The sequence below is a fragment of the Vipera berus genome, assembly GCF_964194415.1.
Source record: "Vipera berus genome assembly, chromosome: Z".
In the NCBI taxonomy this organism is placed as follows: Eukaryota; Metazoa; Chordata; class Lepidosauria; order Squamata; family Viperidae; genus Vipera; species Vipera berus.
In genome coordinates, this window is record NC_138205.1 from 52,491,030 (window position 1) to 52,635,208 (window position 144,179).

The following is a 144,179-nucleotide window of genomic DNA, read 5'->3' on the forward strand; positions in this document are numbered from 1 at the left end:
TGGCCCTGGCCCAGAGACCCTCCTCCTGCCAGTGACCCTCAGATCTGTCCCACTCCTGCCCGGACCCCCATAGGCACCTTTGATACGAAGGATGTAGAGCTGGCCATGCCCACCCAGTAGGCCATACGCACTCTAGCCACGCCCACCCAGTAGGCCATACCCACCCAGGCCACACCCACCCGGCCCCCTGAGGGCAACAGCAATGCTGATGCGGCCCTCAGTGAAATTGAGTTTGACACCCCTGGTCTAGCTGATACAAATATACTTGCAGTGTACAAAGCCATATTTGTTAGGCTCCTAAGGAAAAGGAGTGGATTTGCAAAAAACACTGGAAAACATGCAGGAGAGCAAGGGATTTGCAAAAACCACTGGGAAACTTGCAGGAGAGCAAGGGAAACCTTCAGTTGAAAAATGAGGGAAGCAAGCAGGGGGACTAGTGCCTCCAAACCATAAGAGGTGGCTACAGGTGACTCCCAAAGAAAAAATTACAGAATATGAAGAGAAAACTCACGAGTTGGCGATCCAAGAGGAATTGGCTAAAGAAATTCCAAAAACCTCTGGTGACATCAGCTTGAAAACTAAAAGCCATCTGGAAAGGGTAAAGAGCCGCTATAAAGCAGCTCAGAAAGGTCAATGGCTTGGAAAATATCCAACAGGAGAAGATGTAAAAGGAGTGGATTTGCAAAAACCACTGGAAAACTTGCAGGAGAGCAAGGGAAACCTACCTCACATACTATGGCTGAAATAGGGAAGTCTCAGCAGGTTTCTTCCCTTAACAGGCTTTAACGAGAATCAGGTCGTTCCTTACAAAAGCGCTCCATTTTACATCTTCCAACAGAGCTCCCTCCTTTGACTTCTTCTATTGTAGTGGAGGATAGCGGTAAGGACGGGGCTGGTAAGGTGGTCTTTGTTCTGAAGTCCACCAACAGATCAGCAAGGCCCAGCCATGTCAAACATAATCACAGGGCAGGCAAAAAAGGAAAATACTCCAAGTGAACAAAACTCAGAGAAAGTTATTGAGAAAGAAGTTGAGCCTGAGGAATCCAGAAAGGTAAATCCGCTCAGCCACTTAGTAATTGGAGGAAGCAACTCCCAAATTCCTACTGATGAACTCTCACCTGATATAATATTGTTTAATGAGACACATTGGGAGCACCATGGACAAACCACCTCTGTACGCGCATGCACACACATTTTTTGCGGCTCCCAGTTTTTCCTTTTGTGAGGGAACCGGTTCTGAGGGGCTCTTTCACTGTGTCAGGTTGCTGACCCCTGTTTTAAAGGAATGCTACTCCTCTTTGGAGAAGTTTCACTAGTGGGAGTCTCTTTTTCAGATCTGACAAAGAACCGATAAACATTTTAGCAGAGCAGAAGTTAAAAAGAACTCTGGTGCAGTTAAGATTGTCTTCTTCCAAGGAAATATCTTGGAAGAAAAAAGTTCTAAATTAAAGAACAGCCCTTGACTACTACTCACTCAATGTTTGGAGAAGTTTCACTAGCGGGAGACTCCTTTTCAGACCGGACAAAGAACAGAAGACATTTTAATAGAGCAGAAGTTAAAAAGTGGTGTTGGGCTTAATATATGTCATTTAATTTGAGTTTAGTTATGATCTATGAAATAAATGCATGTTTTAATGTTGTTTGGGAATGAGGCTTTTATCAATTCGTCTAGCTGATACAAAGATACTTGCAGTGTACAAAGCCATATTTGTTAGGCTCCTAAGGAAAAGGAGTGGATTTGCAAAAAACACTGGAAAACATGCAGGAGAGCAAGGGATTTGCAAAAACCACTGGGAAACTTGCAGGAGAGCAAGGGAAACCTTCAGTTGAAAAATGAGGGAAGCAAGCAGGGGGACTAGTGCCTCCAAACCATAAGAGGTGGCTACAGGTGACTCCCAAAGAAAAAATTACAGAATATGAAGAGAAAACTCACGAGTTGGCGATCCAAGAGGAATTGGCTAAAGAAATTCCAAAAACCTCTGGTGACATCAGCTTGAAAACTAAAAGCCATCTGGAAAGGGTAAAGAGCCGCTATAAAGCAGCTCAGAAAGGTCAATGGCTTGGAAAATATCCAACAGGAGAAGATGTAAAAGGAGTGGATTTGCAAAAACCACTGGAAAACTTGCAGGAGAGCAAGGGAAACCTACCTCACATACTATGGCTGAAATAGGGAAGTCTCAGCAGGTTTCTTCCCTTAACAGGCTTTAATTGAGAATCAGGTCGTTCCTTACAAAAGCGCTCCATTTTACATCTTCCAACAGAGCTCCCTCCTTTGACTTCTTCTATTGTAGTGGAGGATAGCGGTAAGGACGGGGCTGGTAAGGTGGTCTTTGTTCTGAAGTCCACCAACAGATCAGCAAGGCCCAGCCATGTCAAACATAATCACAGGGCAGGCAAAAAAGGAAAATACTCCCAAGTGAACAAAACTCAGAGAAAGTTATTGAGAAAGAAGTTGAGCCTGAGGAATCCAGAAAGGTAAACCCGCTCAGCCACTTAGTAATTGGAGGAAGCAACTCCCAAATTCCTACTGATGAACTCTCACCTGATATAATATTGTTTAATGAGACACATTGGGAGCACCATGGACAAACCACCTCTGTACGCGCATGCACACACATTTTTTGCGGCTCCCAGTTTTTCCTTTTGTGAGGGAACCGGTTCTGAGGGGCTCTTTCACTGTGTCAGGTTGCTGACCCCTGTTTTAAAGGAATGCTACTCATCTTTGGAGAAGTTTCACTAGTGGGAGTCTCTTTTTCAGATCTGACAAAGAACCGATAAACATTTTAGCAGAGCAGAAGTTAAAAAGAACTCTGGTGCAGTTAAGATTGTCTTCTTCCAAGGAAATATCTTGGAAGAAAAAAGTTCTAAATTAAAGAACAGCCCTTGACTACTACTCACTCAATGTTTGGAGAAGTTTCACTAGCGGGAGACTCCTTTTCAGACCGGACAAAGAACAGAAGACATTTTAATAGAGCAGAAGTTAAAAAGTGGTGTTGGGCTTAATATATGTCATTTAATTTGAGTTTAGTTATGATCTATGAAATAAATGCATGTTTTAATGTTGTTTGGGAATGAGGCTTTTATCAATTCGTCTAGCTGATACAAAGATACTTGCAGTGTACAAAGCCATATTTGTTAGGCTCCTAAGGAAAAGGAGTGGATTTGCAAAAAACACTGGAAAACCTGCAGGAGAGCAAGGGATTTGCAAAAACCACTGGGAAACTTGCAGGAGAGCAAGGGAAACCTTTAGTTGAAAAATGAGGGAAGCAAGCAGGGGGACTAGTGCCTCCAAACCATAAGAGGTGGCTACAAGTGACTCCCAAAGAAAAAATTACAGAATATGAAGAGAAAACTCACGAGTTGGCGATCCAAGAGGAATTGGCTAAAGAAATTCCAAAAACCTCTGGTGACATCAGCTTGAAAACTAAAAGCCATCTGGAAAGGGTAAAGAGCCGCTATAAAGCAGCTCAGAAAGGTCAATGGCTTGGAAAATATCCAACAGGAGAAGATGTAAAAGGAGTGGATTTGCAAAAACCACTGGAAAACTTGCAGGAGAGCAAGGGAAACCTACCTCACATACTATGGCTGAAATAGGGAAGTCTCAGCAGGTTTCTTCCCTTAACAGGCTTTAACGAGAATCAGGTCGTTCCTTACAAAAGCGCTCCATTTTACATCTTCCAACAGAGCTCCCTCCTTTGACTTCTTCTATTGTAGTGGAGGATAGCGGTAAGGACGGGGCTGGTAAGGTGGTCTTTGTTCTGAAGTCCACCAACAGATCAGCAAGGCCCAGCCATGTCAAACATAATCACAGGGCAGGCAAAAAAGGAAAATACTCCAAGTGAACAAAACTCAGAGAAAGTTATTGAGAAAGAAGTTGAGCCTGAGGAATCCAGAAAGGTAAATCCGCTCAGCCACTTAGTAATTGGAGGAAGCAACTCCCAAATTCCTACTGATGAACTCTCACCTGATATAATATTGTTTAATGAGACACATTGGGAGCACCATGGACAAACCACCTCTGTACGCGCATGCACACACATTTTTTGCGGCTCCCAGTTTTTCCTTTTGTGAGGGAACCGGTTCTGAGGGGCTCTTTCACTGTGTCAGGTTGCTGACCCCTGTTTTAAAGGAATGCTACTCCTCTTTGGAGAAGTTTCACTAGTGGGAGTCTCTTTTTCAGATCTGACAAAGAACCGATAAACATTTTAGCAGAGCAGAAGTTAAAAAGAACTCTGGTGCAGTTAAGATTGTCTTCTTCCAAGGAAATATCTTGGAAGAAAAAAGTTCTAAATTAAAGAACAGCCCTTGACTACTACTCACTCAATGTTTGGAGAAGTTTCACTAGCGGGAGACTCCTTTTCAGACCGGACAAAGAACAGAAGACATTTTAATAGAGCAGAAGTTAAAAAGTGGTGTTGGGCTTAATATATGTCATTTAATTTGAGTTTAGTTATGATCTATGAAATAAATGCATGTTTTAATGTTGTTTGGGAATGAGGCTTTTATCAATTCGTCTAGCTGATACAAAGATACTTGCAGTGTACAAAGCCATATTTGTTAGGCTCCTAAGGAAAAGGAGTGGATTTGCAAAAAACACTGGAAAACATGCAGGAGAGCAAGGGATTTGCAAAAACCACTGGGAAACTTGCAGGAGAGCAAGGGAAACCTTCAGTTGAAAAATGAGGGAAGCAAGCAGGGGGACTAGTGCCTCCAAACCATAAGAGGTGGCTACAAGTGACTCCCAAAGAAAAAATTACAGAATATGAAGAGAAAACTCACGAGTTGGCGATCCAAGAGGAATTGGCTAAAGAAATTCCACTGTTTCAGGTTGCTGACCCCTGTTTTAAAGGAATGCTACTCATCTTTGGAGAAGTTTCACTAGTGGGAGTCTCTTTTTCAGATCTGACAAAGAACCGATAAACATTTTAGCAGAGCAGAAGTTAAAAAGAACTCTGGTGCAGTTAAGATTGTCTTCTTCCAAGGAAATATCTTGGAAGAAAAAAGTTCTAAATTAAAGAACAGCCCTTGACTACTACTCACTCAATGTTTGGAGAAGTTTCACTAGCGGGAGACTCCTTTTCAGACCGGACAAAGAACAGAAGACATTTTAATAGAGCAGAAGTTAAAAAGTGGTGTTGGGCTTAATATATGTCATTTAATTTGAGTTTAGTTATGATCTATGAAATAAATGCATGTTTGGGAATGAGGCTTTTATCAATTCGTCTAGCTCAGACGGATGTGGCCCGCGAAGTGGTTTCATGTGGCCCACGAAGCCATCCTGGAAACAGTAACGGCCCCCACTGCCTTGGCCCTGGCCCAGAGACCCTCCTCCTGCCAGTGACCCTCAGATCTGTCCCACTCCTGCCAGTGACCCTCAGATCTGTCCCACTCCTGCCCGGGCCCCCATAGGCACCTTTGATACGAAGGATGTAGAGCTGGCCATGCCCACCCAGTAGGCCATACGCACTCTAGCCACGCCCACCCAGTAGGCCATACCCACCCAGGCCACACCCACCTGGCCCCCTGAGGGCAACTGCAATGCTGATGCGGCCCTCAGTGAAATTGACTTTGACACCCCTGGTCTAGCTGATACAAATATACTTGCAGTGTACAAAGCCATATTTGTTAGGCTCCTAAGGAAAAGGAGTGGATTTGCAAAAAACACTGGAAGATTGTCTTCTTCCAAGGAAATATCTTGGAAGAAAAAAGTTCTAAATTAAAGAACAGCCCTTGACTACTACTCACTCAATGTTTGGAGAAGTTTCACTAGCGGGAGACTCCTTTTCAGACCGGACAAAGAACAGAAGACATTTTAATAGAGCAGAAGTTAAAAAGTGGTGTTGGGCTTAATATTTGTCATTTAATTTGAGTTTAGTTATGATCTATGAAATAAATGCATGTTTTAATGTTGTTTGGGAATGAGGCTTTTATCAATTCATCTAGCTCAGACGGATGTGGCCCGCGAAGTGGTTTCATGTGGCCCACGAAGCCATCCTGGAAACAGTAACGGCCCCCACTGCCTTGGCCCTGGCCCAGAGACCCTCCTCCTGCCAGTGACCCTCAGATCTGTCCCACTCCTGCCCGGGCCCCCATAGGCACCTTTGATACGAAGGATGTAGAGCTGGCCATGCCCACCCAGTAGGCCATACGCACTCTAGCCACGCCCACCCAGTAGGCCATACCCACCCTGGCCACACCCACCCGGCCCCCTGAGGGCAACTGCAGTGCTGATGCGGCCCTCAGTGAAATTGAGTTTGACACCCCTGGTCTAGCTGATACAAATATACTTGCAGTGTACAAAGCCATATTTGTTAGGCTCCTAAGGAAAAGGAGTGGATTTGCAAAAAACACTGGAAAACATGCAGGAGAGCAAGGGATTTGCAAAAACCACTGGGAAACTTGCAGGAGAGCAAGGGAAACCTTCAGTTGAAAAATGAGGGAAGCAAGCAGGGGGACTAGTGCCTCCAAACCATAAGAGGTGGCTACAGGTGACTCCCAAAGAAAAAATTACAGAATATGAAGAGAAAACTCACGAGTTGGCGATCCAAGAGGAATTGGCTAAAGAAATTCCAAAAACCTCTGGTGACATCAGCTTGAAAACTAAAAGCCATCTGGAAAGGGTAAAGAGCCGCTATAAAGCAGCTCAGAAAGGTCAATGGCTTGGAAAATATCCAACAGGAGAAGATGTAAAAGGAGTGGATTTGCAAAAACCACTGGAAAACTTGCAGGAGAGCAAGGGAAACCTACCTCACATACTATGGCTGAAATAGGGAAGTCTCAGCAGGTTTCTTCCCTTAACAGGCTTTAATTGAGAATCAGGTCGTTCCTTACAAAAGCGCTCCATTTTACATCTTCCAACAGAGCTCCCTCCTTTGACTTCTTCTATTGTAGTGGAGGATAGCGGTAAGGACGGGGCTGGTAAGGTGGTCTTTGTTCTGAAGTCCACCAACAGATCAGCAAGGCCCAGCCATGTCAAACATAATCACAGGGCAGGCAAAAAAGGAAAATACTCCCAAGTGAACAAAACTCAGAGAAAGTTATTGAGAAAGAAGTTGAGCCTGAGGAATCCAGAAAGGTAAACCCGCTCAGCCACTTAGTAATTGGAGGAAGCAACTCCCAAATTCCTACTGATGAACTCTCACCTGATATAATATTGTTTAATGAGACACATTGGGAGCACCATGGACAAACCACCTCTGTACGCGCATGCACACACATTTTTTGCGGCTCCCAGTTTTTCCTTTTGTGAGGGAACCGGTTCTGAGGGGCTCTTTCACTGTGTCAGGTTGCTGACCCCTGTTTTAAAGGAATGCTACTCATCTTTGGAGAAGTTTCACTAGTGGGAGTCTCTTTTTCAGATCTGACAAAGAACCGATAAACATTTTAGCAGAGCAGAAGTTAAAAAGAACTCTGGTGCAGTTAAGATTGTCTTCTTCCAAGGAAATATCTTGGAAGAAAAAAGTTCTAAATTAAAGAACAGCCCTTGACTACTACTCACTCAATGTTTGGAGAAGTTTCACTAGCGGGAGACTCCTTTTCAGACCGGACAAACAACAGAAGACATTTTAATAGAGCAGAAGTTAAAAAGTGGTGTTGGGCTTAATATATGTCATTTAATTTGAGTTTAGTTATGATCTATGAAATAAATGCATGTTTTAATGTTGTTTGGGAATGAGGCTTTTATCAATTCATCTAGCTCAGACGGATGTGGCCCGCGAAGTGGTTTCATTTGGCCCACGAAGCCATCCTGGAAACAGTAACGGCCCCCACTGCCTTGGCCCTGGCCCAGAGACCCTCCTCCTGCCAGTGACCCTCAGATCTGTCCCACTCCTGCCCGGGCCCCCATAGGCACCTTTGATACGAAGGATGTAGAGCTGGCCATGCCCACCCAGTAGGCCATACGCACTCTAGCCACGCCCACCCAGTAGGCCATACCCACCCTGGCCACACCCACCCGGCCCCCTGAGGGCAACTGCAGTGCTGATGCGGCCCTCAGTGAAATTGAGTTTGACACCCCTGGTCTAGCTGATACAAATATACTTGCAGTGTACAAAGCCATATTTGTTAGGCTCCTAAGGAAAAGGAGTGGATTTGCAAAAAACACTGGAAAACATGCAGGAGAGCAAGGGATTTGCAAAAACCACTGGGAAACTTGCAGGAGAGCAAGGGAAACCTTCAGTTGAAAAATGAGGGAAGCAAGCAGGGGGACTAGTGCCTCCAAACCATAAGAGGTGGCTACAGGTGACTCCCAAAGAAAAAATTACAGAATATGAAGAGAAAACTCACGAGTTGGTGATCCAAGAGGAATTGGCTAAAGAAATTCCAAAAACCTCTGGTGACATCAGCTTGAAAACTAAAAGCCATCTGGAAAGGGTAAAGAGCCGCTATAAAGCAGCTCAGAAAGGTCAATGGCTTGGAAAATATCCAACAGGAGAAGATGTAAAAGGAGTGGATTTGCAAAAACCACTGGAAAACTTGCAGGAGAGCAAGGGAAACCTACCTCACATACTATGGCTGAAATAGGGAAGTCTCAGCAGGTTTCTTCCCTTAACAGGCTTTATCGAGAATCAGGTCGTTCCTTACAAAAGCGCTCCATTTTACATCTTCCAACAGAGCTCCCTCCTTTGACTTCTTCTATTGTAGTGGAGGATAGCGGTAAGGACGGGGCTGGTAAGGTGGTCTTTGTTCTGAAGTCCACCAACAGATCAGCAAGGCCCAGCCATGTCAAACATAATCACAGGGCAGGCAAAAAAGGAAAATACTCCAAGTGAACAAAACTCAGAGAAAGTTATTGAGAAAGAAGTTGAGCCTGAGGAATCCAGAAAGGTAAACCCGCTCAGCCACTTAGTAATTGGAGGAAGCAACTCCCAAATTCCTACTGATGAACTCTCACCTGATATAATATTGTTTAATGAGACACATTGGGAGCACCATGGACAAACCACCTCTGTACGCGCATGCACACACATTTTTTGCGGCTCCCAGTTTTTCCTTTTGTGAGGGAACCGGTTCTGAGGGGCTCTTTCACTGTTTCAGGTTGCTGACCCCTGTTTTAAAGGAATGCTACTCCTCTTTGGAGAAGTTTCACTAGTGGGAGTCTCTTTTTCAGATCTGACAAAGAACCGATAAACATTTTAGCAGAGCAGAAGTTAAAAAGAACTCTGGTGCAGTTAAGATTGTCTTCTTCCAAGGAAATATCTTGGAAGAAAAAAGTTCTAAATTAAAGAACAGCCCTTGACTACTACTCACTCAATGTTTGGAGAAGTTTCACTAGCGGGAGACTCCTTTTCAGACCGGACAAACAACAGAAGACATTTTAATAGAGCAGAAGTTAAAAAGTGGTGTTGGGCTTAATATATGTCATTTAATTTGAGTTTAGTTATGATCTATGAAATAAATGCATGTTTTAATGTTGTTTGGGAATGAGGCTTTTATCAATTCGTCTAGCTCAGACGGATGTGGCCCGCGAAGTGGTTTCATGTGGCCCACGAAGCCATCCTGGAAACAGTAACGGCCCCCACTGCCTTGGCCCTGGCCCAGAGACCCTCCTCCTGCCAGTGACCCTCAGATCTGTCCCACTCCTGCCCGGGCCCCCATAGGCACCTTTGATACGAAGGATGTAGAGCTGGCCATGCCCACCCAGTAGGCCATACGCACTCTAGCCACGCCCACCCAGTAGGCCATACCCACCCAGGCCACACCCACCCGGCCCCCTGAGGGCAACTGCAGTGCTGATGCGGCCCTCAGTGAAATTGACTTTGACACCCCTGGTCTAGCTGATACAAATATACTTGCAGTGTACAAAGCCATATTTGTTAGGCTCCTAAGGAAAAGGAGTGGATTTGCAAAAAACACTGGAAAACATGCAGGAGAGCAAGGGATTTGCAAAAACCACTGGGAAACTTGCAGGAGAGCAAGGGAAACCTTCAGTTGAAAAATGAGGGAAGCAAGCAGGGGGACTAGTGCCTCCAAACCATAAGAGGTGGCTACAGGTGACTCCCAAAGAAAAAATTACAGAATATGAAGAGAAAACTCACGAGTTGGTGATCCAAGAGGAATTGGCTAAAGAAATTCCAAAAACCTCTGGTGACATCAGCTTGAAAACTAACAGCCATCTGGAAAGGGTAAAGAGCCGCTATAAAGCAGCTCAGAAAGGTCAATGGCTTGGAAAATATCCAACAGGAGAAGATGTAAAAGGAGTGGATTTGCAAAAACCACTGGAAAACTTGCAGGAGAGCAAGGGAAACCTACCTCACATACTATGGCTGAAATAGGGAAGTCTCAGCAGGTTTCTTCCCTTAACAGGCTTTATCGAGAATCAGGTCGTTCCTTACAAAAGCGCTCCATTTTACATCTTCCAACAGAGCTCCCTCCTTTGACTTCTTCTATTGTAGTGGAGGATAGCGGTAAGGACGGGGCTGGTAAGGTGGTCTTTGTTCTGAAGTCCACCAACAGATCAGCAAGGCCCAGCCATGTCAAACATAATCACAGGGCAGGCAAAAAAGGAAAATACTCCAAGTGAACAAAACTCAGAGAAAGTTATTGAGAAAGAAGTTGAGCCTGAGGAATCCAGAAAGGTAAACCCGCTCAGCCACTTAGTAATTGGAGGAAGCAACTCCCAAATTCCTACTGATGAACTCTCACCTGATATAATATTGTTTAATGAGACACATTGGGAGCACCATGGACAAACCACCTCTGTACGCGCATGCACACACATTTTTTGCGGCTCCCAGTTTTTCCTTTTGTGAGGGAACCGGTTCTGAGGGGCTCTTTCACTGTTTCAGGTTGCTGACCCCTGTTTTAAAGGAATGCTACTCCTCTTTGGAGAAGTTTCACTAGTGGGAGTCTCTTTTTCAGATCTGACAAAGAACCGATAAACATTTTAGCAGAGCAGAAGTTAAAAAGAACTCTGGTGCAGTTAAGATTGTCTTCTTCCAAGGAAATATCTTGGAAGAAAAAAGTTCTAAATTAAAGAACAGCCCTTGACTACTACTCACTCAATGTTTGGAGAAGTTTCACTAGCGGGAGACTCCTTTTCAGACCGGACAAACAACAGAAGACATTTTAATAGAGCAGAAGTTAAAAAGTGGTGTTGGGCTTAATATATGTCATTTAATTTGAGTTTAGTTATGATCTATGAAATAAATGCATGTTTTAATGTTGTTTGGGAATGAGGCTTTTATCAATTCGTCTAGCTCAGACGGATGTGGCCCGCGAAGTGGTTTCATGTGGCCCACGAAGCCATCCTGGAAACAGTAACGGCCCCCACTGCCTTGGCCCTGGCCCAGAGACCCTCCTCCTGCCAGTGACCCTCAGATCTGTCCCACTCCTGCCCGGGCCCCCATAGGCACCTTTGATACGAAGGATGTAGAGCTGGCCATGCCCACCCAGTAGGCCATACGCACTCTAGCCACGCCCACCCAGTAGGCCATACCCACCCAGGCCACACCCACCCGGCCCCCTGAGGGCAACTGCAGTGCTGATGCGGCCCTCAGTGAAATTGACTTTGACACCCCTGGTCTAGCTGATACAAATATACTTGCAGTGTACAAAGCCATATTTGTTAGGCTCCTAAGGAAAAGGAGTGGATTTGCAAAAAACACTGGAAAACATGCAGGAGAGCAAGGGATTTGCAAAAACCACTGGGAAACTTGCAGGAGAGCAAGGGAAACCTTCAGTTGAAAAATGAGGGAAGCAAGCAGGGGGACTAGTGCCTCCAAACCATAAGAGGTGGCTACAGGTGACTCCCAAAGAAAAAATTACAGAATATGAAGAGAAAACTCACGAGTTGGTGATCCAAGAGGAATTGGCTAAAGAAATTCCAAAAACCTCTGGTGACATCAGCTTGAAAACTAAAAGCCATCTGGAAAGGGTAAAGAGCCGCTATAAAGCAGCTCAGAAAGGTCAATGGCTTGGAAAATATCCAACAGGAGAAGATGTAAAAGGAGTGGATTTGCAAAAACCACTGGAAAACTTGCAGGAGAGCAAGGGAAACCTACCTCACATACTATGGCTGAAATAGGGAAGTCTCAGCAGGTTTCTTCCCTTAACAGGCTTTATCGAGAATCAGGTCGTTCCTTACAAAAGCGCTCCATTTTACATCTTCCAACAGAGCTCCCTCCTTTGACTTCTTCTATTGTAGTGGAGGATAGCGGTAAGGACGGGGCTGGTAAGGTGGTCTTTGTTCTGAAGTCCACCAACAGATCAGCAAGGCCCAGCCATGTCAAACATAATCACAGGGCAGGCAAAAAAGGAAAATACTCCAAGTGAACAAAACTCAGAGAAAGTTATTGAGAAAGAAGTTGAGCCTGAGGAATCCAGAAAGGTAAACCCGCTCAGCCACTTAGTAATTGGAGGAAGCAACTCCCAAATTCCTACTGATGAACTCTCACCTGATATAATATTGTTTAATGAGACACATTGGGAGCACCATGGACAAACCACCTCTGTACGCGCATGCACACACATTTTTTGCGGCTCCCAGTTTTTCCTTTTGTGAGGGAACCGGTTCTGAGGGGCTCTTTCACTGTTTCAGGTTGCTGACCCCTGTTTTAAAGGAATGCTACTCCTCTTTGGAGAAGTTTCACTAGTGGGAGTCTCTTTTTCAGATCTGACAAAGAACCGATAAACATTTTAGCAGAGCAGAAGTTAAAAAGAACTCTGGTGCAGTTAAGATTGTCTTCTTCCAAGGAAATATCTTGGAAGAAAAAAGTTCTAAATTAAAGAACAGCCCTTGACTACTACTCACTCAATGTTTGGAGAAGTTTCACTAGCGGGAGACTCCTTTTCAGACCGGACAAACAACAGAAGACATTTTAATAGAGCAGAAGTTAAAAAGTGGTGTTGGGCTTAATATATGTCATTTAATTTGAGTTTAGTTATGATCTATGAAATAAATGCATGTTTTAATGTTGTTTGGGAATGAGGCTTTTATCAATTCGTCTAGCTCAGACGGATGTGGCCCGCGAAGTGGTTTCATGTGGCCCACGAAGCCATCCTGGAAACAGTAACGGCCCCCACTGCCTTGGCCCTGGCCCAGAGACCCTCCTCCTGCCAGTGACCCTCAGATCTGTCCCACTCCTGCCCGGGCCCCCATAGGCACCTTTGATACGAAGGATGTAGAGCTGGCCATGCCCACCCAGTAGGCCATACGCACTCTAGCCACGCCCACCCAGTAGGCCATACCCACCCAGGCCACACCCACCCGGCCCCCTGAGGGCAACTGCAGTGCTGATGCGGCCCTCAGTGAAATTGACTTTGACACCCCTGGTCTAGCTGATACAAATATACTTGCAGTGTACAAAGCCATATTTGTTAGGCTCCTAAGGAAAAGGAGTGGATTTGCAAAAAACACTGGAAAACATGCAGGAGAGCAAGGGATTTGCAAAAACCACTGGGAAACTTGCAGGAGAGCAAGGGAAACCTTCAGTTGAAAAATGAGGGAAGCAAGCAGGGGGACTAGTGCCTCCAAACCATAAGAGGTGGCTACAGGTGACTCCCAAAGAAAAAATTACAGAATATGAAGAGAAAACTCACGAGTTGGTGATCCAAGAGGAATTGGCTAAAGAAATTCCAAAAACCTCTGGTGACATCAGCTTGAAAACTAAAAGCCATCTGGAAAGGGTAAAGAGCCGCTATAAAGCAGCTCAGAAAGGTCAATGGCTTGGAAAATATCCAACAGGAGAAGATGTAAAAGGAGTGGATTTGCAAAAACCACTGGAAAACTTGCAGGAGAGCAAGGGAAACCTACCTCACATACTATGGCTGAAATAGGGAAGTCTCAGCAGGTTTCTTCCCTTAACAGGCTTTATCGAGAATCAGGTCGTTCCTTACAAAAGCGCTCCATTTTACATCTTCCAACAGAGCTCCCTCCTTTGACTTCTTCTATTGTAGTGGAGGATAGCGGTAAGGACGGGGCTGGTAAGGTGGTCTTTGTTCTGAAGTCCACCAACAGATCAGCAAGGCCCAGCCATGTCAAACATAATCACAGGGCAGGCAAAAAAGGAAAATACTCCAAGTGAACAAAACTCAGAGAAAGTTATTGAGAAAGAAGTTGAGCCTGAGGAATCCAGAAAGGTAAACCCGCTCAGCCACTTAGTAATTGGAGGAAGCAACTCCCAAATTCCTACTGATGAACTCTCACCTGATATAATATTGTTTAATGAGACACATTGGGAGCACCATGGACAAACCACCTCTGTACGCGCATGCACACACATTTTTTGCGGCTCCCAGTTTTTCCTTTTGTGAGGGAACCGGTTCTGAGGGGCTCTTTCACTGTTTCAGGTTGCTGACCCCTGTTTTAAAGGAATGCTACTCCTCTTTGGAGAAGTTTCACTAGTGGGAGTCTCTTTTTCAGATCTGACAAAGAACCGATAAACATTTTAGCAGAGCAGAAGTTAAAAAGAACTCTGGTGCAGTTAAGATTGTCTTCTTCCAAGGAAATATCTTGGAAGAAAAAAGTTCTAAATTAAAGAACAGCCCTTGACTACTACTCACTCAATGTTTGGAGAAGTTTCACTAGCGGGAGACTCCTTTTCAGACCGGACAAACAACAGAAGACATTTTAATAGAGCAGAAGTTAAAAAGTGGTGTTGGGCTTAATATATGTCATTTAATTTGAGTTTAGTTATGATCTATGAAATAAATGCATGTTTTAATGTTGTTTGGGAATGAGGCTTTTATCAATTCGTCTAGCTCAGACGGATGTGGCCCGCGAAGTGGTTTCATGTGGCCCACGAAGCCATCCTGGAAACAGTAACGGCCCCCACTGCCTTGGCCCTGGCCCAGAGACCCTCCTCCTGCCAGTGACCCTCAGATCTGTCCCACTCCTGCCCGGGCCCCCATAGGCACCTTTGATACGAAGGATGTAGAGCTGGCCATGCCCACCCAGTAGGCCATACGCACTCTAGCCACGCCCACCCAGTAGGCCATACCCACCCAGGCCACACCCACCCGGCCCCCTGAGGGCAACTGCAGTGCTGATGCGGCCCTCAGTGAAATTGACTTTGACACCCCTGGTCTAGCTGATACAAATATACTTGCAGTGTACAAAGCCATATTTGTTAGGCTCCTAAGGAAAAGGAGTGGATTTGCAAAAAACACTGGAAAACATGCAGGAGAGCAAGGGATTTGCAAAAACCACTGGGAAACTTGCAGGAGAGCAAGGGAAACCTTCAGTTGAAAAATGAGGGAAGCAAGCAGGGGGACTAGTGCCTCCAAACCATAAGAGGTGGCTACAGGTGACTCCCAAAGAAAAAATTACAGAATATGAAGAGAAAACTCACGAGTTGGTGATCCAAGAGGAATTGGCTAAAGAAATTCCAAAAACCTCTGGTGACATCAGCTTGAAAACTAAAAGCCATCTGGAAAGGGTAAAGAGCCGCTATAAAGCAGCTCAGAAAGGTCAATGGCTTGGAAAATATCCAACAGGAGAAGATGTAAAAGGAGTGGATTTGCAAAAACCACTGGAAAACTTGCAGGAGAGCAAGGGAAACCTACCTCACATACTATGGCTGAAATAGGGAAGTCTCAGCAGGTTTCTTCCCTTAACAGGCTTTATCGAGAATCAGGTCGTTCCTTACAAAAGCGCTCCATTTTACATCTTCCAACAGAGCTCCCTCCTTTGACTTCTTCTATTGTAGTGGAGGATAGCGGTAAGGACGGGGCTGGTAAGGTGGTCTTTGTTCTGAAGTCCACCAACAGATCAGCAAGGCCCAGCCATGTCAAACATAATCACAGGGCAGGCAAAAAAGGAAAATACTCCAAGTGAACAAAACTCAGAGAAAGTTATTGAGAAAGAAGTTGAGCCTGAGGAATCCAGAAAGGTAAACCCGCTCAGCCACTTAGTAATTGGAGGAAGCAACTCCCAAATTCCTACTGATGAACTCTCACCTGATATAATATTGTTTAATGAGACACATTGGGAGCACCATGGACAAACCACCTCTGTACGCGCATGCACACACATTTTTTGCGGCTCCCAGTTTTTCCTTTTGTGAGGGAACCGGTTCTGAGGGGCTCTTTCACTGTTTCAGGTTGCTGACCCCTGTTTTAAAGGAATGCTACTCCTCTTTGGAGAAGTTTCACTAGTGGGAGTCTCTTTTTCAGATCTGACAAAGAACCGATAAACATTTTAGCAGAGCAGAAGTTAAAAAGAACTCTGGTGCAGTTAAGATTGTCTTCTTCCAAGGAAATATCTTGGAAGAAAAAAGTTCTAAATTAAAGAACAGCCCTTGACTACTACTCACTCAATGTTTGGAGAAGTTTCACTAGCGGGAGACTCCTTTTCAGACCGGACAAACAACAGAAGACATTTTAATAGAGCAGAAGTTAAAAAGTGGTGTTGGGCTTAATATATGTCATTTAATTTGAGTTTAGTTATGATCTATGAAATAAATGCATGTTTTAATGTTGTTTGGGAATGAGGCTTTTATCAATTCGTCTAGCTCAGACGGATGTGGCCCGCGAAGTGGTTTCATGTGGCCCACGAAGCCATCCTGGAAACAGTAACGGCCCCCACTGCCTTGGCCCTGGCCCAGAGACCCTCCTCCTGCCAGTGACCCTCAGATCTGTCCCACTCCTGCCCGGGCCCCCATAGGCACCTTTGATACGAAGGATGTAGAGCTGGCCATGCCCACCCAGTAGGCCATACGCACTCTAGCCACGCCCACCCAGTAGGCCATACCCACCCAGGCCACACCCACCCGGCCCCCTGAGGGCAACTGCAGTGCTGATGCGGCCCTCAGTGAAATTGACTTTGACACCCCTGGTCTAGCTGATACAAATATACTTGCAGTGTACAAAGCCATATTTGTTAGGCTCCTAAGGAAAAGGAGTGGATTTGCAAAAAACACTGGAAAACATGCAGGAGAGCAAGGGATTTGCAAAAACCACTGGGAAACTTGCAGGAGAGCAAGGGAAACCTTCAGTTGAAAAATGAGGGAAGCAAGCAGGGGGACTAGTGCCTCCAAACCATAAGAGGTGGCTACAGGTGACTCCCAAAGAAAAAATTACAGAATATGAAGAGAAAACTCACGAGTTGGTGATCCAAGAGGAATTGGCTAAAGAAATTCCAAAAACCTCTGGTGACATCAGCTTGAAAACTAAAAGCCATCTGGAAAGGGTAAAGAGCCGCTATAAAGCAGCTCAGAAAGGTCAATGGCTTGGAAAATATCCAACAGGAGAAGATGTAAAAGGAGTGGATTTGCAAAAACCACTGGAAAACTTGCAGGAGAGCAAGGGAAACCTACCTCACATACTATGGCTGAAATAGGGAAGTCTCAGCAGGTTTCTTCCCTTAACAGGCTTTATCGAGAATCAGGTCGTTCCTTACAAAAGCGCTCCATTTTACATCTTCCAACAGAGCTCCCTCCTTTGACTTCTTCTATTGTAGTGGAGGATAGCGGTAAGGACGGGGCTGGTAAGGTGGTCTTTGTTCTGAAGTCCACCAACAGATCAGCAAGGCCCAGCCATGTCAAACATAATCACAGGGCAGGCAAAAAAGGAAAATACTCCAAGTGAACAAAACTCAGAGAAAGTTATTGAGAAAGAAGTTGAGCCTGAGGAATCCAGAAAGGTAAACCCGCTCAGCCACTTAGTAATTGGAGGAAGCAACTCCCAAATTCCTACTGATGAACTCTCACCTGATATAATATTGTTTAATGAGACACATTGGGAGCACCATGGACAAACCACCTCTGTACGCGCATGCACACACATTTTTTGCGGCTCCCAGTTTTTCCTTTTGTGAGGGAACCGGTTCTGAGGGGCTCTTTCACTGTTTCAGGTTGCTGACCCCTGTTTTAAAGGAATGCTACTCCTCTTTGGAGAAGTTTCACTAGTGGGAGTCTCTTTTTCAGATCTGACAAAGAACCGATAAACATTTTAGCAGAGCAGAAGTTAAAAAGAACTCTGGTGCAGTTAAGATTGTCTTCTTCCAAGGAAATATCTTGGAAGAAAAAAGTTCTAAATTAAAGAACAGCCCTTGACTACTACTCACTCAATGTTTGGAGAAGTTTCACTAGCGGGAGACTCCTTTTCAGACCGGACAAACAACAGAAGACATTTTAATAGAGCAGAAGTTAAAAAGTGGTGTTGGGCTTAATATATGTCATTTAATTTGAGTTTAGTTATGATCTATGAAATAAATGCATGTTTTAATGTTGTTTGGGAATGAGGCTTTTATCAATTCGTCTAGCTCAGACGGATGTGGCCCGCGAAGTGGTTTCATGTGGCCCACGAAGCCATCCTGGAAACAGTAACGGCCCCCACTGCCTTGGCCCTGGCCCAGAGACCCTCCTCCTGCCAGTGACCCTCAGATCTGTCCCACTCCTGCCCGGGCCCCCATAGGCACCTTTGATACGAAGGATGTAGAGCTGGCCATGCCCACCCAGTAGGCCATACGCACTCTAGCCACGCCCACCCAGTAGGCCATACCCACCCAGGCCACACCCACCCGGCCCCCTGAGGGCAACTGCAGTGCTGATGCGGCCCTCAGTGAAATTGACTTTGACACCCCTGGTCTAGCTGATACAAATATACTTGCAGTGTACAAAGCCATATTTGTTAGGCTCCTAAGGAAAAGGAGTGGATTTGCAAAAAACACTGGAAAACATGCAGGAGAGCAAGGGATTTGCAAAAACCACTGGGAAACTTGCAGGAGAGCAAGGGAAACCTTCAGTTGAAAAATGAGGGAAGCAAGCAGGGGGACTAGTGCCTCCAAACCATAAGAGGTGGCTACAGGTGACTCCCAAAGAAAAAATTACAGAATATGAAGAGAAAACTCACGAGTTGGTGATCCAAGAGGAATTGGCTAAAGAAATTCCAAAAACCTCTGGTGACATCAGCTTGAAAACTAAAAGCCATCTGGAAAGGGTAAAGAGCCGCTATAAAGCAGCTCAGAAAGGTCAATGGCTTGGAAAATATCCAACAGGAGAAGATGTAAAAGGAGTGGATTTGCAAAAACCACTGGAAAACTTGCAGGAGAGCAAGGGAAACCTACCTCACATACTATGGCTGAAATAGGGAAGTCTCAGCAGGTTTCTTCCCTTAACAGGCTTTATCGAGAATCAGGTCGTTCCTTACAAAAGCGCTCCATTTTACATCTTCCAACAGAGCTCCCTCCTTTGACTTCTTCTATTGTAGTGGAGGATAGCGGTAAGGACGGGGCTGGTAAGGTGGTCTTTGTTCTGAAGTCCACCAACAGATCAGCAAGGCCCAGCCATGTCAAACATAATCACAGGGCAGGCAAAAAAGGAAAATACTCCAAGTGAACAAAACTCAGAGAAAGTTATTGAGAAAGAAGTTGAGCCTGAGGAATCCAGAAAGGTAAACCCGCTCAGCCACTTAGTAATTGGAGGAAGCAACTCCCAAATTCCTACTGATGAACTCTCACCTGATATAATATTGTTTAATGAGACACATTGGGAGCACCATGGACAAACCACCTCTGTACGCGCATGCACACACATTTTTTGCGGCTCCCAGTTTTTCCTTTTGTGAGGGAACCGGTTCTGAGGGGCTCTTTCACTGTTTCAGGTTGCTGACCCCTGTTTTAAAGGAATGCTACTCCTCTTTGGAGAAGTTTCACTAGTGGGAGTCTCTTTTTCAGATCTGACAAAGAACCGATAAACATTTTAGCAGAGCAGAAGTTAAAAAGAACTCTGGTGCAGTTAAGATTGTCTTCTTCCAAGGAAATATCTTGGAAGAAAAAAGTTCTAAATTAAAGAACAGCCCTTGACTACTACTCACTCAATGTTTGGAGAAGTTTCACTAGCGGGAGACTCCTTTTCAGACCGGACAAACAACAGAAGACATTTTAATAGAGCAGAAGTTAAAAAGTGGTGTTGGGCTTAATATATGTCATTTAATTTGAGTTTAGTTATGATCTATGAAATAAATGCATGTTTTAATGTTGTTTGGGAATGAGGCTTTTATCAATTCGTCTAGCTCAGACGGATGTGGCCCGCGAAGTGGTTTCATGTGGCCCACGAAGCCATCCTGGAAACAGTAACGGCCCCCACTGCCTTGGCCCTGGCCCAGAGACCCTCCTCCTGCCAGTGACCCTCAGATCTGTCCCACTCCTGCCCGGGCCCCCATAGGCACCTTTGATACGAAGGATGTAGAGCTGGCCATGCCCACCCAGTAGGCCATACGCACTCTAGCCACGCCCACCCAGTAGGCCATACCCACCCAGGCCACACCCACCCGGCCCCCTGAGGGCAACTGCAGTGCTGATGCGGCCCTCAGTGAAATTGACTTTGACACCCCTGGTCTAGCTGATACAAATATACTTGCAGTGTACAAAGCCATATTTGTTAGGCTCCTAAGGAAAAGGAGTGGATTTGCAAAAAACACTGGAAAACATGCAGGAGAGCAAGGGATTTGCAAAAACCACTGGGAAACTTGCAGGAGAGCAAGGGAAACCTTCAGTTGAAAAATGAGGGAAGCAAGCAGGGGGACTAGTGCCTCCAAACCATAAGAGGTGGCTACAGGTGACTCCCAAAGAAAAAATTACAGAATATGAAGAGAAAACTCACGAGTTGGTGATCCAAGAGGAATTGGCTAAAGAAATTCCAAAAACCTCTGGTGACATCAGCTTGAAAACTAAAAGCCATCTGGAAAGGGTAAAGAGCCGCTATAAAGCAGCTCAGAAAGGTCAATGGCTTGGAAAATATCCAACAGGAGAAGATGTAAAAGGAGTGGATTTGCAAAAACCACTGGAAAACTTGCAGGAGAGCAAGGGAAACCTACCTCACATACTATGGCTGAAATAGGGAAGTCTCAGCAGGTTTCTTCCCTTAACAGGCTTTATCGAGAATCAGGTCGTTCCTTACAAAAGCGCTCCATTTTACATCTTCCAACAGAGCTCCCTCCTTTGACTTCTTCTATTGTAGTGGAGGATAGCGGTAAGGACGGGGCTGGTAAGGTGGTCTTTGTTCTGAAGTCCACCAACAGATCAGCAAGGCCCAGCCATGTCAAACATAATCACAGGGCAGGCAAAAAAGGAAAATACTCCAAGTGAACAAAACTCAGAGAAAGTTATTGAGAAAGAAGTTGAGCCTGAGGAATCCAGAAAGGTAAACCCGCTCAGCCACTTAGTAATTGGAGGAAGCAACTCCCAAATTCCTACTGATGAACTCTCACCTGATATAATATTGTTTAATGAGACACATTGGGAGCACCATGGACAAACCACCTCTGTACGCGCATGCACACACATTTTTTGCGGCTCCCAGTTTTTCCTTTTGTGAGGGAACCGGTTCTGAGGGGCTCTTTCACTGTTTCAGGTTGCTGACCCCTGTTTTAAAGGAATGCTACTCCTCTTTGGAGAAGTTTCACTAGTGGGAGTCTCTTTTTCAGATCTGACAAAGAACCGATAAACATTTTAGCAGAGCAGAAGTTAAAAAGAACTCTGGTGCAGTTAAGATTGTCTTCTTCCAAGGAAATATCTTGGAAGAAAAAAGTTCTAAATTAAAGAACAGCCCTTGACTACTACTCACTCAATGTTTGGAGAAGTTTCACTAGCGGGAGACTCCTTTTCAGACCGGACAAACAACAGAAGACATTTTAATAGAGCAGAAGTTAAAAAGTGGTGTTGGGCTTAATATATGTCATTTAATTTGAGTTTAGTTATGATCTATGAAATAAATGCATGTTTTAATGTTGTTTGGGAATGAGGCTTTTATCAATTCGTCTAGCTCAGACGGATGTGGCCCGCGAAGTGGTTTCATGTGGCCCACGAAGCCATCCTGGAAACAGTAACGGCCCCCACTGCCTTGGCCCTGGCCCAGAGACCCTCCTCCTGCCAGTGACCCTCAGATCTGTCCCACTCCTGCCCGGGCCCCCATAGGCACCTTTGATACGAAGGATGTAGAGCTGGCCATGCCCACCCAGTAGGCCATACGCACTCTAGCCACGCCCACCCAGTAGGCCATACCCACCCAGGCCACACCCACCCGGCCCCCTGAGGGCAACTGCAGTGCTGATGCGGCCCTCAGTGAAATTGACTTTGACACCCCTGGTCTAGCTGATACAAATATACTTGCAGTGTACAAAGCCATATTTGTTAGGCTCCTAAGGAAAAGGAGTGGATTTGCAAAAAACACTGGAAAACATGCAGGAGAGCAAGGGATTTGCAAAAACCACTGGGAAACTTGCAGGAGAGCAAGGGAAACCTTCAGTTGAAAAATGAGGGAAGCAAGCAGGGGGACTAGTGCCTCCAAACCATAAGAGGTGGCTACAGGTGACTCCCAAAGAAAAAATTACAGAATATGAAGAGAAAACTCACGAGTTGGTGATCCAAGAGGAATTGGCTAAAGAAATTCCAAAAACCTCTGGTGACATCAGCTTGAAAACTAAAAGCCATCTGGAAAGGGTAAAGAGCCGCTATAAAGCAGCTCAGAAAGGTCAATGGCTTGGAAAATATCCAACAGGAGAAGATGTAAAAGGAGTGGATTTGCAAAAACCACTGGAAAACTTGCAGGAGAGCAAGGGAAACCTACCTCACATACTATGGCTGAAATAGGGAAGTCTCAGCAGGTTTCTTCCCTTAACAGGCTTTATCGAGAATCAGGTCGTTCCTTACAAAAGCGCTCCATTTTACATCTTCCAACAGAGCTCCCTCCTTTGACTTCTTCTATTGTAGTGGAGGATAGCGGTAAGGACGGGGCTGGTAAGGTGGTCTTTGTTCTGAAGTCCACCAACAGATCAGCAAGGCCCAGCCATGTCAAACATAATCACAGGGCAGGCAAAAAAGGAAAATACTCCAAGTGAACAAAACTCAGAGAAAGTTATTGAGAAAGAAGTTGAGCCTGAGGAATCCAGAAAGGTAAACCCGCTCAGCCACTTAGTAATTGGAGGAAGCAACTCCCAAATTCCTACTGATGAACTCTCACCTGATATAATATTGTTTAATGAGACACATTGGGAGCACCATGGACAAACCACCTCTGTACGCGCATGCACACACATTTTTTGCGGCTCCCAGTTTTTCCTTTTGTGAGGGAACCGGTTCTGAGGGGCTCTTTCACTGTTTCAGGTTGCTGACCCCTGTTTTAAAGGAATGCTACTCCTCTTTGGAGAAGTTTCACTAGTGGGAGTCTCTTTTTCAGATCTGACAAAGAACCGATAAACATTTTAGCAGAGCAGAAGTTAAAAAGAACTCTGGTGCAGTTAAGATTGTCTTCTTCCAAGGAAATATCTTGGAAGAAAAAAGTTCTAAATTAAAGAACAGCCCTTGACTACTACTCACTCAATGTTTGGAGAAGTTTCACTAGCGGGAGACTCCTTTTCAGACCGGACAAACAACAGAAGACATTTTAATAGAGCAGAAGTTAAAAAGTGGTGTTGGGCTTAATATATGTCATTTAATTTGAGTTTAGTTATGATCTATGAAATAAATGCATGTTTTAATGTTGTTTGGGAATGAGGCTTTTATCAATTCGTCTAGCTCAGACGGATGTGGCCCGCGAAGTGGTTTCATGTGGCCCACGAAGCCATCCTGGAAACAGTAACGGCCCCCACTGCCTTGGCCCTGGCCCAGAGACCCTCCTCCTGCCAGTGACCCTCAGATCTGTCCCACTCCTGCCCGGGCCCCCATAGGCACCTTTGATACGAAGGATGTAGAGCTGGCCATGCCCACCCAGTAGGCCATACGCACTCTAGCCACGCCCACCCAGTAGGCCATACCCACCCAGGCCACACCCACCCGGCCCCCTGAGGGCAACTGCAGTGCTGATGCGGCCCTCAGTGAAATTGACTTTGACACCCCTGGTCTAGCTGATACAAATATACTTGCAGTGTACAAAGCCATATTTGTTAGGCTCCTAAGGAAAAGGAGTGGATTTGCAAAAAACACTGGAAAACATGCAGGAGAGCAAGGGATTTGCAAAAACCACTGGGAAACTTGCAGGAGAGCAAGGGAAACCTTCAGTTGAAAAATGAGGGAAGCAAGCAGGGGGACTAGTGCCTCCAAACCATAAGAGGTGGCTACAGGTGACTCCCAAAGAAAAAATTACAGAATATGAAGAGAAAACTCACGAGTTGGTGATCCAAGAGGAATTGGCTAAAGAAATTCCAAAAACCTCTGGTGACATCAGCTTGAAAACTAAAAGCCATCTGGAAAGGGTAAAGAGCCGCTATAAAGCAGCTCAGAAAGGTCAATGGCTTGGAAAATATCCAACAGGAGAAGATGTAAAAGGAGTGGATTTGCAAAAACCACTGGAAAACTTGCAGGAGAGCAAGGGAAACCTACCTCACATACTATGGCTGAAATAGGGAAGTCTCAGCAGGTTTCTTCCCTTAACAGGCTTTATCGAGAATCAGGTCGTTCCTTACAAAAGCGCTCCATTTTACATCTTCCAACAGAGCTCCCTCCTTTGACTTCTTCTATTGTAGTGGAGGATAGCGGTAAGGACGGGGCTGGTAAGGTGGTCTTTGTTCTGAAGTCCACCAACAGATCAGCAAGGCCCAGCCATGTCAAACATAATCACAGGGCAGGCAAAAAAGGAAAATACTCCAAGTGAACAAAACTCAGAGAAAGTTATTGAGAAAGAAGTTGAGCCTGAGGAATCCAGAAAGGTAAACCCGCTCAGCCACTTAGTAATTGGAGGAAGCAACTCCCAAATTCCTACTGATGAACTCTCACCTGATATAATATTGTTTAATGAGACACATTGGGAGCACCATGGACAAACCACCTCTGTACGCGCATGCACACACATTTTTTGCGGCTCCCAGTTTTTCCTTTTGTGAGGGAACCGGTTCTGAGGGGCTCTTTCACTGTTTCAGGTTGCTGACCCCTGTTTTAAAGGAATGCTACTCCTCTTTGGAGAAGTTTCACTAGTGGGAGTCTCTTTTTCAGATCTGACAAAGAACCGATAAACATTTTAGCAGAGCAGAAGTTAAAAAGAACTCTGGTGCAGTTAAGATTGTCTTCTTCCAAGGAAATATCTTGGAAGAAAAAAGTTCTAAATTAAAGAACAGCCCTTGACTACTACTCACTCAATGTTTGGAGAAGTTTCACTAGCGGGAGACTCCTTTTCAGACCGGACAAACAACAGAAGACATTTTAATAGAGCAGAAGTTAAAAAGTGGTGTTGGGCTTAATATATGTCATTTAATTTGAGTTTAGTTATGATCTATGAAATAAATGCATGTTTTAATGTTGTTTGGGAATGAGGCTTTTATCAATTCGTCTAGCTCAGACGGATGTGGCCCGCGAAGTGGTTTCATGTGGCCCACGAAGCCATCCTGGAAACAGTAACGGCCCCCACTGCCTTGGCCCTGGCCCAGAGACCCTCCTCCTGCCAGTGACCCTCAGATCTGTCCCACTCCTGCCCGGGCCCCCATAGGCACCTTTGATACGAAGGATGTAGAGCTGGCCATGCCCACCCAGTAGGCCATACGCACTCTAGCCACGCCCACCCAGTAGGCCATACCCACCCAGGCCACACCCACCCGGCCCCCTGAGGGCAACTGCAGTGCTGATGCGGCCCTCAGTGAAATTGACTTTGACACCCCTGGTCTAGCTGATACAAATATACTTGCAGTGTACAAAGCCATATTTGTTAGGCTCCTAAGGAAAAGGAGTGGATTTGCAAAAAACACTGGAAAACATGCAGGAGAGCAAGGGATTTGCAAAAACCACTGGGAAACTTGCAGGAGAGCAAGGGAAACCTTCAGTTGAAAAATGAGGGAAGCAAGCAGGGGGACTAGTGCCTCCAAACCATAAGAGGTGGCTACAGGTGACTCCCAAAGAAAAAATTACAGAATATGAAGAGAAAACTCACGAGTTGGTGATCCAAGAGGAATTGGCTAAAGAAATTCCAAAAACCTCTGGTGACATCAGCTTGAAAACTAAAAGCCATCTGGAAAGGGTAAAGAGCCGCTATAAAGCAGCTCAGAAAGGTCAATGGCTTGGAAAATATCCAACAGGAGAAGATGTAAAAGGAGTGGATTTGCAAAAACCACTGGAAAACTTGCAGGAGAGCAAGGGAAACCTACCTCACATACTATGGCTGAAATAGGGAAGTCTCAGCAGGTTTCTTCCCTTAACAGGCTTTATCGAGAATCAGGTCGTTCCTTACAAAAGCGCTCCATTTTACATCTTCCAACAGAGCTCCCTCCTTTGACTTCTTCTATTGTAGTGGAGGATAGCGGTAAGGACGGGGCTGGTAAGGTGGTCTTTGTTCTGAAGTCCACCAACAGATCAGCAAGGCCCAGCCATGTCAAACATAATCACAGGGCAGGCAAAAAAGGAAAATACTCCAAGTGAACAAAACTCAGAGAAAGTTATTGAGAAAGAAGTTGAGCCTGAGGAATCCAGAAAGGTAAACCCGCTCAGCCACTTAGTAATTGGAGGAAGCAACTCCCAAATTCCTACTGATGAACTCTCACCTGATATAATATTGTTTAATGAGACACATTGGGAGCACCATGGACAAACCACCTCTGTACGCGCATGCACACACATTTTTTGCGGCTCCCAGTTTTTCCTTTTGTGAGGGAACCGGTTCTGAGGGGCTCTTTCACTGTTTCAGGTTGCTGACCCCTGTTTTAAAGGAATGCTACTCCTCTTTGGAGAAGTTTCACTAGTGGGAGTCTCTTTTTCAGATCTGACAAAGAACCGATAAACATTTTAGCAGAGCAGAAGTTAAAAAGAACTCTGGTGCAGTTAAGATTGTCTTCTTCCAAGGAAATATCTTGGAAGAAAAAAGTTCTAAATTAAAGAACAGCCCTTGACTACTACTCACTCAATGTTTGGAGAAGTTTCACTAGCGGGAGACTCCTTTTCAGACCGGACAAACAACAGAAGACATTTTAATAGAGCAGAAGTTAAAAAGTGGTGTTGGGCTTAATATATGTCATTTAATTTGAGTTTAGTTATGATCTATGAAATAAATGCATGTTTTAATGTTGTTTGGGAATGAGGCTTTTATCAATTCGTCTAGCTCAGACGGATGTGGCCCGCGAAGTGGTTTCATGTGGCCCACGAAGCCATCCTGGAAACAGTAACGGCCCCCACTGCCTTGGCCCTGGCCCAGAGACCCTCCTCCTGCCAGTGACCCTCAGATCTGTCCCACTCCTGCCCGGGCCCCCATAGGCACCTTTGATACGAAGGATGTAGAGCTGGCCATGCCCACCCAGTAGGCCATACGCACTCTAGCCACGCCCACCCAGTAGGCCATACCCACCCAGGCCACACCCACCCGGCCCCCTGAGGGCAACTGCAATGCTGATGCGGCCCTCAGTGAAATTGAGTTTGACACCCCTGGTCTAGCTGATACAAATATACTTGCAGTGTACAAAGCCATATTTGTTAGGCTGCTAAGGAAAAGGAGTGGATTTGCAAAAAACACTGGAAAACATGCAGGAGAGCAAGGGATTTGCAAAAACCACTGGGAAACTTGCAGGAGAGCAAGGGAAACCTTCAGTTGAAAAATGAGGGAAGCAAGCAGGGGGACTAGTGCCTCCAAACCATAAGAGGTGGCTACAGGTGACTCCCAAAGAAAAAATTACAGAATATGAAGAGAAAACTCACGAGTTGGTGATCCAAGAGGAATTGGCTAAAGAAATTCCAAAAACCTCTGGTGACATCAGCTTGAAAACTAAAAGCCATCTGGAAAGGGTAAAGAGCCGCTATAAAGCAGCTCAGAAAGGTTAATGGCTTGGAAAATATCCAACAGGAGAAGATGTAAAAGGAGTGGATTTGCAAAAACCACTGGAAAACTTGCAGGAGAGCAAGGGAAACCTACCTCACATACTATGGCTGAAATAGGGAAGTCTCAGCAGGTTTCTTCCCTTAACAGGCTTTATCGAGAATCAGGTCGTTCCTTACAAAAGCGCTCCATTTTACATCTTCCAACAGAGCTCCCTCCTTTGACTTCTTCTATTGTAGTGGAGGATAGCGGTAAGGACGAGGCTGGTAAGGTGGTCTTTGTTCTGAAGTCCACCAACAGATCAGCAAGGCCCAGCCATGTCAAACATAATCACAGGGCAGGCAAAAAAGGAAAATACTCCAAGTGAACAAAACTCAGAGAAAGTTATTGAGAAAGAAGTTGAGCCTGAGGAATCCAGAAAGGTAAACCCGCTCAGCCACTTAGTAATTGGAGGAAGCAACTCCCAAATTCCTACTGATGAACTCTCACCTGATATAATATTGTTTAATGAGACACATTGGGAGCACCATGGACAAACCACCTCTGTACGCGCATGCACACACATTTTTTGCGGCTCCCAGTTTTTCCTTTTGTGAGGGAACCGGTTCTGAGGGGCTCTTTCACTGTTTCAGGTTGCTGACCCCTGTTTTAAAGGAATGCTACTCCTCTTTGGAGAAGTTTCACTAGTGGGAGTCTCTTTTTCAGATCTGACAAAGAACCGATAAACATTTTAGCAGAGCAGAAGTTAAAAAGAACTCTGGTGCAGTTAAGATTGTCTTCTTCCAAGGAAATATCTTGGAAGAAAAAAGTTCTAAATTAAAGAACAGCCCTTGACTACTACTCACTCAATGTTTGGAGAAGTTTCACTAGCGGGAGACTCCTTTTCAGACCGGACAAACAACAGAAGACATTTTAATAGAGCAGAAGTTAAAAAGTGGTGTTGGGCTTAATATATGTCATTTAATTTGAGTTTAGTTATGATCTATGAAATAAATGCATGTTTTAATGTTGTTTGGGAATGAGGCTTTTATCAATTCGTCTAGCTCAGACGGATGTGGCCCGCGAAGTGGTTTCATGTGGCCCACGAAGCCATCCTGGAAACAGTAACGGCCCCCACTGCCTTGGCCCTGGCCCAGAGACCCTCCTCCTGCCAGTGACCCTCAGATCTGTCCCACTCCTGCCCGGGCCCCCATAGGCACCTTTGATACGAAGGATGTAGAGCTGGCCATGCCCACCCAGTAGGCCATACGCACTCTAGCCACGCCCACCCAGTAGGCCATACCCACCCAGGCCACACCCACCCGGCCCCCTGAGGGCAACTGCAGTGCTGATGCGGCCCTCAGTGAAATTGACTTTGACACCCCTGGTCTAGCTGATACAAATATACTTGCAGTGTACAAAGCCATATTTGTTAGGCTCCTAAGGAAAAGGAGTGGATTTGCAAAAAACACTGGAAAACATGCAGGAGAGCAAGGGATTTGCAAAAACCACTGGGAAACTTGCAGGAGAGCAAGGGAAACCTTCAGTTGAAAAATGAGGGAAGCAAGCAGGGGGACTAGTGCCTCCAAACCATAAGAGGTGGCTACAGGTGACTCCCAAAGAAAAAATTACAGAATATGAAGAGAAAACTCACGAGTTGGTGATCCAAGAGGAATTGGCTAAAGAAATTCCAAAAACCTCTGGTGACATCAGCTTGAAAACTAAAAGCCATCTGGAAAGGGTAAAGAGCCGCTATAAAGCAGCTCAGAAAGGTCAATGGCTTGGAAAATATCCAACAGGAGAAGATGTAAAAGGAGTGGATTTGCAAAAACCACTGGAAAACTTGCAGGAGAGCAAGGGAAACCTACCTCACATACTATGGCTGAAATAGGGAAGTCTCAGCAGGTTTCTTCCCTTAACAGGCTTTATCGAGAATCAGGTCGTTCCTTACAAAAGCGCTCCATTTTACATCTTCCAACAGAGCTCCCTCCTTTGACTTCTTCTATTGTAGTGGAGGATAGCGGTAAGGACGGGGCTGGTAAGGTGGTCTTTGTTCTGAAGTCCACCAACAGATCAGCAAGGCCCAGCCATGTCAAACATAATCACAGGGCAGGCAAAAAAGGAAAATACTCCAAGTGAACAAAACTCAGAGAAAGTTATTGAGAAAGAAGTTGAGCCTGAGGAATCCAGAAAGGTAAACCCGCTCAGCCACTTAGTAATTGGAGGAAGCAACTCCCAAATTCCTACTGATGAACTCTCACCTGATATAATATTGTTTAATGAGACACATTGGGAGCACCATGGACAAACCACCTCTGTACGCGCATGCACACACATTTTTTGCGGCTCCCAGTTTTTCCTTTTGTGAGGGAACCGGTTCTGAGGGGCTCTTTCACTGTTTCAGGTTGCTGACCCCTGTTTTAAAGGAATGCTACTCCTCTTTGGAGAAGTTTCACTAGTGGGAGTCTCTTTTTCAGATCTGACAAAGAACCGATAAACATTTTAGCAGAGCAGAAGTTAAAAAGAACTCTGGTGCAGTTAAGATTGTCTTCTTCCAAGGAAATATCTTGGAAGAAAAAAGTTCTAAATTAAAGAACAGCCCTTGACTACTACTCACTCAATGTTTGGAGAAGTTTCACTAGCGGGAGACTCCTTTTCAGACCGGACAAACAACAGAAGACATTTTAATAGAGCAGAAGTTAAAAAGTGGTGTTGGGCTTAATATATGTCATTTAATTTGAGTTTAGTTATGATCTATGAAATAAATGCATGTTTTAATGTTGTTTGGGAATGAGGCTTTTATCAATTCGTCTAGCTCAGACGGATGTGGCCCGCGAAGTGGTTTCATGTGGCCCACGAAGCCATCCTGGAAACAGTAACGGCCCCCACTGCCTTGGCCCTGGCCCAGAGACCCTCCTCCTGCCAGTGACCCTCAGATCTGTCCCACTCCTGCCCGGGCCCCCATAGGCACCTTTGATACGAAGGATGTAGAGCTGGCCATGCCCACCCAGTAGGCCATACGCACTCTAGCCACGCCCACCCAGTAGGCCATACCCACCCAGGCCACACCCACCCGGCCCCCTGAGGGCAACTGCAATGCTGATGCGGCCCTCAGTGAAATTGAGTTTGACACCCCTGGTCTAGCTGATACAAATATACTTGCAGTGTACAAAGCCATATTTGTTAGGCTGCTAAGGAAAAGGAGTGGATTTGCAAAAAACACTGGAAAACATGCAGGAGAGCAAGGGATTTGCAAAAACCACTGGGAAACTTGCAGGAGAGCAAGGGAAACCTTCAGTTGAAAAATGAGGGAAGCAAGCAGGGGGACTAGTGCCTCCAAACCATAAGAGGTGGCTACAGGTGACTCCCAAAGAAAAAATTACAGAATATGAAGAGAAAACTCACGAGTTGGTGATCCAAGAGGAATTGGCTAAAGAAATTCCAAAAACCTCTGGTGACATCAGCTTGAAAACTAAAAGCCATCTGGAAAGGGTAAAGAGCCGCTATAAAGCAGCTCAGAAAGGTTAATGGCTTGGAAAATATCCAACAGGAGAAGATGTAAAAGGAGTGGATTTGCAAAAACCACTGGAAAACTTGCAGGAGAGCAAGGGAAACCTACCTCACATACTATGGCTGAAATAGGGAAGTCTCAGCAGGTTTCTTCCCTTAACAGGCTTTATCGAGAATCAGGTCGTTCCTTACAAAAGCGCTCCATTTTACATCTTCCAACAGAGCTCCCTCCTTTGACTTCTTCTATTGTAGTGGAGGATAGCGGTAAGGACGAGGCTGGTAAGGTGGTCTTTGTTCTGAAGTCCACCAACAGATCAGCAAGGCCCAGCCATGTCAAACATAATCACAGGGCAGGCAAAAAAGGAAAATACTCCAAGTGAACAAAACTCAGAGAAAGTTATTGAGAAAGAAGTTGAGCCTGAGGAATCCAGAAAGGTAAACCCGCTCAGCCACTTAGTAATTGGAGGAAGCAACTCCCAAATTCCTACTGATGAACTCTCACCTGATATAATATTGTTTAATGAGACACATTGGGAGCACCATGGACAAACCACCTCTGTACGCGCATGCACACACATTTTTTGCGGCTCCCAGTTTTTCCTTTTGTGAGGGAACCGGTTCTGAGGGGCTCTTTCACTGTTTCAGGTTGCTGACCCCTGTTTTAAAGGAATGCTACTCCTCTTTGGAGAAGTTTCACTAGTGGGAGTCTCTTTTTCAGATCTGACAAAGAACCGATAAACATTTTAGCAGAGCAGAAGTTAAAAAGAACTCTGGTGCAGTTAAGATTGTCTTCTTCCAAGGAAATATCTTGGAAGAAAAAAGTTCTAAATTAAAGAACAGCCCTTGACTACTACTCACTCAATGTTTGGAGAAGTTTCACTAGCGGGAGACTCCTTTTCAGACCGGACAAACAACAGAAGACATTTTAATAGAGCAGAAGTTAAAAAGTGGTGTTGGGCTTAATATATGTCATTTAATTTGAGTTTAGTTATGATCTATGAAATAAATGCATGTTTTAATGTTGTTTGGGAATGAGGCTTTTATCAATTCGTCTAGCTCAGACGGATGTGGCCCGCGAAGTGGTTTCATGTGGCCCACGAAGCCATCCTGGAAACAGTAACGGCCCCCACTGCCTTGGCCCTGGCCCAGAGACCCTCCTCCTGCCAGTGACCCTCAGATCTGTCCCACTCCTGCCCGGGCCCCCATAGGCACCTTTGATACGAAGGATGTAGAGCTGGCCATGCCCACCCAGTAGGCCATACGCACTCTAGCCACGCCCACCCAGTAGGCCATACCCACCCAGGCCACACCCACCCGGCCCCCTGAGGGCAACTGCAGTGCTGATGCGGCCCTCAGTGAAATTGACTTTGACACCCCTGGTCTAGCTGATACAAATATACTTGCAGTGTACAAAGCCATATTTGTTAGGCTCCTAAGGAAAAGGAGTGGATTTGCAAAAAACACTGGAAAACATGCAGGAGAGCAAGGGATTTGCAAAAACCACTGGAAAACTTGCAGGAGAGCAAGGGAAACCTTCAGTTGAAAAATGAGGGAAGCAAGCAGGGGGACTAGTGCCTCCAAACCATAAGAGGTGGCTACAGGTGACTCCCAAAGAAAAAATTACAGAATATGAAGAGAAAACTCACGAGTTGGTGATCCAAGAGGAATTGGCTAAAGAAATTCCAAAAACCTCTGGTGACATCAGCTTGAAAACTAAAAGCCATCTGGAAAGGGTAAAGAGCCGCTATAAAGCAGCTCAGAAAGGTCAATGGCTTGGAAAATATCCAACAGGAGAAGATGTAAAAGGAGTGGATTTGCAAAAACCACTGGAAAACTTGCAGGAGAGCAAGGGAAACCTACCTCACATACTATGGCTGAAATAGGGAAGTCTCAGCAGGTTTCTTCCCTTAACAGGCTTTATCGAGAATCAGGTCGTTCCTTACAAAAGCGCTCCATTTTACATCTTCCAACAGAGCTCCCTCCTTTGACTTCTTCTATTGTAGTGGAGGATAGCGGTAAGGACGGGGCTGGTAAGGTGGTCTTTGTTCTGAAGTCCACCAACAGATCAGCAAGGCCCAGCCATGTCAAACATAATCACAGGGCAGGCAAAAAAGGAAAATACTCCAAGTGAACAAAACTCAGAGAAAGTTATTGAGAAAGAAGTTGAGCCTGAGGAATCCAGAAAGGTAAACCCGCTCAGCCACTTAGTAATTGGAGGAAGCAACTCCCAAATTCCTACTGATGAACTCTCACCTGATATAATATTGTTTAATGAGACACATTGGGAGCACCATGGACAAACCACCTCTGTACGCGCATGCACACACATTTTTTGCGGCTCCCAGTTTTTCCTTTTGTGAGGGAACCGGTTCTGAGGGGCTCTTTCACTGTTTCAGGTTGCTGACCCCTGTTTTAAAGGAATGCTACTCCTCTTTGGAGAAGTTTCACTAGTGGGAGTCTCTTTTTCAGATCTGACAAAGAACCGATAAACATTTTAGCAGAGCAGAAGTTAAAAAGAACTCTGGTGCAGTTAAGATTGTCTTCTTCCAAGGAAATATCTTGGAAGAAAAAAGTTCTAAATTAAAGAACAGCCCTTGACTACTACTCACTCAATGTTTGGAGAAGTTTCACTAGCGGGAGACTCCTTTTCAGACCGGACAAACAACAGAAGACATTTTAATAGAGCAGAAGTTAAAAAGTGGTGTTGGGCTTAATATATGTCATTTAATTTGAGTTTAGTTATGATCTATGAAATAAATGCATGTTTTAATGTTGTTTGGGAATGAGGCTTTTATCAATTCGTCTAGCTCAGACGGATGTGGCCCGCGAAGTGGTTTCATGTGGCCCACGAAGCCATCCTGGAAACAGTAACGGCCCCCACTGCCTTGGCCCTGGCCCAGAGACCCTCCTCCTGCCAGTGACCCTCAGATCTGTCCCACTCCTGCCCGGGCCCCCATAGGCACCTTTGATACGAAGGATGTAGAGCTGGCCATGCCCACCCAGTAGGCCATACGCACTCTAGCCACGCCCACCCAGTAGGCCATACCCACCCAGGCCACACCCACCCGGCCCCCTGAGGGCAACTGCAATGCTGATGCGGCCCTCAGTGAAATTGAGTTTGACACCCCTGGTCTAGCTGATACAAATATACTTGCAGTGTACAAAGCCATATTTGTTAGGCTCCTAAGGAAAAGGAGTGGATTTGCAAAAAACACTGGAAAACATGCAGGAGAGCAAGGGATTTGCAAAAACCACTGGGAAACTTGCAGGAGAGCAAGGGAAACCTTCAGTTGAAAAATGAGGGAAGCAAGCAGGGGGACTAGTGCCTCCAAACCATAAGAGGTGGCTACAGGTGACTCCCAAAGAAAAAATTACAGAATATGAAGAGAAAACTCACGAGTTGGTGATCCAAGAGGAATTGGCTAAAGAAATTCCAAAAACCTCTGGTGACATCAGCTTGAAAACTAAAAGCCATCTGGAAAGGGTAAAGAGCCGCTATAAAGCAGCTCAGAAAGGTTAATGGCTTGGAAAATATCCAACAGGAGAAGATGTAAAAGGAGTGGATTTGCAAAAACCACTGGAAAACTTGCAGGAGAGCAAGGGAAACCTACCTCACATACTATGGCTGAAATAGGGAAGTCTCAGCAGGTTTCTTCCCTTAACAGGCTTTATCGAGAATCAGGTCGTTCCTTACAAAAGCGCTCCATTTTACATCTTCCAACAGAGCTCCCTCCTTTGACTTCTTCTATTGTAGTGGAGGATAGCGGTAAGGACGAGGCTGGTAAGGTGGTCTTTGTTCTGAAGTCCACCAACAGATCAGCAAGGCCCAGCCATGTCAAACATAATCACAGGGCAGGCAAAAAAGGAAAATACTCCAAGTGAACAAAACTCAGAGAAAGTTATTGAGAAAGAAGTTGAGCCTGAGGAATCCAGAAAGGTAAACCCGCTCAGCCACTTAGTAATTGGAGGAAGCAACTCCCAAATTCCTACTGATGAACTCTCACCTGATATAATATTGTTTAATGAGACACATTGGGAGCACCATGGACAAACCACCTCTGTACGCGCATGCACACACATTTTTTGCGGCTCCCAGTTTTTCCTTTTGTGAGGGAACCGGTTCTGAGGGGCTCTTTCACTGTGTCAGGTTGCTGACCCCTGTTTTAAAGGAATGCTACTCCTCTTTGGAGAAGTTTCACTAGTGGGAGTCTCTTTTTCAGATCTGACAAAGAACCGATAAACATTTTAGCAGAGCAGAAGTTAAAAAGAACTCTGGTGCAGTTAAGATTGTCTTCTTCCAAGGAAATATCTTGGAAGAAAAAAGTTCTAAATTAAAGAACAGCCCTTGACTACTACTCACTCAATGTTTGGAGAAGTTTCACTAGCGGGAGACTCCTTTTCAGACCGGACAAACAACAGAAGACATTTTAATAGAGCAGAAGTTAAAAAGTGGTGTTGGGCTTAATATATGTCATTTAATTTGAGTTTAGTTATGATCTATGAAATAAATGCATGTTTTAATGTTGTTTGGGAATGAGGCTTTTATCAATTCGTCTAGCTCAGACGGATGTGGCCCGCGAAGTGGTTTCATGTGGCCCACGAAGCCATCCTGGAAACAGTAACGGCCCCCACTGCCTTGGCCCTGGCCCAGAGACCCTCCTCCTGCCAGTGACCCTCAGATCTGTCCCACTCCTGCCCGGGCCCCCATAGGCACCTTTGATACGAAGGATGTAGAGCTGGCCATGCCCACCCAGTAGGCCATACGCACTCTAGCCACGCCCACCCAGTAGGCCATACCCACCCAGGCCACACCCACCCGGCCCCCTGAGGGCAACTGCAGTGCTGATGCGGCCCTCAGTGAAATTGACTTTGACACCCCTGGTCTAGCTGATACAAATATACTTGCAGTGTACAAAGCCATATTTGTTAGGCTCCTAAGGAAAAGGAGTGGATTTGCAAAAAACACTGGAAAACATGCAGGAGAGCAAGGGATTTGCAAAAACCACTGGGAAACTTGCAGGAGAGCAAGGGAAACCTTCAGTTGAAAAATGAGGGAAGCAAGCAGGGGGACTAGTGCCTCCAAACCATAAGAGGTGGCTACAGGTGACTCCCAAAGAAAAAATTACAGAATATGAAGAGAAAACTCACGAGTTGGTGATCCAAGAGGAATTGGCTAAAGAAATTCCAAAAACCTCTGGTGACATCAGCTTGAAAACTAAAAGCCATCTGGAAAGGGTAAAGAGCCGCTATAAAGCAGCTCAGAAAGGTCAATGGCTTGGAAAATATCCAACAGGAGAAGATGTAAAAGGAGTGGATTTGCAAAAACCACTGGAAAACTTGCAGGAGAGCAAGGGAAACCTACCTCACATACTATGGCTGAAATAGGGAAGTCTCAGCAGGTTTCTTCCCTTAACAGGCTTTATCGAGAATCAGGTCGTTCCTTACAAAAGCGCTCCATTTTACATCTTCCAACAGAGCTCCCTCCTTTGACTTCTTCTATTGTAGTGGAGGATAGCGGTAAGGACGGGGCTGGTAAGGTGGTCTTTGTTCTGAAGTCCACCAACAGATCAGCAAGGCCCAGCCATGTCAAACATAATCACAGGGCAGGCAAAAAAGGAAAATACTCCAAGTGAACAAAACTCAGAGAAAGTTATTGAGAAAGAAGTTGAGCCTGAGGAATCCAGAAAGGTAAACCCGCTCAGCCACTTAGTAATTGGAGGAAGCAACTCCCAAATTCCTACTGATGAACTCTCACCTGATATAATATTGTTTAATGAGACACATTGGGAGCACCATGGACAAACCACCTCTGTACGCGCATGCACACACATTTTTTGCGGCTCCCAGTTTTTCCTTTTGTGAGGGAACCGGTTCTGAGGGGCTCTTTCACTGTTTCAGGTTGCTGACCCCTGTTTTAAAGGAATGCTACTCCTCTTTGGAGAAGTTTCACTAGTGGGAGTCTCTTTTTCAGATCTGACAAAGAACCGATAAACATTTTAGCAGAGCAGAAGTTAAAAAGAACTCTGGTGCAGTTAAGATTGTCTTCTTCCAAGGAAATATCTTGGAAGAAAAAAGTTCTAAATTAAAGAACAGCCCTTGACTACTACTCACTCAATGTTTGGAGAAGTTTCACTAGCGGGAGACTCCTTTTCAGACCGGACAAACAACAGAAGACATTTTAATAGAGCAGAAGTTAAAAAGTGGTGTTGGGCTTAATATATGTCATTTAATTTGAGTTTAGTTATGATCTATGAAATAAATGCATGTTTTAATGTTGTTTGGGAATGAGGCTTTTATCAATTCGTCTAGCTCAGACGGATGTGGCCCGCGAAGTGGTTTCATGTGGCCCACGAAGCCATCCTGGAAACAGTAACGGCCCCCACTGCCTTGGCCCTGGCCCAGAGACCCTCCTCCTGCCAGTGACCCTCAGATCTGTCCCACTCCTGCCCGGGCCCCCATAGGCACCTTTGATACGAAGGATGTAGAGCTGGCCATGCCCACCCAGTAGGCCATACGCACTCTAGCCACGCCCACCCAGTAGGCCATACCCACCCAGGCCACACCCACCCGGCCCCCTGAGGGCAACTGCAGTGCTGATGCGGCCCTCAGTGAAATTGACTTTGACACCCCTGGTCTAGCTGATACAAATATACTTGCAGTGTACAAAGCCATATTTGTTAGGCTCCTAAGGAAAAGGAGTGGATTTGCAAAAAACACTGGAAAACATGCAGGAGAGCAAGGGATTTGCAAAAACCACTGGGAAACTTGCAGGAGAGCAAGGGAAACCTTCAGTTGAAAAATGAGGGAAGCAAGCAGGGGGACTAGTGCCTCCAAACCATAAGAGGTGGCTACAGGTGACTCCCAAAGAAAAAATTACAGAATATGAAGAGAAAACTCACGAGTTGGTGATCCAAGAGGAATTGGCTAAAGAAATTCCAAAAACCTCTGGTGACATCAGCTTGAAAACTAAAAGCCATCTGGAAAGGGTAAAGAGCCGCTATAAAGCAGCTCAGAAAGGTCAATGGCTTGGAAAATATCCAACAGGAGAAGATGTAAAAGGAGTGGATTTGCAAAAACCACTGGAAAACTTGCAGGAGAGCAAGGGAAACCTACCTCACATACTATGGCTGAAATAGGGAAGTCTCAGCAGGTTTCTTCCCTTAACAGGCTTTATCGAGAATCAGGTCGTTCCTTACAAAAGCGCTCCATTTTACATCTTCCAACAGAGCTCCCTCCTTTGACTTCTTCTATTGTAGTGGAGGATAGCGGTAAGGACGGGGCTGGTAAGGTGGTCTTTGTTCTGAAGTCCACCAACAGATCAGCAAGGCCCAGCCATGTCAAACATAATCACAGGGCAGGCAAAAAAGGAAAATACTCCAAGTGAACAAAACTCAGAGAAAGTTATTGAGAAAGAAGTTGAGCCTGAGGAATCCAGAAAGGTAAACCCGCTCAGCCACTTAGTAATTGGAGGAAGCAACTCCCAAATTCCTACTGATGAACTCTCACCTGATATAATATTGTTTAATGAGACACATTGGGAGCACCATGGACAAACCACCTCTGTACGCGCATGCACACACATTTTTTGCGGCTCCCAGTTTTTCCTTTTGTGAGGGAACCGGTTCTGAGGGGCTCTTTCACTGTTTCAGGTTGCTGACCCCTGTTTTAAAGGAATGCTACTCCTCTTTGGAGAAGTTTCACTAGTGGGAGTCTCTTTTTCAGATCTGACAAAGAACCGATAAACATTTTAGCAGAGCAGAAGTTAAAAAGAACTCTGGTGCAGTTAAGATTGTCTTCTTCCAAGGAAATATCTTGGAAGAAAAAAGTTCTAAATTAAAGAACAGCCCTTGACTACTACTCACTCAATGTTTGGAGAAGTTTCACTAGCGGGAGACTCCTTTTCAGACCGGACAAACAACAGAAGACATTTTAATAGAGCAGAAGTTAAAAAGTGGTGTTGGGCTTAATATATGTCATTTAATTTGAGTTTAGTTATGATCTATGAAATAAATGCATGTTTTAATGTTGTTTGGGAATGAGGCTTTTATCAATTCGTCTAGCTCAGACGGATGTGGCCCGCGAAGTGGTTTCATGTGGCCCACGAAGCCATCCTGGAAACAGTAACGGCCCCCACTGCCTTGGCCCTGGCCCAGAGACCCTCCTCCTGCCAGTGACCCTCAGATCTGTCCCACTCCTGCCCGGGCCCCCATAGGCACCTTTGATACGAAGGATGTAGAGCTGGCCATGCCCACCCAGTAGGCCATACGCACTCTAGCCACGCCCACCCAGTAGGCCATACCCACCCAGGCCACACCCACCCGGCCCCCTGAGGGCAACTGCAGTGCTGATGCGGCCCTCAGTGAAATTGACTTTGACACCCCTGGTCTAGCTGATACAAATATACTTGCAGTGTACAAAGCCATATTTGTTAGGCTCCTAAGGAAAAGGAGTGGATTTGCAAAAAACACTGGAAAACATGCAGGAGAGCAAGGGATTTGCAAAAACCACTGGGAAACTTGCAGGAGAGCAAGGGAAACCTTCAGTTGAAAAATGAGGGAAGCAAGCAGGGGGACTAGTGCCTCCAAACCATAAGAGGTGGCTACAGGTGACTCCCAAAGAAAAAATTACAGAATATGAAGAGAAAACTCACGAGTTGGTGATCCAAGAGGAATTGGCTAAAGAAATTCCAAAAACCTCTGGTGACATCAGCTTGAAAACTAAAAGCCATCTGGAAAGGGTAAAGAGCCGCTATAAAGCAGCTCAGAAAGGTCAATGGCTTGGAAAATATCCAACAGGAGAAGATGTAAAAGGAGTGGATTTGCAAAAACCACTGGAAAACTTGCAGGAGAGCAAGGGAAACCTACCTCACATACTATGGCTGAAATAGGGAAGTCTCAGCAGGTTTCTTCCCTTAACAGGCTTTATCGAGAATCAGGTCGTTCCTTACAAAAGCGCTCCATTTTACATCTTCCAACAGAGCTCCCTCCTTTGACTTCTTCTATTGTAGTGGAGGATAGCGGTAAGGACGGGGCTGGTAAGGTGGTCTTTGTTCTGAAGTCCACCAACAGATCAGCAAGGCCCAGCCATGTCAAACATAATCACAGGGCAGGCAAAAAAGGAAAATACTCCAAGTGAACAAAACTCAGAGAAAGTTATTGAGAAAGAAGTTGAGCCTGAGGAATCCAGAAAGGTAAACCCGCTCAGCCACTTAGTAATTGGAGGAAGCAACTCCCAAATTCCTACTGATGAACTCTCACCTGATATAATATTGTTTAATGAGACACATTGGGAGCACCATGGACAAACCACCTCTGTACGCGCATGCACACACATTTTTTGCGGCTCCCAGTTTTTCCTTTTGTGAGGGAACCGGTTCTGAGGGGCTCTTTCACTGTTTCAGGTTGCTGACCCCTGTTTTAAAGGAATGCTACTCCTCTTTGGAGAAGTTTCACTAGTGGGAGTCTCTTTTTCAGATCTGACAAAGAACCGATAAACATTTTAGCAGAGCAGAAGTTAAAAAGAACTCTGGTGCAGTTAAGATTGTCTTCTTCCAAGGAAATATCTTGGAAGAAAAAAGTTCTAAATTAAAGAACAGCCCTTGACTACTACTCACTCAATGTTTGGAGAAGTTTCACTAGCGGGAGACTCCTTTTCAGACCGGACAAACAACAGAAGACATTTTAATAGAGCAGAAGTTAAAAAGTGGTGTTGGGCTTAATATATGTCATTTAATTTGAGTTTAGTTATGATCTATGAAATAAATGCATGTTTTAATGTTGTTTGGGAATGAGGCTTTTATCAATTCGTCTAGCTCAGACGGATGTGGCCCGCGAAGTGGTTTCATGTGGCCCACGAAGCCATCCTGGAAACAGTAACGGCCCCCACTGCCTTGGCCCTGGCCCAGAGACCCTCCTCCTGCCAGTGACCCTCAGATCTGTCCCACTCCTGCCCGGGCCCCCATAGGCACCTTTGATACGAAGGATGTAGAGCTGGCCATGCCCACCCAGTAGGCCATACGCACTCTAGCCACGCCCACCCAGTAGGCCATACCCACCCAGGCCACACCCACCCGGCCCCCTGAGGGCAACTGCAGTGCTGATGCGGCCCTCAGTGAAATTGACTTTGACACCCCTGGTCTAGCTGATACAAATATACTTGCAGTGTACAAAGCCATATTTGTTAGGCTCCTAAGGAAAAGGAGTGGATTTGCAAAAAACACTGGAAAACATGCAGGAGAGCAAGGGATTTGCAAAAACCACTGGGAAACTTGCAGGAGAGCAAGGGAAACCTTCAGTTGAAAAATGAGGGAAGCAAGCAGGGGGACTAGTGCCTCCAAACCATAAGAGGTGGCTACAGGTGACTCCCAAAGAAAAAATTACAGAATATGAAGAGAAAACTCACGAGTTGGTGATCCAAGAGGAATTGGCTAAAGAAATTCCAAAAACCTCTGGTGACATCAGCTTGAAAACTAAAAGCCATCTGGAAAGGGTAAAGAGCCGCTATAAAGCAGCTCAGAAAGGTCAATGGCTTGGAAAATATCCAACAGGAGAAGATGTAAAAGGAGTGGATTTGCAAAAACCACTGGAAAACTTGCAGGAGAGCAAGGGAAACCTACCTCACATACTATGGCTGAAATAGGGAAGTCTCAGCAGGTTTCTTCCCTTAACAGGCTTTATCGAGAATCAGGTCGTTCCTTACAAAAGCGCTCCATTTTACATCTTCCAACAGAGCTCCCTCCTTTGACTTCTTCTATTGTAGTGGAGGATAGCGGTAAGGACGGGGCTGGTAAGGTGGTCTTTGTTCTGAAGTCCACCAACAGATCAGCAAGGCCCAGCCATGTCAAACATAATCACAGGGCAGGCAAAAAAGGAAAATACTCCAAGTGAACAAAACTCAGAGAAAGTTATTGAGAAAGAAGTTGAGCCTGAGGAATCCAGAAAGGTAAACCCGCTCAGCCACTTAGTAATTGGAGGAAGCAACTCCCAAATTCCTACTGATGAACTCTCACCTGATATAATATTGTTTAATGAGACACATTGGGAGCACCATGGACAAACCACCTCTGTACGCGCATGCACACACATTTTTTGCGGCTCCCAGTTTTTCCTTTTGTGAGGGAACCGGTTCTGAGGGGCTCTTTCACTGTTTCAGGTTGCTGACCCCTGTTTTAAAGGAATGCTACTCCTCTTTGGAGAAGTTTCACTAGTGGGAGTCTCTTTTTCAGATCTGACAAAGAACCGATAAACATTTTAGCAGAGCAGAAGTTAAAAAGAACTCTGGTGCAGTTAAGATTGTCTTCTTCCAAGGAAATATCTTGGAAGAAAAAAGTTCTAAATTAAAGAACAGCCCTTGACTACTACTCACTCAATGTTTGGAGAAGTTTCACTAGCGGGAGACTCCTTTTCAGACCGGACAAACAACAGAAGACATTTTAATAGAGCAGAAGTTAAAAAGTGGTGTTGGGCTTAATATATGTCATTTAATTTGAGTTTAGTTATGATCTATGAAATAAATGCATGTTTTAATGTTGTTTGGGAATGAGGCTTTTATCAATTCGTCTAGCTCAGACGGATGTGGCCCGCGAAGTGGTTTCATGTGGCCCACGAAGCCATCCTGGAAACAGTAACGGCCCCCACTGCCTTGGCCCTGGCCCAGAGACCCTCCTCCTGCCAGTGACCCTCAGATCTGTCCCACTCCTGCCCGGGCCCCCATAGGCACCTTTGATACGAAGGATGTAGAGCTGGCCATGCCCACCCAGTAGGCCATACGCACTCTAGCCACGCCCACCCAGTAGGCCATACCCACCCAGGCCACACCCACCCGGCCCCCTGAGGGCAACTGCAGTGCTGATGCGGCCCTCAGTGAAATTGACTTTGACACCCCTGGTCTAGCTGATACAAATATACTTGCAGTGTACAAAGCCATATTTGTTAGGCTCCTAAGGAAAAGGAGTGGATTTGCAAAAAACACTGGAAAACATGCAGGAGAGCAAGGGATTTGCAAAAACCACTGGGAAACTTGCAGGAGAGCAAGGGAAACCTTCAGTTGAAAAATGAGGGAAGCAAGCAGGGGGACTAGTGCCTCCAAACCATAAGAGGTGGCTACAGGTGACTCCCAAAGAAAAAATTACAGAATATGAAGAGAAAACTCACGAGTTGGTGATCCAAGAGGAATTGGCTAAAGAAATTCCAAAAACCTCTGGTGACATCAGCTTGAAAACTAAAAGCCATCTGGAAAGGGTAAAGAGCCGCTATAAAGCAGCTCAGAAAGGTCAATGGCTTGGAAAATATCCAACAGGAGAAGATGTAAAAGGAGTGGATTTGCAAAAACCACTGGAAAACTTGCAGGAGAGCAAGGGAAACCTACCTCACATACTATGGCTGAAATAGGGAAGTCTCAGCAGGTTTCTTCCCTTAACAGGCTTTATCGAGAATCAGGTCGTTCCTTACAAAAGCGCTCCATTTTACATCTTCCAACAGAGCTCCCTCCTTTGACTTCTTCTATTGTAGTGGAGGATAGCGGTAAGGACGGGGCTGGTAAGGTGGTCTTTGTTCTGAAGTCCACCAACAGATCAGCAAGGCCCAGCCATGTCAAACATAATCACAGGGCAGGCAAAAAAGGAAAATACTCCAAGTGAACAAAACTCAGAGAAAGTTATTGAGAAAGAAGTTGAGCCTGAGGAATCCAGAAAGGTAAACCCGCTCAGCCACTTAGTAATTGGAGGAAGCAACTCCCAAATTCCTACTGATGAACTCTCACCTGATATAATATTGTTTAATGAGACACATTGGGAGCACCATGGACAAACCACCTCTGTACGCGCATGCACACACATTTTTTGCGGCTCCCAGTTTTTCCTTTTGTGAGGGAACCGGTTCTGAGGGGCTCTTTCACTGTTTCAGGTTGCTGACCCCTGTTTTAAAGGAATGCTACTCCTCTTTGGAGAAGTTTCACTAGTGGGAGTCTCTTTTTCAGATCTGACAAAGAACCGATAAACATTTTAGCAGAGCAGAAGTTAAAAAGAACTCTGGTGCAGTTAAGATTGTCTTCTTCCAAGGAAATATCTTGGAAGAAAAAAGTTCTAAATTAAAGAACAGCCCTTGACTACTACTCACTCAATGTTTGGAGAAGTTTCACTAGCGGGAGACTCCTTTTCAGACCGGACAAACAACAGAAGACATTTTAATAGAGCAGAAGTTAAAAAGTGGTGTTGGGCTTAATATATGTCATTTAATTTGAGTTTAGTTATGATCTATGAAATAAATGCATGTTTTAATGTTGTTTGGGAATGAGGCTTTTATCAATTCGTCTAGCTCAGACGGATGTGGCCCGCGAAGTGGTTTCATGTGGCCCACGAAGCCATCCTGGAAACAGTAACGGCCCCCACTGCCTTGGCCCTGGCCCAGAGACCCTCCTCCTGCCAGTGACCCTCAGATCTGTCCCACTCCTGCCCGGGCCCCCATAGGCACCTTTGATACGAAGGATGTAGAGCTGGCCATGCCCACCCAGTAGGCCATACGCACTCTAGCCACGCCCACCCAGTAGGCCATACCCACCCAGGCCACACCCACCCGGCCCCCTGAGGGCAACTGCAATGCTGATGCGGCCCTCAGTGAAATTGAGTTTGACACCCCTGGTCTAGCTGATACAAATATACTTGCAGTGTACAAAGCCATATTTGTTAGGCTGCTAAGGAAAAGGAGTGGATTTGCAAAAAACACTGGAAAACATGCAGGAGAGCAAGGGATTTGCAAAAACCACTGGGAAACTTGCAGGAGAGCAAGGGAAACCTTCAGTTGAAAAATGAGGGAAGCAAGCAGGGGGACTAGTGCCTCCAAACCATAAGAGGTGGCTACAGGTGACTCCCAAAGAAAAAATTACAGAATATGAAGAGAAAACTCACGAGTTGGTGATCCAAGAGGAATTGGCTAAAGAAATTCCAAAAACCTCTGGTGACATCAGCTTGAAAACTAAAAGCCATCTGGAAAGGGTAAAGAGCCGCTATAAAGCAGCTCAGAAAGGTTAATGGCTTGGAAAATATCCAACAGGAGAAGATGTAAAAGGAGTGGATTTGCAAAAACCACTGGAAAACTTGCAGGAGAGCAAGGGAAACCTACCTCACATACTATGGCTGAAATAGGGAAGTCTCAGCAGGTTTCTTCCCTTAACAGGCTTTATCGAGAATCAGGTCGTTCCTTACAAAAGCGCTCCATTTTACATCTTCCAACAGAGCTCCCTCCTTTGACTTCTTCTATTGTAGTGGAGGATAGCGGTAAGGACGAGGCTGGTAAGGTGGTCTTTGTTCTGAAGTCCACCAACAGATCAGCAAGGCCCAGCCATGTCAAACATAATCACAGGGCAGGCAAAAAAGGAAAATACTCCAAGTGAACAAAACTCAGAGAAAGTTATTGAGAAAGAAGTTGAGCCTGAGGAATCCAGAAAGGTAAACCCGCTCAGCCACTTAGTAATTGGAGGAAGCAACTCCCAAATTCCTACTGATGAACTCTCACCTGATATAATATTGTTTAATGAGACACATTGGGAGCACCATGGACAAACCACCTCTGTACGCGCATGCACACACATTTTTTGCGGCTCCCAGTTTTTCCTTTTGTGAGGGAACCGGTTCTGAGGGGCTCTTTCACTGTTTCAGGTTGCTGACCCCTGTTTTAAAGGAATGCTACTCCTCTTTGGAGAAGTTTCACTAGTGGGAGTCTCTTTTTCAGATCTGACAAAGAACCGATAAACATTTTAGCAGAGCAGAAGTTAAAAAGAACTCTGGTGCAGTTAAGATTGTCTTCTTCCAAGGAAATATCTTGGAAGAAAAAAGTTCTAAATTAAAGAACAGCCCTTGACTACTACTCACTCAATGTTTGGAGAAGTTTCACTAGCGGGAGACTCCTTTTCAGACCGGACAAACAACAGAAGACATTTTAATAGAGCAGAAGTTAAAAAGTGGTGTTGGGCTTAATATATGTCATTTAATTTGAGTTTAGTTATGATCTATGAAATAAATGCATGTTTTAATGTTGTTTGGGAATGAGGCTTTTATCAATTCGTCTAGCTCAGACGGATGTGGCCCGCGAAGTGGTTTCATGTGGCCCACGAAGCCATCCTGGAAACAGTAACGGCCCCCACTGCCTTGGCCCTGGCCCAGAGACCCTCCTCCTGCCAGTGACCCTCAGATCTGTCCCACTCCTGCCCGGGCCCCCATAGGCACCTTTGATACGAAGGATGTAGAGCTGGCCATGCCCACCCAGTAGGCCATACGCACTCTAGCCACGCCCACCCAGTAGGCCATACCCACCCAGGCCACACCCACCCGGCCCCCTGAGGGCAACTGCAGTGCTGATGCGGCCCTCAGTGAAATTGACTTTGACACCCCTGGTCTAGCTGATACAAATATACTTGCAGTGTACAAAGCCATATTTGTTAGGCTCCTAAGGAAAAGGAGTGGATTTGCAAAAAACACTGGAAAACATGCAGGAGAGCAAGGGATTTGCAAAAACCACTGGAAAACTTGCAGGAGAGCAAGGGAAACCTTCAGTTGAAAAATGAGGGAAGCAAGCAGGGGGACTAGTGCCTCCAAACCATAAGAGGTGGCTACAGGTGACTCCCAAAGAAAAAATTACAGAATATGAAGAGAAAACTCACGAGTTGGTGATCCAAGAGGAATTGGCTAAAGAAATTCCAAAAACCTCTGGTGACATCAGCTTGAAAACTAAAAGCCATCTGGAAAGGGTAAAGAGCCGCTATAAAGCAGCTCAGAAAGGTCAATGGCTTGGAAAATATCCAACAGGAGAAGATGTAAAAGGAGTGGATTTGCAAAAACCACTGGAAAACTTGCAGGAGAGCAAGGGAAACCTACCTCACATACTATGGCTGAAATAGGGAAGTCTCAGCAGGTTTCTTCCCTTAACAGGCTTTATCGAGAATCAGGTCGTTCCTTACAAAAGCGCTCCATTTTACATCTTCCAACAGAGCTCCCTCCTTTGACTTCTTCTATTGTAGTGGAGGATAGCGGTAAGGACGGGGCTGGTAAGGTGGTCTTTGTTCTGAAGTCCACCAACAGATCAGCAAGGCCCAGCCATGTCAAACATAATCACAGGGCAGGCAAAAAAGGAAAATACTCCAAGTGAACAAAACTCAGAGAAAGTTATTGAGAAAGAAGTTGAGCCTGAGGAATCCAGAAAGGTAAACCCGCTCAGCCACTTAGTAATTGGAGGAAGCAACTCCCAAATTCCTACTGATGAACTCTCACCTGATATAATATTGTTTAATGAGACACATTGGGAGCACCATGGACAAACCACCTCTGTACGCGCATGCACACACATTTTTTGCGGCTCCCAGTTTTTCCTTTTGTGAGGGAACCGGTTCTGAGGGGCTCTTTCACTGTTTCAGGTTGCTGACCCCTGTTTTAAAGGAATGCTACTCCTCTTTGGAGAAGTTTCACTAGTGGGAGTCTCTTTTTCAGATCTGACAAAGAACCGATAAACATTTTAGCAGAGCAGAAGTTAAAAAGAACTCTGGTGCAGTTAAGATTGTCTTCTTCCAAGGAAATATCTTGGAAGAAAAAAGTTCTAAATTAAAGAACAGCCCTTGACTACTACTCACTCAATGTTTGGAGAAGTTTCACTAGCGGGAGACTCCTTTTCAGACCGGACAAACAACAGAAGACATTTTAATAGAGCAGAAGTTAAAAAGTGGTGTTGGGCTTAATATATGTCATTTAATTTGAGTTTAGTTATGATCTATGAAATAAATGCATGTTTTAATGTTGTTTGGGAATGAGGCTTTTATCAATTCGTCTAGCTCAGACGGATGTGGCCCGCGAAGTGGTTTCATGTGGCCCACGAAGCCATCCTGGAAACAGTAACGGCCCCCACTGCCTTGGCCCTGGCCCAGAGACCCTCCTCCTGCCAGTGACCCTCAGATCTGTCCCACTCCTGCCCGGGCCCCCATAGGCACCTTTGATACGAAGGATGTAGAGCTGGCCATGCCCACCCAGTAGGCCATACGCACTCTAGCCACGCCCACCCAGTAGGCCATACCCACCCAGGCCACACCCACCCGGCCCCCTGAGGGCAACTGCAATGCTGATGCGGCCCTCAGTGAAATTGAGTTTGACACCCCTGGTCTAGCTGATACAAATATACTTGCAGTGTACAAAGCCATATTTGTTAGGCTCCTAAGGAAAAGGAGTGGATTTGCAAAAAACACTGGAAAACATGCAGGAGAGCAAGGGATTTGCAAAAACCACTGGGAAACTTGCAGGAGAGCAAGGGAAACCTTCAGTTGAAAAATGAGGGAAGCAAGCAGGGGGACTAGTGCCTCCAAACCATAAGAGGTGGCTACAGGTGACTCCCAAAGAAAAAATTACAGAATATGAAGAGAAAACTCACGAGTTGGTGATCCAAGAGGAATTGGCTAAAGAAATTCCAAAAACCTCTGGTGACATCAGCTTGAAAACTAAAAGCCATCTGGAAAGGGTAAAGAGCCGCTATAAAGCAGCTCAGAAAGGTTAATGGCTTGGAAAATATCCAACAGGAGAAGATGTAAAAGGAGTGGATTTGCAAAAACCACTGGAAAACTTGCAGGAGAGCAAGGGAAACCTACCTCACATACTATGGCTGAAATAGGGAAGTCTCAGCAGGTTTCTTCCCTTAACAGGCTTTATCGAGAATCAGGTCGTTCCTTACAAAAGCGCTCCATTTTACATCTTCCAACAGAGCTCCCTCCTTTGACTTCTTCTATTGTAGTGGAGGATAGCGGTAAGGACGAGGCTGGTAAGGTGGTCTTTGTTCTGAAGTCCACCAACAGATCAGCAAGGCCCAGCCATGTCAAACATAATCACAGGGCAGGCAAAAAAGGAAAATACTCCAAGTGAACAAAACTCAGAGAAAGTTATTGAGAAAGAAGTTGAGCCTGAGGAATCCAGAAAGGTAAACCCGCTCAGCCACTTAGTAATTGGAGGAAGCAACTCCCAAATTCCTACTGATGAACTCTCACCTGATATAATATTGTTTAATGAGACACATTGGGAGCACCATGGACAAACCACCTCTGTACGCGCATGCACACACATTTTTTGCGGCTCCCAGTTTTTCCTTTTGTGAGGGAACCGGTTCTGAGGGGCTCTTTCACTGTGTCAGGTTGCTGACCCCTGTTTTAAAGGAATGCTACTCATCTTTGGAGAAGTTTCACTAGTGGGAGTCTCTTTTTCAGATCTGACAAAGAACCGATAAACATTTTAGCAGAGCAGAAGTTAAAAAGAACTCTGGTGCAGTTAAGATTGTCTTCTTCCAAGGAAATATCTTGGAAGAAAAAAGTTCTAAATTAAAGAACAGCCCTTGACTACTACTCACTCAATGTTTGGAGAAGTTTCACTAGCGGGAGACTCCTTTTCAGACCGGACAAACAACAGAAGACATTTTAATAGAGCAGAAGTTAAAAAGTGGTGTTGGGCTTAATATATGTCATTTAATTTGAGTTTAGTTATGATCTATGAAATAAATGCATGTTTTAATGTTGTTTGGGAATGAGGCTTTTATCAATTCGTCTAGCTCAGACGGATGTGGCCCGCGAAGTGGTTTCATGTGGCCCACGAAGCCATCCTGGAAAGAGTAACGGCCCCCACTGCCTTGGCCCTGGCCCAGAGACCCTCCTCCTGCCAGTGACCCTCAGATCTGTCCCACTCCTGCCCGGGCCCCCATAGGCACCTTTGATACGAAGGATGTAGAGCTGGCCATGCCCACCCAGTAGGCCATACGCACTCTAGCCACGCCCACCCAGTAGGCCATACCCACCCAGGCCACACCCACCCGGCCCCCTGAGGGCAACTGCAATGCTGATGCGGCCCTCAGTGAAATTGAGTTTGACACCCCTGGTCTAGCTGATACAAATATACTTGCAGTGTACAAAGCCATATTTGTTAGGCTCCTAAGGAAAAGGAGTGGATTTGCAAAAAACACTGGAAAACATGCAGGAGAGCAAGGGATTTGCAAAAACCACTGGGAAACTTGCAGGAGAGCAAGGGAAACCTTCAGTTGAAAAATGAGGGAAGCAAGCAGGGGGACTAGTGCCTCCAAACCATAAGAGGTGGCTACAGGTGACTCCCAAAGAAAAAATTACAGAATATGAAGAGAAAACTCACGAGTTGGCGATCCAAGAGGAATTGGCTAAAGAAATTCCAAAAACCTCTGGTGACATCAGCTTGAAAACTAAAAGCCATCTGGAAAGGGTAAAGAGCCGCTATAAAGCAGCTCAGAAAGGTCAATGGCTTGGAAAATATCCAACAGGAGAAGATGTAAAAGGAGTGGATTTGCAAAAACCACTGGAAAACTTGCAGGAGAGCAAGGGAAACCTACCTCACATACTATGGCTGAAATAGGGAAGTCTCAGCAGGTTTCTTCCCTTAACAGGCTTTATCGAGAATCAGGTCGTTCCTTACAAAAGCGCTCCATTTTACATCTTCCAACAGAGCTCCCTCCTTTGACTTCTATTGTAGTGGAGGATAGCGGTAAGGACGGGGCTGGTAAGGTGGTCTTTGTTCTGAAGTCCACCAACAGATCAGCAAGGCCCAGCCATGTCAAACATAATCACAGGGCAGGCAAAAAAGGAAAATACTCCAAGTGAACAAAACTCAGAGAAAGTTATTGAGAAAGAAGTTGAGCCTGAGGAATCCAGAAAGGTAAACCCGCTCAGCCACTTAGTAATTGGAGGAAGCAACTCCCAAATTCCTACTGATGAACTCTCACCTGATATAATATTGTTTAATGAGACACATTGGGAGCACCATGGACAAACCACCTCTGTACGCGCATGCACACACATTTTTTGCGGCTCCCAGTTTTTCCTTTTGTGAGGGAACCGGTTCTGAGGGGCTCTTTCACTGTGTCAGGTTGCTGACCCCTGTTTTAAAGGAATGCTACTCCTCTTTGGAGAAGTTTCACTAGTGGGAGTCTCTTTTTCAGATCTGACAAAGAACCGATAAACATTTTAGCAGAGCAGAAGTTAAAAAGAACTCTGGTGCAGTTAAGATTGTCTTCTTCCAAGGAAATATCTTGGAAGAAAAAAGTTCTAAATTAAAGAACAGCCCTTGACTACTACTTACTCAATGTTTGGAGAAGTTTCACTAGCGGGAGACTCCTTTTCAGACCGGACAAACAACAGAAGACATTTTAATAGAGCAGAAGTTAAAAAGTGGTGTTGGGCTTAATATATGTCATTTAATTTGAGTTTAGTTATGATCTATGAAATAAATGCATGTTTTAATGTTGTTTGGGAATGAGGCTTTTATCAATTCGTCTAGCTGATGCAAAGATACTTGCAGTGTACAAAGCCATATTTGTTAGGCTCCTAAGGAAAAGGAGTGGATTTGCAAAAAACACTGGAAAACTTGCAGGAGAGCAAGGGATTTGCAAAAACCACTGGGAAACTTGCAGGAGAGCAAGGGAAACCTTCAGTTGAAAAATGAGGGAAGCAAGCAGGGGGACTAGTGCCTCCAAACCATAAGAGGTGGCTACAGGTGACTCCCAAAGAAAAAATTACAGAATATGAAGAGAAAACTCACGAGTTGGCGATCCAAGAGGAATTGGCTAAAGAAATTCCAAAAACCTCTGGTGACATCAGCTTGAAAACTAAAAGCCATCTGGAAAGGGTAAAGAGCCGCTATAAAGCAGCTCAGAAAGGTCAATGGCTTGGAAAATATCCAACAGGAGAAGATGTAAAAGGAGTGGATTTGCAAAAACCACTGGAAAACTTGCAGGAGAGCAAGGGAAACCTACCTCACATACTATGGCTGAAATAGGGAAGTCTCAGCAGGTTTCTTCCCTTAACAGGCTTTATCGAGAATCAGGTCGTTCCTTACAAAAGCGCTCCATTTTACATCTTCCAACAGAGCTCCCTCCTTTGACTTCTTCTATTGTAGTGGAGGATAGCGGTAAGGACGGGGCTGGTAAGGTGGTCTTTGTTCTGAAGTCCACCAACAGATCAGCAAGGCCCAGCCATGTCAAACATAATCACAGGGCAGGCAAAAAAGGAAAATACTCCAAGTGAACAAAACTCAGAGAAAGTTATTGAGAAAGAAGTTGAGCCTGAGGAATCCAGAAAGGTAAACCCGCTCAGCCACTTAGTAATTGGAGGAAGCAACTCCCAAATTCCTACTGATGAACTCTCACCTGATATAATATTGTTTAATGAGACACATTGGGAGCACCATGGACAAACCACCTCTGTACGCGCATGCACACACATTTTTTGCGGCTCCCAGTTTTTCCTTTTGTGAGGGAACCGGTTCTGAGGGGCTCTTTCACTGTGTCAGGTTGCTGACCCCTGTTTTAAAGGAATGCTACTCCTCTTTGGAGAAGTTTCACTAGTGGGAGTCTCTTTTTCAGATCTGACAAAGAACCGATAAACATTTTAGCAGAGCAGAAGTTAAAAAGAACTCTGGTGCAGTTAAGATTGTCTTCTTCCAAGGAAATATCTTGGAAGAAAAAAGTTCTAAATTAAAGAACAGCCCTTGACTACTACTCACTCAATGTTTGGAGAAGTTTCACTAGTGGGAGACTCCTTTTCAGACCGGACAAAGAACAGAAGACATTTTAATAGAGCAGAAGTTAAAAAGTGGTGTTGGGCTTAATATATGTCATTTAATTTGAGTTTAGTTATGATCTATGAAATAAATGCATGTTTTAATGTTGTTTGGGAATGAGGCTTTTATCAATTCGTCTAGCTCAGACGGATGTGGCCCGCGAAGTGGTTTCATGTGGCCCACGAAGCCATCCTGGAAACAGTAACGGCCCCCACTGCCTTGGCCCTGGCCCAGAGACCCTCCTCCTGCCAGTGACCCTCAGATCTGTCCCACTCCTGCCCGGGCCCCCATAGGCACCTTTGATACGAAGGATGTAGAGCTGGCCATGCCCACCCAGTAGGCCATACGCACTCTAGCCACGCCCACCCAGTAGGCCATACCCACCCAGGCCACACCCACCCGGCCCCCTGAGGGCAACTGCAATGCTGATGCGGCCCTCAGTGAAATTGAGTTTGACACCCCTGGTCTAGCTGATACAAATATACTTGCAGTGTACAAAGCCATATTTGTTAGGCTCCTAAGGAAAAGGAGTGGATTTGCAAAAAACACTGGAAAACATGCAGGAGAGCAAGGGATTTGCAAAAACCACTGGGAAACTTGCAGGAGAGCAAGGGAAACCTTCAGTTGAAAAATGAGGGAAGCAAGCAGGGGGACTAGTGCCTCCAAACCATAAGAGGTGGCTACAGGTGACTCCCAAAGAAAAAATTACAGAATATGAAGAGAAAACTCACGAGTTGGTGATCCAAGAGGAATTGGCTAAAGAAATTCCAAAAACCTCTGGTGACATCAGCTTGAAAACTAAAAGCCATCTGGAAAGGGTAAAGAGCCGCTATAAAGCAGCTCAGAAAGGTTAATGGCTTGGAAAATATCCAACAGGAGAAGATGTAAAAGGAGTGGATTTGCAAAAACCACTGGAAAACTTGCAGGAGAGCAAGGGAAACCTACCTCACATACTATGGCTGAAATAGGGAAGTCTCAGCAGGTTTCTTCCCTTAACAGGCTTTATCGAGAATCAGGTCGTTCCTTACAAAAGCGCTCCATTTTACATCTTCCAACAGAGCTCCCTCCTTTGACTTCTTCTATTGTAGTGGAGGATAGCGGTAAGGACGGGGCTGGTAAGGTGGTCTTTGTTCTGAAGTCCACCAACAGATCAGCAAGGCCCAGCCATGTCAAACATAATCACAGGGCAGGCAAAAAAGGAAAATACTCCAAGTGAACAAAACTCAGAGAAAGTTATTGAGAAAGAAGTTGAGCCTGAGGAATCCAGAAAGGTAAACCCGCTCAGCCACTTAGTAATTGGAGGAAGCAACTCCCAAATTCCTACTGATGAACTCTCACCTGATATAATATTGTTTAATGAGACACATTGGGAGCACCATGGACAAACCACCTCTGTACGCGCATGCACACACATTTTTTGCGGCTCCCAGTTTTTCCTTTTGTGAGGGAACCGGTTCTGAGGGGCTCTTTCACTGTGTCAGGTTGCTGACCCCTGTTTTAAAGGAATGCTACTCCTCTTTGGAGAAGTTTCACTAGTGGGAGTCTCTTTTTCAGATCTGACAAAGAACCGATAAACATTTTAGCAGAGCAGAAGTTAAAAAGAACTCTGGTGCAGTTAAGATTGTCTTCTTCCAAGGAAATATCTTGGAAGAAAAAAGTTCTAAATTAAAGAACAGCCCTTGACTACTACTCACTCAATGTTTGGAGAAGTTTCACTAGCGGGAGACTCCTTTTCAGACCGGACAAACAACAGAAGACATTTTAATAGAGCAGAAGTTAAAAAGTGGTGTTGGGCTTAATATGTGTCATTTAATTTGAGTTTAGTTATGATCTATGAAATAAATGCATGTTTTAATGTTGTTTGGGAATGAGGCTTTTATCAATTCGTCTAGCTCAGACGGATGTGGCCCGCGAAGTGGTTTCATGTGGCCCACGAAGCCATCCTGGAAACAGTAACGGCCCCCACTGCCTTGGCCCTGGCCCAGAGACCCTCCTCCTGCCAGTGACCCTCAGATCTGTCCCACTCCTGCCCGGGCCCCCATAGGCACCTTTGATACGAAGGATGTAGAGCTGGCCATGCCCACCCAGTAGGCCATACGCACTCTAGCCACGCCCACCCAGTAGGCCATACCCACCCAGGCCACACCCACCCGGCCCCCTGAGGGCAACTGCAATGCTGATGCGGCCCTCAGTGAAATTGAGTTTGACACCCCTGGTCTAGCTGATACAAATATACTTGCAGTGTACAAAGCCATATTTGTTAGGCTCCTAAGGAAAAGGAGTGGATTTGCAAAAAACACTGGAAAACATGCAGGAGAGCAAGGGATTTGCAAAAACCACTGGGAAACTTGCAGGAGAGCAAGGGAAACCTTCAGTTGAAAAATGAGGGAAGCAAGCAGGATGACTAGTGCCTCCAAACCATAAGAGGTGGCTACAGGTGACTCCCAAAGAAAAAATTACAGAATATGAAGAGAAAACTCACGAGTTGGCGATCCAAGAGGAATTGGCTAAAGAAATTCCAAAAACCTCTGGTGACATCAGCTTGAAAACTAAAAGCCATCTGGAAAGGGTAAAGAGCCGCTATAAAGCAGCTCAGAAAGGTCAATGGCTTGGAAAATATCCAACAGGAGAAGATGTAAAAGGAGTGGATTTGCAAAAACCACTGGAAAACTTGCAGGAGAGCAAGGGAAACCTACCTCACATACTATGGCTGAAATAGGGAAGTCTCAGCAGGTTTCTTCCCTTAACAGGCTTTATCGAGAATCAGGTCGTTCCTTACAAAAGCGCTCCATTTTACATCTTCCAACAGAGCTCCCTCCTTTGACTTCTTCTATTGTAGTGGAGGATAGCGGTAAGGACGGGGCTGGTAAGGTGGTCTTTGTTCTGAAGTCCACCAACAGATCAGCAAGGCCCAGCCATGTCAAACATAATCACAGGGCAGGCAAAAAAGGAAAATACTCCAAGTGAACAAAACTCAGAGAAAGTTATTGAGAAAGAAGTTGAGCCTGAGGAATCCAGAAAGGTAAACCCGCTCAGCCACTTAGTAATTGGAGGAAGCAACTCCCAAATTCCTACTGATGAACTCTCACCTGATATAATATTGTTTAATGAGACACATTGGGAGCACCATGGACAAACCACCTCTGTACGCGCATGCACACACATTTTTTGCGGCTCCCAGTTTTTCCTTTTGTGAGGGAACCGGTTCTGAGGGGCTCTTTCACTGTGTCAGGTTGCTGACCCCTGTTTTAAAGGAATGCTACTCCTCTTTGGAGAAGTTTCACTAGTGGGAGTCTCTTTTTCAGATCTGACAAAGAACCGATAAACATTTTAGCAGAGCAGAAGTTAAAAAGAACTCTGGTGCAGTTAAGATTGTCTTCTTCCAAGGAAATATCTTGGAAGAAAAAAGTTCTAAATTAAAGAACAGCCCTTGACTACTACTCACTCAATGTTTGGAGAAGTTTCACTAGCGGGAGACTCCTTTTCAGACCGGACAAACAACAGAAGACATTTTAATAGAGCAGAAGTTAAAAAGTGGTGTTGGGCTTAATATATGTCATTTAATTTGAGTTTAGTTATGATCTATGAAATAAATGCATGTTTTAATGTTGTTTGGGAATGAGGCTTTTATCAATTCGTCTAGCTCAGACGGATGTGGCCCGCGAAGTGGTTTCATGTGGCCCACGAAGCCATCCTGGAAAGAGTAACGGCCCCCACTGCCTTGGCCCTGGCCCAGAGACCCTCCTCCTGCCAGTGACCCTCAGATCTGTCCCACTCCTGCCCGGGCCCCCATAGGCACCTTTGATACGAAGGATGTAGAGCTGGCCATGCCCACCCAGTAGGCCATACGCACTCTAGCCACGCCCACCCAGTAGGCCATACCCACCCAGGCCACACCCACCCGGCCCCCTGAGGGCAACTGCAATGCTGATGCGGCCCTCAGTGAAATTGAGTTTGACACCCCTGGTTTATCCGTGGTAAACAGTCCCAACAGGGGTTTGTGGTCAGTCTGTATGGTAAAGTTCCTACCATAAAGGTAATCATGGAACTTTTTTACTCCTGCCACGATAGCCAATGCTTCCCTGTCAATCTGAGCATAATTCCTCTCAGCTTTGGTTAGTGTCCGGGAATAATATGCGATTGGTCTTTGTATCCCTTGATTGTCTAAATGGCTGATCACAGCCCCCACACCATAAGGTGAAGCATCACATGCTAGGTAAATAGGTTTATTTTCTATAAAGTGGGTTACAGTTGATTGGCTGGAAAGAATGTCTTTTAACGTTTGGAAACTAACTCTATGTTTATTCAGCCACTGCCACGGAGCCTTCTTATCTAAGAGTCTATGGAGGGGTTCTGCAATGGCAGCCTTGTGAGGTACAAACGTATGGTAAAAATTTACTAAGCCAAGGAAGGCTTGTAGTTCAGCCTTGTTCCTTGGCTCAGGAGCCTCTTTGATTGCTTTAATTTTGTCAGGGGTTGGATGGATTCCATTTTTGTCTATCCTGAACCCCAAGAAATCAGTGGACCTAACCCCAATGGAACATTTTTCCTTCTTTAGTTTCAATCCAGCCCTCCTAAATCTGCCCAATACCTGTTCCAGCCGCTCTACTAACATCTCTTCATTTTTTCCAGCTATCAGGACATCATCAAAGTAAGGGCATACACCAGGTATGCCCTTTAAGGTCCTCTCCATCACTTCTTGAAAGATGCCTGGAGCAGCTGCAATACCAAATTGCAGTCTGTGGACCCGGAACGCCCCCTTGTGGGTAACGATCGTCTGTGCTTCTGCAGCCTCTTCAGAAACAGTCAATTGTAAGTACGCATGCGCCAAGTCTAACTTGGCAAACATGGCGCCGTCCTGGATCGTGGCGAGGACCTGCTTCACCGTCGGGACCGGGTAAGCATGCTTTTTCATTCCAATGTTCAGGGTGGCCTTGTAGTCAGCGCAGATTCTCACATCCCCATTGGGTTTGAGGGGTGTGACAATCGGCGTTTCCCACAGACCACCCTCAACAGGTTCTAATACCCCTTGGCCTACAAGCCTGTCGAGCTCGGCCTCGATTTTTTCCTTCAGGGCGAAAGGCACCCTTCGGGCCTTAAGCCTGATAGGTTTCACTGAGGGGTCTAGATTAAATTTAATCGGGGGCCCTTTGTATTTACCGAGAGACCCATCGAATACGTCTGCAAATTCATTGCAGACTGATTCGAGGGTCTTATTTTTAATTACTGAATTTATTCCCCCGACCCAAATGCCCAGGGCAGGGAACCAGTTAAGGCCAATTAGACTAGTCCTATGCCCTTCAGTAACTATTAAATCTAAGACCCCCTTAAATCCCTTAAATTTTACTCTAAGGCTAATTTTCCCTTTTATTTTTATTGGACTTTTTTGGAAGTCTGTTAATTGAATTTTTGTTGAACTAAGTGGAATTTTCCTTCCACTTATTTGTTCAATCCTCTCAAGGGTTTCACTGGAAATTATTGACACTGAAGCCCCTGAGTCTATTTCCATTCTGCAAGGGACCCCTTGCAGATGGACTATGATTTTTAATTTTCCTTCAGGAAAATTGCTGTTTTTCCCTTTCCGCCTGCTATTGACACGCGCCACCTCCCCTAGATTAGGAATTTTAACCCGGGGTCTAGGGGTCTCTTTGCCACTAAAGTAAGGGGTTACCTTACCTTCGGGCCACACATCGACTTCGTGAAGGCGGTTGTCGCGTGCGCGGCTCCTACAGATGGCCTGGATGTTGCCGGTCTTCCCGCACGCCCTGCACTTTGCATTTCGGAATCGGCAAGATGCGCGGGGATGGTTGCCTCCGCAGCTGCCACACCGGTTTTGGCTGTCGTTGTCTCGCGGTCTGGTCGCGGTGTCTCTCCATGGTCGTTGTGCCCCGGTCGCTTGTCTTTGCGGAGTTGCGGGTTGTTGTCGGCGGTTAGGATCAGGCCCCTCGCTTCTGGGCGGTCTTGGCGCCAATTTTCCGAATCGCCTGGAGACTTCTGCTATGTCGTCCTCCCACTGCTGGTCCACCTCCCCGCAGTCCACATAGCCCTCTTGATTGATCTCGGACAACGCTGCCATGCTACTGCGGGGGGGGTCGCGATACCCGGTAGACTCGTACGTTAAGAGTTCATCAATCACCTCCTGTAGATCGCTGGTGGGTTTGGCGATTATTCTGTTTTGTAGCTGTTCATCACGCAAGCCCAGTACGACTCGGTCCCGAATTCTTATTTCTAAGTTGTCGTATTTACAACGTACTGTGGCTTCCCTGACGGCAGCGACAAATTTCTGAATGGATTCTCCCGGTCTCTGGTTCCTTTTCTCAAAGATGCGCCGCCTGTTTTAAAGGAATGCTACTCCTCTTTGGAGAAGTTTCACTAGTGGGAGTCTCTTTTTCAGATCTGACAAAGAACCGATAAACATTTTAGCAGAGCAGAAGTTAAAAAGAACTCTGGTGCAGTTAAGATTGTCTTCTTCCAAGGAAATATCTTGGAAGAAAAAAGTTCTAAATTAAAGAACAGCCCTTGACTACTACTCACTCAATGTTTGGAGAAGTTTCACTAGCGGGAGACTCCTTTTCAGACCGGACAAAGAACAGAAGACATTTTAATAGAGCAGAAGTTAAAAAGTGGTGTTGGGCTTAATATATGTCATTTAATTTGAGTTTAGTTATGATCTATGAAATAAATGCATGTTTTAATGTTGTTTGGGAATGAGGCTTTTATCAATTCGTCTAGCTGATGCAAAGATACTTGCAGTGTACAAAGCCATATTTGTTAGGCTCCTAAGGAAAAGGAGTGGATTTGCAAAAAACACTGGAAAACTTGCAGGAGAGCAAGGGATTTGCAAAAACCACTGGGAAACTTGCAGGAGAGCAAGGGAAACCTTCAGTTGAAAAATGAGGGAAGCAAGCAGGGGGACTAGTGCCTCCAAACCATAAGAGGTGGCTACAGGTGACTCCCAAAGAAAAAATTACAGAATATGAAGAGAAAACTCACGAGTTGGCGATCCAAGAGGAATTGGCTAAAGAAATTCCAAAAACCTCTGGTGACATCAGCTTGAAAACTAAAAGCCATCTGGAAAGGGTAAAGAGCCGCTATAAAGCAGCTCAGAAAGGTCAATGGCTTGGAAAATATCCAACAGGAGAAGATGTAAAAGGAGTGGATTTGCAAAAACCACTGGAAAACTTGCAGGAGAGCAAGGGAAACCTACCTCACATACTATGGCTGAAATAGGGAAGTCTCAGCAGGTTTCTTCCCTTAACAGGCTTTATCGAGAATCAGGTCGTTCCTTACAAAAGCGCTCCATTTTACATCTTCCAACAGAGCTCCCTCCTTTGACTTCTTCTATTGTAGTGGAGGATAGCGGTAAGGACGGGGCTGGTAAGGTGGTCTTTGTTCTGAAGTCCACCAACAGATCAGCAAGGCCCAGCCATGTCAAACATAATCACAGGGCAGGCAAAAAAGGAAAATACTCCAAGTGAACAAAACTCAGAGAAAGTTATTGAGAAAGAAGTTGAGCCTAAGGAATCCAGAAAGGTAAACCCGCTCGGCCACTTAGTAATTGGAGGAAGCAACTCCCAAATTCCTACTGATGAACTCTCACCTGATATAATATTGTTTAATGAGACACATTGGGAGCACCATGGACAAACCACCTCTGTACGCGCATGCACACACATTTTTTGCGGCTCCCAGTTTTTCCTTTTGTGAGGGAACCGGTTCTGAGGGGCTCTTTCACTGTTTCAGGTTGCTGACCCCTGTTTTAAAGGAATGCTACTCCTCTTTGGAGAAGTTTCACTAGTGGGAGTCTCTTTTTCAGATCTGACAAAGAACCGATAAACATTTTAGCAGAGCAGAAGTTAAAAAGAACTCTGGTGCAGTTAAGATTGTCTTCTTCCAAGGAAATATCTTGGAAGAAAAAAGTTCTAAATTAAAGAACAGCCCTTGACTACTACTCACTCAATGTTTGGAGAAGTTTCACTAGCGGGAGACTCCTTTTCAGACCGGACAAAGAACAGAAGACATTTTAATAGAGCAGAAGTTAAAAAGTGGTGTTGGGCTTAATATATGTCATTTAATTTGAGTTTAGTTATGATCTATGAAATAAATGCATGTTTTAATGTTGTTTGGGAATGAGGCTTTTATCAATTCGTCTAGCTGATACAAAGATACTTGCAGTGTACAAAGCCATATTTGTTAGGCTCCTAAGGAAAAGGAGTGGATTTGCAAAAACCACTGGAAAACTTGCAGGAGAGCAAGGGATTTGCAAAAAACACTGGGAAACTTGCAGGAGAGCAAGGGAAACCTTCAGTTGAAAAATGAGGGAAGCAAGCAGGGGGACTAGTGCCTCCAAACCATAAGAGGTGGCTACAGGTGACTCCCAAAGAAAAAATTACAGAATATGAAGAGAAAACTCATGAGTTGGCGATCCAAGAGGAATTGGCTAAAGAAATTCCAAAAACCTCTGGTGACATCAGCTTGAAAACTAAAAGCCATCTGGAAAGGGTAAAGAGCCGCTATAAAGCAGCTCAGAAAGGTCAATGGCTTGGAAAATATCCAACAGGAGAAGATGTAAAAGGAGTGGATTTGCAAAAACCACTGGAAAACTTGCAGGAGAACAAGGGAAACCTACCTCACATACTATGGCTGAAATAGGGAAGTCTCAGCAGGTTTCTTCCCTTAACAGGCTTTATCGAGAATCAGGTCGTTCCTTACAAAAGCGCTCCATTTTACATCTTCCAACAGAGCTCCCTCCTTTGACTTCTTCTATTGTAGTGGAGGATAGCGGTAAGGACGGGGCTGGTAAGGTGGTCTTTGTTCTGAAGTCCACCAACAGATCAGCAAGGCCCAGCCATGTCAAACATAATCACAGGGCAGGCAAAAAAGGAAAATACTCCAAGTGAACAAAACTCAGAGAAAGTTATTGAGAAAGAAGTTGAGCCTGAGGAATCCAGAAAGGTAAACCCGCTCAGCCACTTAGTAATTGGAGGAAGCAACTCCCAAATTCCTACTGATGAACTCTCACCTGATATAATATTGTTTAATGAGACACATTGGGAGCACCATGGACAAACCACCTCTGCTCCCCCTTCATTTGATTTTTTGTCAACCACTAATAATTTTCTTCTTCCGCATTATGACTTTGAATCTGAGTGGCAAAAAACGTTAGCAACTATCTTTTCAGATGAGGTTTCCAAGAACATAATTGGCCTGTTTATGTATTTCATCAAAAAACACTGCAAAGAACACGCTATCCAAATTTGTCCTGTGGATCTTATCATGAAAGAAATAATTCAATCAGCAGAAATTGAGAGGTTATCTGCTCTGCAGAAGTTCTACTTGTTGCCGGCTAAAAATGTAAACCATATGCCTACAGCAAGCTCCAGAAAAATGGAGAAGCCTTCTGATGAGGTAAAACAACCTAGAAAAGTAGTCATAAGAAGCGCACTCTTAGGAGCTTTACCAAGATTTCATTACCTAGATGTGTCTCTCTTTTTTTTCCAGGAGACCAAATTGGTGCAAATTATTTGCACATTCATTTCTGTAAAAGCAGTTACTCTTTTAGAGTAAAAGCCCTTTTAGATTGATTATAGTAATGTGCAAACACCATTTCTCTTATGATTCCCATGTCTGTTCTCAAGCAAAAGTGACGTGTATATATGTAAAGTTCTTACAGATGCTGATCAGCATCTGGGGAAAGTGACATATAGCGTAAAGGTAAAGAAAAACAGAAGGTGGTTCATCAGAATTAAGTCAGAGATTTCAGATATAAAGATATGGTTTTTTAAAAACTGGATTGGTAGAACTGCTTTTAAATGGTAAGTGAGCCTAAATATACTTTACCCCCTCCCCCTGGAGAAGGGAGCTTTCTTATGGATTGGAAGAACAGCAAGTCTACAATTTCTCTTGTGTAAAGATCTTTACACTGGTCTTTACAGAACAATGGTAGAGTTAAATGTTTCCTGCACAAGATGATGACAATGATGATAATGATGATGAAGAATAATTGTCTGTGACTGATTTATCAACAATTTCTGCTTTTGAAATTTGACACACTATTTTAAAGGGACAAAATAGATATTGTAATAAATATCTAAAGAATTGTTTTAGTACTAAATTTGGAACAGGTTTCTTAAACAATAGGAAAATGAACCTTGGATAATAATATACAATGGATACCTATATTTAAAAAATACCAAATAAGATTTACTTTAATTGAAGTTTTTGTAATAATCCATGCACAGTGTTGCACATAAAGAAATAATCATCGCTTGTTTACCTAATTGCTGTGTACTTTTAAAAAATATTTTTAGACTGACACAAGGTGCTGGTTCTTACCTATAAAGCCCTACATGGCTTAGGCCCAGGATATTTATAGGACCGTCTGCTGCCAGGAATGACTTCCCATCACCCTGTACGCTCACACAGTGGGTCTCCTCAGGGTGCCGTCGGCCAGACAATGTCAGCTGGCGACCCCCAGGGGGAGGGCCTTCTCTGTTGGTGCGCCTGCCCTTTGGAATCAGCTCCCCTGAGAACTTCGGATGGCCCCAGATCTCCAGTCCTTTCGTCGTGACCTAAAGACACACCTTTTCCAACTGGCTGACCTGGACTGACGACGGGGGTTTTAATTTTGTTTTTAATTTTTATTGGTTTTTAGTGGGGCTTTGTAAAATTTAATCTCTTTTAATATTTGTATTCATTGTTTTTATTGTTGTTAGCCGCCCTGAGTCCTTCGGGAGATAGTCCCATAATTAAATTAAATTAAATATGGTTTCTGCCATGTCCTAGCAGCAATAATATTTTTCCCATCTATATTTATACGACTACATTTGGTCAGTGATTTATGAAGACTTTAGTTAATGTTTTGTAAACATTTTTATATAAAATATATGACTTGCGTATTCACTGTACTTTAATAATTCCAAAGCGGGTTTATTATGAACTTGCATTTATAAGACTGATATAATCCAATGGGTATTTTGTCAGGTTTTGTGGGGATAATGGATGATTTGGCAGACAGACTTCAGACCCTTCTTGTATTCAGCAGACCAAACTGATGGGAAAAAGTTGCTAGGAAAAGTTACAAGACTGCATGGAGGGGAACAAAAATTCTGAAACTTGCTTTTGTCTTGCCTTGAGTTTACCATGAATTGGTAAGGGCCTCTGGTATAGCAAAGTATAAACCAATAATAAACCAGGGCTCTTAAGTTCAAGACGATAAAACCTGATAAAAACATATTATGGATTAGTAAACTAACTTCAAGATACGGGTTTGCGGGTTTTTCGCACCCGGTGGGCTCCTTATGAACTTGCCAATAAATAAGGACACGTCTCTCTGAGCGTTCTCGGGATGAGGGCTCAGACCGAAGTCCTAAGCTCTCTTTTATTGGATACTGCAAAGTCGCGTGGTCACACAGAGAGACGGACACTGGAGCTGGGTAGTAACTTCTTTATTGGATTAGGAATGAAGCTGGGGCAAAGGGGTTACCTGGCGTCTATTTATACCTGCCCAGGTGAATCGCAACCAATAGATTCAAACCTGGGCTTCCCGCCAGTGCAGGTGGCCAATGGATTTAAACCCTGGCTTCCCGCCAGAGCTGACCATGCCCTGGGGCTGTCAACGACTTGCTCTATTCAGGCTTTCCCGCCAAAAGCGGTTGTAGCCTGGAGCTGTCCATCCCCCTGCTGTGTTGACATCCTGTGTATGCTTTAAGAGCATACACTACACCCCTTCCCCCATAGTGAGGGATTAACCTCTGTCATTGTGTCTCCCCTAACTATATACACTTATTTACATCTATACACAGAATTTACATTTGTTTAATTCCCGTTATACCTCCCCCTAAGAATGCACATAGTCAGCGAGGTAGCTTGGAGCCTTGTGAGGTCTGCTTGATCTCCTTGGGACTGGTTCCCCCGGTGGTGTGGTGCTGTTTCTTGTCTCTTTTCCTTGCTGTTGTTGTTGTGGTGGATTGTGGTGTGTATGTGTGTGTGTCGGGGTGCCTTGGCTTTGTGTTATGCTGGGTTCTGGTGACTGCCTGGTTTCCCTGTCAGTCTCCTGCCTGGGGTGAGGTTGCCTCTGTGCCCCTCTGGTGACCCTCCTGGGTGTTTGTGTTAGTGTTGGCTCCTCCTCCTCAGCCCCTAGTGTGTCCTCAACAACCCTTTCAGGAGCCCTTTTCCTCAGCTGGTCCAGGTGCCTCTTCCAACAGAGTCCCCCCTTCACCCTTACCTTGTAGGAAAGGGGTCCTGTTTGCTCTAGTATTTCCCCTGGCACCCATGGGTGACCTGAGCTATAGTTCCTTGCCCAGATGGGGTCCCCCATGTTAAAAATTGTTTTGATGTTGGGGGTCCCGGCGTCTGCTGCTACTCTGTCTGGGTGAAGCCTGTCCAGCGTTGTTATTAGGCATCTGCCCCGAGTTCTGCTGGGCTTTTGCCTGTTGCAGTGCAGGGTGTTGCATGTTGGTGTAGGAGGAAGGTGGCCAGTCTTTGCTTCCAATTTCCCTGCACTATGCGCTTGAGGGCGTCCTTTGTTGTCCTCACGAATCACTCTGCCAACCCATTACTGGCCAGGGGAAAGGGAGCCGAGGTGGCGTGTCTAATCCCCAAGGTCCTCAGGAACACCTGAAAATCCAATGAGGTAAATTGTGTTCCATTATCTGACACGATCACGTCTGGCAGACCATGAGTTGCAAACATTCCCCTTAATGCTTGAATGGTTCCTGCTGAGGTCATGTTGCCCACAGGCGCCACCTCCAGCCATTTGGAATGACTGTCTACTGCTACTAGAAATGTGTGTCCCTGGAATGGGCCTGCATAGTCTATGTGTACCCTGGACCATGGTGTGTGTGTCTCCTCCCACTTGTGAACTGGTGCATGTGGCTGTTCTGGCCGTGACCTCTGGCACGTGTAGCACCCAGCTACTAACCCTTCTATATCCTTGTCCAACCCTGGCCACCACAAGTAGCTCCTTGCCAGGGCCTTCATTCTTACCACTCCTGGGTGGCCCTCGTGCAGTGACTGGAGGACTCTTTCTCTAAGCCTTGTGGGAATGATGGCTCTACTTCCCCACAGCAGACACCCCTTGTGTGTTGATAGTTCATGTCTTCTGGAAAAGTATGCAGTGAACTCTTGCCCTGGTGACTTGTCCTGCCACCCACTGCTCACCCATGATTGTATCCTGCTTAGAACCTTGTCCTTGGGGGTCTCTGCAGCTATGTCCTTTGTGTTAAGGTGGCATTCTGGCAGCTCCTGTATTGCCTTAGGGGAAGTCTGCTGAGGCCATCTGCGTGCCCCATCTCTTTGCCTGGTCTGTGTACCAGCTTGCAGGAATATGCTGACAGGAAGATGGACCAGCGTAACATCCGGGGTGACAGGATTTGTGGTGTCTGCTTCTCTGTTGTAAATAACCCTAACAATGGCTTATGGTCAGTATATATTAGGAATTCCCTACCATATAAGTAGTCATGAGATTTCTTTACTCCTGCGAACACTGCCAGTGCCTCCTTGTCTATCTGCGCGTAATTTCTTTCTCCAGCTGACAGGGTCCTGAAGTAGTAGGCGATGGGGGCCTGAGTTCCATCCTCCCTTAAATGGCTGAGAACTGCCCCAATCCCATAAGGGGATGCATCGCATGCAAGGCAGATTGGCTGGTCTTCCCTGAAGTGCGTGACTGTAGCATTGCCTGCTAACAGGTTCTTCAGTGTTTTGAACGTGTTTGTGTGTGTGTCAGTCCAGTCCCAGGATGCTTGCTTGTCAAGCAACCTGTGTAGGGGTTCTGCAATTGTTGCTTTGTGTGGCAGGAATGCGTGATAGAAGTTGAGGAGGCCCAGAAATGCCTGCAACTCAGACTTGTTTTTGGGAGTTGGGGCTTTGATTGCCCTAACTTTGGATGCAGATGGGTGGATGCCTTAAGCATCAATCCTGAACCCCAGGAACTCTGTCTCAGTTACCCCAATCTTGCATTTTTCCCTTTTGAGTTTCAGCCCTGCATCCCTGAACCTCTCTAGCACTGCTTTCAATTGGGTTGCCAAAACGTCCTCGGAGCTGGCTGCGATTAGGATGTCGTCAAAGTAAGGGCAAACCCCTGGTATTCCCTTGAGGGTCCTTTCCATCACCTCCTGGAATATTCCAGGAGCCACGCTGACCCCGAACTGCAACCGGTCTACCCGGAACGTCCCTTTGTGTGTGATTATTGTTTGTGCTTTAGCAGCCTCTGGGTCTACCGGCAGCTGCTGATAAGCTTGGGCAAGATCCAGTTTTGCGAACACCGCCCCGCCTTGCAGGGACGCCAGAATGCTGCTTACCGCGGGGACCGGGTAGGAATGGGCACTCAAAGCTCGGTTAATGGTCCCCTTATAGTCGGCGCAAATTCTAATTTCGCCATTTGCCTTGAGCGTTGTTAAGATGGGGGTTTCCCATTCTGCTCCATCGACTGGCGTTAACACCCCCTGGTCTACCAGCTTATCCAATTCCCGCTCTATCTTGTGTTTTAGCACAAACGGGACTCTCCTAGCCTTCATTCTGATGGGCTGAACCTGGGGGTTTAATTTAAATGAAATTGGGGAACCAGTGTATTTCCCTAACTGCTCGTCAAACACGTCTGCAAAGTCCTTGCAGATACCTTCAAGTGAAAGGCAGCTCTGCGTCTGGTGAATCCCCGTGATTCCAATGCCCAGCGCCTTGAACCACCCTAACCCCACGAGGCTGGTTCGCTGCCCTTCGACGACCAACACGCTTAATTTGCCCGCGAACCCCTTGTACTGAACCATCACCGACACCTCCCCCCAAACGTTAATGGGTGAATTCTGAAAATCAGAGAGGGTCAGTCTGGATGGCCTCAAGGGAACCCGTTGGCCGCTCTGCTTGCAAATTTCCTTAAACGTTCTGGCGGAGATGATTGACACGGCTGACCCTGAGTCCAGTTCCATCGTGTAGGGAATCCCTTGCAGCTTCACCCTTAATTTTATTTTGGGGGAGAGTGTCGGAGGGCCCCCTGTTAAGCAAACGGCCGGCCGTCTCTCCGTGTGGCTGACCGTCAGTCTCGGCAACCGCTCCCCGGTACCTGTAACAAGCTGGAACTGCTTCCACTTCGTGCAGGCTGTCCCGTTGCTTGCCCCTGCAGACCGCCGTGATGTGCCCAGTTTTCCCACACGCCCGACATTTTGCCGACTTGAATCGGCAGGTAGACCGGGGATGCTGTCCTCCGCAGCTTGCGCAATGGGTAGATTGGGAGCTGTTTGGTCCACAGCCGGAGCACTGGGTAGACCGGGGTTGTCCGCAGCTGCCGTGCTGGGTAGACCAGGGTCCGCAACCGCAGTGCTGGGTAGACCGGGGCCAATTCGCACTGTAGCCAGGGAGTTGGGTAGACCGGGGGGTGATCGCTCCGCACCTGCACTCCTGGTACCTCAGGTCCGCCGCGGCTGGTCGTGGCTCCCTCACGTTGTCTCGGTTGGAGGTGACGGGTCGCTGTTGTCGGTGTATGGCGTCCACTTCGGCTTCCGCCCCTTCTGCTTCGCTGCACCCGCTCAACTGGTGGACGGCTCCGCTCTCCCTCGCATCGGACTCCTCGGCCGCGTCCCAGGCTAGGAACTCCTCCTGGACGTCCCTCAAGGTTAACTTTTGCTTCGCGAAAATTTTCTGCCGCAGCTTCTGGTCCCGCAGCCCACAGATGATCCGATCCCGCAGCTGGACCTCTAAATTTTCAGAGTTGCAAAGACGGGCTGCCTGCCTTAGGGCGGCCATGTATTGTTTGGCAGACTCACCCGTTGATCCCGTTTCTCGAAGCGGTACCGCCACACGATCTCGGACGTCTCTGGCCTGAAGTGCTCGGTCAGTTTCGTTAGCAACTCGCTGTACCCGATGGTGTGGATGTCGTCGGATGAGCAGAGACCGACCGCCAGCTGGTACGTTTCTGTCCCGCAGCTGCAGAGCGGCGCCGCTGCTCTCTGTTGGTCATCTTTCACCCCGTTCGCCCTTAGGTAGCACTCGAGCTGTCCCACGAAGGCTTCCCACTCCTCGGGGCGGTTACTATTGAAAAGGGGATACTGACCCAGTTGTGCCATTCCGCCATCTCGGTTGTCCTGCGTCTGGATCCGGGGCTTCCGATAGGGTTCCGTCCACGGCTAGCGCTGTCCGGTGCAGGATCCCATCCTCGTCGCCAGTGCAAAGTCGCGTGGTCACACAGAGAGACGGACACTGGAGCTGGGTAGTAACTTCTTTATTGGATTAGGAATGAAGCTGGGGCAAAGGGGTTACCTGGCGTCTATTTATACCTGCCCAGGTGAATCGCAACCAATAGATTCAAACCTGGGCTTCCTGCCAGTGCAGGTGGCCAATGGCTTTAAACCCTGGCTTCCCGCCAGAGCTGACCATGCCCTGGGGCTGTCAACGACTTGCTCTATTCAGGCTTTCCCGCCAAAAGCGGTTGTAGCCTGGAGCTGTCCATCCCCCTGCTGTGCTGACATCCTGTGTATGCTTTAAGAGCATGCACTACAGATACATAGGTTACAAAGTCAGCAAGTCAATATACAAAAACAATCACAAAGTTACAATACAAACAACAAGCAGTTAAATGGTTACATTTCAGTTATTACCATATATGGAAGCTCACTGTTCTTGCCTACTTCCTTGTACGTGTTCCAATGGATAATCCTGTCTGCATGTAGCAGGAGTATATGATTTACCTGAAACTTATCTTTGCCTAAGCCAGACCTGCGCCACTTTACAAGCCTTATTTTTGTCATGTCTCTACATCTCCTTTTTTGTTTTATGCAGCTCAAACTGTTCCATGGAACAGTCAATGCTCTGAAACGTGTGCAGAGATGCAGAGTAGTTCCAGTTGTTTGTTCCTTGCTGTGTCCTCGTCAAGGACCAACATTAGAGAGGCTCTATCAATGGCACGGTCTTCAATGTCTGGGTCAAAATCTTCTTGAGGCAATAAATGATATTTTTGCTGCCATAAAGCGTTCATATGTTTAATTGCACGTTGTTCTGCTATTAAAGAAATACTATTGGATATAGTTCTAACAAAAATAGGTAAAACACAAGGCAAAATAATACATCCTAAAGCAATCATGCCAATTAAAGCTACAATAGCTTGTAGACCAGGTAATTTTGGAAACCATGAGCCAAAGATTTCTTGAAAATTAAAACCATTCCATGTTTGAACTGTTATAGGTGTTAGCCATAACAAGGATTGTGATGAAATGGCCGACGAATTGGAGGCACAATGAAACACTGCAGGCTGGGTAGGTAATAAGGTTTGATACCTGGGGTAAGCTTGCAAATCAAAATGTGTCTTTTTAATGGCATGAGTTAGTGGTGTCAATGAAAAGCTGATAAAAGTCACAAACCATGCTGCCATCTTTAGTGGGTTCTGCAGTTGTTTTTGTGGAGGCACGATATGGACGAACATGACGACCGGGGACCCACAGCACTTTGTCTGGCAGTTGAACAGCTGCGTAGCCTCTTCCCCAAGTGAGGAGGTCTGCAGGGCCTTTCCAAGTCAGGTCTGGAAGTTGGCGGTACCACACTTTGGGCTTAGGCTGATCTGCAAATGGAGATGAAAAATGCCACTCTGCAGCCGTGGTTAATGGATGACCAGTCAAATTAGCAAAGTTCAAGGTATAAAGACAAAGATTTTAAATATTTTGCACTGCTGGGAGGTTGGGGTTTCGTTTCCCCCCATTCTGATTTTTATAGCGATCTAAAGCATGTTTCAAGGTTTGGTTAGCCCTTTCCACCAAGGCTTGGCCTTGGCTATTATATGGAATTCCAAATTTGTGTGTTATTTGCCAATGATGACAAAATTCAGCCATGGTTTGACTGCTGTAGGCAGGGCCATTATCTGTTTTGAGTTCTTTTGGACATCCCAGCACTGCAAAGGTCCGAATACAATGATTAATGACATGTTTGGTGGCTTCTTTTTGGGGGGTGGCCATGATGAATCCTGAAAAGGTATCAATTGAAACATGCAAATACTTCCATGGGGCGAATGGTGCATATTGTGTAACATCCATTTGCCAAATTTGGCAATGCTCCAATCCCCATTGGATTAACACCCATAGGGATTGCAGTTGCTTGTTGACTACAGGTTGGACACTGCTGGCGAATTGCAATAGCTTCTGCAGCGGTGATGCCAAACTGCTTCTGCAATGCTTTGGAATTTTGATGAAAATATGAATGACCTTCCCAGGGGGTAAGGGGTTGCAAAGAACAGGCCGAAGGTCCGGAGGCAGCCTGATCTGCAACATTATTTCCCTCTTACAAAAAACCCGGGAAAGGCTGATGACTACGAATGTGAGCAACAAAAACAGGATGCTGGCGTTCAAAAAGCAAATTTTGCAAGGTTAAAAAAAGTTGTAACAAATCTGGTTGAATGGATGGGGATAAATAAGATCCATAAATCACTTGAATTGTGTGATAAACATAAAGGCTATCCACAATAAGATTCAAAGGTTGAAATGAAAAAAGTTGACAGGCCAAAATTGAAGCAGCCAATTCAGCTTTCTGAGCTGACCGCTGGGGTGTTGTTTGCTTGGTTATCCATTGACCATGCTCCAACCAGGCACAGGCGCCACACTCCTTGCTCCCATCTGCAAAAACTGTAACAGCCAAATGCAGGGGATGAGGAGACAAGGGTGACAACCAGTCAGTGGGTACAGTGCGAACAATTTGCAAACTATAATCAGGTGGTGGATGACAAGAAACTTTGTCATGCCAATCAGCTAATGAAAATTGCAATTCACTTGAAGTTTGAAAAAATGATTCTCAAATTTGCAAAGACATAGGCACAAAAAGGGTATCTATTTCCAAGCCAATTAATGATCTTATTCGTTGCCGAATTTTAAAAATCAATTGAGCCATTTGCGATTCTCTTGTCAAAATTGAAACTTTTGGAGTGTGAGACAAATGAATCCATTCAAGGATTTTCAATTTTTCAGCATATTGAACAATTGCAGCACTAAAAAGTCCTGGTGTGCTTAAAATGATGGCAGAAAAAGGAACATGAACAATCATGCGATCTACCCAAACTTGTTTCAATGCATCATTCACTAATGTTAAAGTTTTAACATGCTGTTCTGATAAACAAATTTTGTCTGCTGGATGCTTTCCTAAGGTTAAAGCATTAAACAAAGGAGACAAATCTGATGTTGTTAAGGACAAATATGGTCTTGCCCAATCAATAGTTCCCAAATATTGTTGCAATTGTACCAATGTTGGTTCCAGAGGCAAAAATAATTTTGGAATACAGGGATAAGCTGCTGTGGACAAAAGCTTATGGCCCAAATAGGAATAGGGTGCCATATGTTGAACCTTTTGTGGACTGACAAAAAAACCAAACTGATTTAAAATCTTTATTAAAAAATCAAAAGTTGCTATAACAGTTCCTTTGGGGCCTGGTGCTGCAATTAAAATATCGTCCATATAGTGATAAACCAAAAAATGTCGATACTTATCACGATATGGTTGCAGCACTTTTGCCACGTACCATTGACACATAGTGGGGCTATTGAGCATGCCTTGAGGCAAAACTCCATTGATATCTTTGAGCAGGTTCTGAATTGTTAAAAACTGGCAATGTAAAAGCAAAAAGTTGTCTGTCTTCTTTACACAATGGGATAGAAAAAAACGCATCTTTTAAATCAATAATCATTAAATCATAATTTTGAGGAATTAAATTTGGATTTGGGAGTCCTAGCTGCAATGCTCCCATTGGTTTTAATATAGCATTTATCGCTCTAAGATCATGCAAAAATCTCCATTTTCCTGACTTCTTTTTAATTACAAAAACTGGAGTATTATAAGGGCTATTAGAAGGTTCAATGTGATCACTATCTAATTGTTCTTTTACTAATTGCTTTAAAGCTTTTAATTTTTCCTGAGTTAATGGCCATTGATCTACCCAAACGGGCGTATCAGTTTTCAGATGAAGCTTTAAAGGTTGGATAGTTTGAGGCATGTTACTCAAGCGTCAATTTTGCTTGAAATTGTGACATTAAATCCCTACCCCACAAATTGGTGTGAATAGGTAGAGCCATAGGTTGAAAATATGCAATAGAAGAAACAGCAGAAGAGGTTACCGGAAGCCACCGCTTGCTGCGAACAGCGTGTTGAATTCCCCCCACTCCTCTCACGGCAGGAGCACTTTCTGTTTCCCAATTTTCCGGCCACTCTTCTGTTCGAATGACACTAACATCAGCCCCTGTGTCCAATAAACCAGAAAAACTCCGGTTATAAATGGTAAATGTCATCATGGGGCGACCATCCTGAACTGTTCTTTGAATTGCGAGTGCATCCGTCATGAGAGAGGAGGGAAAGGGTGTGGCAGGTGAAATCAAAATAGCAGTCGCCACGGGTTCTCCCTGCTGAAAGTAGGTGGGCGTGTTTCCGGTAACTGCCATCGCAACAGATGTAAAATCATTTGAATCTCGCAAAAAAGGCGATGCCAAAATTCCCTGAGCTATGAGGTCTCACACTGGAAATTCTAACAATGGCACATTCGGACCGTTGGGATCAGGGGAGGTTGGCAAAAAATAAACTATGCCTGGCTCGTCAATTTGCATTGCCTCTGATGTTACTATGTTATAAATTTTTTGTGATGTTTCATTTTCTTCAGCCTTTTTTGCGGGGCTGGCTGAGCGCCCCTCCTTTGTTTCCCTGACCCTGCACTTGGGCGCCAGAGAACTGAGGATTCTGCCTACACTGATTTGCCCAGTGGAATCCTTTTTTACAATGAGGGCATATGGTTGTTGGCTTAATAGAGGAGCTATTTTGATTTTTGTTTGCTCCTCCTCCGGGCGCCCAACATTGCGCTTTAAAATGTCCAGACATGCCACAATTAAAACAATTTCCCTTGGGTCTATTGCCTCCGCTATTAAGAGCCATAGCCAAGGCGTCCATGGAATAAGCCGTTGTGCCTACTATGCGACATGCTTTTAAATAGTCAGCAAGAGTGGCATTTGGCATAGAAATGATTGGTTTTAATAATTTTTTGCAGTCCTCGTTAGCATTTTCATAAGCCAATTTCAATATCAATTCAGTTTGAGCATATTCATTGTCAATTTGTCTTGCAATTTCTTGCTGGAGTTGGTCTACGAACTCCGCATAGGGCTGATTAGGGCCCTGAAAAATTCTTGAAAAGGATAATTTTGGTTTTGGAGTGCTATCATCCACTCTGTTAAAGGCAGACAATGCAGCTTCTTTTATGACAGTAAAAGCGTCTCTAGGAGAATCTGCCTGTTCTGTGGTTGTTACAAATTGCCCTGTTCCAAACAATTGATCTCTATTGGCTCCTTGAGGTAGCCCAGCAATAATCCTTTTTTCTACCTCTTTTTTATATTCAGATTCCCAAACAACATATTGTGATGGAGTCAAAACCATGTTAGCTATAGATTTTCAGTCAATTAAACACATGGTATAAGTGTTACCTATACTTATTAAAAATCCTTGTAAGCCGCCCTGAGTCTTCGGAGAAGGGCGGGATATAAATGGAATTAAAATAAAAATAAATAAATAAAATAGTTAGATTGAATGCCATAACTAGACACAGCTTTCTTTATTTCTTTGATCAATTCATAGTGCAAGGCTGCATACTCTTGGGTTGGTTGACCTCCGGCTGCTGGTGCTGGCAAAAAATTGACAGGATAACAAGATGACAAATCTTCCATGTTCAATTGTCCTGTCTGTGCAGCTTGTCGAAAAGCAGCTGCCACTAGTCCTTCTTTTGGATATGATTTAACAGATTCTGGCTGAGCCTGAGGGGCACTGGGAGCCGCAGCTGAGGTGCCCTGCACGGTTTCTCCCAGCTGAACAGGTTCCTCATAAGGAGGGGGAGCCGGAGAAACTGAAAAGGCTTCTTTAAGTCCCTTTTCATGAATCAACAAACTTTCTATTAAGACTCGCCAGGCTGTTAACATTTTAGGAGGTGCTTGCGGAGGCTCATGAAGCCATTCGCCCAATTTTCTCCATGTGCTAATTTTGAGCAAGCCCGTTTCCGGATAAACTGGAGCATTTTTCCAAATGTATTCCATTAAATCTATCAAATCCTTTTTTGAAACTGCTGGTAATTGTTTGCCACTACTTTTAAGTAAAATATTAGAAGTTCTGACTATTTCCTCAAGCTCTTTCAGGTGCGCTGCCTGTCGCTTAGAAAATTTGTTCCCCATACTCACGAATGGATCGTCGTCTTCACGAGGCGAGATTGGGTGCACAGCCTATTCCAGGCGATGAGTACGGAGACCGTCAGAGATGTATCCGCTCGCGGCGGATCACGTCGGGGTCACCAGTTGCGGGTTTTTCGCACCCGGCGGGCTCCTCATGAACTTGCCAATAAATGAGGACACGTCTCTCTGAGCGTTCTCGGGATGAGGGCTCAGACCGAAGTCCTAAGCTCTCTTTTATTGGATACATAGGTTACAAAGTCAGCAAGTCAATATACAAAAACAATCACAAAGTTACAATACAAACAAGCAGTTAAATGGTTACATTTCAGTTATTGCCATATATGGAAGCTCACTGTTCTTGCCTACTTCCTTGTACGTGTTCCAACGGATAATCCTGTCTGCACGTAGCAGGAGTTTATGATTTACCTGAAACTTATCTTTGCCTAAGCCAGACCTGCGCCACTTTACAAGCCTTATTTTTGTCATGTCTCTACACGGGTTTACAGATTAGTTGTTGCTAAATTTTTATAGGTGTGATAATATGGGCTAAAACATTCAAATTAAGCAAATTCTAGCTTAGCATTATCTGAGTATTAAGCAGTTAGAAAACAGTCTGATATATTCTGATGAGTACAAGTTGTCCACTATATCATTAGTCAGGATGAAGAAAATGTTGCAATACATGAAGCCTTTTGCTTCTCTTTGTTTAATCTTACAGACAGCAAGACAGGGAATTCCACAATATGGCAAAGTCTACCTTATTTACTTGCTGTTGGCTTTTTCGGTGACAATATTTATTATGATTATTATTCTAATAATTCTTTCAATTCAGGTAAGCTAAAGTATTTTACTAGAGATCCTTATTTAATTTATTATTCCACTATCTCTCAAAGCCGAATAATGAAAAAACAAACTTCTCCAACTCTCAATATATTGCTTTAGTGAAGAGCTAATTTCCTTTTTTATATACATATTTTATTAATTTTCTAATTTTACAATCATGAGTACTTAATAAACAACATGTTGTCTGGGTCCATTGGTAATTCAGTGGTAGATACTAACTTTCTCAATCTAGTTTCAATACTACACCATCCAGTGCTTCCTTGATCCTCTCTTCTGATGGTTTGCATTTTTCCACACTGGGCAAATACAATTCTTGTTACTGTTAATACATATACAATTAAATATAGACATCTTCATCACATTTTCTGGTATTATACATAATGTCAGTTTATAATATCTTTTCTAGCCAGAAAATATCTCAATTGCATTTGCACTTAAAATCCATTTGGTCAATCAATATCCTGTTTTTCCTGCTTTTTTAAAAAAAATAATTTCCCATCAATGTTCAAAATATCTCTATCACATATAATTTTCTCATAATAAATTATATTTGGATAACCAAAAGCTTTCCTTATTCAAACCTTTATAGAATTCATATTTCCCATCTCATAACAAAGTATAATATTGTAGTTACAAATCCTATTCTTCTAATTATTTGATTGAAGTACAGGTATTTTTGGAAGAACACTCAACCCATTTATATTCATTAAACAGCCTCCATCCTTCTCATTCAGTGTTTTTTTCCTTTCTTGTTTGTCAATATTCAGCATTTCTCTTAACAGTTTTATCATCCATTCAATCAGCTATTCTTCCTTATCTTCAAATGTGTTCTGAGATCTTGACAAGTAAGATATCTTTTCCATTATCGGTTTTATCACTGCATCTTCTAATTTTTTATTTCTCTGTATCTGTCTGTTAATTCCTTCCTTTAGGTCCTCGATCTTTAGATCTCTTCTAATTTTCCTTCTGTTTTCTAGGTTACTAGTTCCCTTTTTGTAGTCATTGTCTAGATTCGTAAGTTTAGGTTAGAAAATCATTCTTTTATCTCATTTGCATTATTTTTGGTATCATGAAATGAAACAATTGTCTCTTGGATTGATTTAAACATAGAATTTCTTTCTGAGATTCATTAACATTTTCTTGTTGGTATATCAAGCTGGGGACTTTGGAGACAAGTGTTAAAGATGCTTTTTTATCATTTGAGGCTAAGTATGAAACACCCATTTTGTTTTTGTATGTAGGCTTTATTGTCCAACACAGATAAGCAGCCCAAAACGTGATTTTTTTCCTTTTCCCAGCTGCAGTCTGCAAAAGTGAGTTTCCAGAACAACAAAGAGTCTTATTTAAGTCCGGGCTTCAAGCCAAGTTTCCTTTAAGCATAATAAATTGTAGTGCCACTAGATGTCATTGATTCCGCCCTCCAGCTTACCAAATCCAAGCCTATTTTACAGACTTTCAAATACCTTTTCTAAAAAAAGTCTCAAAGGTATTTTTAGTCCCCAAATTTCAAAGCTGTATTAATCTGCATTAATTCCAAATTGATCTTGTAGTTTTCTCTCTGTTTCCCCAAAGCAATTAATTTGCTGAGGGAGTGAGACAAAAACTTCCCTTCCCTCTCTCATCGGGGAGGATACTTTGCTTTGGGCATTCTTTCTTCCAGGGGAGTAGTATTAAGGTCATAAAAAAAGAATAAAGTCTCACCCAGTTCCATCCACATTGCTCAAAAATTGCTAGTTAGTGCTTATCTTTGGTTGTCAGGAGCGTCTAACTGGCCACACAAATGTAGCCAGTCTTTCCCCCGCCGGTTTGGAGGGCTTCCTCAGATCCAGCAGAAAGGCTGCCCCTCCGCGATCGACGAGTGTCCCCTCCTTCTTCATCACCTCTTTGGGATGACTTTCGACCCTTTTTAGGGTCCCCAGTGGGGCAAAATCGAATGTGGAAGATGGAACCCCATCTTCCTGCACCTGTCATACCGTGATACCTAACTGGACATCCCCCAGAGCTAACATTTCCTTAAACACTGACTCAGGGAGACCACATTACTGCAGCCAGGATTTAATATAATATATTCATCTTCAAAGAGCCACAGCAGATGTGGCAGTGATATAGCAACATCACAAGAAAGGGTGGCACTGATTTTTGTAAAATTATTGGGGAGGGTCAAATAGAGATAACTAAATGGGTGTATTGAGTGGGATTCTTTCCATCTCCAGTTCTGATAGTGAACATCTGGCTGGTAGTCTTGATTTAGTTTATAAGATCTTCTTATAAGCCTTATCAAAACCAAGTTGAAGGCCGCAGATCTTTTCACACACAGAAGATGGAGAAAATGAAGAGTTTCTCCTTGAGAAACAGAGAAAAGACATTGTTCTCTGTGCCAGTCATTGATTCTTTTTCCTCATTGTGAAAAATCTTTACATTTATCCCTCATAACCACAGCTCTCTTGCCTGGAGATACTTAGTTATTTGCAACTCTCTACTCTGAAAATCCTCTTTATGAGGACCAGTCTCAAGATTCTTTTGGCAATGCACCTACGAGTTTCACTTTCAAGAAGCAATTTAAGTGCACAGGATGTGTAAAAGTTGAAAACACTGAGAACATTGCTGAATAATCTGCGTTTTTGCTGCCTGAATTTGTATGTATAGCATTGGCTTCCTGCTACATTCCCCAACTGGTCCCATATGTCCCCCTCTCCTCTTGGCAACTTTAAACTATTTTCAGTGACAAACTAATGCCAAACTTGAGATTGCCAAGGTGAGTGTTGTGATTCAGGGTCAGCCTGTGGGTTCGGCAGTTGGGTCGGATGACTCAGAGGAGGAGGAGGGGGGTGTTGAAGACCTTGCTGAGGGGGTTGAAGATCTTGCTGATGAGAGCCCTCAGCCAGGCCCCTCCCACTTGGTCACCACGGAGACCCAGCTGTGTGAGCCTGACAGCGTGGATGAAGATGACCCACAGCTGGCCCTGTTCAAGGACGCCCGACGCAGGAGGCAGTCAATTAGGAGCAAACAGAGGAAGGCAATGGGGCTTCTCGGAAGGAGGCAGAGAGAAGCCATGCCCTGAACTCTATATAAGGGGAATGTGTGGGGAGGGCTGGTTTGCTGAAGGCAACCGCTTGGATTGTTCCTGTTTCTTTAAGCTCCTGTTTCTTTGTTTGTCTTGTTCCGTTTGTTTTTGTAGTAATAAATTTGGCCGGCGTAATTCCAGCCTCTTGCCTTATTGTAAAAGGGGTTGTCGCTGCCTTTTCTGCAGGGCTGGTAGCAGGCTGGTACAGAACAGTTTGCCTTCAGCCTCCCACCCCTTACTAATATTATGGAGCAGCTACGTGCTGAGAATGCCCAGCTCACCCAGCAACTCACTTTGCTGGCAGCTCAGGTGGCTCAACTGCAAGCTCAGGTTCATGCTGCACCCCCACCATCACCCCCACCCAGGAGAAAATGCCAAGTTGCAATGCCGGATAAATTTACTGGCAATCCAGAACTGTTTCCTGCTTTCCTGGGACAATGCCAGCTCTTTATCAGCGTGAGAGCAGCTGATTTCCCCACTGACCGGGATAAGGTGGGGTTTGTGTTAAGCCTTCTTTTGGGTGATGCAGCTCGTTGGGGCACGCCTCTGCTGGCTCAACCTAGTCTATTGTTGGACAGCTTTGTGGGGTTTTGTGATCATATGCGTCTGATGTATGAGGACCCTATAAAGACGCAGACTGCTACTCATCGCCTGAAAGCTCTGAGGCAGGGTCAACATCCCCTACAGGACTATATCAGCGATTTTTGGCTGCTTAGCCAGGATTCCGCCTGGAATGAGGCTGCGCTCGTGGATGCCTTCCAGGATGGATTGTCGGAGGAGATGTTGGATGAGCTGGCCCGTGTGGATATTCCCTCAGACCTGAATGGGCTGATCCATCTCTGCCTGCGGATCGATGCTCGGTTGCAGCAGCGAAGGAGTCGCCGTGCCACCCCACAGACCCCTGCAGCCCCTGTTGTGCGTGAGCCCCCAGTTCAAAGGGAGGAGCCAATGGAGCTGGGTGCCGCCAGGTCTCGTCTATCGGTGACTGAAATGAACAGATGACAATCGGGGGGGGTTGTGTTTTTACTGCGGGGACCCTGGGCATTTGGCTGCTTTTTGCCCAAAGAAGCGACAGCGGGCATCAGTGACCGAGTCTGCCCCGAGAAAGTCCCCTACTTTTCTGTCGGGAAATGCCCCGAGCCCGATCTAGACAGTATGATAGATCGGGCGTCCCACAACAACACTGAGCGACGTCTTTCCGATGCTGCCTGTGGACCTCCACGGCATCTGATATTGGAGGCACGTCTGATCCTTCCTGGCAAGCCAGAGGGGATTCCAGTCCATGCCTTAATTGACTCTGGGGCCACCACAAATTTTATGGACTCAGCATTTGTGGCCAAATGGGCTGTTCCCCAGTGCCCGGTGGATCCGCCCATGTTAGTGGAGACTATCGATGGTCGAGTGCTCCTGTCTGGGCCAATTACGGCCACCACGCAACCATTATGTATGGCCATCAGTTCCCATGTGGAGGCCATCCAGTTCTATATCACCTCAGATCTGCATTTCCCCGTGGTCTTGGGACTGGCGTGGCTCCGGGCGCATGACCCACAGATCTATTGGTCACAGAACTTGGTCACCTTTCCAAGCTTGCAGTGCGTGGACCACTCCCGCCATATCTGTGCCGGCCAGGTGGAGGGTTCCCCAGGGGTTTCCTTGCCTCCGGAACTGTCCGACTTTGCTGATGTGTTCAGCGAGACAGAGGCGGATCAATTATCCCCGCACAGGCCCTATGACTGCCCCATTGATTTAGTCCCTGATGCGCCTCTCCCAGTGGGGCGTTTGTACTCCATGTCGGACCCCGAGTTGGCTGCATTGCGGGACTTTCTGGAGAAGAATTTGGCTCGCGGTTTCATCCGGCCCTCGTCCTCGCCACTGTCTGCACCCGTGCTCTTCGTCAAAAAGAAGTCAGGCAAATTGCGGCTTTGCTGCGATTATAGGAAACTCAACGCCATCACGGTGCGCAATCGTTACCCGCTGCCCCTCATCCCCAAACTCTTGGACCAACTCCAGGAGGCTAAGATCTTCACGAAACTGGACCTGCGTGGAGCTTACAACCTCGTCAGGGTTCGGCCGGGTAATGAGTGGAAGACGGCGTTTGGTACTCGTTATGGACATTTTGAGTACACGGTGATGCCATTTGGCCTGACCAACGCCCCTGTCGTATTTCAGCATTTCATGAATGACATTTTCCGGGATTTGTTGGATCAGTTTGTCGTGATCTACTTGGACGACATCCTGATCTACTCCCCGTCGCGTGAGGTGCACCATCAGCATCTCCATCAGGTCCTGCAGCGACTCCGAGAACATCGGCTGTTTGCCAAGTTGGAGAAGTGCCAGTTCTACCGGGTGACCATCGATTTCCTGGGTCACTGCATTTCTCCTGAGGGCATCGCCATGGAGCCGAGTAAGGTTGAGTCTTTGCAGAGTTGGCAACCCCTGCATCGCGTGAAGGATGTTCAGCGACTTCTTGGGTTCGCCAACTATTACCGAACTTTCATCCCTGGGTTTGCTGCCTTGACAGCCCCCCTCACCCGGCTCCTGCAGAAGAAGACTCGGTTCCAGTGGAACGCTCCAGAACAACAGGCTTTCCAGACTTTGAAGGAAGCCTTCATGAAGGAGCCCATCTTGAAGCATCCTGACCCGCAACGGCCGTTTGTTGTGGAGGCGGACGCCTCCGACATTGCCATTGGGGCGGTGTTACTCCAGGCAACGACGCCCAGCGGTACCCTCTTCCCTTGCGCGTACCATTCACGAAAACTGAACCCTTCGGAGCGCAATTATACAATCTGGGAGAAGGAGCTGCGGGCCATCAAAGTGGCGTTCGAGGCCTAGAGGCATCATCTGGAGGGAGCGCGGCATCAAATCGAGGTCCAGACGGACCATAAGAATTTGGAAAGCCTGCAGACCACTCGGAATTTGAACCAACGCCAGATCCGGTGGTCTCTTTTCTTTGCGAGGTTTGACTTCCGGGTTCGGTACATACCTAGCGGGCACAATCAAAGAGCGGATGCTCTGTCCAGGAAGCCCGAATATTCCCGAGTGGAAGACAAGCTTCTGCCCAGGACAGTGATCCCCGTCGAGTCTTTTGCTGCGGTGCGGGAGCCGGTTGATATACGGGCTAGGATCCAGGAGGCACAGCAGCAGGAGGTGTGGGTGGCTCAGCGGAAGGAGGAGGTGGGGCCAGATTCTCCTTGGACGGTCACGGATGGACTCTTGTATTATCGTGACCGGCTCTACGTTCCGGGAGGGCCACTCAGGGGACTCAGCCAGTGTCACGATAACCCGGCGGCGGGGCATTTTGGCCTGTTCAAGACCCTGAACCTGGTCTCCCGTACCTTCTGGTGGCCCCGAGTCCGACACGACGTCCAGTCCTATGTTACCTCCTGCATCCCATGCAGGCAGGCCAAGTCAGCGACAGGGGCCCCGCCTGGATTACTGCAGTTTTTGCCAACACCCAAAAGACCCTGGGGGGCTGTGTCCATGGACTTTCTGACAGATTTACCCCCATCCTCTGGTTTTACAACAGTGTATGTGGTGGTGGACATGCTGACCAAGATGGCGCACTTCATCCCCTGTCGCGGCTTACCGTCAGCCCACGCCACTAGTCGTATGTTCATTCAGCAGGTGTTTCGGCTGCACGGCCTCCCTGATAGAGTCGTCTCTGATAGGGGGCCCAGTTTACAGCCCACTTCTGGCAGGAGTTGATGCATGCGTTGGATAGCAAGATTTGCCTCTCGTCCGCGCATCATCCTCAAACTGACGGGGGAACCGAGAAGGTCATTGGTATCCTGGAACAATATCTGCGCTGCTACGTCAATCTGCAGCAAAACAATTGGGTGGACTATCTGGCCATAGCTGAGTTTGCATTTAACAATTCGCAGCACACCTCCACACAGATGACACCGTTCTTGGCCAATGTGGGATATCACCCCCGGTTTTTCCCCCTTTCTCTCGTGGACTCACCGGAGCCGGTAGCGAACGACTTCATGGCAGAGTTACAGGCGATCCATCGATTGGTGCGACGTCAGTTAGAGAAGGCCAAGGCCGATTACAAAAGGTTTGCTGATCGGTCAAGGCGGGATACGCCTCCACTATCGGTGGGAGATCGGGTCTGGTTGTCCACCCGATCAACACGGCCGGTGAGAAAGTTAGATCACTGATATTTAGGACCGTTCCCAGTCGAGGCTGTCATCAATCCGATCGCCTATTGCTTAACTCTGCCACGTTCCCTGCGCGTGCACCCAGTCTTTCATCGGTCTCTGTTGGTCCCCGAGCAACCGGCCTGTCCACTCCGCCGAGCGGAACCTCCCCCATCAGGACCTCGTGATGGAGGCAGCACCCCCGAGTACGAGGTCGCCAGCATCAGGGATTCCCGTTGGCTGAAAGGTCGTTTCCAGTACCTGATTGAATGGAAAGGTTACGGACCAGAGGACTTCACCTGGGAAGACGCGACCGCCGTTCATGCCCCTGCGTTGGTGATCGCTTTTCATGAACAATTTCCATCCCGACCGCATCTGGATCGGCAGACCCGGGGGAAGGGCCCTGCGGTGCGGGATAGTGTTGTGATTCAGGGTCAGCCTGTGGGTTCGGCAGTTGGGCTGGATGACTCAGAGGAGGAGGAGGGGGGTGTTGAAGACCTTGCTGAGGGGGTTGAAGATCTTGCTGATGAGAGCCCTCAGCCAGGCCCCTCCCACTTGGTCACCACGGAGACCCAGCTGTGTGAGCCTGACAGCGTGGATGAAGATGACCCACAGCTGGCCCTGTTCAAGGACGCCCGACGCAGGAGGCAGTCAATTAGGAGCAAACAGAGGAAGGCAATGGGGCTTCTCAGAAGGAGGCAGAGAGAAGCCACACCCTGAACTCTATATACAGTAAGGAGAATGTGTGGGGAGGGCTGGTTTGCTGAAGGCAACCGTTTGGATTGTTCCTGTTTCTTTAAGCTCCTGTTTCTTTGTTTGTCTTGTTCCGTTTGTTTTTGTAGTAATAAATTTGGCAGGCGTAATTCCAGCCTCTTGCCTTATTGTAAAACGGGTTGTCCCTGCCTTTTCTGCAGGGCCGGTAGCAGGCTGGTACAGAACAGTGAGCATGCATGGTAACGAAGCCAAAAATCCCCAAAGAAATACGTCGTTACCTGCAACATGCATTCTTAAAGCTTGGAGACAATTGCCAGTATGTGTTTCAGCATAAGAGGCAATTAAGCTTTCTATTACCTGCATACTGCTTCTGTGTGCACAGAAGTGTCTTGTGACTGAAAAGGCCTTTTGAGTCACTTTTGAGAAACAGAAATATATACCCTGTTTCCCTGAAAATAAGATTGGGTCTTTTATTAATTTTTGCTCCAAAAGAAGCAGTAGGGCTTATTTTCCACTTAGATCTTATTTTGGGGAAAATATGGTACTAAATGCGTCCGTCTGGCTGATGATCTTAACTGGGGCTTATTTTTAGGGTAGGACTTATATTATGAGCATCTTGAAAAATGATGCTAAAGCTTATTTTTTGGGTAGGTCTTATTTTAGGGAAACAGTGTATAAAACTTTCATATAAATGATAAGAGTTCGTGTTATTTTCCAATACAGAAATGTATGCTACATTTTGTTTGAATATTGTCAAAAGGGTTTTATCCATGCTAATATTTCACCATTTTTTCTTTTTAAGAAAAAAGAAATAGAATGGATAGAATGGAGAGGGGTATACTTGAAAAACAGGTATGTAAATGCAAAAGCGACCACTGGTGAAATGCTACTTAGTTATTGGATCTGAAATACATGGCCCCACAAGTATTACAGATGTGGCTTAGGAAAAGCCTGAATATAATAATAATAATAATAATAATAATAATAATAATAATAATAATAATAATAATAATAATAATAATAATAATAATCATGCTGCTGCTGCTGCTGCTGCTGCTGATGATGATGATGATGATGTGACTGGATGGTGGATTTTTTTTTAGATTTAGCAAGCTGCCATAAATTTGTTTAAATAAATAAATAAAAATATAATCCTGTCATTTTGCAAGTGTATTAAACTCAATGGGGCTTAGTTCGGAGTACATATACGTTAGGATTGGGTTGCAGTGTTTAACAAAGGTTGGCTTTTACTTGGCAACTGATGTCAAGAGTGTTAGATGTTTTGTGCCAGCCATGGCAGTTCCCCAAATAGGTCATCAGATGGGAGCAAAGAGGCTTCTTTGCTCCCACTGGTGGGTCAGGGGTCCCCGGCCCCTGCAGCCCCATTGGCGAGAGAGTTTTATGGTTAGGGAGGGGCTGAGACCCCCCATAAATACCTCTGCTCAGGGGCTGCTCTTTTCTTCTTACTCTTGCTTGCTTTTCTTTCTCTCTCATGCAGGCATGGATGCCTCCATGCCATATAGCTCTTTCTATCTAATCTATCGATGAATAAAGCTCATATGATTGCATCTCTGCATTCTGCCTCCTTTTTGCTTGGAAGCACCTTAACGATCCATCGACTTCTCGTGAGGCCATCTAACAAGTTGGTAGCAGAGAGGATGGTTTAAGGCAACGCTTCCAAGCCTGCAGATAGCAACAAGATGCCTAGATTTAAAACTGAAACGGATGGCAGGAGATCCCCGATTGTGACCAGAAGTCTTCAATCAAGATCAGTAGCCCTGCATCCACCCCCTGACGCAAGCTCAGCGCCAGGGACCCCTTTGCACGCCTCCCTACAACTGCAAGCCACAGAGGGAAGCATGGAAGGCTTGCAGTCCGCCCAAGACTGCCCAGATGCAGCAGAAGCGGCCTGGGCCCAAGACAGGCATCGCGTGGACCAAATGACTACACAGGAATGCAAGGAGCTGCTCCTAAAACTCCTTGCAGCACAAAAGACGCCACAAGCCTCTCCACGAGGGAAACCAGCGCAGAGGGCCTCTGGACGCCGGGTAAGTCCTTCCCCAGCACCCACGAGGTCCCCCAACATGGCGCCGGCCACCCTGAGTGACCCTGCGACCCCGGAGCTTTTGGTGCGAAATTTCCCGCCAAGCTCTAATCTGCAACTTCCGCCCCCAACCGGAAGCAAGATGGCGGCCCCCAGGGCACCCACATGGCCTGATATTAATAGGCGCCAACCAAGCCTCGAGGCCCAGCTATCAGTAGCATCCAGCCGAAGCAGCATGCAAACCCCCTGGTCCTCCCCACCAGAAAGCCTCAAGGCCAGCCCAGCCGTGCCTACTGCAGCAGAGATTGGAGCAACTATCCGGACACTGGTTGCAGCTCTGGAGGCCCAAACCCAGGGGCCTCCCAGAGGAATTCCCAGGCCTCCAACCCTCTCCCCGGGGCCTAACTGCCGGGAGGCATCCAGCCTGGAGCCTCCCAACTGCGCCCTGCAACCCCAGAGGGCCCCCAGTGAACCCCCAGGGCCCCCAATTTTCCTTTCGCCGCCGCCCAGACGCCCTGCTTACCAGATGGCCTTCGGGGGGCTCTGGATGAGGCCCCCTCCTCCCGCATCGTCTTTAGCCATCTCCAAGATCTTCAGGACCAATGATGGGCTTCTCAAGGCAATCCAGGCAATCCATGTGCCATCCCTGCCCCATCCTGCAATCCTCGCCCCCCGGTGAGTTTTCCAGTGCCGGGGGGGTTTCAGGAGGAATCTTTGAAGCATCTGGGGCCTTCTCAAACTTTAATGCCGGCTGGCAAATCTGGGCTCTGCCCCCCCTATGCCTCATGGGATGAGATGAATTCTAAGCATGCCCAGTCGGGGCCATCCAAAAATCAGAGAAAAATACCACCAACTGCCACAAGAGGGATCCCTCTACCTTTCATCTCAATGGACAGCTCTCAGATGTTTGCAAGTCAGGATAGAAGCAACAAGAACTCTTTTTTACCTGCCTCTCCCCTCCCAAACGATTTTGAAAAACTGCAACTTGGAGGGGGAGAACTACCACAGTTGGAATAGAAATGTGCAGGTATGTCTATTAAAGGATGGGACTCTAGAGATGGTTCTGAATCCCCCACCTCTTCCCTGGGGATCCCGAGAAGAGTGGCGTCATAGACAAGCATACACCACTCTGTTGAGCTCACTGGATGGCAACTTGTTCCCTAGCATTCCAGATGGGCTCACAGCTGGCGCAGTTTGGTGGTTATTATACAATTTATTCAACAGCAACAGCGTTGGTTCCCTCACCAGACTCACAACTGAGTTTTACACCACAAGACTCAAGTTTGGGGCTAGCATGGCAGAACACCTCGGAAAATTAAAATCGCTCAGGGCAGAACTAATGTCCAGAAACTACCTTGTACCTGAGGAGAACATGGTCGCTGTCATTCTGGCTTCCCTGGACAAAAATTGGAGCAACTTCATTATTTCACTGGAGGGGGCCGGGAACGAAGCCATGACTCTGTCCTACATCGCAGGGAGACTCATTGAAGAAGATAGGAGACAAAGAGATGCAGGAGAATATGACAGAGTCACCACCCAGCCAACCAGCAGGCGGCACCGCAACTCAGAGCAGGTTAATGCTCTACTTAAGTGTTTCATCTGTGGCTCTGAGGGGCACCTCAAGAAGGACTGCCCCCGTCACCAACAAGCCCCAAACGTGGTCCCAATCAAGGAAGGGGCAAGGAAGGGGCGTGGCAGGAGCAAAGGTACTGCCAAGGGCAATTTTGTTTCTACTTGTGCTCTCACCCCCACCACAAAGACTGATAGCCCCACTGACTTATGGTTACTGGACTCTGGAGCTTCATCCCACATTACCAACATGAAACAAGGTTTTAAAAGGTTAAAGAAAATTAACTCATCTGTCAAGGTGGCCAATGGAGATAAGGCTTTGGTTGTTGGGGAGGGCACTGTTTCTGTACCTGGGCTGGGAAAAGTTGAAGGGGTATTGCATGCTCCCTCCATTGCCAACAACCTATTAAGCATTATTAAATTATGTGACGATGACAGGGTAGAAGTTTTATTTCGCAAAGGGGGAGGTCATGTCACCCGGAACCAGAGGGTCATTGGAAGTATTGCCATCATAAATGGTTTGCCATACTTCTCCCCTGAGAACCCAACCACTTCAGAAGGGGCCTGCGCACGGAATGATAGAAAGCCCCCACAGCCAGCCCCAAGGCTGTCTAAGGAGCGCAAGGCCGAAGCGGTTGCACCCAAGCCACCTCAGCCAGCCCCAGGGCTTTCCAAGGGCGGCGTGGATAAGAAACCCAAACCTCAGCTGTCACCTGAAGCACCGCTCAAGGCAATCAATGCCAAGAGGGTGTCAGTGGGGAAGCCGCTCCACGATAAGTGTGCCCATCTCTTACACCGAAGATTAGGTCATGTGAGCTTCCCTGTGGTTAAAAAGATGGGAAAGTTTGCTGAGGGAGTCCAGCTCAAGGATTGTGAAGTGTTCCTGGACTGTGCTATCTATAAGAGGACAAAGAGGAAGGCTGCCCCCATCCCTAAGGTGTCACTGCGTAAGGCCCAATACCCGTACCAACTAGTACATGTTGATTTGGTTGGGCCTCTCACACCATCCCTAGGGAAAAGTCAGTATTTTCTCACTGTCGTTGATGATTTTTCACGGTACGGCCACGTGTATACCCTCTCAGAAAAATCCGAAACCTTTGACGCCATAAAATCACTCTACAACTTTGTAGAGACCCAGTATAAGACCAAGATCGCACAACTGCAGAGCGACCGCGGGGCTGAGTTCATGTCCCGAAAATTCCAGGACTGAGTAAGGCGTAAGGGCATCCGCCATTTTCTTACCGCGCCTTTCACTCCAGCTCAAAATGGCGTGGCAGAGAAAAGAAATGGAATCCTACAGACTGTTGTGACTCAGGGCCAGCCTGTGGGTCCGACAGCCGGCTCCGATGTATCGGATGACTCAGATGAGGGGGAGGAGGGAAACGAACCGGCTGATGATGGTTTGGAGGCTTTGCAGAGCCCTCAGCCGGGGACCTCTTCTCAGCTGCGTGAGCCCGAGAGTGCGGAGGAAGATGACCCACAGCTGGCCCTGTTCAAGGACGCCCGACGCAGGAGGCAGTCGAGCAGGAACAAACAAAGAAAGACTGCGGGACTCCTCGGGAGGAGGCACAGGGAGACCACGCCCTGAGCTCTCTATAAAAGGAGTGTTTGGGGAGGGGCTGGTTGCTGAAAGCAACTTTTCCGCTTGAGAAGACAAGCTCTAGTGTTTTTGTTAACTGCGTAATAAATCTTGGCAGATGCCTTTTAGCCTTGGACGCTCTCCAGTCTCTTCTTTCTGAATAGGGGTTTGCCTTATTACAAGGCCAGAAGAGGGCTGGTTCAGAACAGTTTGCTTTCAGCCACCCACCCCTTATTACTACGATGGAGCAGCTTCTTGCCGAGAATGCCCAGCTCACCCAGCAACTCACTTTGCTGGCAGCTCAGGTGGCTCAACTGCAAGCTCAGGTACATGCTGCACCCCCACCCAGGAGGAAATGTCAGATAGCTATGCCGGATAAGTTTGCTGGCAACCCAGAACTGTTTCCTGCCTTCCTGGGACAATGCCAGCTTTTTATCAGCGTGAGAGCAGCTGATTTCCCCACTGACCGAGATAAGGTGGGATTCGTGTTGAGCCTTCTGTCGGGGGATGCAGCTCGTTGGGGCACGCCTCTGTTGGCACAGCCTAGCCCTTTGTTGGATAAATTTGGGGGGTTTTGTGACCATATGCGCCTCATGTACGAGGACCCAATTAAGGCGCAGACCGCCACCCGACGCCTGAAAGCTTTGAGGCAGGGTCAGCGCCCCCTACAGGCCTACATCAGCGATTTCCGGCTGCTTAGCCAGGATTCCGCCTGGAATGAGGCTGCGCTCGTGGATGCCTTCCAGGATGGCTTGTCGGAGGAGATGTTGGATGAGCTGGCCCGCGTGGACATTCCCTCAGACCTGAATGGGCTGATCCATCTTTGTCTGCGGATCGATGCCCGGCTGCAGCAGCGAATGAGTCGCCGTGCCACCCCACAGACCCCTGCCGCCCCTGTTGTGCGTGAGCCTCCAGTCCAGAGGGAGGAGCCAATGGAGCTGGGTGCCGCCAGGTCCCGTCTCTCGGTGACGGAAATGGACAGACGACGATCGGGGGGGTTGTGTTTTTACTGTGGGGACCCTGGACATTTGGCTGCTTCTTGCCCGAAGAAGCGTCAGCGGGCGTCAGTGACCAAGCCGGCCCCGAGAAAGTCCCCTGCTTTGCTGCCTTGACAGCCCCCCTCACCCGGCTCCTGCAGAAGAAGACTCGGTTCCAGTGGAACGCCCCCGAACAACAGGCGTTCCAAGCTTTGAAGGACGCCTTCATGAAGGAGCCCATCTTGAAGCATCCTGACCCGCAACGGCCGTTTGTCGTGGAGGCGGACGCCTCCGACATTGCCATTGGGGCGGTGTTACTCCAGGCAGCGACGCCCAACGGTACCCTTTTCCCTTGCGCGTATCACTCTCGGAAATTGAATCCCTCGGAGCGCAACTATACCATCTGGGAGAAGGAGCTGCTGGCCATCAAGGCGGCGTTCGAGGCTTGGAGGCATCATCTGGAGGGGGCGCGGCATCAAATCGAGGTCCGGACGGACCACAAGAATCTGGAAAGCCTGCAGACCGCTCGGAATTTGAACCAACGCCAGATCCGGTGGTCCCTCTTCTTTGCGAGGTTTGACTTCCGGGTGCGGTACATACCAAGCGGGCACAACCAGAGAGCGGATGCTCTGTCCAGGAAGCCCGAGTACACCCGAGTGGAAGACAAGCTTCCGCCCAGGACAGTGATCCCCGTCGAGTCTTTTGCTGCGGTGCGGGAGCCGGTGGATATACGGGCTCGGATCCGGGAGGCGCAGCAGCAGGAGGCGTGGGTGGCTCAGCGGAAGGAAGAGGTGGGGCCAGATTCTCCTTGGTCGGTCACGGATGGACTCCTGTATTATCGTGACCGGCTCTATGTTCCAGGAGGGCCACTCAGGGGACTCGTCCTCAGCCAGTGTCATGATAACCCGGCTGCGGGGCATTTTGGCCTGTTCAAGACTCTGAACCTGGTCTCCCGTACCTTCTGGTGGCCCCGAGTCCGACACGACGTCCAGTCTTATGTCACCTCCTGCGTCCCATGCAGGCAGGCCAAGTCAGCGACAGGGGCCCCGCCTGGTTTACTGCAGCCTTTGCCAACACCCAAGAGACCCTGGGGGGCTGTGTCCATGGACTTTCTGACGGATCTACCCCCATCTTCCGGCTTCACGACAGTGTTTGTGGTGGTGGACATGCTGACCAAGATGGCGCACTTCATCCCCTGTCGCGGCTTACCGTCAGCTCGCGCCACTAGTCGCATGTTCATTCAACAGGTGTTCCGGCTGCACGGCCTCCCCGATAGAGTCGTCTCCGATAGGGGGGCCCAGTTTACAGCCCGCTTCTGGCAGGAGTTGATGCGGGCGTTGGACATTAAGGTTTGCCTCTCGTCCGCGCATCATCCTCAGACCGACGGGGGTACCGAGAAGGTCATCGGCATCTTAGAGCAGTATCTGCGCTGCTACGTTAACCTGCAGCAGGACAATTGGGTGGACTATTTGGCCATAGCCGAGTTTGCCTTTAACAACTCGCAGCACACCTCCACGCAGATGACACCGTTCTTGGCCAACGTGGGTTATCACCCCCGGTTTTTCCCCCTTTCGCCCGTGGACTCACCGGAGCCGGCAGCGAACGAATTCATGGCGGAGTTACAGGCGATCCATCGGTTGGTGCGACGGCAGCTGGAGAAGGCCAAGGCCGACTACAAGAGGTTCGCCGATCGGTCAAGAAGGGATACGCCTCCACTATCGGTGGGGGATCGGGTCTGGCTGTCTACCAGGAACCTACCATCCACTCGGCCGGCGAGGAAGCTGGACCACCATTACCTTGGACCGTTCCCAGTCGAGGCCGTCATCAACCCGGTCGCCTATCGTTTAACTCTGCCACGTTCCCTGCGCGTGCACCCCGTTTTCCATCGGTCCTTGTTGGTCCCCGAACAACCGGCTTGTCCACTTCGCCAAGCGGAACCTCCCCCATCAGGACCTGGTGATGGCGACAGCACCCCCGAGTACGAGGTCGCCAGCATCAGGGATTCCCGCTGGCTGAAAGGTCGCTTCCAGTACCTGATCGAGTGGAAAGGGTACGGGCCGGAGGACTTCACATGGGAAGACGCGACTGCCGTTCATGCCCCTGCGTTGGTGACTGCTTTTCACGAACAGTTCCCATCCCGACCGCATCCGCATCTGCGGTGCGGGATAGTGTTGTGACTCAGGGCCAGCCTGTGGGTCCGACAGCCGGCTCCGATGTATCGGATGACTCAGATGAGGGGGAGGAGGGAAACGAACCGGCTGATGATGGTTTGGAGGCTTTGCAGAGCCCTCAGCCGGGGACCTCTTCTCAGCTGCGTGAGCCCGAGAGTGCGGAGGAAGATGACCCACAGCTGGCCCTGTTCAAGGACGCCCGACGCAGGAGGCAGTCGAGCAGGAACAAACAAAGAAAGACTGCGGGACTCCTCGGGAGGAGGCACAGGGAGACCACGCCCTGAGCTCTCTATAAAAGGAGTGTTTGGGGAGGGGCTGGTTGCTGAAAGCAACTTTTCTGCTTGAGAAGACAAGCTCTAGTGTTTTTGTTAACTGCGTAATAAATCTTTGCAGATGCCTTTTAGCCTTGGACGCTCTCCAGTCTCTTCTTTCTGAATAGGGGTTTGCCTTATTACAAGGCCAGAAGAGGGCTGGTTCAGAACACAGACTATGATGCGTAGTCTGATTGCGGACGCTGGGGTCGCAGAATCATACTGGGCAGAGGCGGTGAAATACGCCAATTACACCTTAAACCGCACCTGGAGCAGTGTTGTGAACCAGACCCCATATTTCCTGGTTCACGGTAGGAAACCAAATCTGGGACATTTACGTGTGTTTGGCTCTTACGCCTGGGTTCACATCCCCAAGCAGCTGCGGAAGAAGGGGAGATCTGTCTCCCAGAGACTGAGGCTCTTGGGCTACGCTCCTGGCTCCAAGGCCTACCGTTTCCTGGGAGAAGGGGGCAGGATTGTGACTTCCCAATCTGCTTCCTTCGAAGAGGACTCCAATTGGACCCAGATTCACTCCAATGATCTGAGCCCATATATTAACCGACCCAGCAAGGACACACCGACCACGACATCACCTGAGACGACCATATACCCTGCCACCGACAAAAGTGAGGAACAAGACGAAGATGTCATCCCACCTGGTTCAGATGGGGAGGATGAGCCGTCCAGTCCCCCAGCAATGCCTCAGAGACCCACGGAAGAAAAGGGCAGTGAGTGGCAGAAGGTCAGGAGGTCAAAGCGGTCCAACAAAGGGATCCCGCCAAAGAGAATTGACATTGGGCACATCGCGTCTGTCAACAGTGTTGTGGTCACCCCAAAATCCTTCTCTGACATCCAGGAGCTGCCCATCGAAGAACAGGAAAAATGGCAGCTCACGATGGAGAAGGAAATGGAGAGCCTGAAACAACTCAAGGTCTTCACCCCCCAGCAACCACCAAAGGAGAGGAAAGTCATTGGCACAAGGTGGGTTTACAAGGCCAAACCACTTGCCAATGGCCTCTACCTGTATAAGGCCCGTTTGGTAGCTCAGGGGTTCGCCCAGCGCTACATGGAGGACTACGGGGAGACCTATTCTCCAACCGTCCGGGCAGAGAGCGTCAAGGCCGCCCTCGTAACTGCAGCCGCTCTGGGGGAGGAAGTCTTCCAATTTGACATCCAGACAGCTTACCTCCACGCCAACTTGGACCGGCAGATCTACGTGAGGGCCCCTCCTGGCTACCAGCAAGAAAGGGGAAATACATGGTTGCTCCGAAAAGGGTTATATGGCCTCAAGCAGTCAAGGAAACTATGGTACGACTGCCTTAGAAAAAGTTTAGAACGAGTTGGTTTCACTGCATCCCATGCAGATGAATGTGTTTTCACACGCAACTCCAAGGGTACCACAGAACGGGTGTTAGTTTATGTGGACAACCTCCTATATGTAGGACCTGACAAGGAAGGGTGTGATGAATTTGCCAAGGCCCTTGGGGAAAAGTTTACCCTGAAGTCTTTGGGGCGGGTTGACAAGTACTTGGGTGTGCACATCTTGGCCACTAAGGGGGGGGGGGTTCGCTCTATCTCAGAAAGAAAAGATAGAGGAGTTATTGGCCAAATGCAAAATGGCAGAATCTAACCCAACGCATAGCTCGATGCAAAGTGACTATTACAATCACACTCACAAGGACGGTCCTGAGTTCACAGATAATACGCTTTACAGATCTGTGATTGGCTCCTTGCTATATATCAGCAATTGGAGCAGGCCTGACATAGCTTTAGCTGTGAATCTATTGTCCAGGCATGTGGAACACCCAAAGGAATTCCACTGGACTGCTGTTAAGAGGGTACTTAGGTACCTCAGGGGCACGACCGATGCTCTCCTTGTGCTGGAGCCAGAGAAGGGGAAGACGGCCCAGCTCTCTGCTTACTCAGACGCAGACTGGGCTGGTGACACCAAGAGTAGACTGAGCACCTCTGGTTTCCTCATATTGCTAAATGGCTGTCCTATCCATTGGCATGTTAGGCAGCAAAAATTTGTTTCTTGCTCCACGGCCGAGGCAGAATATGCCAGCCTGTCAGACACGGCCAATGATTTGATTTGGTTCAATGCTCTGATAACGAGCATCTGGGCATCTCCTCCTCTGCCCATCCAAATTCAAGAGGATAATACGGCCGCAATTGCAATCTCGGGGGCATATGCAGTGGGCTCTAGGTCCCGCCACATAGACATACGCTATAAAAATGTCAGGCAGCTTACCAAAGAGGGGTTTATACATGTTGAGCATTGTAACACAACTGACCAGATAGCTGACCTGTTCACCAAACCTGTTCCCATTGACAGGCACAACCTTCTGTGTAAGCATTTGTGTTTGGTCTTCTGAATGTGTATATGCATGTCTATGACACCTGCTCGCCCCCTCACATACATTCACTGGTCCCTGTCATTGGCTGGCAAGAAGGGGAATTGTTAGATGTTTTGTGCCAGCCATGGCAGTTCCCCAAATAGGTCATCAGATGGGAGCAAAGAGGCTTCTTTGCTCCCACTGGTGGGTCAGGGGTCCCCGGCCCCTGCAGCCCCATTGGCGAGAGAGTTTTATGGTTAGGGAGGGGCTGAGACCCCCCATAAATACCTCTGCTCAGGGGCTGCTCTTTTCTTTTTACTCTCTTGCTTGCTTTTCTTTCTCTCTCATGCAGGCATGGATGCCTCCATGCCATATAGCTCTTTCTATCTAATCTATCGATGAATAAAGCTCATATGATTGCATCTCTGCATTCTGCCTCCTTTTTGCTTGGAAGCACCTTAACGATCCATCGACTTCTCGTGAGGCCATCTCACAAAGAGCCATCTGTTGTACTCTCTTTAAAGGTAACTGCTCCTGTTTTAAAGTCACTCATTGAATTTTAAAGTCATCTAAGCCAGCACTGCAGTAGTGTGGATAAAGATGGCAGCTTCCCAGCCATTCCTCCTGAATTTGCCAGTTTCCCTCACTTCTCTCCATTTCTTCTGGAGAGAGGGTTACGTTATTCACCAAAGCACCAGAGGGCAGGACAAGAAACAATGGCTGGAAACTGATCAAAGAGAGAAGCAACCTGGAATTAAGGAGAAACTTCCTAACTGAGAACAATTAACCAATGGAACAGCTTGCCTTCAGAAATCATGGGTGCTCCATCACTGGAGGTTTTTAAAGAGGTTTTTGTCTGAGATAGTATAGGTTCTGCTGCTTGAGCAGCAGGCTGGACTGGGAGGCCACCAACGTCCCTTCCAGCTCTATTCTATTCTATCTTTAACAACTCTACACACCCAAAACTCTTTGCATATATAAACTAAATATAAAATACACTGCCCACAGATTGTTAATATCCTAATTTCTCTTGTACTGTAGTAGTGTAAGATGCAAAAAATAAAGGGTCCATTTTTAGTAGCTGAACATAGTTCAGATTCTAAGAGCATTCTGAGTTAAAAATTCAGATTGGGGGAAGCAGAACTAGGAAGCAGAGGACGCCTCCTAGTACTAGCACTCACTAACCTGGTTGAAAATACAAGGCAAAAATTGCATTTTTTTCTAGACCGTCCTACTTCACTAACCCAAATGAGAGTTCCTAGCTGATGCAGAAATCCTCTGACTCTCACTCTCTTTAGCTGTAAGTGAACTGAGTTAATGACACTACAAAATTTGCTTGCTGGCACAATGGAGGATGGGAGAAGTGCCTTGCACAATGCTTTCGAATCTGTGCACAAAAGAGGATTGTCTAAGCCAGCACTGCAGTAGATGGCAGCTTCCCAGCCATTCCTCCTGAATTTGCCATTTCCCTCGCTTCTCTCCATTTCTTCTGGATCCTGTAAGCCAATCCATTGTCTTCAGGAACAGGAGGCACCCTTATTTTCTGCCCACATAGAAGTAATTCAGAACCACTCTGGCTTCTCTGTGTAGAAGGAGAAGGAGGCTGTTGTAATAGCCAATGGTCTTGATCCCAGCCTGTCCTACACCTGTGATTTATACATGACTGACAGTTTGAAATGCCCAAATACATGCTATAGTATTTAGAAAAAAGCAGTATTTTGAACCTTTTTGGTAGATGTTTTTATGACATACTGCAGTTGTGGTCTGTCCATACTTTGATGATGTCCTCATCGCAGGGAATTCTGAGGACGTCCTGGCAGACTGCCTGCAAGCGGTGCTGGGAAGGTTCAGGGCTGTAGGATTAAAACTCAAAAGGGACAAGTGCAGGATTGGGGTGACAGAAACTGAGTTCCTAGGATTCAGGATAGATGCTCAAGGCATCCACCCCTCAGCATCCAAGGTAAGGGCAATCAAAGAGGCCCCAATTCCTCAAAATAAGGCAGAGTTACAGGCTTTCCTGGGCCTGCTCAACTTCTACCATACATTCCTGCCACATAAGGCAGCAATAGCAGAGCCTTTACATAGATTATTAGACAAACAGACAGCCTGGAACTGGTCCACCACGCACACTGACGCATTCAATGCATTAAAGAAACTGTTGGCAGTAAATTCCACAGTCACGCACTTCGTAGAAACCAAACCAGTCTGCATTGCATGTGATGCATCCCCTTATGGGATTGGGGCAGTGCTCAGTCACTTAGAAGAAAGTGGAACACAGGCCCCCATTGCATATTACTCCAGGACCTTGTCAGCAGCCGAAAGGAATTATGCCCAAATAGACAAGGAGGCACTGGCAGTGGTTGCTGGATTAAAGAAGTTCCATGATTACCTGTACGGAAGGGACTTTACACAGACCACAAACCATTATTATTATTATTATTATTATTATTATTATTATTATTATTATTATTATTATTGTTGTTGTTGTTGTTGTTGTTGTTGTTGTTGTTGTTGTTGTTGTTGTTATTATTATTATTATTATTATTATTATTATTATTATTATTATTATTATGCTTATTAGGCTTATTAGGCTTATTAGGCTTATTATTATTATTAGGCTTATTCACCACAGACAAACAAACACCTCAGATTCTGTCACCCAGAATGCTGCGTTGGTCCATCTTCCTATCAGCTTATTCTTGCAAGTTGGTACATAGGCCAGGCAAGGAGATGGGGCATGCTGACGGCCTCAGCAGACTCCCCTTACGGGACACTGAACCAGACCCAACACCTGCAGCCCAAATACTGGCTATCCAAGATCTGCCAGAATGCCCCCTCAATGCCAAGGATGTGGCTGCAGAAACCCCCAAGGACAAAATCCTGAGCCGGGTACAGTCATGGGTGAGCACAGGGTGGCAGGACAAATCGCCAGGCCAAGAGTTCGTGGCATACTTCACCAGGAGACATGAAGTATCGACACACAAGGGTTGCCTGTTATGGGGAAGCCGGGTCATAATACCACAAGGGCTAAGGGAAAGGGTCCTACAGTCAATGCACGAGGGCCACCCAGGGGTAGTGAGAATGAAGGCACTGGCTAGGAGTTACCTCTGGTGGCCCGGGCTAGACAAAGAAATAGAGGGCCTAGTAGCAGGATGCTATACGTGTCAAAGATCACACCCCGAACAGCCACACGCACAAATGGGAGGAGACTCACACCCCATGGTCCAGAGTGCACATTGACTATGTGGGACCATTCCAAGGCCATACATTCCTAGTCGTGGTAGACAGCCACTCAAAATGGCTAGAAGTGGTTCCTGTAGGTAGCATGACCACAGCAGGAACCATTCTAGCACTCAGGGGCCTATTCTCAACCCATGGACTTCCTGATGTGATAGTGTCAGATAACGGAACACAATTTACCTCATCAGACTTTCAGGTGTTCCTGAGGACCTTGGGCATTAGACATGTCACCTCTGCCCCCTTTCACCCGGCCAGTAATGGGTTGGCAGAACGTTTCGTGCACACCACAAAGGACGCCCTCAAGCGCATCATCCAAGGGGAATGGAAGCAACGACTGGCCACCTTCCTACTCCATCAATATTCCACGCCCTGCACCACAACAGGCAAAAGCCCAGCAGAATTCCGATGGGGCAAGCACCTAATAACAACACTGGACAGGCTCCACCCAGATAGAGTGGCAGCAGACGCCGGAACCCCAAGCCTCAAAAGAGTGTTCAACCCAGGTGACACCATCTGGGCGAGGAACTGTGGCACAGGTCACCCATGGGTGCCAGGGGAGATATTGGACCCAACAGGCCCCCTGTCCTACAACGTAAGGGTGGAGGGGGGACTCCATTGGAGAAGGCACCTGGACCAGTTAAGGCCAAGGGCTCCTGAAAGGGTCTTGGGGGACAATCAGGAGGCAAGATCAGAGATGAGGTCTGACAAAGGAGTGCCACCACCACAACAATCCAGGATGGCTACCAGGGGGTCACAAGGTCAAGCCTGCTCCAGGCAGGGACAGGACAAGGGAAGCAGGGCAAAACCTGACCCAACCGAAAGGAGGATGCTGCAACACTGCCAAGACAGTCCCACAGCCTCCAAGCTCACAGAACCCCCCGAAACCACCTCACCCAAACCTACACATAGCAGCCCACCACACCAACAGAAAGGGGCAGAAAATAATAAAAAGGACTCAAACAACAACACACCACCAGGCGAACCAGCCCTGAGGAGATCTAACAGGAAGCCTACCTCTCTGATTATGTGCGAACTTAAAGAGGGGAGGAAGAGGGAATAATAAAAATAATATTGTAAATATTGTATATAGTTGCTAGGGGAAGGAATGGTTAAGGGATAGCTCCTCACTATGGGGGAATGGGTGTAGTGTATGCAGCTAAAGCATACACAGGCTGTCAGCACAGCAGGAGGCATGGGGCTGGACAGCTCCAGGCTATAACCGCATTTGGCGGGAAAGCCTGGTTGAAACGAGTTTGACAGCCCCGGGCTATAGCCAGTCCTGGCGAGAAGCCAGGGTTTAAATCTATTGGCCACCTGCACTGTCGGGAAGCCCAGGTTTGAATCCATTGGCTGGTATTCACCTGGGCAGGTATAAAGGTACGCCAGGTAACCCCTTTTCCCCAGCTCTGTTCCTGACTGCAATAAAGAATTCTACATACCCAAGCTGAGCATCCGTCATTGTGGAAACCACGCGATCTAACAACCTCCATTCCAGGAATTAGAATTTGAGATTCAAATAAAATGATAATGCAACATGTAAATTAAAATCTTAGAATGAAGTTTTATGATCATTTTTAACATCCTTTCCTCATGTTCAGACGTCAGCATCATCATTTGAAAAGCCTCTTTGGTTCAAAGATATTTATTTTATTTATTTTATTTTAATTCCATTTATATCCCGCCCTTCTCCGAAGACTCAGGGCGGCTTACAAGCTTAGCAGTACAGTATCAACCTCTAGAGCAGGGGTATCAAACTCAATTTCATTGAGGGCTGCATCAGCACTGCTGTTGCCCTCAGGGGGCCAGGTGGGTGTGTCCTACTGGGTGGGCGTGGCTAAAGTGTGTATGGCCTACTGGGTGGGCATGGCCAGCTCTACATCGTTCGCATCAACGGTGCCTATGGGGGCCTGGGCAGGAGTGGGACAGATCTGAGGGTCTCTGGCAGGAGGAGGGTCTCTGGGCCAGGGCCAAGGCAGTGGGGGCCATTCCCTCACTGTTTCAGGATGGCTTTGCGGGACGCATGAAACCACTTCACGGGCCGGATCTGGCCCTCGGGCCTTGTGTTTGACATGTCTGCTCTAGAGGAAATAAGGAAAAAAGACATGATTGATAAATTATGTGATGAAGAGTCCTCAGAAGAGGAAAACATATACAATTGGGCTAACGCAAGGTATTGTTTCTTCTCTTTTATTCTCTTCCCTTCCCCTCCCCTTTCCCTTTTCTTTTCTTTTTCCCTTTGGCACATATTTCAAGAAAGAAACTGAAACAAATCTGATGATGATGGGTGTAATGTATTGGCCTTTTGTGTATGTTGTGTTTGCTCTTGTTGCACTGCTTGCTAATTGCTTGCATTCAATTGCTAAGTGCTAGTTCACGTGTATGTTGTAGCGGGTGCTAGCTGGCCCAGACTGGTTGTCTCTAGCTGGCTAAGTAGGTCTTTGGGCGGGAAACCTATGCTTCAAACCTATTGGTCGCCACCTATTGGCCAACCGTATAAACAGCTGCACAGCAGCTCCCTTATTGCTTCTGTTCTGTTCTGACCTTTGATAAAGCATGTTGCTGTTTTGAACCTTCCATCTTGCTCAATTCCTGCAAGAACCGGCTACACAACAATGGTGGTGATGCATTCAGTCATGTCCAACTCTTGGTGATTCTATGGGCCAAGTCTCTCCACATCTTCCAATCTTGCAATAACTTCTTTGAGTTTTTGTCTGCTCTGGCTAATGTCAGATCTGATAGTGTCCAGCCACCATGTTCTTTCATGGCCTGGACTTCTTTTACCACTAACTCTTCCAAATATCTTTGCTTTCTCCAGTGAATTCCCCTCCATGACAAAGTAAAATTATAGAGGGAATAGTCCCATTTTGCAAGTTAGAGGACATCTTTATTTTTTTCATTACAAAATTTTTGGGACAAATTTGGATTTGTCCAAATTTATATTACTGCAATGTACTTTACATGGGGCTGTCTTTGAAGATCACTTTAAGTGCCCTTGAAGGGAACTCAGAAGCTATAACTGGTCCAAAAAACAGTGGCACATGCAGTATTGGGTGTTCCTCTGTTTGCCCAAGTTGCACCTCTGTGGTAGGAGCTGTGTTGTCCCCCAGCTTCCTTCTGGGTGTAATTCAAGGTGCTGGTTGTCACTTTTAAATCCCTACATAACAGGGAGCAGGATATTTGCGGGATCACTTCTTCCTGACAGTGTCTGCCCATCCTACCAGATCAGATGGGGTAGGTATGCTCCAGGTCCCTTCCCTGAGGTCTTGCCCTCTAGTAGGAAGTGTGCCGTTTCCTGTGGTTGTGCCTACCTTATGGAATACTCTTCCCCAAATGATTCAGCAAACCCTCACTTTTTCAGCCTTTTGGAAGGCTGTCAAAACCTGAGCTTTTACCTGGGTGCGGGGATGGAAGAAAGAATGTCTGAAGCTGATGGTGGTACATCCCAGGCAGATGACTGAGAAGACAGATTTTTGTTCTCATTTTATGGTCGTATAGTTATTGGTTTCTTTGTTATGAGCCACCCAGAATTATGGGCAGCCACACAAATATTAAGAATAGAATAGAATGGAATGGAATGGAACGGAACGGAACAGAACGGAATAGAGCTGGGAGGGACATTGGAGGGCTTCTAGTCCAGCTCCCTGCTCAAGCAGGAGACCCTATATCATTTCAGACAAGTGGCTGTCCAGTCTCTTCTTAAAAATCTACAACGTCTGAAGGCAAGCTGTTCCACTGGTTAATTGTCCTCACTGTTAGGAAGTTTCTCCATAATTCCAGGTTATTTCTCTCCTTGATTAATTTCCATCCATTATTTCTTTGTCTTGCCTCCTGGTGCTTTGGAAAATAAATTGACCTCCTCCTCTTCTGGCAGCCTCTCAGATACTGGAGTACTGCTATCATGTCACCTCTAGTCCTCCTTTTCTCTTCTTCCGTTCTCAAATTCTGCAATTGTTCACCATATGTTTTACTCTCCAGGCCTTTTATCATCTTAGTTGCTTTTCTTTGCAAATAAATTGAATAGAAGTAAAAGTGTGGCATTCTATAGAACCTTTTCTTCCATTGAAAAAAGCCACAATTCTGCGAGAATTAGTAATGTGTAAAACTGTAGTTGTTGCCTTTGCAGACTGAAAAATTTCCATAACAGCTTGTTCTTTACAATATTAATATTAATAAGGCTAAAATAAGCAAGTATGAAGTATTTTTTCTTTTGAAATGTAAGGATAAAAGTCGTGGTCTTAATTACTTTTAAAATAATCTGTAACCCTTTGTTGTGTTGTGGTGAGTGGTTGAAATTTTCCGATTTTCAGGAACCCTGATTGGCTAGAAAAAGGAGTAAATGAAGAAATAAATAAATAATATTCTTTGACCACAAGAGGGCGTTACGAAGATGTTTAACACTGAGCTGGAGTGTGTAGTCAAATCTTTGAAAAGTCCATACAGAAAAGAATAAATCAGTTAGGGACCAAAGATACTAATTATACAGAGGATATTAAAAAAAGAAGACACAATTAGGTGTAGAAAATCACCAAACTACTGTGTCAACTCTACAAATGCTGTATAATGCAAATAACCTAACTGTACCTTTGGAATACAAATCCAACACCAGCTTTTATTATGATGATGGTTTGAATATAACCCTCTCAGTGCAACTGAAAGAAGAGTGCCAAGTAAACTCACAACTCCTGTTCTGGAACCAAGCCGTCGTGCTAGTGATTTGATTCCTTGTTGTTGTTGTTTTTAAAAGTTTTACAAGATTTGGTAATAAAAGACTGCCCTCCCCATCAACCCTCCCCCCTTCCCTTCCCCCCCAGACTTCCCAAAGCAGAATACAGGGTGTTATATATAACAATCTTATGCAAACATATGCTAAATATCTATTAAAACGTTAACAAACCTTCCACTCTTTAACTCCCTTATAACAAAACTAAAATAGTTATAATAACACATCTATAATTATTAAGAATTATTCATATACTGCTAAGTTTGTAAGCCGCCCTGAGTCTTCGGAGAAGGGCGGGATATAAATGGAATTAAAATAAAAATAAAAATAAAATAAATAAAATATGCTATTTGAAACTTTTTAGTCCCATATTTGTTTTGAATATAATCAATCCATCTTTTCCATTCCAAAATATATTTTTCTTGTGATTGTTCTTTCAAATATGCTGAAACGTTTGCCATTTCAGCCACATCCATTACTTGTAAGTATCCATTGTTCTATTGTAGGTAAATCTTTCTTCCAGTGTTGCGCCACCAAAAGTCTGGCTGCTGTTATTAAATGTAACATTAATTTGGTTTCTATAACAGTACAATCCGAAATAATCCCCAATAAAAATAGCTGCGGAGTAAATCTTATCTTTTTCTTAAAAACTTTCTGAAGAATCCTACATATTATTATCCAAAAATCTTTACATGTCCACCATACATGATAATAAGTAGCCCCTTCACTGCTACATCTCCAACACTTAGGGGGTTGGTTTGGATACATACATGCTAACTTTTTAGGGTCTAAATGCCATCTATAAAACTTCTTATAAAACTTTTCTCTTAAGTTTTGCGCTTGTGTAAATTTTACATTCCTAACCCAAATTTTTCCCCAAGTATCCATCATTATGGGCTCTTGAATATTCTGAGCCCATTTTACCATACAATCTTTAACTAACTTAGTTTCTGAATCAATCTCTATTAGTGCGTTATATAGCCTTTTTATATGTGATTGACTTTGATCTTTAATTTGCGTTATCAAATTTCCATCAACTTTTGATATGCCAATTCTCTGGTCTTCTTTCCATCTAGCTTGCAATTGTATAAACTGAAACCAAGTCTGTACTATCTTTTCATCTTTTAATACATTAAAGGGTTTCAGTTGTAAAATATTCCCTTCCATCCTAAGAAGTTCTTTGTAAGTAATCACATCTTGTTGCTGCCCCACATTTATATTTCCTATTGCATGTCTGGGTATTGCCCATATAGGTATTTTATTATTTAATATATATTGATACTTTTTCCAAACACGCAATAAAGCATTCCTTAAAATATGAATCTTAAAGACATTGTCCATATTCTTGTCATAAAATAGATATGCATGCCATCCATACAATAGGTCTTACCCCTCAATATTCAATATTCTTTCTTCCATTAAATTAAACCAATCACTAATTGTTGATAATGCAACTGCATCATAATATAATCTCAAATTGGGCATCTTCAGACCCCCTCTTTCACGTGCATCTTACATTGTTTTAAGTTTTACTCTCGGTCTTTTCCCTGCCCAGATAAATTTATTAATACCCTTTTGCCAATCATTTAAGTTTGCATCTTTCTTAAGTATTGGTATCATTTGAAACAGAAATAAAAATTTTGGTAAAACATTCATCTTCACAACTGCAATTCTCCCCAACCACGACAACTGTAGTTTTTCCCAACTATCAATCTCTTTTTGTACATTTTGCCATAACAATTCAGTTATTTCTATATAATTTCACATTTGAAGCTGTAATATATACCCCCAAATATTTAACCTTCTTTACTATTTCAAATCCTGTTAATCTTTCTAATACTTCTCTTTGTTTTATAGTCATATTTTTTGTTAATATTTTAGTTTTTTGCTTATTGACTTTGAATCCAGAAACGACCATATTTATTTTATTTTTATTTATTTTAATTCCATTTATATCCTGCCCTTCTCCGAAGACTCAGGGTGGCTTACAAGCTTAGCAGTAGCCTTCATTCTATGTATATGCCTGCTTATTAGGGCTTTCACACACACCCCCAAGCGGCATTATTACAAAGTCAGCTTAATTGCCCCCAACAATCTGGGTCCTCATTTTACCTACCTCGGAAGGATGGAAGGCTGAGTCAACCTTGAGCCTGGTGGGATGCGAACCTGCACTAATATTGCGTTATCACATTCAATAGTTCTAAAATCGATTGAGTAGGTTGACTTAAAGTAACAACCAAGTCATCTGCAAACGCCCTCAGTCTATAATCTTGATGCCTGATTTTAATTCCCATTATCTTATTTGATTCGCGTATTTTAATCAATAATATTTCCAGTGTTAAAACAAACAATAATGGTGATAAAGGGCATCCCTGCCTTGTTCCTTTTTCAATTTTGCAAGTTTCTGTTAAACTACCATTAACAATTGTTTGTGCCATTTGTTTTTGATATATTGCTTTAATAGCCTGTAAAAAATAATCCTCAAATTCCATATTCTCTATTACTTTCAATAAAAATTGCCAATTCAATTGATCAAAAGCCTTCTCCTCATCTAAGAATATCAATGCAGCAGAGACTTGGTTGTTTCTTTCCAAGTATTCCAATAGATTAACAATTTGTCTAACATTGTACTTCATTTGTCTACCAGTTATAAATCCTGATTAATCATTATGTATCACTTGTTGCATAATATGCATTACCCTATTTGCCAATATTTTAGCAAATATCTTATAATCAGTATTCAAAAGAGATATTGGTCTATAATTCTTTGGTTGACTAAGATCTTGATCTTTCTTTGGAATCAATGTTATGAAAGCTGTTCTTCATGATGGGGGCACTGGTCCCCCAAGTTGAATTGTTCTAAATAAATCCTTTAAAGGCTCCACCATTTCTAACTGTAAATTTTTATAATAACTAGCTGTCAATCCATCTGTCCCTGGCGATTTACCCAATTTCAGCTGTTTAATTGCAAAAGCAATCTCTTCAGAAGTTATTAACTGATTCATTCCATCCCGTTGCTCTTGTGTAACCTTAAGAATATTCACCTCTTGTAAATATTTATCTATATCTATACTTTGAATTGTATCACTTGCATATAATTTAGAGTAAAATTCTGAAAATATCTTTCTAATATCTATCTTGTTGATAAACCTTTTTACCTTTATATTCTATTTTCTCTATAGTCCGAGATTTTTCTTTTTTCCTTAACAAATAAGCTAGCCATCTACCTGGCTTATTAGCGTTGTAAAAAGTATTATGTTTAGTATATCGTATATTAGTTACTACCTGATCTGCCATCAACATATTAAACTGCCCTTTCAATAAATTAATTGTTTCTTTCACTTTTTTATCAGCAGGGTTTAAGATAAGTAACCTCTCCTTCATCTTTATTTCCTCTTCTAATTCCTTTCGCTTTTGTTCCTTTTTACGTCTATAATTGTTCAAATATATTAAAACTCTCATATAAGCTTTGCTTGCATCCCAAACCATTTCAATTGAAGTGAAGGTTGAAGGTTCCCCCACACATGCGTGCTAGTTGTTTCCAACTCTAGGGGCCGGTGCTCATCTCCGTTTCAAAGCCGAACAGCTAGCGCTTGTCCAAGGACGTCTCCGTGGTCATGTGGCCGGCATGACTAGACGCCAAAGGCGCACAGAACGCTGTTACCTTCCCACCGTAGTGGTCCCTATTTTTCTACTTGCATTTTTACGTGCTTTCGAACAGCTAGGTTGGCAGAAGCTGGGAAGAGTAACAGGCGCTCACTCTGTTACGTGGCACTCAGGATTCGACCCGCCAAACTGCCGACCATCTGATCGACAAGCTCAGCGTCCTAACCCACTGAGCCACCATGCCCCAATTGAAGTACCCTTATGCATATTCATTACAAAAAAATTCTCATTTGTTTTCTACATTCATTCTACATTCATTCACAGTTTCCTCATATCTAAACAAATTTTCATTTAATCTCCAGGGTCTTCTCTCCCTTTTTTCTTGAACCAGTTCCAACACTGGACTATGATCTGTTAGTGTCCTTGGGCATATCTTAATTTTCCTCACCCTAGAAAGGAGATCATTAGTGATTAATATAAAATCAATCCTAGAAAAAGATTGGTGTCTATCTGAAAAAAATGTAAAATCCCTTTCTTCCATGTTTCACGCTTTCCAAATATCTTTCAATTCCAAGTCGTCCATAAGCTCAAAAAAAAGATTTAGGCAATTTTGCACTATTTGAAGTTCCATTAGAAGACCTCCTTTTATCTTTTTTATATCCAAAACTCCATTCCAGTCTCCCATTAAGATACAAGATTTATAGTCCCATTGAATTATTTTATCATGTAATAATTTATAAAAAATTTCTTGTTGTTGATTTGGTACATATATTCCAACTAAGAGTAATTTCTTTCCTTCTAACACAAGTTCAATTGCAATATATTGCCCTTGAGCATCTGCCTCTATTAATGTAGCAATTAAGTCTTTCTTTAAGTATATAACTATTCCATTCTTCTTATCCGAGGCAGACGCAATGAAATGTGTTCCCAGTCTGGAGTTTATCAAACATTCCAACTTAGAAACTTGGTCGCCATCTTTCGCAATGAGAAGCTTCTGGAACAAATCCTGCAAATTCCTTTGAACCTGTCGCTTTGGCTTTGCCCCTCCCACTGCTTCCACTTTAGTAGCTTCTTGAGTTTGAGTTTGATCTTGCTGTTTCTGTTGTTCTTGCGCTTTCCGTCTGGCTGCCGCTCGTGTCACTCGTTGGCCTCTAGGTTCTTCTATTGATGACATAGGCTTCTCCAAATCCACAATTAGTTGTTCTTCTTCTGCCATCAAGATCAAATCTTCCGCTTGAGTCTGTTTCCCTTCCATTTGTACCTGTTTTATCTCACCTTCGTTTCTTTTTATATTTCCAGGTGATGGTGGTGAATCTGCTTTCAGTATATTAAAATAAAATTCTTTTGCTTTCGCTATTGTGTTAAGACGAAATCTTGTACTTCTTATGACCACAAGTTGTGAGCTGGTCTGGAACCCTTGAGGAACTCCCTGTCCATATTAAGAGTGCCAAACTGTAGGCTGTAAACTGTCACTGACAAAGTTTAAATTGCTCTGTTGTTCCTTTGTTTAAGCTAGTGGGATTGGGTGATGGCTTGCTGAGAAATCTCCCTTTTGAGATTTAAACATATATTTTAGGATTGTTAAATAAATCACTTGCTTTTCATATAAAGATGCTTGCATGGCTACTTCAACACTCCTTTGAACAAAGATTTCTACAAATTTGCAAGGCTAGCAGCACAGGATGAAATCTCTGTAAAGATGGCTAGTCATCATTGCAAATCAATGCTTCTCTTCCTGCATTAGCTTGCATTCCAAGGGTGGGGGTCTCTTTCACTGAGCAGCAACCAACAGCTGGGTTACCAGGGCAACTAATTGCTTTATTGTTCCTTATGACTGTCTTTAGCAATCTTCAGGACAAAGAGAGCTTAGCAAACTAGCAGGCTAAGCTCTGAAACAGATTGTTGTTTTTTTCAACAGTACATCTCTGAATTTTCTCAGACAATTTAGGTGAGAGGCAACATTTTCTTTTGGAGAAGACAGACAGGAAATTTCTAATCTTGCATCTTGATTTCACAAAACTCAAGCTTACACACAGTCTCTCTTTCAATTTGAAACATTTGAGCATTGAAGGTACATCTTAGTAGAAGTTCATTTGCATTTACAGCCACTCTAAATTGCAGACAAGAGCTGGCAGAGAGGCTGAATGAAAAAGGAGGCTGTAAGATTTTAACAGGCATTTGGCTGGCTTCCTCAGAAAGACAGGAAGAAACATCAATTCACAGAAACTCGATCCTTTAAGCACGACTCTGCCCTTGTAAAATTTAACACACACGTATTTAGATTTTAGGCATTAGAAATCACTGGGCTTGCTTGCAGAAAACACACATGCAGCCAGTAAGAATTAATTGCTGTCTTTGACTTCTTACTTGCAGACAACACACACAATGCAGTCAGTAAAAATTAATTGCTGTTATTTGACTTAAGGTTGCTTGTAGAAAACACACACACAGCCAGTAAGAATTAATAAATGTCTTTTAACTTCTTGCTTGTGGATAACATGCATACACAATGGATTGCAGGCAGTAAAAATTAATAACTGTCTTTTGACTGTTCTGGAACCAAGCCGTTGTGCTAGTGATTTGATTCCTTGTTAAGATCCTTGCGCTGGTCTGTTTAAATGATTTTTGTCACAATTAACGGCCCTTTCCAGACAGTAGGACTCATAAAATAATTCATCCGAAATACCTTTATTTTGCATGTAGAAGAATACAGCAGATAAGGTGTATCAGGTGAAGTCTGGACGGTACTTTAAGGTCAAAAGACAGTAACGGGATTACTGTCCGCATGGCTTGTGTTCAGATGTTACAATGGAAGATGGAACACAAAGGAACAAGGAGAAGGAGGAAGTCCATCCCAGAAAGGGGAGGGAAGAGGAAATACATTATAGGGTAGGAGGGTCTGACTGCCCACATTGTGATTTCTCCACACAGCCACGTGGTGGCAGCACAACTCCTAAGAGGTTACGTTTGGGACTTTTTCTTCATGGATACATAGAGAAAAAAAGATATGACAGACATCTTAGAGAAGGAAACTTTATTCTATGAGGATTTACTCCAGGTTAATCTACAATGTCTAACAATACAACTTTGGGATATTTTTTCACATATATAAATAAGGCTAAAAATTTCTTGAGGAAAAGAGGACGAAAGACACTTGAGAAGAAAAAAATTTCATTCTATGAAGATAAGCTGGAGGGAGTGACTTAAATTTAATTATTTAATTAGTTAGGATGGATTTTTATAAGTTTGATATATGTATTGAAAGAAAGCTTTAAGATACTTTTGTATAAAATGAGTTTGTAAATGCATGTCTTGCTGAATAATCTCTGAAGTTTGTAAAATACTATTGATTAAATTTGAAAATAAGAGAAGAAAAAGATTTGCTCCATGAGGATAAATTCGAGGGAGAGATTTGAATTCATTGAGCTAATTGGAGTTAATTGAATGAAAGCTCTAATATAGTATTGTATTTTGGGTTCTGGGTTTAAAATGAAGGGGTTCTTTTTCCCCCCTTTATATATAATACTTGAGTATTTTTTTAAGTTAGTAAAATATCGAAACTAGAAAAAGTGTTTTCTCCCTTTAGAATTAAAAAAATTGAAATAGAGGATTCTCTTAATATCAATTATGACAAAGATTAATGAGTTAACAGAAGCATATATTATTCCCCACAGCAGAGAAGCAGAAACGATCCAATTGATTATTTTATCCAAAGAAGAGACTATATCTAACCTTGTTTCTATTTTGAAATCACTTCTGTATCTTGTGCTTGCAATGAAAAAAAATGGAACTTTGATTTTGTTTCTGCTAAGTTTATTGTTATAGAAATGGCTTGTACATATTGTTGTGTAAAAATAAAAAGCTGCAGTTGTAATGTTGCTATCTTCTCCTGTGGTAAAGTGTTGGTGCCTTTTTATTTCCTTTTCCCTCTTTACAGCATGTCTTTTTTCTTTTCCCTCCCCTCCACCTAGTTTTATATTACTTCTTTGAATTTGTCTTTGTATTTTATATTTTGATAAACCAATAAAAAGTTTGATTAAAAAAAAGAAAAGGAAGAGCCAGCACAAAAATAAATAATTAAGAACTTAATGACTAATTTAAATTACTTGCCTGCATAATAGGATGTCCCTGTTTATAGCATTGACTGATCTTCATCTATATCCATTTACAATTCTTACATACAGAAACTTCTCTTACACACACAAACACAAGTATATAGGCCCTAGCACTCCCATTTATTTTTTCCTTCCTTCTGACAAGTAAAAGAGACAATAGGGTAGGATAGGGAGCTACATGGGAGAGAAAGTTGAGGGAAAAACTAGAGAGAGGAAAGGAAAAAGTAACTAGACAGGGAGGGAAGATGTTACAAAAGAAAACTGTAATTCATTCCTACAATGATGGTGTGACTGGACCAATAATTGAAATCAAGGTAGCAACTGGCTAATTCTTGGCATTGTAACTGTTCAAAGGTAATATTTGCTTTACAAGAGCCCATCTGGTACAAATGCAAACTGAAAAAGGAGAATCCCATGTCTTGTTAGAGGGAGGAAACGAAAGCCATCAAAAGCTGAATTTTAGTCTTGCTAAGACCTGTTGAAAAAAAGTCTTCATCAGGGTCCAGTTCAAGCCAGGAAGAAACAACATGGCAACTGCTTTAGAAAAAAGGTTATAGTTTATTGAAGAGGAGAAGCAGACAGAATTATGGCTCTGGAAAAACTGATCACATATAGCAGGGAGTGGTGGGTTTTTATAACTTCTTTTTTTATTGAAAAGTTTTACAGTACATTTTATCTTTAACAATCCCCCCCTCCCTCCACCCACCCCTACCTAACCCTCCCTATCCCTCCTTCCCATTCCCCCCTCCCCCCCCGACTTCCCAGAGCTAAATACAAGGTATAAAAACAAAGAACAATCATAAACATCCATATGCTAACAACAATAAACTGCTAATTCTATCGCACTCTAGCTCATATGAAATGACTACAAGCAATACTAATATTACATATAAAAAGAAAAGAAAACTTATTCAAATGCTAAATGAAACTTTTTAGTCCCATATTTGTTCTGGATATAATCAATCCACTTTTTCCACTCCATAATATAACGTTCTTGCGAATGATCTTTCAAGTAAGCCGAAATCTTTGCCATTTCCGCCAGGTCCGAAACTTTTAGAGTCCATTCTTCTATAGTCGGCAGTTCCTCCTTTTTCCAATATTGACCTATTAAGAGTCTTGCTGCTGTGATTAAGTTCAACATCAACTTAATGTCCACAACAGTAGCATCTGTAATTATGCCCAATAAAAACAATTGCGGACAAAACTTTATCCTTTGCTTGAAGATCTTCTGCATATTCACCAAATTTTTATCCAAAAAGCAGGTTTTTATCCTTTTTGCAGGTCCACCATATATGAAAATACGTTGCATCTTCGCCACCACACCTCCAGCATTTAGGTTGATAATTCGGATACATACTCGCAAGCTTTTTAGGATCTAAATGCCATCTATAAAACATTTTATAAAAGTTCTCTCTTAGGTTTTGGGCTTGTGTAAATTTTACGTTCCTCACCCAGATCTTTTCCCACGTGTCCATTGCAATAACTTCTTGAATATTCTGGGCCCATTTTATCATACAATCTTTAACAAGTTCTGTTTCTGAGTCAATATCTATCAATGCAAGATAAATCTGTTTGATATGTGCTGGACCCTGGTTTCTAATTTGCTTTATCAAATTTTCATCAGTCATTGAGAAACCAATTTTCTGATCTTCTTTCCACCTGGCACGTAATTGAGTATATTGAAACCAAGTTTGAACGATCTTCTCATCTCGCAAGAGATTGTACGGCTTCAAACACCAGACGTTCCTTTCCAAGCTTAAGATCTCCTTATACGTAGTCACATCATGTTTGAAGCCAACATTTATGTTTTCTATTGCATGTTTCGGGATTGCCCACAGCGGCATCTTGTAGTCTAACTTATGTCTATACTTCTTCCAAACTCTCAACAATGCCTGTCTTAAAATATGCACTTTAAACACATTATCTACCTTCTTATCATACAACAAATATGCATGCCAGCCAAATAACAAGTCGTGGCCCTCAAGATTTAATAATCTCCCTTGTGTCAAATTAATCCAATCACTTATTCCTGCTAACGCAGCAGCTTCATAATATAATTTAAGATTAGGCATTTTAAGACCACCTCTTTCACAAGTGTCCTGCATAATCTTAAATTTAACTCATGGCCTTTTCCCTGCCCACACAAATTTATTGATACCCCGTTGCCATTCTTCCAAATTAGAGTCTTTTTTAAGAATCGGTATCATTTGGAATAAAAATAAAAATTTAGGCAGGACATTCATTTTCACTGCTGCAATTCTTCCCAGTAAAGACAATTGCAATTTTTCCCAACTCTCCAATTCTTTTTGAATTTTTCCCCATAACTTTTCATAATTATTTTTATATAACTTTGCATTTGAGGGTGACAAATACACCCCCAAATATTTGACCCTTTTAACAATCTCAAATCCAGTTAATCCTTCTAAAAGGGCCTTTTGTGGTGTTGTCATGTTTTTGGCCAAAATTTTTGTTTTTTGTACATTAACCTTAAATCCAGAAACCTTCCCATATTGCATTATTATCTCCATCAGGTCCACAACAGAGTTTTCTGGCTGAGTCACCGTAACAACCAGATCGTCTGCAAACGCCCTCAGTCTATAATCCTGATCTCTAATTTGAATACCCTTAATTTTTTCCGAGTTCCGTATTTTTATCAATAATATCTCCAATGTTAAAACAAATAATAAAGGTGATAACGGACACCCTTGTCTTGTGCCCTTCTCAATATTGCATACTTCAGTCAGACTATTGTTAACTATTATTCGGGCAGTTTGTTTTTGATATAATGCCCTAATTGGTTGTAAAAATTTATCCCCAAAATTCATTTTATCTAAAACTTTCATCAAAAATTGCCAATTCAATTGATCAAAAGCTTTTTCAGCATCTAAAAAAATTAGCGCCGCAGGGATCTGGTTTTTCCTTTCCAAAAACTCCACCACATCAACTATATGCCTCACATTATTTTTCATTTGTCTACCACTAATAAAACCGGTTTGATCCCCATGAATCATCTGTTGCAAAACCCTCATCAGTCTATTAGCTAACACCTTAGCAAATATCTTGTAGTCTGTATTTAAAAGTGATATCGGTCTGTAGTTTTTAACTTGAGTAGCATCTTGATCTTCCTTCGGAATCAAAGAAATAAAAGCAGTTCTCCAAGACGGAGGCACCTTTCCCCCCCCCCTCTGAATTGTCTGAAACAATTCCCTTAATGGCTTTATCAGCTCCAATTGTAAATGTTTGTAGTAGATCGCAGTCAGACCATCCGTACCTGGCGCTTTATCCAACTTCAATTCCTTAATTGCTATAAAAATTTCTTCTTCTGTTATCAATTGATTAATCTCCTCCTTTTGTTCTTGTGTAAGAACCGGGATGCTAGCATTCTTCAAGTATACATCAATATCTGTTTCATTAATCTTCTCCTTAACATATAGTTTAGAATAAAAATCCACAAAGGCTTCCTTAATAAGATCCTGTTGAAACACAACCTTTCCTTTATATTCAATTTTATCTATATTAGAAGCCCTTTGTTTTTTCCTTAACCTGTAGGCTAGCCACCTACCTGGTTTATTGGCATTGCAAAAAGTATTATGCCTAGCAAACCGTAAGTTGGTTGCCACCTGATCAGCCATCAACTTATCAAATTGTCCTCTTAACAGTTTAATGACCTCTTTAATCTTCGCATCCGATGGATTCAAAATTAGGGCCTTTTCTTTTTCCCTAATTTCATTCTCCAGTTCTTTCCTTCTAACTTCCAAACTACGTCTATATTTATTGTTCATATATATTAACACCCCTCTCATATAAGCTTTGCTAGCATCCCAAACCATGTCCATAGAGGTATCCTTGTTCATATTAATTTCAAAAAAATCCTTCATCTGCTTTTTACATTCTTCCACATTTCTCTGGTTTCTAAACAAATTCTCATTTACGCGCCAGGAGCGCCTATCTCTATTGTCCTTATTGATCTCCAACCAAACTGGACTATGGTCAGATATAGTTCTTGCGCAAATCTTTACCTTCTTATTTCTAGAAAAGAAGTCATTAGTCAGTAATATAAAATCAATCCTAGAAAAAGATTGATGTCTATCAGAAAAAAAAGTATAATCCTTTTCATGTACGTGTGTATCTCGCCAAATGTCTCACAATTCCAGGTCATCCTTCATTTCAAAAAAAGATTTAGGCAGTTTAGCATGACTCGGGGCACACTTAAAGGAACCAGATTTATCCAGCTGTACATCAAGGACACCATTCCAATCTCCCATAAAAATAAAAGATTTATAATCCAACTGGGTAATCTTTGTATGTAGTAAACTAAAAAAATCAGTTTGTTGTTGATTAGGAGCATACAGTCCAACTAAAAGCGTTTTTTTTTTGCCTTCTAACAGCAAATCTATCATAACATATCTTCCTTGTTTATCTACTTCAATTAGTTCCGCTGTCAGAGTACTCTTGACATAGATAACCACTCCATTTTTCTTATTAATTGCAGAAGCAATAAATTGCGTGCCCAGCCTTGAGTTCAACAAATACTTTTGGTCCATAACCCTAATATGCGTTTCTTGCAAACAGATAACATCAGTCTTAAATTGTTTTAAATATTGAAAAACTTTCTTTCTCTTCTGTGGTGAATTTAATCCATTAACATTCCAAGTTAGGAACTTAGTCGCCATTCTTGGCGTCCCAAAGCTTCTGGAGCACGTCTGCCAGGACCCCTTTAACTTCCTTAGGCCGCGCCCCTCCCACAGCTTCACTGTAAGTACGCTTTGGAGGTTCCATAACTTTCTGCTGATCTTGTTCTTGCTCTTGTCTCACTCATCTTGAAGCGGCACGCGTCATCCTCTGCTCTCCAGCAGCTGCCGATGAAACTGTAATTTGATCCCCTCCAGCACCATTCTCCTCTGTCTGTGTTCCATCAGCATCTTGAGGCTTTCCCTCGCCATATCCCTTTACAGCTTCCAGAAGTGATAGAGGGGTTGCTTTTAAAACTTTACTGTAAAAATCACGTGCCTGAGTCACTGTAACCAGACGGTGTCTTTTACCTTCGTGCATCACCACCATGCCCACTGGGATCTCCCATCTAAACTTAATGTCACATTTCTTAAGTTCCTGTGCTAGGAAGGCAAAATCTTTCCTTCTCCTTAAAATCTTTGGAGGAATCTCTTTTAAAACCAGAACTTCTTGCTCAGCAACCACAAACTTAGTGTCATAAGCAACTTGAATAACTTCATCCCTAATTGCTCTCTTTGTAAAGTAAACCACCACATTTCTAGGTAACTTCCTCTGCCTTGCAATCCATGAGTTCACATGAAAGATTTTATCTATACTTCTCTCAATTTCAGCTGCTGATTGGCCCAGTACCACTTCCAAAGCCTCGGAGATCAGCTGCTTTAAATCTTCTTCAGGATTCTCTTTTAAGCCCCTGATTCTGATAGCGAACTCCATCTGATGGTACTGGACCAGACTCAAGTCTCCATCCATTTTATCCCTTATATTTTCATTCTCTAATACTTTTACTTCTAATATAGAGTTCTTTTGACTAAGATCCTCCACTTTTTCATCCAAACTTTGCACACATACAGCCACACTTTCAATTGTAGACAAGATGTCTGCCCTCATTGCTCTAAACTTCTCTTCCAACTTCTCTTCCATTTTCTCCTCCAGTTTCTCCTCCAGCTTTTCCATCATATCTGACATTAATTGTGTTTGCTTTTCAAAAGCATCCTGTAAATCCTTAAGAGTCAGTGCCGGAGCAGGTGTGGGAGGGAGCAAAGCTTGCAACGAAGTCTGTTGCACCGGGGAAGCCCCCGCACTCCGAAGAACTTTAGAGGCTTTCGTCGCCATCTTCCCCCACTTTCACTTGTTGCGCACTTTCACTTTAAAGCCATAAAATCCGTTGAGCTAGAGAGTAAAGATAAAAGTCCACTTCACCTTGACCTCCTGTACCGCTCTGCCTGCGTCTTAATACTCAAGAGTCCTTCCTTCTGGCAGGAGTGGTTGCTAACTCTTGGCTCTGCTCCAAAAATCACGGAGCTGAGACGCTGCGCAGCCCGGAGCAAACCCAGGCTTCGGGGGGGCTCGATCCTTCAGCCGCCCAAACTTAAAGTTCAGGCGGCCCCGGAGAGCTCAACCCCTACCTGGGGCCTCACCCCCTCCTCTTCTCCCGGGGAGGGGGCTTCCGAATCACCTAAACAGCTGATCGACGCTGTTTTCGGTGATTCAACAAAGCTGCGGAGCGGACAGCCCGGAGATGGCTGTCTTCAGCGTTGCGTCGCCACTGGAAGTCCGGTTTTTATAACTTCTTGAACTTTTGTTTGGAGTTGTTCCTGTGGTATGAACTTTGACCTGAGTCTGAGTGTGCCTTTCTGAAATTCTGATGGTGATGGATTAATCCTATTATGTCCCAAAGTTCATATCCTGCTTCCCTGGGACTTGGCTGATGACTGTTGGATTTTTGGTGTGAGGGATTGTTGATTCTAGGGATCTTTTTCTTCCTAATCCCAGTTTCCTGACTCCAATCTTTCTGACAAAATTATCACCTCTGCATTTCTGCAGACCTGGTTTCTGTTTGGGCAGAGAGACTTGGGTGTGGGGTTGGTTTCTGCCTTTAAAATCCTTTGGGGAAATATATTCTCCCTTTTTAAAGTATTTTAAAATTTTAAAATATTTCTTTCTCTGGATTCTTCCCAGAGTCCATAACAGGAAAGATAATATCACCAATCCACATGGATCTTCCTGTCTTTACAGAAAGATAAGAAGAGATGGACATATTTGTATACCATTTTTTGTTTTCCATAAATATTTAATAATATGTATATTTCAATAAAATATGTAAGAATTGGAACATATTTGTCCTTATCATCATGGGGGATTGGAATGGATTACTGCCTTGTCGTGGCGAAGGGGCTTGCGTAATTCAATGAAGCTATGAACTATGCCATGCAGGGCCACCCAAGATGGACAGGTCATAGCAGAGAGTTCTGACAAAACGTGATCCACTGGAGAAGGAAATGGCAACCCACTCCAGTATCTTTGCCATGAAAACCCCATGGACAGCACCAAAAGACAAAATGATATGACACTGGAAGATGAGCCCCTCAGGTGGGATGGTGTCCAATATGCTACTGGGGAAGAGCAGAGGGCTAGTACTAGTAGCGCCAGAAAGAATGAAGCAACTGGGCCAAAGCCAAAAGGACACTCAGCTGTGGATGTATCTGGTGGTAAAAGGAAAGTCTGATGCTGTAAAGATTTTTTCTCCATAGGAACATGGAATGTAAGATCCATGAATCAAGGCAAGCTGGACGTGGTCAAACGAGATGACAAGACTGAAAATCAACATCTTAGGAATCAGCAAACTAAAATGGACAGGAATGGGTGAATTTAATTCTGATGACCATCAGGTATACTACTGTGGGCAAGAATCCCTCAGAAGAAATGGAGTAGCCTTCATAGTCAATAAAAGAGTAGGAAAAGCAATACTGGGATACAATCCCCAAAATGACAGAATGATCTCAGTTCAAATCCAAGGCAAACCATTCAATATCACAGTAGTCCAAGTCTATGCCCCAACCACCGGTGCTGAAGATGATGAAATTGACCGGTTCTATGAAGCCCTACAGCACCTTATATAACTAACACCAAAAAATGATGTCCTTATCATCATGGGGGTTTGGAATGCTAAAGTAGGAAGCCAAAAGATAACCGGAATAACTGGCAAGTTTGGCCTTGGAGTACAAAATGAAGCAGGGCACAGGCTAATAGAATTTTGTCAAGAGAAGACAATGGTGATAGCAAACACTCTTTTCCAACAACCCAAGAGACGGCTCTACACATGGACATAACCAGACGGTCAACACAGAAATCAGATTGACTATGTGCTCTGCATCCAAAGATGGAGAAGTTCTATACAGTCAGTAAAAACAAGACCAGGAGCTTTTCGTTGCAAAATTTAGGCTTAAACTGAAGAAAGTAGGGAAAAGCACTATGCTACTCAGGTATGAAGTAAATCATATCCCTGATGATTATATAGTAAAGGTGACAAATAGATTTAAGGATTTAGATCTGATAGACAGAGTGCGTGAAGAACTACGGACGGCGGTTTGCAACATTGTACAAGATGTAGCAACTAAAACCATCCCAAAGAAAAAGAAATGCAAGAAAGCAAAATGGCTGTCTGAGAAAGCTTTGCAAATAGCTGAGAACAGGAGGGAAGCGAAAGGCAAGGGAGAAAAAGAAAGATGCGCCCAACTGAATGCAGAATTCCAGAGAATAGCTAGAAGAGATAAGAATGCCTTCTTAAATTAACAGTGCAAAGAAATAGAAGAAAACAATAGAATAGGGAGGCTAGAGATCTCTTCAAGAAAATTGGAGACATGAAGGGAATGTTTCATGCAAAAATGGGCATGATAAAGGACCAAAATGACAGGGACCTAACAGAGGCAGAAGAGATTAAGAAGAGGTGGCAAAATTACACAGAACTATACAAGAACGAGTTTAACATCCCTGAAAACCACAATGAGGTGGTCACTGACCTCGAGCCAGACATCCTAGAATGTGAAGTGAAATGGGTCTTAGGAAAGCTGAGCAACAACAAAGCTAGTGGAGGTGACAGTATTCCAGCTGAGCTATTCAAAATCTTAAAAGATGATGCAGTAAAAGTGCTAGACTCAATTTGCCAGCAAATTTGGAAAACTCAACAGTGGCCACAGGATTGGAAAAGATCCGTTTATATTCCAATTCCAAAGAAAGGCAGTGCCAAAGAATCTTCAAACTATCGCACCATTGCACTCATTTCACATGCTAGTAAAGTTATGCTTAAAATCCTACAAGTTAGACTCCAGCAGTATGTGGATCAAGAACTACCAGAAGTACAGGGAGGATTTCGAAGAGGCAGAGGAACTAGAGATCAAATTGCCAACATAAGCTGGATCATGGAGAAAGCTAGGGAATTCCAGAAAAACATATACTTCTGCTTCATTGACTATGCTAAAGCCTTTGATTGTGTGGATCACAACAAACTGTGGCACATTATTAAAGAGATGGGCATACCAGACCATCTTATTTGTCTCTTGAGAAACCTATATGTGGGTCAAGAAGCAACAGTGAGAACTGGACACAGAACCACTTATTGGTTCAAAATTGGGAAAGGAGTCCGGCAAGGCTGTATACTGTCACCTTGCCTATTTAACTTATATGCAGAGCACATCATGAGAAAGGCGTGGCTAGATGAATCAAAAGTTGGAATTAAGATTGCCGGGAGAAATATCAACAACCTAAGATATGCAGATGATACCACTCTAATGGCAGAAAGTGAAGAGGAACTAAAGAGCCTCTTGTTGCGAGTGAAGAAGGAGAGTGCAAAAGTTGGGTTGAAACTAAACATTAAGAAAACCAAGATCATGAATTCAAGAATTGAAGCCTTTGAACTATAGTGCTAGAGAAGACTCCTGCGAGTCCCTTGGACTGCAAGGCGATCAAAACGGTCAGTCCTAGAGGAGATCAACCCTGACTGCTCTTTAGAAGGTCAGATCCTGAAGTTGAAACTCAAATACTTTGGCCACCTAATGAGAAGGAAGGACACACTGGAGAAGAGCCTAATGCTGGGAAAGGTTGAGGGCAAGAGAAAAAGGACAGAGAATGAGGTGGGTGGATGGAGTCATGAAGCAGTAGGCGTGAGCTTAAATGGACTCCAGAAGATGGTAGAAGACAGGAAGGCCTGGAGGAATGTTGTCCATAGGGTTGTGATGGGTCGGACATGACTTCGCAACTAACAACAACAAGAAGAAGAAGAATTGGAAAGAAAACTATGCTTGTTGGCAATGTAAGAACTGATAAAGCAAAACCCCATTCCATGACAAAACCCTCAAATGATGCAACGCAGCCTTTCCTGAACTGGTTGTCTTCAGATATGCTGAATTTCAACCCACATAATTTTTAGCTAACACAGCTTGATATTGTAGCACCATTGCATGGAAAAAAGGCTTGGAGAATTTGCCCCCCCCTTTTTATGGAAGCACCTATCCCTGGGGGCATTGTGCATCTGGAGGGGGGTATCAAGACTCCAATGCCATCCCAACCTTGGAATCCCCCTTGCTTACGCCCTATTAGATCACCCCAAGAGCTCTGGCCATGCTGAGGCTGTGGGAAAGCATTGAATCTCCTCCTCCTCCACTGTGAGTAGGGTTACCCCATCTTCCCCCACTGCAGTCTGGCTCAGAGAGGTGAAGCCAGAGCCGATAAGCTGCCACCACTGCCTAGATGGGTAAATTAATCAAGAATTGCATCCTGCCCAAGCGCTCCCCAGGCATTGAGCTTTGCCCACGTGGATGCACTGCCCTTGCTCCTTGCTGACACTAGATCTCCCTTCCCCAGACCCTGTGGAACTCCCAGCTACAAGCAGAAAAGGAGACCAGGAGGGGATGGATCTTTCTCCCCCCCCCTCAAGTCCAATCCTGTCCCTCCGGACACCCCTTGCCCAGCTTAAAAAAAAGTCATTGCTCTGCCAATTCTGTGTGAGGTAATTTGGGGGATCAACTAATGAAATCCATCTGGCGCCAGCAGGGAGTGAGGGCAGCATAGCTGGCTGGGTTGTGTAAAGTGTAGTTTCTGGGGAATGCTCACTAGAAGGCTTGATCCTTGATTAATTTGCCCATTTAGCTACTGACAGCAGCAGCAGTTTATCATCTCTGGCATCACCTCTCTGAGCCAGATCACAGTGGAGGAAGATGGGGTCCCCCTGGATCAAGAGACTGACCTGACTTACAGCGGTGGAGGAGAAGGTTTGGTCCCTTCCCACAACCTCAGCATGGCCAGGGCTCCCCGGTTGATCTGGTAGGGCAGAGGCAAGTATTCCAAGGCATACATAGCCCTGGGATTTTGATAACCGCTCCCCAGGGGCAAAATGCCCATGGAGCTGCGGACCTCCATGAAAAGGAGGACCGAATTCCTTAAGCCTCCTTTTCCATGCAAAAAAAAAAAAAACAAACAGGAAGCCTTGCCAAACAGAAGCAAGGCATTGAGTTATCCTTTGTGGAACTGCCTCAAGGTAAATTTCCTGTGCGAGTTGTCCCGCAGCAATTTGGCTGAGGCAACATGGCCATAGCGAGTTTACCATTCCAACCCACTCCTACTATCCTCCCCCATGATCTTTCTTTTTTTATTAAAAGAGTTTTACAGATACATTTTAAACATAAAAAAACATAAAATCCCTTCCCCCCACCCCCACCCAATTCCCCCTCCCTCCCCCCCGACTTCCCAAAGCAAATACAGGGTATTGACCCTAACAATCGTAAACTATAATATGCAAACTAACTATAATAACACTTTAAGTCCTATCACACTTTAACTCTCCTTAAAAATAACTAAATAATAACAAATCTTCTAAATCTAATACTCATTCAAATGCTAAATGAAACTTTTTGGTCCCATATTTATTCTGGATGTAATCAATCCATCTTCTCCATTCCAAAATATATCTTTGTTGCGAATGGTCTTTCAAATATGCTGAGATTTTCGCCATTTCTGCCAGGTTCGAAACTTTTAAAGTCCATTCTTCTATAGTAGGCAAATCCTCCTTCTTCCAATATTGTGCAACCAAAAGTCTTGCTGCCGTTATTAAATTCAGCATCAATTTAGTTTCTATAGCGGTAGAGTCAATAGTAATACCCAGCAAAAATAATTGTGGAGAAAATTTTATCTTTTTCTTAAATATCTTCTGCATATTCCACCAAATTTTAATCCAAAAAGCTTTTACTTTTTTACAAGTCCACCATATATGATAATACGTTGCATCATCACAACCACACCTCCAGCATTTAGGCTGATAATTTGAATACATAGATGCCAATTTCTTAGGATCTAAATGCCATCTATAAAACATCTTATAAAAATTCTCTCTTAAATTTTGTGCCTGTGTAAATTTTACATTTCTGACCCATATTATTTCCCAAGTATCCATCGTTATTGGTTCTTGAATATTCTGGGCCCATTTTATCATACAATCTTTAACAAGTTCCGTTTCTAAATCTAATTCTATTAATGCATTATATATATCCTTCTTATATGTGCAGGACCTTGATCTCTAATTTGTTTAACCAAATTTTCATCTACTATAGAAATACCAATTTTCTGATCCTGTTTCCATCTAGCTTGTAACTGCCCATACTGAAACCAAGTTTGTACTATCTTTTCTTCTTTTAAATATCAAATGGCTTTAATTGCCAGACATTTCTTTCCAATTTAAGAATTTCTTTATATGTAGTCACATCATGCTTGAATCCGACATTTATATTTTCTATCGCATGTTTAGGTATTGCCCAAATTGGAATTTTACAGTTCAACTTATAACAATATTTTTTCCACACTCGCAACAGGGCATATCTTAATATATGTGTCCTAAAAACATTATCCACTTTTTTATCATACAATAAATAAGCATGCCAACCATATAACAAATCATATCCTTCAATATTCAATAATCTCTCTTGTGTTGAATTGAACCAATTACTAATTGATGATAATACCGCAGCTTCATAATATATTTAAGATTGGGCATTTTAAGACCACCTCTTTCATGTGCATCTTGCATTATCTTAAGTTTAACTCTTGGTCTCTTCCCTGCCCAAACATTTATTAATACCTCTTTGCCATTCCTCCTAATTTAAATCTTTTTTAAGTATAGGTATCATTTGAAACAAAAATAAGAATTTAGGTAAAACATTCATTTTCACAGCTGCAATTCTTCCCAGTAGACAATTGTAGTGTTTTCCAACTATCTAATTCTTATTGTATTTTTAACCATAACAATTCATAATTATTTTTATATAATTTCACATTTGAAGCTGAAAGATATACCCCCAAGTATTTGACCTTTTTAACTATTTCAAATCCCGTTAGTTTTCCTAAAACTTCCTTTTGTTCTTTGGTCATATTTTTAGATAATATTTTAGTTTTTTACCTATTTACCTTAAATCCAGAGACTTGTCCATATTGTAAAATTATTTCCATTAAATCTATAACTGATTGAGTTGGTTGACCTACTGTAATAACCAAGTCATCTGCAAACGCTTTCAATCTATAATCTTGATCTTTAATTTTAATTCCCTTTATTTTCTTTGATTTACGTATCTTAATCAGCAATATTTCCAATGTTAAAACAAACAATAATGGCGACAACAGGCAACCCTGTCTTGTACCTTTTTCAATTTTACAAGCTTCTGTTAGGCTACCATTGATTATTATTTGAGCTGTTTGTTTTTGATATATTGCCCTAAGAGATTGTAAAAACTTGTCACCAAACTCCATTTTCTCCAAAACTTTAAATAAAAATTGCCAATTTAATTGATCAAACGCTTTTTCAGCATCCAAAAAAATCAGCGCTGCAGGGACTTGATTATTTCTTTCCAAATATTCTAATAAATTTACAATTGATCAGAATAAATCATTTGCTGCATAACCCCCATTAATCTATTTGCTAAAATCTTTGCAAATATTTTATAATCATTATTTAAAAGCGATATAGGCCTATATTTTTTTAGTTGAACAAGATCTTGATCTTCCTTTGGAATCAAAGTTATAAATGCTGTTTTCCATGATGAAGGCACTTCTCCTCCAGATTGTATTGTTCTAAATAACTCTTTTAAAGTCTCCACCATTTCTGATTGTAAATTTTTATAATAAATAGCTGATAAACCATCTGTTCCAGGTGCCTTACCCACTTTTAATTGTTTAATTGCTAAAATAATTTCATCAGCAGTTATCAATTGATTCATCCCTTCCCGTTGCTCTTGCGTAAGTATTGGGATATTCACATCCTGTAAATAACTATCCATATCTAAACCCTGCTTTGTATCCCTAGCATATAATTTAGAATAAAATTCAACAAAAGCCTTTTTAATGAGATCTTCCTGAAACACCTCTTTGCCCTTATATTCTATCTTATCTATATTACGTCATCTTTGTTTTTTCTTAATAAGTAAGCTAACCACCTACCCGGCTTATTAGCATTATTGAAAGTATTATGTTTGGCATATTGTAAATTAGTTGCTACTTGATCTGCCATTAACATATCAAACTGTCCTCTTAGCAGATTAATTACTTCTTTCAACCTCTTGTCAGATGGGTTCAAAATAAGAGCTTTCTCTTTCATCTTTATTTCCTCCTCTATTTCTTTACGCTTATATTTCATTCTATGTCTATGTTTATTATTCAAATATATTAACACTCCTCTCATATAAGATTTACTTGCATCCCAAACCATTTCAATGGGAGTATCCTTATGCATATTCATAATAAAAAAATTCTCTCATCTGCTTTTTACATTCTTCCACATTCTCTTCATATCTAAATAAATTTTCATTTAGCCTCCATGATCTTCTTTCCCTCTTGCCCTTATCCAATTCCATCCAGACTGGACTATGATCTGATAGAGTTCTTGAACATATCTTAATCTTCTTAATCCTAGAAAAAAAATCATTAGAAGTTAATGCAAAATCCCATTTTTCTTCTCTGGAGCAGATGCAATAAATTGTATACCCAATCTAGAATTTTGATCAGATGCACGAATATGCGTTTCTTGCAGACATATAACATCATTTTTAAATTGTTTCAAATACTGAAATACTTTCTTTCTCTTTTGTGGTGAATTTAATCCATTAACATTCCAAGTTAGAAACTTTGTCACCATCTTTTGTGACTTGAAGCTTTCGGAGCATTTTTTGCAGATCCACAGACATCTGCCTCTTTGGCCTAGCTCCTCCCACTGCTTCACTAGAAATGGGTTCCTGACTTGTAGTTATTGAACACTGTTGCTGTTGTTGTTGTTGTTTCTTACATCTAGTTGCAGCCCGTGTCACTCTTTGGGTCTTAGATTCTTCCATTAAAGTCATGGGTTGCACAGTTTCGGAGATTTGCTGTACTTCTTGTATCTGTCGCTCTTCTTCTTTTCCTCCTTTAACTTCTTCTTTTCCTCCTTTAACTTCTGAAGATGGCGGTGAACCTGTTTTCAAAACATTAGAATAAAAATCACGTGCCTTCAGGACTGAATTAAGACAATATCTTACTCCAGCATAATTCACCACAATCCCCATTGGTATCTCCCATCTGAACTGAAGCTGTTGTTTTTTAATTCATCTACCAAAAAAACAAAATCTTTCCTTTTTCTCAAAATTCTTGGGGGAATCTCTTTCAGAATCAAAACCTCCTGATTAGCCACATTAAATCTATTGTTGTAAAAAGCTTGAATAATCTGCTTTCTGATCTTTCTCTTTGTAAAGTACACAACCACATCTCTTGGCAGTTTCCTTTGCCTAGCAATCCAAGAATTAACACGGAATACTTTATCCAACTCCACAAAAAAATCTTCCGGTTGAATTCCCAAAATAGGCGCCAGAGCATCCACCAACATCTCTTCCAGATTTTCCTGTGGATTTTCTCTTAAGCCTCTAATCCTCAGGGCAAACTCCATGTCTCTATATTGTGTCATAACCACATAATCATCCATTTTCTCTATTTTATTCTCAACATCGAACATTTTAGCCTCCAGCATCAAATTATTCTGTTTCACTTCTTCCACATGTTCATCCAGACTCTCAATACAACCTGAGAGCCCTTGAAATGCCATCAAAATGTCCTCCCGTATTTCCTTATTTTTTTCTTCAATAAGTTCTGCCACCTGCTCAGATATTTTTTCAGACTGAAGTTTTAAAGCATCTTTTAAAGAATCTTGTAAGTCTTTTAAAATCAGTGGAGGTGCAGCAGCTGCAGCAGGTAACATCAAAGATTGAATTCCAGATTGCTGAAAAGGTGATGCCCCTGGACTTTTAGAAACAGGAATTCTAGGCAGTTTGGAAGCCATTTTAGCACCTTATTAATTTTCTTTACACACTTTCACTTTTCTGCTCTCTTGCAATTGTAGTTTAAATGTTAAATATCCAAGTCTTCTAGTCACTTTTAAACAGCTCCAAAATTTAATAAAATCTTAAAGTTCTGAAAATCCACTTTAGATATTCCTCCTCAGTATCCAAACACTCACTTTCACTTTGAGAAAAGAAAAGAAAAAGGATGCTTGTAACAAAGAATCACTCAGGCGCCATCTTTCCGTTCTTTTTAAAGTTGAAACAGGAAAAAAGTTAAAGTTCCAGAGTTAAAGTCTTATACTTGCTGTTTATATTGCTCCTGCATCCGCTCCGCCTGCATCAATTACTCCAAAAAACAAACAAATCCAGCAGGAGTGGATTCAGCGTTTTGTTCTGCTTGAAAGCAGAAAAATCCTCCGACCTGGAGTGTTTCTGGGCTTCGGAGGAGTTCTCACCCATCAAGCCCCAGAATAAACATTCTGGGGCTCTAGGGGAACTCTACTCCTACCCAGAGACTCCCCTTCCCCTCTTCTCCCAAGGGGAAGGGTTTTTAAGCTGCGGAACAGCTGATCGTCGGCTGCTCCGCAGCTTTAACAAAATCAGAAGGCTGGCGGTCGATCCCGACCATCCTCAACGCTGAAGTGCCACCTGGAAGTCCACCTCCCCCATGATCTTTCATGTGCTTTCCATTACCTCCCTCATCTTGGCTATCACTGCTAATGTAACTTATTTCTCCATCTGTTTCTTATCCTACCATGGCATATCTTGCCACCCACTCCCCGATCTTCTCAACACCATCGCTTCCCTGCCAGCCATCCGCTGCTGCCTGTATCCATTCCATAATCCTTACCTAACCTCCTCTGAACTACTTCTACCTGGAAACGACCACGTGCAGTATATTACAAAGCAAGCTGGTTTAAGTTCAAAGCCAAAGCCAGCTGTTTCATGCCTTCAAATGTTTTAAATCTGATTAAGATGGCGGCATCAGTCGGGAGCTGAGTTTGTGAGCTCCACAATGGGTCCGTTTGAGCAGCTGAGCAGCTGATGAAGCCTGGCATGGGGCTTTCCTGGACGAGAGTGTGGTTGCCAGGCACCATTTCGTGGTGCAAAGGTTCTTCTTGCCTCCCCGAGCTGGCCGTGGTTGTGGGAGTGCTGTGAGCGGCGGCTGAGAAATGTTTGCTGCTCGCTGCGCGCCGCACGCTTCAGCTGGCAGCATTTTGGCTGGCGGGTGTTGCAGCGGGGAGATTTATTTCTTTCTCCCTCCCCAGACCGAGATGGCAGGTTTTGAGGTCTTGGATCATCTGCGGGGCACTGTTTTTGCACCATGGAGACCTCTTCCCCTCCTCTCGGAGTCCTAGGACAGTGTGGCAATATGGCGGCTGGAAATTAAATCTGCCGCCTTGGAAGCAGCTGATCGGCGCTGATGGGAGTTTTCTGAGAAGCGGCTGTGGATTTGCCTGCTGCTTCGTCGTGTGTCTCAGCTGGCGGTGCTTTAGTCGGTGTATGCTGCAGCGAGGAGATTTTTCTCTCCCTCCCTCCTCCGATTGAGATGGTTGGGTTTTGTGAGGTCTTGACTATCTATGGTGCTGTCTCTGCACCGTGGAGTTCTCCCCCCCCCTCTTGAAGTTGCAGGACAGTGTGGAGATATGGCGGCTAACAACCACCTTCGCCGCCTCGGAACAGCTGATCGGCGCCATTTGTATGGCGCAGTGACTTTTTTCTCATCGAGATTAATATCTGTGCTGAGAAGCCCCCATCTCTCTGATCTATGGAGAGTCAGCTGCAATTGTAAGAACATTGATGGCCAAGGACTTGACAGACCCGGGATCTGGCTGCGGTGAGAGGGCAGGACAATTAACCATTAATCCACCCCCTGATGTGAGAGATCAGTTGAGGTGGATCTATCCCGGTTAATCTGTGACCAAGTTTAGCCCAGACTTAAGTACCATTGGTTGTGAGAGAACTGTTATGGCTCTTGTGTCTGTAACTGGCTCGGGTGAGAGTCGAGCCAGCTTGGCTTGGCTTGGTTTAATGGATTTGTTTTGCCATCCTGATTTGTTAACATTAATAATCTTTTTCAACATCTTCTGCCCTGCTCATCTAGCTGCTGTAAACGACCCAATGCGAACATCCTTGGCATATGGTTCGCTTACATTATTCTACTGCTGATTTATATGCCCTCAGGAGAGTTCCTGCCTCCTGGGCGCGACCTACCACCTTGTGTTCCATCTCCCTTGAGGACGGGCCCAATTGTTGGGACCCTGAGAGGTGGTTGGGCATAGATAGGGGCTGTTGGCTGAACCTAATTAAAAAGCCCCTACTATGTTTTTAGCCGGTTGGTTTAGGGGGTTAGGGAGGGGGGCGAATGATAGAGGTGGGAGGGATAAGGGTATTTTATCAACCGGCTGTCAGTCCAGGCCGGAGACGGTTCCCGGCGAGACAGGGTTGGGGTTGGGGACCTCGGGTTCTTCCGGCTATGGGGTGGGGTTTCCTATCCCCACGATGATTGGGAATGGCAGCAGGAGGTTGCACGGAGGGCCATACCAACGTCTGGGATCACGCCCCCGCTGTTTTCAAGTGGTAGCGTGCTCCGACCCTCCGGTTGCTACCCGTTTATCCGGGGGTGAGGGAGATCGAGTCCCTGAGCTTAGACTGGTGTATTTCAATGCCAGATCCGTGGTGAACAAAGCTCCCCTCGTCCGAGATTTGATTGAGGAGGAATGCGCGGATCTGGCATGCATTACGGAAACCTGGTTGGGCCCAGAGGGAGGTGTCCCTCTGACTGATCTTTGCCCTCCAGGTTTCTGTGTGCTACACCGGCTGCGGGCTCAGAGTAGGGGCGGGGGTGTGGCGGTGGTTATACGGGAGACCTTATATCCGCGGGAGACCACTGTTGTACAGATTGGTGGGAGTGAGTCGCTCCTCATGAGGTGTGGCTCTGGGGTTCAGTTGGGCTTGTTGCTGACATACCTGGTGCCCAGCTGTGTTGGAACAGCCCTGCCTGGGCTTCTCGACACCCTTTCAGGGCTGGTGGTTGAATTCCCCAGACTTATGGTTTTGGGTGATTTCAACCTTCCATCCCTGGGCGGGTCATCAGAGTTAGCTTGGGAGTTCATGGCCTCCATGATGGCCATGGACCTGACCCAGATAATTCAGAGTCTGACCCATGGAGGGGGTCACACTCTCGACCTGGTTTTCCTATCTGGGCAGTGGTTTGATGATCTGGGAGGGGGCTCGCCAAATATTGTCCCCCTGTCGTGGTCCAATCATCACCTCCTACGGCTGGTCTTCCAATATGCTACCCCTCACTGCTGGGCTGCGGAGCTGACCAGGTGGTTCCGTCCCAGGTGCCTGATGGATCCAGAACGGTTCCAGACGGCGCTTGGGTCTATACCTATCTCCCTCACTCACAGCCCGGCCGATGCCTTGGTGGAGGCTTGGGAGAGGGCCGCCACCGAGCCACTTGACCGTGTTGTACCCTTGTGACCCCTGACCCGGCGCAGATCTCACTGGGCTCCATGGTTTTCTGTGGAGCTATGGGAGATGAAGTGTCAGAGACGGAGTCTGGAGAGCTGTTGGAGATCCAGCCGATCTGAATCTGACCAATTGCGACTAAGATCTTTTATTAGGTCTTATCTCGTGGCGATGAGGACGGCGAAGTCTAATCACTTTGTGGCCCTCATCGAGTCCGCAGATAATCGCCCGGCCGCCCTGTTTAGGGTAACTCGTTCCCTCCTTAATCAGGAGGTGAGGGAGGAGCCCTTACAGGGGCGGGCTGAGGAGTTCAGCCAGCATCTGGCGGACAAAATTGCTCAGATTTGGACCGGGTTGGACGCTGACTGGGCAGAGTCTGACGGGGAGGAATCGAGCAGTCTTGAGAGTAGTATTATCTAGACTGAGTTTGATCCTGTGACTCCCAAGGAGGTGGACAGGATTATGGGGAGGCTGAGCTCTACCACCTGTTTATTGGACCCGTGCCCCTCCTGGCTGGTTTATTCAGCTCAGGAGGAGACACGAGGCTGGTTCCAGGCAGTGATATCTGCCTCTTTGAGTGAGGGTGTCTTTCCTGCCACCTTGAAGGAGGCGGTGGTGAGACCCCTTCTCAAGAAGCCTGCCCTGGACCCGGCTTTTTTAAATAACTACCGTCCGGTCTCCAACCTTCGCTTTTTGGCGAAGGTTGTTCAGAGTGTGGTGGCGCATCAGCTTCCTCTGTTCCTGGAGGAAACTGATTATCTGGACCCGTACCAATCGGGTTTCAGGCCCGGGTACAGCACGGAGATGGCATTGGTCACACTGATGAATGATCTCTGGCGGGCTCGGGACAGGGGTTGCTTCTCTGTCCTAGTCCTTTTAGATCTCTCAGCGGCTTTTGATACCATCAACCATGGTATCCTGCTGCGACGTCTCAGGGGGTTGGGGTTGGGCACTGTTTTACGGTGGTTCTCCTCCTACCTCCTGGGCCGTTCGCAGTCGGAGTTGACAGGAGCGCAGATGTCCACCCCGAGGCCTCTCATTTGTGGAGTTCCTCAGGGGTTGGTCCTCTCTCCCCTCCTGTTCAACATCTATATGAAGCTGCTGGGTGAGATCATTCGTGGCTTCAGGGTGGGGTATCATCAGTACGCTGATGATACCCAACTTTTTCTTTCCACCCCGAACCAACTCAGTGATGCCCTCGACGTGATGTCCCGTTGCCTGGAGGCAGTTCGGGTCTGGATGGGGAGAAACAGGCTCCGACTCAATCCTGCCAAGACTGAGTGGCTGTGCATACCGGCATCTCAGGAAAACCAGTTTTGTCCATCGTTAACTATGGGGGGTGAGGTGTTACCCCCCGTTGATAGGGCTCACAACTTGGGCATCCTCCTGGATTCACGGCTCAGTTTAGAAGATCATATAGGAGCCGTGACCAGGGGGGCTTTTGCCCAGGTTCGCCTGGTGCGCCAGTTGCGACCCTATCTGGACCAAGATGCCCTACGCACAGTCACTCATGCGCTCGTGACCTCCCGTTTAGACTACTGCAACGCTCTCTACATGGGGCTGCCCTTGAGGACCACTCGGAGGCTTCAACTGGTGCAGAATACGGCTGCGCGAGTTGTGATGGGGGCTTCCCAATACTCCCATGTAACACCTCTACTCTACAAGCTGCATTGGCTTCCGGTTGCCCTTCGGGTGAGATTCAAGGTGCTGGTGATGACATATAAAGCCCTTAATGGCTTGGGTCCGGGTTATCTGAGGGAACACCTGCTGCCGGCATCAAGCTCCCTTCGTCCCGTGCGCTCCCACAGGGAGGGCCTTTTCAGGATACCGCCGGTTAAGGAATGCTGGCGGGTTATTCCTAGGGGAAGAGCGTTCTCTGTGGGCGCACCTGCCCTCTGGAATGATTTACCCATGGAACTTAGGACCGCCCCCGATCTGCGTTCATTTCACCGGGACCTGAAAACCTGGTTTTTCGATCTATCAGGCCTGGACTGAAGAAGTTTTAGCTTTTTAAATATTGTTTTAATTGGGCTTAATTAATTTAATGTATTTTAATTTTATATTATCTTTTATATTGTATTTTATGCTGCCTGTAAACCACCCTGAGTCCTTTGGGAATGGGGCGGTATAGAAATTTAAATAAATAAATAAATAAATAAATCAGACTGGCATCATAAGGGCCTTGGCCACTTTTTGTTGAATGACATTGTGCTGCCACCACGTGGCTGCGTGGAGAAATCACAATGTGGGCAGTCAGACCCTCCTACCCTATGACGTATTTCTTCTTCCCTCCCCTTTCTGGGATGGACTTCCTCCTTTGTCCCTAGAGAGTCCATTCTCCTTTAGCAGTAGACATGTGATACCAAGCAGACTCAATATGCAGATGCTGGGAATATTACCATTTTCTAACCTTGGAGATACCTTAGAAATATCTTGGAAATGCTGTACAAACATCATCTGAATGCATCCCACCTACTGTATTCAACTCTACACGCAATAAAGGTATTTATATGATAAAAGGTGTTTCTACGAGTTCAAACTATCTGGAGAGATCTGTTAATGTTAATGACATCTGCTTATGTAGACCATAGAAGTCTTAACAAGAGATTAATTAAAGTACAACAGCTTTGATCCAGAATACAGGAAGAGTGCCTCCAAGCTCAGGCAAACTTACTTCCTGCTGCCTGAGCCAGACAATTTACCTATGAAACAGGATGTTATTGGAAGCCTCTGGGGAGTTTTTGGATTCTGGCAGCAGCACAGCAATTGTCACTTCCTTAATTGTCACCCTTCCTAGCTGGCAGCTGGGGATAATTTTCTCATGCACACCTCCTCAGCCAGTGGCACACTCACACACCCCCACAGTCAGTGGCCAGCAGAGTCAACCAATGCTATTCATAATTTGAGGGATCCTTCTGGAATGATGATCTGTTATTTTAATAAACATAGCTTAGATACAGGAAGTAATCTCAGAATCCCTTCTTAGCTGTCAGGCAAAGGGAGAGTTCCAAGAGGCAAAAAGGTAAAGCAACGGGTAAGCCTAAGTGTGAAAAAAGAGGCAGTTATGTAACTGTCTAATTTTTTCTCTCTACCTGTTAAGTAGCTTTAAAGTTGCCTGATAGCTAGTAAAATTTCTTAACCATCTAACAGTTTTTTTCAAAGGGGCCAGCTTTAAAGTATGTGTACGTCAGCTCGTAGCATACTGGCTGGGAAATTCTAGGAGTTGATGTCCACACATCCTAAAGTTGCCAAGTTTGAAGAATACTGACCTAATCTAACCCATGAGGGCGCATATTTCTCTGTGGGTTGTACTCCCCAAACTAACCAAAATTAAATTTCATCACATTTCATTTCCACATCTAATGTAATTAAAGTGAATTTTAAGTAATGTGGTGAATCTCTAGTACCATTTCAGACAAATGCTTGTCCAGTCTCTTCTTAAAAACTTCCAGTGTTGCAGCATTCACAGCTTCTGGAGGCAGGTTGTTCCACTGATTTATTGTTCTAACTGTCAGGAAATTTCTCCTTAGTTCTAGGTTGCTTCTCTCTTTCATTTAGTTTCCATCCATTGCTTCTTGTCCTGCCTTCAAGTGCTTTGGGCAATAGCTTGACTCCCTCTTCTTTGTGGCAACCCCTGAGATATTGGAACACTGCTATCACCCCTCATCCTTCTCTTCATTAAATGACATACCCAATTCCAGCAACCATTATTTATATGTTTTAGCCTCCAGTCCACTAATCATCTTTGTTGCTCTTCTTTGTACTCTTTTTAGAATCTCCACATCTTTTTTACATCGTGGTGACCAAAACTGAATACAGTATTCCAAGTGTGACTTCACCAAGGCATTGTAAAGTCGTATTAACACTTCACATGATCTTGATTCTATCCCTCTCTTAATGCAGCCTAACACTGTGTTGGCTTTTTTGGCAGCTGCAGCACACTGCTGGCTCATATTTAAGTGATTGTCCACTAGAACTTTGAGAGCCCTCTCACAGTTACTACTATTGAGCAAGGTACCACCTATACTGTACCTGTGCATTTGGGGTTTTTTGCCTAAATGTAAAACCTTACTTTTTTCACCATTGAATGTCATTTTGTTAGATAGTGTCCAATTTTCAAGTTTGTCTAGATCTTCTGTATCTTACGCCTATCTTCTTGAGTATTGGCTATTCCTGGTCTGCAAATTTGATGAGTTCCCCATCTATCCCCTCATCCAAATCATTGATGAAGATGTTGAAGAGCACTGGGCCCAGAACAGAGCCCTGGAGCATTCCACTACACACTTCCCTCCATGTATGAGGGCAATTAGGAAATAAACCTCTGTTTGGTTATCAATGACAGATACTTGCATATACAGAACTTTTATTATACAGTACACATTAGAAAACTACAACATTATTTTTTGACATAATTGCCATTCAGATTGAAGCACAATGTCTTACAAGGTTTGAAATTCCTTCTGCAAAAATATCTCCCCCCCTGGGAATAAAGCCACCCTGTAACAGCATTGTGAAACGCATTGTCATTTTCAAAGCTGCGTGATGCAAGCCACTGTTTCATATGCCTAAAGAGGTAGATGCTTGTTGCCAAATCTGGGCTATGGTGGGGGGTGTGTGATCAAAAACATCCCAATAGAACTGCTTCAAAAGTTATTGGACATGTCCAGCAGTTTGCGGGTGAGCATTATCATGAAGCAACACCACACTGGAAGTCAGCATGGCCCGACTCTTGTTATGGATGGCTCATCTGAGTTTTTGTAATGTTTCACAGTAGACTTCTAAACTGATGATCGAACCACACTCCATGAACTTCACTAGCAGTATTCCTTTGGCATCCCAGAATACTGTTGCCATAACCTTTCTGATAGACAATGTTTGCCAAGCTTTTGGGGGTTTCTTTGGTGTACGTATGACACCATGCCATTGATTGTTGTTTGCTTTTGGGGTTCACTTAGGACATCCAGGTTTCATTGCCAGTCACAATTCTGTTAAGAAATTGTTCTCTTTCCTCAGTATAACATATGAGAAAGTCCAAAGCAGAACCCATTCAGTGTGTTTTATGCTCCTCAGAAAGGAGCTTTGGTATCCAATGAGCACAGAACTTGCAGTATCCCGAATTGTACAAAACAGTCCAAGAAATTTGGGGAAAGTGTAAAGAAAGTGCACATATTGTGAACCAACAGACTTCATGGACTTTTTTGTAAATTTCTTGCACGAGTTCATAGCTAACTACAGATGGGCGGCCACTTCTTGCCTCATTGTGCACATCAGTTCATCCATCTTTAAACATGTGATACCATTGATGTATGACACCTTCATTCATCATATTTGGTCTGTAAACATTACACAGTTCATGATGAATCACAGCTGCTGAAAGTTTTTTTGCATACAGGAATTGTATTACTGCACTTCACATTTGGCAGGATTTTCTATGGCAGGGTTCATTTTCAATTGATCTAATGGACAAATCAACTGCAACACAACCTTCTCCTTCCACTTCTCAGTGCCTACTGAAATACTGCGCACAGCACCATAGGACACTATTCCTGACTATTTCACGCACATGCTCAAACAGGTTTATTTCAAAATTGCCTTCGTAGATGCAGTTCCATTGAGGATCACATGCTGAGTATGGCCAGTCAGCCAGCTACAAATCGATCTGGTGGTGATGCTATCTAACCCACATTTTTCTATCTTATCAAGTAGTACGTTGTGGTATACTTTATCAAATGCCTTATTGAATTCCAAGTTATTTATATCCACAGCATTCCTCTGGACCACTAATTTTCTAATGTGGTCAAAGAATGCAATAAGATTTGTCTGGCATAAGTTTTTGACAAACCCATGTTGGCTTTTGGTTATGACTTTGCCTCTAGGTGTTCGCTGATTTGTTGCTTGATTATTTTTTGCAGAATCTTCCCAGGTATTGAGGTCAGGATGATATGTCTGTAGTTTCCTGGATCTATTTTTCTTTCCTTTCTTGAAGATGGGAACTACATCAGCTCTTTTCCAGTCTTGTGATAATTCCCTGGTGCTCCAGGATCTTTGACAGATATAGTTCAGTGGTTCTGAGATCATGTCTGCCAGTTCCTTCAGAAACTCTGGTGATTAGTTCTGGTGATTTGAATTTTTCTAGGGTGGACAGATGCTTACTTACCATTTTCTTGCCTATCTTACTTGTGTTAATATAACTGTTAATATAATATAACTAATATATGTTAATATAACTATCTTAACTTTGAGTAAAAAAGGAAGTACACACAGAGAAAAAGACATGTCCACAAATACTAAATTCCTTGTTCCAGCCCTTTAATTAGATCCCATATTTAAATTTACTTCCAAAGTTGTTTATATAGTTATATTGTGGAATTATTCTGACAGATTTTAAATTCCTCCAGGAAAGAGAGAGAGGAAAATATATTGAGAATTGAACAGTCATGCATGTAATTTTATGTCCATATTTTAATTGACATTCCATTAAAAAAACTTCCAAATGAAGTATGAATTTCAAAATTTATTAGGATAGGTTCCCAATCATATTGCTGCAGGTTCCAGGAGCACAGCCCTTTTTGCTGAGGCGTCTGCCCTCTAGAACATCATGCCCCTGAGGCCAACCCTTTTGGCCTTCTGAAAGGGCCTGAAGATCTGGCTCTGCCAACTGACTGAGCCCCAATGTGGAGGCGGTTAATGGACTAATATAAGACCTCACTTCCCATCTTTCTTCCTTCCTTACCATCTTTGTCAATTTTTAAATATTTCAATGCTTTACCTTGTTGCTTTTAATGATGTAAGTGGCCTAGGGATGGGCTGCATAGAAGTTAGATAGATAGATAGATAGATAGATAGATAGATAGATAGATAGATAGATAGATAGATAGATAGATAGATAGATACAATATTCCAAAAAGAATCATTTTTCTAAAGCAACATTACATAATCCACAGGCTGTACATCACACATCCAAGATTTGGCTCTTGTTCCTTTTTTACCTGCCAAAAAAGTTTTATCAGCCAATGAGTTTTGGCCACTTGTTTTATGTTGTCTGGGTTCATATATTTAAAAACAATAATAATTTCTATAATTCCATAGTCAATATATCATAATAGTATATTTCCTTGATCTTCTCTTCTTCCAGTATTCTCCTTTGTCAACATTAAAACAAATATAATTCTTAATATTTTCGATACATACAAGGTTGGATATTTTTTCTTGTATTTGTACAAATAACAATAATATCCATATATAACATCTTTTCTGGTTGCCTTGTATTTCAATTGTATTTGTAAAAGTCATCTTAGTAAATCACTATGTATCCTGTTTTCAAAATTCTTATTTAAGCTTAATTTTCCCTCAGTATTCAAACCATTCTTATCAGTCATAATTTTTTCAAAATTGATTACCTTTAAATATCCAAACTTTTCATTCAAATATACCATCCCAATATTTTCACATTTCATATATTATAAAAAATACTATACTACTTATATATCTTATATCCACACATAACATCTTTTTTGATTGACTTATGTTTCAATTTTATTTATAAAAGTCATTTTATTAAGACACTATATATCCTGTTTTCAAGATTCTTATCTAAGCTTGATATTCCCTCAGTATTCAAATCATTCTTATGTCATAATTTTCTCAAAATTAATTACCTTTAAATGTCCAAACTTTTCATTCACATACATCATCCCAATATTTTTACATTTCATATATTATAAAAAATACTATACTAATATATCTTATCCCTCTTACTGTAGGGCCCTTTTATATCCAAAATTTATCTATTCTTTTAACATTCAAACAATTGTTTAATCATATAGTACTCAAGTCAAATCAAATCTCTTGAATCTAATTCTAGCCTTCTTTTGCCAAGTAGCTTTCTAAATCAGTGTATTACTCTTGCCAGGAGATTCTTGTATTTTTGTGAGTATTGTTGGGAGTAAGAAAAACAAGTTGTTTTTTGTCTCCCAGACTTTAGTTATTCTCCTGGCAGCTCTATAATCCATTTTGTTGGATCTCCTTTCTTATTCTCAAATTTGTTTTGAAGTCCTGAAAGATAAAATATCTTTTCCATTTTCATTGTGGCAAAATCTTGTAGATGTTCTCCCTGTTTGTGTTAAGTTGTAATTCTCTTCATTTGTAGCTTCCCTATTTAAGTCACTTTCTTCTGGTTTATATTCTATTATCTGATTTGTTTGTGCATTCTTTATCGTCATTTTCTGAGATTTTTTAAATTCTAAGTTTAGGTTGAAGATGTGCTCATGTATGTCATCAAAGTTGTTTTTGATCTCATCGTGATTTGAAACCATTGTCATTTGAATCTGTTGCAGCATTGCATACATTTCCTCCTGGAAGGTAATTGCCTTTCTTGGAGTATTGCTCCTGCAGATCTCTCATGTTCCATGTTATGGCCTTCAGAAGGGAATATTAGGTGTGGCTTCCTGTCACTTTTACATAGGTATGCAACATCCATTTTGACTCCCCCTTCCAGATAGTTTTTCATCAGTACCATAGTCTCTGTGATTAGCCTTATCAAACCAGCCAATCTTAAAATCCAAATGACCAAATCTTATATAGTTCTTATCTTTATATATGGTTTTTGTAATCTAATGTATAATTTTGTTTTGATTCAATGAAGGAAATGTGTGTTTGAACCAGGGATTTTGACTTTTCACTTTTCCCCATCTACTCTTGTCCACAATTCTGTTCTTGACTGCATCTGTTTCTTGATTTCATCTCCTAGAATACTACTCAACATCAAAATAGTCTCTGCCATACGAAAACTTGCCCCCCTGCTCTAAAGTAAAGCTTTCACCTTTGATCTGCAAAAAGATTGATCAGCTTGCAACTTCCAGTTTTAGGTTGAAATTGCATCACAAACTTATTTGGGAAAGGCAGATAAATATATTGCCTAGGTCAGTGTTCCTTTTAGGGCTAGCATTAGCAATTTTAAGATGTGTGAAGTTGAACTTCAAGCATCTTGGCTAGAGAATTTGGGGGATTGAAATCCAGACATTTTAAATTTGCTGAGATTGAGAAACATTGCAGCAGGAAGGGTGGTCATTGTATATGTGGATAAGACTCAACATTGCCCAGTCAGGAACAGGTCTCCAAAGTAGCCTGTAAAGTTATGCAACACTTTAGCATTATCCAATCATTCACAGAGGGGGGGGGAAATGACGTTGTGATAAAAAGTAACATCTGAGAAATGTTACCTGCTAGATACTTGGGAATAGGACTTTGAATGCAACAACAGGTTTCAAGGACAGCAAAGAATAATGTGCCCATTAAAGTGGCACTATCTAGTTGACTGAGAGGTTGGAAAAGCTAAGGAGAGTTGGATCTCAATGGGAGACCGATAAAATACCAGGGCTTTAGACTAGACAGAGAAGTTGTGGGGTGGGAGAAGAGGAAAGCTCAGAAAACAGCAGTGATAGCTGGAGCTCAGTTTGAAGGCAAGTTCAGTTTTAGCAGTTCCATATTACTGTTTTTAGACCAAGTCTGATTTTCACCAGGAGATAACCAAATAAGCATTTGAAAATCCCAGTTTTGCCAATATGTCAGAAAAGCTATTAAATAATGTTAAAAGTTTAGGAAATACAAAGAAACATTTATTAGTATTGGCCTCATGCAGCACTGAGTTAGATAGGAAGATAATGTAGTTTTAATGGCAACACTTGCCAAACATATAAGCAGGAAGTGAAATTTGAATGCAATCTGCACTGAAAATGTTATAAGAAGGCTGATATTGAAAACTAGAAGTTAGGTACCTCAGCAGTAGCTAGTGTTCCTGGCTGGAAATAAATGAACCTGCATTATGTGGAGGCTATCAAGTTGAAGAAGGTATTGAGTCCTAGCTGCAAGGGCACTAGTACATAGCAGAGAACCAGCAGGTCTTTCGGTGATAAGACAGCCCTGTTCTCAGGGAACAAGCAAAACTGTCTAGAAGGGAGATTTCCTCTGTGATTTCAGAAATGGTTGCCGATGAAATCCTGAGTATAATTGTACCCTTCACCCAACCATTCCAAGTCAGTGTCCCTGGAGACATTTCACAGCCAGCATTACAGTTTGATGCTATGAGATGTAGCAGAGTTTACACATTACTAAATGCAGGCTGAATATTCCCTGTTAGGAAATATTTTATCATCTGAAACAGAATTGTTTTCAGCCTTGTTTTCATCCTGCTGCTTATTTATATCAAATTGTTTGCTTTTCTTTTAACTAGATTTTTGTAGATGATTCTGGAATTTATCTATTCCTCACCTAAACTGCCTCCAGTTTTATTATTCTATGCTATTTATTTAATTTATATTCCCCCCTCTAGTGTTATATATGTCCTTCCCAGCAGGCTTCCAAGGACTGTTGGACTAGGGCCAGGATATCTGGATTTGAAAATATCTAGATAGCCAATAGATGGCAGCAAAGAGATACGGAGAACTTTTTGCTACTGAGTATAAGCTAATTGTCTATGAAGATTCTCAGTCATCCAGGTCATGGTGATTTTTTTCTTCCAAAAGGCAACTGGACTTTGTTTTTCCTTGAAAACATTTCATTCTTATCCAAGAAGCCTCTTCATTTCTGACTGAATGGTGGAGGATGGAAGATTTATATTCCTTGCAGTCATCTGGTCATTAGCACTCTTTCTGAGAATTGTTGAGGCCACTTGAAGGTTTGTCTGTGCCCTCAACGTCACCTGAATAGTGCAATTGGGTATGGAACTTTCTTGGAACTGCTGAAAGGATTGTGTTGTTACAAGCTAAAACTGCAGTTCAAAGAACAGTCCCTTTCACATTTCTGGGCTCATCTATAATAGATTTTCTGTAACTGTCCAAGAGAACTATGAAAGCATGGATGCCTTTTGTAACAACATATGTGTGCAAAAAAATCACTCTCTGCTCTCATTTATCTTAAGAATAAGCATAGAAACTGTTTGAAAACATAAAGTCAGAACTCAGAATACAAGTTTCACTTATTAAGCTGGATATAACAAGATTTGTGAGTGAAATGCAACACCTTGTTAGTTGTAATTACATGAACATAATATGTTCCCCATTTCCCAACAGCTTGCATTAAGTGAAATACAGCTTGTAAAATTACATTCATATCATTTTCTAGCTTTCATTTTCATCTGCCTTTTGTATGTGTATGTCATATAAATGGTTCCATTGCTTGTACTTTCGCTGCTAGTGTGGTTGGTGGGATCCATTTTAATTGGGCGGGTTTTTTCTTAAAGACATTTTCTTAACCCAACATCCTTCTTTAGGGCCACAACGGTGCTGAATTTCCTCCAGGTGGTGGGTCTGGACTCATAATATACATATATACATATATATATATATTTTATAGGGACACGGTGGCTCAGTGGGTTAGGACGCTGAGCTTGTCGATCAGAAGGTCGGCAGTTTGGCGGGTCGAATCCCGAGTGCCGCGTAGCAGAGTGAGCGCCTGTTACTCGTCCCAGCTTCTGCCAACCTAGCAGTTCGAAAGCACGTAAAAATGCAAGTAGAAAAATAGGGACCACTACGGTGGGAAGGTAACAACGTTCCGTGCGCCTTTGGCATCTAGTCATGCTGGCCACATGCGTAAACGACTAGCATGCATGTGCAGGGGAACCTTTACCTTACCTTTACCTATGGTGACTGAACACAGACAATCAAGGGGGGAGGTAAGCAGAATTGTAAAATCTTTTTATCAAATTTTAGTGTAAAAATTGACTTCAAATTCAGAATTAGCACATCAAAATATCCTAAAATGGTCCATTGGAGTGAAAAGAGTGTTGATACTATTACTTTAAATTCATATGGAATCATTGCAATAAAGATAATATAGTAGAAGTGTACGTTAACAGATTTCCCCTTCTCTCTAAATTTGAAAGCTCTTCATGAGAAAATTGAAATAAATATTTGATCTGTTGTTGTTTCCTGGACGTTTTTTTGTTGTAGAGTTAACTTAGAAATAGATTGATTTATATTTTTAAATTTATTTTGGATTTCTTTGTGATTTGAACTTGTTGTTTGAATACTATATATCTGCTCCTAAGAGGTATTTATTTTTTCTTGGTGTGTTCTATCTACATGTCTCTGATCCATGATGCAGTCTGCTTTAAATCTTGAATTTAGTTTTGGTGGTCTATGGACACGCTCCATGGCCACAGAAGGTATTTAAAGGGGGTCCATGGTGAAGAAAAGTTGAGAACCATTGTAATACAGGAGTAGTCTCTCTTTCAATAGGCATAGTAGAAATGTTGCATTTAGGCATTTGGATTAGAACTATCCATGGTTTCTATCAATATTTCCCTCCCACGATGGCCATTACTGAGAAGTCTAGGTTAGTAGGTTGACTTATACATGGAGCAGAGAGGAGCAATTAAAGGGGGAAAGACTGAAAAATAAACAAATAAGTACAACACTTTATTCGATTTACTTCTTATACCTACAGCAACAGTCATGAATATATGGGAAAATGTTTTGATTTAGCAAAATACATTGATCAAGAAAGATGTTGGTCAAAGGAAAGAGATTAAAGTGAAAATTAAGAAAATAGTTGATGGGATCTATCAGAGAGAATATTTTAAAAAGAAACATTTGTTTGAATATGGTTAAAGAAATAGAAAAGATTTTGAATACATATGTCATTCTAAGAGGGATGAATTCCTTAAATAATACTATATGCTTTTTTATTTTATTTCTTGATATAAGTAATATAATACTGTTGAAATGGCTTAGATGAAGAAAATGTTTTAGATAATTAAATGTGTTTGAATTTAGGGAAATTATAATGTGTAAAAAAGAAAAAATGTTTTGAATAAGAATTAAAGGATTAAATGACTAGACACATTAAATGGAATATTTAAAGATTAAATATATTTTCAATTATGGTTATGATGATTATTTCTAGGAATATTGGGAAAAAATCATATATGTAACTGTTATTTATCAAAATAATAAGAACTGTATTAATTCAAGGTTTGCAAAGAAGACATTTTGGGGGAAAGGGGAAATTAATTAAATGTACTATGTGGATTATTGATTATACAAACCAATTGTTAATGATTTTTTTTTACAAATGTAAACCCAGCAAACACACTGTTTACCAACCATTGTGATTTACGTTAAAAAAAATCAATAAAATATAGGGGGGGACAACAACCATGAGAAGCAGCCAGTTGCCTTCCTTTTATTTCTTGCTAAGTGAACTCAATCATTTGGATGTAGAAAAGCTGCATGACCCTAGTACAGTTCATTCCATGCTGGGATCCTTTGTCCTGAAGCAGGCTAGGTTAGGGAAGGTGAAATATTGAGGCGGGTGAAAACTCATATGCATGCAGATAGGCAATCTCCATGTGTGAGTCACTGTCCTCTAAACAATGCCTCATCCCGCCCCACCACTGCCTAAAGGAGACTTCCTCTGAGTAGGAAAGCTTCCTTCCTCCATCCAGTGCAGTCTGATGGGAACACCCAAGTCACACTGTATGCTTTCTCAGGCATTCAACCTCTTCGTGACTGTGAGTGAAATGGGGAGAAGAGGAACAAGCTGAGACATTTATGGAAGAAACCAATTGCTCAGTTTGGGCTCAAATGAAAGGGGTCTAAATCCATGAGGCTGTAAACACCTGTGTCTGCTGGATGTTACCTGAATGAAACAGGCAGCCCAGAGCAGGGCGTGGTGCGCTCATAAGAGTGCCTTAATGTTTCTTTTCCCTCAGTTGGATTTTTCTGACTTTATCATTTTGCATTAATGTCAAAGCTTCCCTTGGAGTCCAGATTGATATTCCAAACAGGATGGACTAATTTTGATCCTCACGAGGGCCCTGCACCTCAGGATACTTGCAACAATGAAGAACTGGGGACAGAGCGTCCTGCCTGAGCACTTTTTCACAATTTTTTTTCTGCTTTCTTAACTTGCAAATCTCTTATGGTGAAGAAGCAAAGAGACACATTTGCTTTGAGATATTCCTCCCCACCGATTGTCGCAGAGTTTAACGTGGTGGTGGTGGGGGAGGACCAGAGGCAGGTTCAGACCAAACACACAAGTCCAGGCGGGTTGATGTGACTCCTGACACAATCAACAAGGAAGAACCAAGCCACACCTGAAGAAGCAGGACAGATTGTGTGGACGGAGACAAGAGAAGAAATTGGTGAGATGTGAACCAGCAGGTAAAACCAGGGACACAGGTGGGATCCAGATTAGGGAAGCAGAGGTGGGGGAGCAGCTGAGGCAGGAATCTAAGAGTAGGAAAACTGATCCAGGGACTCTCCTTTTCCAAAACGTTGCCCTAACAACTGGAATTTGAGAGGTAGCTTTTGATTGGCCCACTGAGTGTTTGGTTCCAGGCTTTGGTGCTTGTCTGGATAGGCCTCTCTTGTGGGGTAGAAAAATGGAATTCTGCCCAGTGCATGAAATGCACTGAAAAGGTTAGGAATTGCTACCCGGCAGCTTTATGCTAATTGCCACCATCACGAGATCCCTCAGCACATTCAGCTGATATTCGGTAGATGAAGGATGTCC